Genomic DNA, 139,839 nt, shown 5'->3' with positions numbered 1-139,839 from the left:
GAATCTAACCAAGGTCTGTAGTGATGCCTCTAGCACTGAGATGCAGTGCCTTAGACCGCTGCTCCACTCACTCTACCCCAGACACTTATAAGAAATCCGACGAACCATCAAACAGGCAAAGCTTCAATACAGGACTAAGATTGAATCCTACTACACCAGCTCCGATGCTCGTCGAATGCGGCTGGGCTTGCAAACTATTACAGACTACAAATGGAAGCAAAGTTGCAAGCTGCCTAGTGACACAAGCTTACCAGACAAACTAAATGACTTCTAAGCACTCTTTGAGGCAAGCAACACTGAAGCATGCATAAGAGCACCAGCTGTTCCGGATGACTGTGTGATCATGCTCTCCGTAGCCGATGTGAGTAAGATCTTTAAACAGTTCAACATTCACAAGGCCGCAGGGCCAGATGAATTACCAGGACGTGTACACCGAGCATGTGCTGACCAACTGGCAAGTGTCTTCACTGACATTTTCAACCTCTCCCTGTCTGAGTCTGTAATAGCAACATGTTTCAAGCAGGCCACCATAATCCCTGTGCCCAAGAACACCAAGGTAACCTGCCTAAATGACTACAGACCCGTAGCACTCACATCGGTAGCCATGAAGTGCTTTGAAAGGCTGGTCATGGCTCACATCAACACCATTATCCCAGAAACCCTAGGTCCACTCCAATTTGCATACCACCACAAAGATCCACAGATGACACAATCTCTATTGCACTCCACACTGCCCTTACCCACCTGGACAAAAGGAACACCTACGTGAGAATGCTATTCATTAACTACAGCTCAGCGTTCAACTCCATAGTGTCCTTAAATCAAATTAAATGTATTTATATAGCCCTTCTTACATCAGCTGATATTTATTTTATATAACTTTATTTAACCAGGCAAGTCAGTTAAGAACACATTCTTATTTTCAATGACGGCCTGGGAACAGTGGGTTAACTGCCTGTTCAGGGGCAGAACGACAGATTTGTACCTTGTCAGAAACCCAGCCTAAAACCCAGCCTAAAACCCCAAACAGAAAGCAATGCAGGTGTAGAAGCATGGTGGCTAGGAAAAACTCCCTAGAAAGGCCAAAACCTAGGAAGAAACCTAGAGAGGAACCAGGCTATGAGGGGTGGCCAGTCCTCTTCTGGCTGTGCCAGGTGGAAATTATAAGAGAACATGGCCAAGATGTTCAAATGTTCATAAATGACCAGCATGGTCAAATAATAATAATCACAGTAGTTGTCGAGGGTGCAACAAGTCAGCACCTCAGGAGTAAATGTCAGTTGGCTTTTCATAGCCTATCATTGAGAGTATCTCTACTGCTCCTGCTGTCTCTAGAGAGTTGAAAACAGCAGGTCTGGGACAGGCTTAAAGCTCATCACTAAACTAAGGACCCTGGGACTAAACACCTACCTCTGCAACTGGATTCTGGACTTCCTGACGGGATGTCCCCAGGTGGTATGGGTAGGTAACAACAACCTGTCGTGCCAAATAATGTCCCCCGGCCAAATAGTGTCCCCCTCTATGTCACAATGGGATTCGATAAACTATTAGCATCCATTGCTATATCAACGGTGTGATGACCTAATGATTAGAATTTTGGAGATCATTACAGCCTAAATTACTTTATTTTCATCATCGCTATGCAAACCAGGCTGATGTCTGTGACAATCTCAAAGTTCTGTATAGCTAATAAAATGAAAACATTAATTAACTACTTTTTGGTCCCTTGTTAACATTACATGAAATCCATGTCTTAAACGTTGTTACGTGTCTGAAATGGCAACGAAAACGTGTCATCTGCTTGACACACTAAAGTGACTTACCTTACAGATCACGAAGTCAGCTAATTTCCACTCCATTCGTATGCAAATGTGTTTGATTCATACCCAGCTTGACTGGCTGTCATGTTTTTAATGTAACCTGCCCTTCCCTTGTCTACACTGAAATCATCTAATTTCACTACTCCTCTATTATGATTATTTATTTGTTCTATCTCGCATAGCTCATTAGTACATTTGTGTGGTTGAATATATATGTATGTATTGTAGGTCCTAGGATACAACAATGAATAATGAGGAACAAATAAATACCGTACAACTTACAATGATGAACACCTTGTGAAACAGCTGTGAAAACCATCCTGGCAATATTTAAGATTTGAATACATCAAATTTGATAGTTGTTTGAAACAGTTGTGTCATTTCATTTATTTTCACAGGTTTTTGGGGGGGTACACTCACATGGCAATCAGACTGAAATACATCATTCTGGTGTGTGGACTAAAGAGGTGGCTGCTGTGTGGTTGGGAGGTTCTCCCTGTCACTTGTTCTCAACAGGCAGTCTAGGAAGGGGGATTTGAAGAGGGAGACTGCAAAGTCCAGGCATTGCGGCTCTCTTTGTTCTGAGTGCTAGTGGTTTTTAGTTCATCTATGTATCTCACATATTATATGCCCAGGGTGATATGGCTAGCAAACTTTATTAGCAGATAATGACAATAACTGTAGCTTTAGATAATGTAATGAGATGGAGGGGATGGGATGAGTGGGCAGATTGTTGGGCAATCAGACGTCACTACATGCAGAATTTCGTCTGGAGGGAGAGAAGAGAAAGAGTTAAAGGATGAGGAAACAGACAGAATCAAGAGATGCTCGATCAACTGCTGCAGCTAGTTTTTCCAGTCACGTGTCCTCGACAGGCAGCCAGTCTCAGTCAGGGGTTCAATAACATGGGCCTGGTTTATTTGGAAGCTCTCTCACCATGTCAAGGTATAGGCCGAGAGAAGGATTTTGTTTTTAATTAAGGACTTTAACACCCGACTCTATCTTTGTAGTGTTTGACCTGATGGGGCTTGGATAGGTGCAGCAATATGGTGATGACTCAACCCTGCTGTGTATTGGACTCTGGTATACTTCTGCCATATTACATACACAAATCTAGAACCTCCAGATATGTAAACACTAACTAGAAACCAATGTCCAATTCCATACCAAACCTGACCTAAAAATTTGATTTGGTTAAGGAGAGATTAATGGTTAGGGAGAAGGGGTTAAGGACCAGTAAGGAACTGGGCAACTGAACTGTCAGTTGTGAGAGAAATTCTGGGGTTGTGTTCTGACCACTGGAGTCATACTCCTTAACAGTACCTACCTGGCAGCGAAGGCTACTTACCGTGACGGAGTAGTTAGCCTTGAGATTGACTATCTGGACAAACCCCTGGGCCAGTGTTGGTACTGCTGACAGCATGGCGATGCCGCCCACCATGAGGCCTCCTACTTCTGGATGCTGCACCTGCAAAAGAGCTTGAGCATGATCAACTATAAAATAGTCTAACCAGGAGTGTGACGGAACAGTTGGAAGTGTCCAACTGCTCCAACTGGAGAAGATAGTTGGCTTCCACCGAGGTAACCCTTATGAAGACATAAAGAGAAAAATGCTAGGAAAACTAAAACTAGCTTCAGGTTATTTTGTGTGCAAATTCAAATGGTTATGAGATTTTTTTATATTTCATCAACCCTGACGGATGATGACCCCAGCTAGGAGCGAAAGAGCAGCAAGGTTTCCCAGGTCTCGACTTCCTTTCGTCCTTCAACCAAACCAAGTCATTCGCCCGGATGTCGAAGCACTTGGTCCCCTTCTCGATTCTCCTCCGGTAGCTCTCCTTCTGCTTATCCTGCACCTTGTTGATGTTCAGTCTCACCTTGATAACAGAAATAAATGCAAATATATTTCATAATAAAATGTCCAACATGCATCTCTGTCAGCATGGCCTCCTTCTCCTTAGTGAAAATCACCCTCCTGTGTGGCTGGCCATCCTTCCCATGTAGGTTCATGTGATAGACTTGTCTTCCAACTTGTTAGGCAAAGTAAATTCGCACTGCTGTTTCTCTTTCTCCATCTCTCTTCCATCACTCTCTCCCCCTCTGTCACTTTCTTCCTCTACCTCTTTCTGTATGGGTCTCTCTGTCACCTAGTGACACCTAGTTAAGGGCAGTTGGAGTTACCATAATTGTTTACACCTATCCATTTGATTGATTAGGGTTGACTTATAGCTAGATACCTCACTGTGATAGCTGTATAGCTAGCGACATGTAGATGACCAACACAAATTGTATTTGTCACATGCGCAGAATACAGTGAAATGCTTACTTACAAGCCCTTAACCAACAATGCAGTTTAATGAAAATAAGAGATAAGAATAACAAATAATTAAAGAGCAGTAGTAAATAAAAATAGCGTGGGGTACCGGTACAGAGTCAATTTCAATGTGCAGGGGCACCGGTGTCGAGGTAATATGTACATGTAGGTATAGTTATTAAATTGGCTATGCATAGATAATAAACAGAGAGTAGCAGCAGCGTTCCGGGAGGGGGAGGGCAATGCAAATAGTCTGGGTAGCAATTTGCTTAGCTGTTTAGGAGTCTTATGGCTTGGGGGTACAAGCTATTTTAGATGCCTCTTGAATCTAGACTTGGCACTCTGGTACCGCTTGCTGTGCGGTAGAAGAGAGAACAGTCTATGACTAGGGTGGCTGGAGTCTTTCACTTTGACTGGAGTCTTTTTTTTTACATCGCCTGGTATAGAGGTCCTTGGATGGCAAGAAGCTTGGCCCCGGTGATATACTGGGCCATAGGAACTACCCTCTGTAGTGCCTTGTGGTAGGAGGCCGAGCAGTTGCCATACCAGGCAGTGATGCAACCCGTCAGGATGCTCTCGATGGTGCAACTGTAAAACGTTTGAGGATCTGAGGACCCATGCTAAATCTTTTCAGTCTCCTGAGGGGGAATAGGTTTTGACGTACCCTCTTCACGACAGTCTTGGTGTGCTTGTTAGTTTGTTGGTGATGTGGACGCCAAGGAACGTCAAGCTCTCAACCTGCTCCACTACAGCCCTGTTGATGAGAATGGGGGTGTGCTCGGTCCTCTTTTTCCTGTAGTCCACAATCATCTCCTTTGTCTTGATCATGTTGAGGGAGAGGTTGTTGTCCTTGCACCACACAGTCAGGTCTCTGACCTCCTCCCTACATGCTGTCTCATCGTTGTCGGTGATCAGGCTGTTACGCACACCTCTTGGAGGAAGGAACGCAACACCCTGCTACACAAGAGGTATGTGACTGTAGGTGTGGGTAAGGATGACAGAGGCAGAGAAAATTACCGGTAACAGGGAATTTATTCTTCCTTCACACGGTCATTTGGGGAAAAGGGGCTGGATGGAACCAAATCAAAGAAAGTTACATTTAAAGAGCCCCCTCTCCTACCTTAACTACCTTCCCACTACTTACTTATTCTTAACGCCACCTGGCGCGCTAACCAAAATACAGGGGGTGGTCCGCCCAGGTCTTACCTAGGGTGCATAGACAGAGTACATACTACTGGTATATGTATACCCGCAGGCCTCTTGCCTAAACACTCCCAAGGTGCCTTCCCCGTCCCCCCTGGGACCAAAAACAGAATAATTACTAACGTAAAGTGAAAAGTTTCAATAATCGAAAACACAGTCCTTTTGACATACACATACCTCTCCAGGACCAGCTACAAGATACTTTACAACAAATTATACAGACCAACAACAAAATGCAGAACATACAAATAAGCTCTCTCCTAAAAAAGGAACACTGGCTTTTCAAGCTGCAGAAGGAGTTGGTAATTGAAGACAGCTGTATCCCCTGACGAGAGGGTGGGGTCAGAGCTCCAATTGGCATTGGGGACGACCAATCAGCTGCTTTGGAATCCAGGAAGCCATTTCCTGAAATAAACACATATATATATGTGGGGCAAAAAAGTATTTAGTCAGCCATCAATTGTGCAAGTTCTCCCACTTAAAAAGATGAGAGAGGCCTGTAATTTTCATCATAGGTACACTTCAACTATGACAGACAAAATGAGAAAAAAAAATCCAGAAAATCACATTGGGGGATTTTTAATGAATTTATTTGCAAATTATGGTGGAAAATAAGTATTTAGTCAATAACAAAAGTTTATCTCAATACTTTGTTATATACCCTTTGTTGGCAATGACAGAGGTCAAACATTTTCTGTAGGTCTTCACAAGGTTTTCACACACTGTTGCTGGTATTTTGGCCCATTCCTCAATGCAGATCTCCTATAGAGCAGTGATGTTTTGGGGCTGTTGCTGGGCAACACGGACTTTCAACTCCCTCCAAAGATTTTCTATGGGGTTGAGATCTGGAGACTGGCTAGGCCACTCCAGGACCTTGAAATGCTTCTTACGAAGCCACTCCTTCGTTGCCCGGGCGGTGTGTTTGGGATCATTGTCATGCTGAAAGACCCAGCCACGTTTCATCTTCAATGCCCTTGCTGATGGAAGGAGGTTTTCACTCAAAATCTCACGATACATGGCCCCATTCATTCTTTCCTTTACACGGATCAGTCGTCCTGGTCCCTTTGCAGAAAAACAGCCCCAAAGCACGATGTTTCCATCCCCATGCTTCAGAGTAGGTATGGTGTGGATGCAACTCAGCATTCTTTGTCCTCCAAACACGACGAGTTGAGTTTTTACCAAAAAGTTATATTTTGGTTTCATCTGACCATATGACATTCTCCCAATCTTCTTCTAGATCATCCAAATGCTATCTAGCAAACTTCAGACGGGACTGGACATGTACTGGCTTAAGCAGGGGGACACGTCTGGCACTGCAGGATTTGAGTCCCTGGCGGCGTAGTGTGTTACTGATGGTAGGCTTTGTTACTTTGGTCCCAGCTCTCTGCAGGTCATTCACTAGGTCCCCCTGTGTGGTTCTGGGATTTTTGCTCACCGTTCTGGTGATAATTTTGACCCCACGGGGTGAGATCTTGCGTGGAGCCCCAGATCGAGGGAGATTATCAGTGGTCTTGTATGTCTTCCTTTTCCTAATAATTGCTCCCACAGGTGATTTCTTCAAACCTAGCTGCTTACCTATTGCAGATTCAGTCTTCCCAGCATGGTGCAGGTCTACAATTTTGTTTCTGGTGTCCTTTGACAGCTCTTTGGTCTTGGCCATAGTGGAGTTTGGAGTGTGACTGTTTGAGGTTGTGGACTGGTGTCTTTTATACTGATAACAAGTTCAAACAGGTGCCATTAATACAGGTAACGAGTGGAGGACAGAGGAGCCTCTTAAAGAAGAAGTTACAGGTCTGTGAGAGCCAGAAATCTTGCTTGTTTGTAGGTGACCAAATACTTATTTTCCACCATAACACCTGGGGGTGGCCCGTCAGGAAGTCCAGGATCCAGTTGCAGAGGGAGGTGTTTAGTCCCAGGGTCCTTAGCTTAGTGATGAGCTTTAAGGGCACTATGGTGTTGAACGCTGAGCTGTAGTTAATGAATGACATTCTCACATAGGTGTTCCTTTTGTCCAGGTGTGAAAGGGCAGTGTGGAGTGCAATAGATATTGCATAATCTGTGAATCTGTTTGCGTGGTATGCAAATTGGAGTGGGTGTAGGGTTTCTGGGATAATGATGTTGATGTGAGCCATGACCAGCCTTTCAAAGCATTTTATGGCTACAGACGTGAGTTCCATGGGTCAGTAGTCATTTAGGCAGGTTACCTTAGTGTTCTTGGAAACAGGGACTATGATTGTCTGCTTGAAACATGTTGGCATTACAGACTCAGACAGGAAGAGGTTGAAAATGTCAGTGAGGACACTTGCCAGTTGGTCAGCGTATGCTTGGAGTACACATCCTGGTAATCCGTCTGACCCTGCGCCCTTGTGCATGTTGAACAGTTTGAGGGTCTTACTCACAACGGCTGCGGAGAGCATGATCACACAGTCGTCTGGAACAGCTGATGCTCTCATGCATGTTTCAGTGTTAATTGCCTCGCAGCGAGTATAGAAGTTATTTAGCCCGTCTGGTAGGCTCGTGTAACTAGGCAGCTCTCGGCTGTGCTTCCCTTTGTAGTCTGTAATGATTTGCAAGCCCTGCCACATCTGACAAGGGTCGGAGCTAGTGTAGTACAATTCGATCTTAATCCTGTATTGATGCTTTGCCTGTTTGAGGGTTTGTCAGAGGGCATAGCGGATTTCTTGTAAGCTTCCGGGATACAGTCCCGCAGCTCTAGCCTTTAGCTCAATGCAAATGCTCAGTGAAAATGTTGCTGTAATCTATGACTTCTGGTTGGGGTATGTACGTACAGTCACTGTGGGGACAACGTCCTCGATGCACTTATTGATAAAGCCAGTGACTGATGTGGTGTACTCCTCAATGCCATCGGAAGAATCCCGGAACATATTCCAGTCTATGCTAGCAAAACAGTCCTGTAGTTTAGCATCTGCTTCATCAAACCACTTTTTTATAGACCGAGTCACTGGTGCTTCCTGCTTTAATTTTTTCTTGTAAGCAGGAATCAGGAGGACAGAATTGTGGTCAGATTTGCCAAATAGAGGGTGAGGGATAGCTTTGTACACTTCTCTGTGTGTGGAGGAAAGGTGGTCTAGATTTTTTTTTCTCTGGTTGTACATTTAACATGCTAATATAAATTAGGTAAAACTGATTTCAGTTTCCCTGCATTAAAGTCCACGGCCACTAGGAGCGCCGCCTCTGGATGAGCGTTTTCCTGTTTGCTTATGGTGGTATACAGGTCATTGAGCATGGTTTTAGTGCCAGCATCGGTCTGTGGTGGTATGTAGACAGCTACGAAAATACTGATGAAAATTCTCTAGGTAGATAGTGTGGTCTACAGCTTATCATGAGATACTCTACCTCAGGCGAGCAAAACCTTGCGACTTCCTTAGATATCATGCAACAGCTGTTGTTCACATATATGCATAGGGCCCCACCCCTTGTCTTACCAGAGGTTACTGTTCTGTCCTGCTGATGGAGTGTATAACCCGCCAGCTGTATGTTCTTAATGTCGTCGTTCAGTCACGACTCGGTGAAACATAAGATAGTACAGTTTTTAATGTCCCGGTAGGATTTATGTGCTTTCAGCTCATCCCATTTATTTTCCAGCGATTGAACATTAGCTAGCAGGATAGAAGGTAAGGGCAGATTAGCCACTCGTCGCCTGATCCTCGCAAGGCACTGTGATCTTTTTCCACAAAATCTCAGTTTCCTTCTGCAGCGAATCACGGGGATCTGGGCCTGGTCGGGTGTCTGTAGTAGTATATCCCTCCCGTCCGACTCATTGAAGAAGAACTCTTCGTCCAGTTTGAGGTGAGTAATCGCAGTTCGGATGTCCAGAATCTCTTTTCGGTCATAAGAGACGGTAGCAGCAACATTATGTACAAAACAAGTTATGAACAAAGCAAAAAAACTATCAAAATAGTATGGTTGGTTAAGAGCCGATAAGACGGCAGCCTTCCCCTCCAGCGCCATCGAATAACGTTAGCTAGATGAAAAATGGTTGTTAAATGGTTGTACATAAATCCTTCCAGTTATATAACAGTAACAGTAATATGAATTAACTGCTTAATGTTAACGTTACCCTGAGTTGTGAATTTCTCTGCCCTCCCTACGAATGTTGTGCCTCTAGTCGAGATCAGTGCTGCCTTCATAGTACTTTGCCTGCTCAGTCCCCTCCTGTACTCCCTGTTCACCCATGACTGCATGGCCAAGCACAACTCCAACACTATCATTAAGTTTTCCGATGACACAACAGTGGTAGGCCTGATCACCGACAATGATGAGACAGCCTATAGGGAGGAGGTCAGAGACCTGGCAGTGTGGTGCCAGGATAACAACCTTTCTCTCAACATGATCAAGGCAAAGGAGATGATCGTACAAGAAAAGGAGGGCCGAACAAGCCCTCATTCCAGGCGGTGTCAGAGAAAGGCCCTAAAATTTGAGTCATTTAAACATACACTTCACATTGGCCATTTAAAAAAAACATGCAAGAGCTGCTTTGAAGCTGACTCTGAGGAGTTGGTTTGAATAAATTAATCTAAACCACACAAGACTTTGTGTTTGGGAAAACAGCCTCCGTTTACATGTTAATATACAGGTAACTGCCAAAATAAAGGAAACACCAACATAAAGTGTCTTAATAGGGCGTTGGGCCACCACAAGCCAGTATAGCTTCACTGCACCTTGATATAGATTCTACAATTGTCTGGAACTCTATGAAGGATGCGACACCATTATTCCATGCGAAATTCCATCATTTGGTATTTTGTTGATGGGTTGTAAAACGCTGTCTAAGGTGCCGCTCCAGAATCTCCCACAAGTGTTCAATTGGGTTGAGATCTGGTGACTTAGACAGCCATGGCATATGGTTTACATCGTTTACATGCTCATCAAAACATTTAGTGACCACTCATGCCCTGTGGATGGTGGCATTGCCCAGCATTTTTATACATGACCCTAAGCATGATGGCATGTTAATTGCTTAATTAACTTAGGGACTACATCTTTGTGGAAGCACCTGCTTTCAATAGGATTTGTGTCCCTCATTTACTCACATGTTTCCATTATTTTGGCAGTTACCAGTATAACATTAATATATACAGTAACATAAGCTTGACATATAAACATTGGATATTTCCTCAGTCACAAAGATGACCTTAAAGAATTATTTTTTCCCAATGAGGGTACAGGTTTGTGTCATGGTGGTAAAAACAGAGGACAAAGGTGGAGGTATCAGGTGAAGGATAAGGCCATCGTTAAAAATATATATTTTGAAGTTAGTTGGTTGCTAGGTTATCATTTTGAAGTTAGTTGGTTGCTAGGTTATTATTTTGAAGTTAGTTGCTAGGTGCTAAAAGTTAAAGAAATATGAGAAATATATTTTAATATTTTAACCATACCGTCTAAACTTTCATTTAAATCCCATATGTTGTCTTCCTTCCTTCCTTCCTTCCTTCCTTCCTTCCTTCCTTCCTTCCTTCCTTCCTTCCTTCCTTCCTTCCTTCCTTCCTTCCTTCCTTCCTTCCTTCCTTCCTTCCTTCCTTCCTTCCTTCCTTCCTCTATCTCTCCCTCTACGTTTCTGCCTCATCTCTCTTGATCCCTCTTATGACCTCTCTAGGGAAGGTCATAGACGTGTTTGGGCATAGAGGGATCACGGTATTAAAACACAGTCATTAATCCTGAACCAGGATGGAGCTGGATAGAGTTGATTATGTTCACAGCAAGGACATTCTTTCCTTATACTAAATAGACTTCCAGTACAGTGTTTACAAGAGCATTCAGCTGTTTACTGTTCATACAAGTGTTTTACACCATTACATGCCATAGACAGAAAATGATATCTGCATTAGCATAAAGAGCAGCAAGGAGGGCTTTCTTCAATGTGTGAACCAACTCCCTCATAGGATAAAAAATAAACAGGTAAAGGTTTTGCGGCCAGGCGTAAAGAGAGAGAGAGAGAGAGAGAGAGAGAGAGAGCGAGAGAGACAGAGAGAGAGAGAGAGAGAGAGAGAGTTGGCGAGAGACCATAGCAGAGTCATATGCAGGTGCATGTGCACACATAGTGTAGTTAGACAGGCAGAAACACAGAGACCCAGTTGGTTGGGTTGAATGGGAACAAGTGTGAAGCCATGCACCATGGGTATAGAACGCTGACAGACTGCGTTGCCGGGTGGTGTGTGTGTTTGTGTTTCCACATGTCCCCAGGAGACCTGTGTTTCAACAGCTAACCTTTTGTTTGCACACCAAACAAGATATCATGTCAATAGAAACACAATGGTCGTCTATTTTCTCTGGTTTATAACTATGGACTTTTGAACCATACAGTATAAAATGATGCAGAGACAACGCTTTTGACATGGAATTTACTTTGATTAAAACATCTCTATACAGAGTATGTCAGTTCACAAAAGGGTGAATTGGAAAGCATAAACACAGTAATACATGCAAATAAACCACTGTGACATAAATAAATGATTGACTAAATGTATGTACACCATTTACAGTACATGAGAGTTGGGACACAATATAACATCTTCAGCATATTAAAACGTAAAATGATGTAACTTTTATATTAACATTTTTTATTAATTAACAGTGACAAGTCATTGTCTATTTGTCGGAGAGAGGGAGGTTGTAATACAAACCATTTCATGCCAGAAACACTAGGATTTTACATGCAAAGCCAAGGTCTCTAAGGAATCTTAATCTACTGTATAACGACTCATATCCACATGCAACATTCAGAAGCATTTCCTCATTGAAGGGTTGGGTGAACTGTTTATTGATAGGCTACTTGTTAGCAATTTATTTAATTGGTAGGGTGTACATACAACAGTAGAGGCATGACTGAGTAGAGTCTGAAAGAGAACACTTCTCCCTTCTGTTGGTGGCCGTTCTCTAGTGTCCTGAGTCTGGGAGGTTAGTTCTGTGCAGTCTGGTCAGCTCTGGTCAGCTGATCTCTCAGTGCCTCTATGTTGTGCTGGTGATGATTCCTGAATCTTAGTCCTGAATGGTCACATTGAGATAGGCCAAACAAGTCAAAATAAGGTCAGGGTTAGGATTGCAAACTTACTGGTAATATGCCAAAATTACAGCATCTTAGGTAATAATGGTAATTAACAGGTCATCTATGGCAATGTATGGTAACTTTGGTAATTTATACTTTAAAAAATGATTCATATATACAGTTTTTTAAATTTGATCTGTGTTCATATTGAGTTACTAGTAGATAGATCATATAGTTAAAGAGAAAATAGCCTAATTAATGAAAAAAGGATCTAATCAATAATGGAATTATATTCAATTAACTTTGTTACTCTTCCAACTAATTACTTTTTCACTACAGCCACCAGTTTGGTGGCAAAACATTTACAATATAGACATATCGACACATTAAAATAAATTCAAGTGTCACGAACGTCATCTTGAAAATGACCGGACCAATGTGCAGAGTGGTGAGCGTACATTATCCTTTATTAAGAATGTTGCCAACAAAACAAGAAACACCAAAAACAAACGTGAATCTGACTAGGGCTATACAGGCCACTAACACAGACAACTACCCACAACTAAGGTGGAAAAACTGGCTGCCTAAGTATGATTCCCAATCAGAGAAAACGATAGACAGCTGTCCCTGATTGAGAACCATACCCGGCCAAAACATAGAAACAGAAAACATAGAATTAAAGAAACTTGAATGCCCCCCCCTAGTCACACCTTGTCCTAACCAAAACAGAGAATAAAAGCCTCTCTATGGCCAGGGTGTGACCCCCAAAGGCGCACCCCCCAAAGGTGCGGACTCCGGCCGCAAAACCTGAATCTATAGGGGAGGGTCCGGGTGGGCATCTACTTTGGTGGCGGCTCCGGTGCGGGACGCAGACCCTGCTCCACCTCTGGCTCCCCCCACTTTGGTGGCGCCTCTGGACTGGGGACCCTCACTGGACTGGGGACCCTCACAAGTAACCACCCTTTGCCTTGATGACAGCTTTGCACACTCATGGCATTCTCTCAACCAGCTTCATTAGGTAGTCACCTGGAATGCATTTAATGAACAGGTGTGCCTTGTTAAAAGTTAATTTGTGGAATTTCTTTCCATCTTAATATATTTGAGCCAATCAGTTGTGTTGTGACAAGGTAGGGGTGGTATACAGAAGATAGCCCTATTTTCTAAAAGACCAAGTCCATATTACAGCAAGAACAGCTCAAATCAGCAAAAATAAACTACAGCCCATCATTACTTTAAGACATGAAGGTCAGTCACTCCAGGAAATGTGCAGTCGCAAAAACAATCAAGCGTTATGATGAAACTGGCTCTCATGAGGACCGCTACAGGAAAGCACGACCCAGAGTTACCTCTTGGGCTCCTGAGTCGGGTAGCGGTCTAATGCACTGCATCTCAGTGCTGGAGGCGTCACTGCAGACCCTGGTTGGATTCCAGGGTGCATCACTGGCCGTGATTGGGAGGGCGGTGCACAATTGGCCCAGCGTCGTCCGGATTAGGGTTTGGCCAGGGTAGGCCGTCATTGTTAATAAGAATTTGTTCTTAACTGACTTGCCTAGTAAAAAAATGTTTTTTTTAAAACTCTGCTGCAAAGGAAACATTCATTAGAGTTAACTGCACCTCGGATTGCAGTCCAAATAAATGCTTCGCAGAGTTCAAGTAACAGACACATCTCAACATCAACTGTTCAGAGGAGACTGCGTGAATCAGGCCTTCATGGTCGAATTGCTGCAAAGAAACCACTACTAAAGGACACCAATAAGAAGAAGATACTTGCTTGGGCCAAGAAACACGAGCAACAGACATTAGACTGGTGGAAATCTGTCCTTTGGTCTGATGAGTCCAAATTGGAGAATTTTGGTTCCAACTGCCATGTCTTTGTGAGATGCAGAGTAGGTGAACGGATGATCTCTGCATGTGTGGTTCCCACCATGAAGCATGGAGGAGGAGGTGTGATGGTGTGGGGTTGCTTTGGTGGTGACACTGTCTGTTATTTATTTTGAATTCAAGGCACACTTAACCAGCATGGCTAACACAGCATTCTGCAGCGATACGCCATCCCATCTGGTTTGCAGCAAGGCCTTTCAGGACTCCCAGTACAGTGTATACTAGAGCATTCAGCCGATTACTGTCCATACAAGTGTTTTACACCATTATCTGCCATCAGTAGCGGTAAGTGCCGCTTACGATGATGGAGGACGTTTTTTTTTCATGAGCATGGCCTTGTTTCTATTACAGCATGTTGGATGACTGTCATTCATATTCCATTCACACAGTTCAATGTAACATCGACAGGTTTAGGCTACTACATGATACAAACATTTTCCCTATACCCATCATGAGGTTGCTATGACCTAGCCTATGAATGAGAGTTTACAACGTAGGTGCACACAGGTCGAGAGAAAAGGTGACAGACAGTGACACATGGACAGTGACACATTCAATACCGCCTTGCACACTCTTGCCTGCATCTAGCTTATCTAGGGTGTAATCATTAGTCGAACAGTTGCAAACAAGAGTTTCTATTGGACAAATTCAGGTATTTTTATCCCTGTTTCATTTGCTTCCGTTTAAGAAATGTTTTTCAACAGAATCAACGGAATACAACCCGTATCATCAGTAAGCACAGTTCACTTTCATAGCAGCCACGTTGTATTCCTTCTCACATCAATGCACTCTCTTCCTCTCACCTTTTCCCTTCGTTTGTGGACTTCAATGCAGAACACATAAGCTGTATGTGACCATGTGAAAAAACATTTCCAACCAAATTATATCAAAACTGATGCACACTGCTTATATCTTTGTCCCCATATTAGCTAAAGTAACGTCCTAGTCAACATAGCTAGTTTAACTAATGCGTTAGTAAACCCGCTACAATCATACAGTAACATTACAGTGTAGTCAGTAAGCAGTTTAGCAGTTACACCAGCGGGCCCCGGTGGCAATAAATTAATAAAACCAAAATATTACCTTGACTTGGAAGAGTTCCAGTGTTGTGTCGGATAGTCATAGCCAGCTAGCTAACATAGTATCCCTCTGTATCCCTCTCGGTGTTTGAGTAGCCTAAACTAGCCAGGTGCATTTGTTAGCTAAGTGAAGCTGAAAGTGGAAAAAGAAATCCAAAATCTCTCTCCCTCTTGCTTCTCCTGTAATTAATTTGTTGAAAACTGTTAAACTATTGTCTTTCTCTAATTGAGACAACTACTCACCACATTTGAGGACATTTTATGCACTGCAGTGCTAGCTAGCTGTAGCTTATGCTTTCACTACTAGATTAATTATCTGATCCTTTGATTGGGTGAACAACTTGTCAGTTCATGCTCCAAGAGCTCTGATGGATTGGAGGACATCTCCGGAAGCTGTCATAATTACTGTGTCTATGGAAAGGGGTGAGGACCATGAGCCTCCTAGGTTTTGTATTGAAGTCAATGTATCAAGAGGACGGAAGCTAACTTTCCTCTGGCTACACAATGGTGCTACCCTACAGAGTGCTGTTTAGGCTACTGTAGACCTTCATTCCAAAACAGTATGTTTTAATCAATTATTTTGCGACTTGAATATATTTAGTGTGGTTTTATCGAAAAATTATACATTTTTTCATGTTTTTGCATTTTTATATTTATGAAATTCACTGAGGATTGTCCTCCCCTTCCTCCTCTGAGGAGCCGCCACTGCCTGCATGAACTAGGTTTCCATCCAATTGGAGACAGATTTTCATGGGAATATTCTCATATCTGCATGAAGAAAATATAGCATTTTCCCACCAGTTGTTTCCATCAAACTGACTTGTTGCAGATATAAAAAAAACAGTGCGTGATGACATAGTGCACACAAAATGTACTCTAGCTTTAGTTTTCATGTACCAAATAGAAATCTAGTGTTCAATGTGTTTCCATCGTATTTCAACTCTACCGATAGTTTTGTCACTAACGTTGTTGCGTTAAATAGCAAATGTGCCTACTCTGATCTTGGCACGTTTGATGTAGCCAACAGCTCGCAGATACAGTGCGGATAGGCGCTGCAGGTAGGCTGGTCTACACGAAGAGATTATGGATAAGAGCGAGAATGTTTTTATTTGACAAAACGTTTATCAAGCGTCGATCATCATGTCACCAGAATAAGACCCTCGACATGTATTGGAAAGGAGCATCAAGCTCATAAAATGCACTTTCACCACCCTGTGAAGTTCATTATTATTTATACCGAGGTAAACACAGTTTCAAATGAGATATTCGACGGATATTCGCGCTTTCAAACGTTTTATTATTATTTATTTTTTATTATTATATATATATATTTAATCAACAATCGCGCTTTCAAACTACTTGAGCCATAGACTCCAAATAAGTGTCACGATGTTGGAAAAAATTGGGCACAACATTGCACGGGTCTTATTTTCACGATTTGGACATTAATTCGCTTTCCAAAGCTAATAAACATGTGGAAATGTGAACAGCATTTTGTATTCCTAGTTCAATTAGTTAGGGAGCGTAAACAAAGTACAAACTTTTTTGTATTCGAATTTCAATAGCTCCTTGGTCATGTGACCTACTTGATTCAAACAAGGTTCAGAATGTCCACTGACTACCCTTCTATACTGCGCACCCTTTAGTTTGTCTATTTTCATCTCACACATTTTTACATTAATTTTTCAAACGTTCTAATTTCAATAGCTCCTTGGTCATGTGACCTACTGGACTCAAACAAGGTTCAGAATGTATCGTCAGTGGGCCTACATATTGCACACCTTTTAGTTTGTCCTTTCTCATCTCACAAGATTTTACATTAATTTTTCTAATTTAACAATTTCAATAGCTCCTTGGTCAAACAAACTTCAGAATGTCCACGGACTAACCTTATATATTGCACACTCTTGTTTGTGCACTGTAAAATCACTCAGTGTAACATACATTTTTCATAGTTTTAAATTTTAATAGCTTCTAGTCATGTCAATTACACACCTAAGTAAGCATGCAGTGAATATACACCTATACTGCGTAACCTCTAGTCATGTATCTTCTATATTGTTGTACATTAATATTAGTTTGACCATTAGGGGGTTCAGTCCAGTATTGTGTTTACCCTTTTCTTAAATATTTATCTATAATAATTGGTCATTCAAAGTACTTATTTTCCCAGTTTTTTTTTATTTAGACGCAGTATTTAACAGCGGTACACAATAGGAAAGAGACAGATAATATCTCCTTTCATCGTTAATAACAACCATAAAGGAAAAGGGCAAAGTACGAGAGTCATATAATTAATTGTCCAAAGCAGGGATGGAGAGTGAGCTTGTGAGGTAGGCTGCAGTGGGTTTGCTGGTCAATACATATACTGAACATGTAACCACAGTAATGGTGGCCAGTAAAACAATGAATAAAAATGGAATATTGACAAATTAAACAGAAATTGTAGACCTTTAATCTTTTCCAACATGTCAACAGACACTTTACTTCAAATAAGTACAAAACATTTCAGTGTTAACTTCCTCTTTATCCCTGGTTGATGTACATTTTAGACCCTGTTCAGTGTGGATGGGGTATAGCATACATTTACAACAACAAAGACTGCCCTTCCCGTTTGTGTTCTTCACTCTGTTCAGCTCGTTTGTCTTCATTCCTAGGCACAGTACATGGAACCACCATTGGCATGCAAAACATTCAATCTGAAACAAAACAAAGCATAACACGTTATAAATAATATCAAATATTAATGCGGTACGGTGAATTAGCCATCCATTGTGTTATATCATAAATTGTCTTACATGCCGTCACTGTTGTCAAAAGATTATAAACATGTTAAATAAAGTTACTAACCCAGTCAGTCTTTCGGCCACATCCAGGTTCTTTATCAGTGGCACACATGAAGCAGTTGTTGGCCTTGTTGAACTCTGACATCATAGGCATGAACTGAACATATGGCTGTTCCACACAACTAAATAAAAAGAAAGAATTTACATTTACTTTGAATGAAATGTCATTACATACCAGACATTTTTAGTATATCCTCAGCCATTTCTTTTCGCAGTTGCTCCATGTGTTTTTGTGAAGGTTCTATATTAATTTGACAGGGGATGTTGGGGAAGGTCTGTCCAACTTCCTTGGCCATCTACACCAACAAATAAAATAGAGTTTTTGACCTAATTGCCATATAACAGCTAACCATTCATTATTGAAAACATAACTATCAAACCTGCAATACAAAGACCCCGCAGCTGAAGGTGTCCTGCTGCATGATGGGAGTTATTTCCCCTCCTTTCCACCCTGTCGTCTTTTCCATGGCAGGATCTTCTCATTTTGAAGTATTCTCTTTTTTTTATGTAAACATAATGGAATTCTGATTAGTTATAGGCAAACGAATACACATGCCAAAACTGTATGCTGATTTCCTTATCACTATAATCTAGTAGAGGTAATTTCCTTTATGCCCCATTCTACACAGCCTAAATTATAGGCACTGAACCATTTACAGGAGAATAATACAAGTAGCATATTGGATCCAACCCTATCACAGAGTGAATAAATGTAGTGTTTGTAGACTTTAAGAAAAAAAATATTAAGTGACAGGTTCATCAGTACGTGCTTAAAGAAAGTCATATCACAAAGGTCACAGATGACAGTGCCCACCAAGTCTATGACAATAGAGAATGAATTGTAAGCACCAAAGTGTATTAAAGTGTGTCAAGAAAAGAGTCCCAATTAGGGGTCAGTGTACTCCAGTAAAAAAGGGCTGGTTTAGATGAGAAACTATTGCCCTGTGCCCCCATTCATAGGGGCATGAGAGACTAGTCAGTGGTAGAATTGAGTTGGCACTTTATTGGCCCAAACACCCACAGTGTTAGGAAATATTTGTTCCCATAAATACAAAGGAGGATGTTTTTCCTCATACCTCTGGCACTTTAGTCAAACTGCCAGATTGTGTAAAAACGTTATGATGGGGCCGGCAACGGAGTTCTCATTGACTAAGCACCACAGAGACCAATCAGGAGAGAATACATACAAGTCAAGGGTGCCAATTGAAAGTCAAGGGGTGTGTCTGTGCCTTTTGGATTACTCTCTCTTTACATAGAACCCCTGTGGTTCAAGTCAGTAGGTCACATGACCAAGGAGCTATTGAAATGAGAAACATTGAACATTCATTATTAATTTAATCTTTAGCCTAACTTAAACTGCCAGGTTTCCCGAAAGTAGTGGCAGGACCACAAGTTTACTTTCATATGATGGCTATTTTATCATTAATTGCGCATTAAAGGCGATTCCACCACCATTTGTCGTATAATACATTTTACCGAAACAAAAAGATCCCACCATGTCGAACGAACAAATGATCTGTCAGCATCATTACAATTTTACCGTAAATTCCTGCATCCATCACAGCTGTCATTCTTTTTTTTTATATAGTTAGACTTTACTCGCATTAAATCTGTGGATGGACAGCAAATTAAATCAGCATTAACATATCAGTAAGGATGGCTTCGACGCTTGAACCAACAACTCCCTCATAAGATAAAAAATAAACAGGTAAAGGACCCCGAAGATGTAAAATAGAGAGAAACCATAGCAGTCACATTCAGGTGCATGTGCACACATAGTGTAGTTAGACAGGCAGAAACACAGAGACCCAGTTGGTTGGGTTGAATGGGAACAAGTGTGAAGCCATGCACCATGGGTATAGAACGCTGACAGACTGCGTTGCTGGGTGGTGTGTGTATTTGTTTCCACACGTCCCCAGCTAACCTTTTGTTTGCACACCAACAAATATATAATGTCAATAGAAACACAATGATCGTCCATTTTCTCTGGTTTATAACTATGGACTTTTGAACCATACAGTATAAAATATGCACAGACACAATGCTTTTTGACATGGAATTTACTTTGACTTAAAACATCTCTGTACAGGGTATGTCAGTTTACAAAAGGGTGAACTAGAAAGAACATACACCGTCAAAAATAACACAAAGACAACTGTGTACAGTAATACATACAAATAAACCATTGTAGACATAAATAAATTATAGACATAACTGTATGTACACCATTTACAGTACATGAGTGGGGGCACAAAATGACATCTTCAGCATATTAAAATGTCAAATAAGAAATGTATTAATTAACAGTGACAAGTGAGGGAAGGCAAGGGAGGTTGTAATACAAACCATTTCATGCCAGAAACACTAGGATTTTACATGCAAAGCCAAGGTCTCTAAGGAATCTTAATCTACTGTATAACGACTCATATCCACATGCAACATTCAGAAGCATTTCCTCATTGAAGGGTTGGGTGAACTGTTTATTGGTGGGCTACTTGTTAGCAATTTATTTAATTGGTAGGGTGTACATACAACAGTAGAGGCATGACTGAGTAGAGTCTGAAAGAGAACCCTTCTCCCTTCTGTTGGTGGCCGTTCTCTAGTGTCCTGAGTCTGGGAGGTTAGTTCTGTGCAGTCTGGTCAGCTCTGGTCAGCTGATCTCTCAGTGCCTCTATGTTGGGCTGGTGCTGGTGATGGTTCCTGAGTCTAGGTCCTGAGATAGGACAAACAAGTCAACAATATGGTCAGAGTTAGGGTTGCAAAGCTACCTGTAATTTACAAAAGTTACTAGATTTTTCAGTAATAATGGCAATTAACAGATAATCTATGGAAACTATAGTGATTTATACTTGAATAACCAAAACATATTTTTATTCATATATAAAGTATACATTTATTATATTTGTGTTCATATTGTCCATGAGTTTCTAGTGGATAGATCACATGGTTCAAGAGAAAAGAGCCTAATTAATGAAAAAAGCATCTAATCAACAATGGCGTTATTTTCAGTGAACTCTGCAACTCCTCCAACTATTGTATTTTTGTCACAACTACAACCAGTTTGTACCCAAAACATTTACAGCAAAAATATAGTCAAATAAGTAAGTGAGTAAAAAATAGAAAGGATAGTTCATGCTGAAATCCTTACATTAAACACATACATTTACTAAGTTGTATTTAGAATAAAGTTTTATAGCTTTGTCATTCATTTATTTATTTTAAAATCATCTTATTGGATTTGTTGTAATATATTTGACATGAGGCCAGAGATAGTCAGCAGTACCCCAAAAGGCCACTAGATGTCATATGGTAAAATTCCATACATTTCTTGAAAGTTACAAAATTATAGTAGTTTACTGGTAGACTTTGAAAGTTTCCAGTAATATACTCTCCTTTTGCAACCCTAGTCAGACTGCAACATCATAAATCTCTTTTAGCGTCTGGAAAAGAGCAAGATAATCCAATCCATGATCTTACTGTGCTGCAGGACTGGTGAGATGTCGGGAGTGCAAAAAGTCTTGGTGGTGGCAGGACCCTCTCCTCCGGCTCCAATCACCTGGATCTCCAGCCTGTAGAGGGTGGCTAGCTGCAGACCTGACACTACCAGGACATTACGCTCCTGACAGAAGAGGGAAGACAACAATACAGGGGCTCATTAACTGTTAAAAGGGGGAGCTGGTTGGCTTTTTCCTATATGGATGTTTTGGTCACCTTACTCTACTACACCCCCCCCCCCTTGCCGTGAAACTACTTATTTAAACTGCAACAAATCATGGGAATTTGTGAAAATTGATTACTTTGATTTAAAAAAAAATATTTATGGGAATTTTGATTTCCTGAGACAAATGGTCAGATTTGTTGCATAAAGGTGGGCTAATTCATTGAGTTGATATGGGTTTCCAGTTATGGTGGTACCCCACTGGGGAGACACTGGTTGAATTGACGTTGTTTCCACGTCATTTCAATGAAATTATGTTGAACCAACGTGGAAAAGACGCTGAAATGACGTCTGTGCCTGGTGGGACAGCACTATTTGGTTTTATACTGATGGACTTACTGGTGGTAGTATCTGGGACTGTGAGATTAGGCTGTTGGGAGGGTTGTTATGGCGACTGGCTGAGGTCACTTCCGCCCATGTGACCTGGAACCCGTGGAGCTGTCGGGGTGGGAGTGGCGCAGACACCTCCCATGTAAACACAGCTGTGACGTTACCCTTGTGGGCCATGAAAGAGGCGGTCAGGTTCTCTGCCTTGGACAGCACCTTCGGAGGAGGAGTTCCTATGGGACAAACATAAAGAGTGTTTGAGGGGACCAGTTTGAGCAAAGCAATGCGCAGAATTGCAAATCTTGATCACATAATGACGAGTCATTTAGGATGCAAGGTGATATGTAGATCAGTGATTCAGTCCAACTTCAATGTAGTTCATCTCAAACATAGGGAGGTACACCAATGGACATGTGAACTGAAGGGTCACTAGGTCAATGACAAAGTGTCCAAAGTGGTCTTTGGGTGGTCAGTGGTGTCTCACCTTCCTGGCCGGGACAGGCTATGTGTTTGGGGCTCTTGGCCCTGATGCTGGCGCAGGAGGGGGTAAAGAAGAAGGTGGTTTCTGCTTGGGCACGTCCCTTAGTACCCAGTGGCTGGAGGTTCACTCTGTACTTACAGGAGAAGAGCAGGCCGGGGAGGCTGGCAAAGCCCTCCTATAAGAGGTTAAAGACAGCGGACACAGATATGATGAGAGCAGCCTATACTGTAACTCCAATAGAGATAAATACCCTTTGCCTTACTTGAAGTTTCACCATAACTTGTTTCACCATAAATCGGTTGTATGGCTGAATGAAACTGGTTACCTGTGTGATGATATTGTCCACTCCTTTGGTCTGGTTGTGTCCACAGTACTCTGGTACCCACTGGACACGATACCGAACTACAGTGGGATCTGAGAGAAATTGAAAGTAGTATAAATCAATAATCATTCATCATCAACTGCCGATTTGTCGCACAACACTGGTGACGAAGCACATAAAGCTCAACTTGTTCAGACAGAACAGATTATTTGATGCAAAATGTAAGAAAAGCTGTTCCTCAGATGGCTCTTTGTGTAGCCCAGTGTGTGTGCTCTGGGTAACCCAGTGTGTGTGCTCTGGGTAGCCCAGTGTGTGTGCTCTGGGTAGCCCAGTGTGTGTGCTCTGGGTAGCCCAGTGTGTGTGCTCTGGGTAGCCCAGTGAGTCAGCGGTGCTAGCTTACTGTGCTCATGTTCCTGCATGAACAGGATTCAGGATGTACTTCTGTGCATCTTAACAGCTGGTAAGAACGCAGCCTTTTGTTTCAGCCTTTTGTTTGTTTAATTACCCACAAGCAGCCTGTACATTTACGATAATCTCTCTGTTTACATCACGATAGGGAGGTGGTGGTTAGAGGATTATTTCCTCAGCAGCACTGCTGTTCTTATCAAAGGCCAAATCAAATGTGTGTGTGTGTGTGTGTGTGTGTGTGCTTGCGTGCGTGTGCTCCTATGAGTGCGTTCATTCATGCATGTGTGGCTGTGTCTAGGTTTCTCCCTGCATACCTGTGCTCCTCTGCCAGTAGACCCGGACCTGCAGCTGGCCATCCTGGTAGAAGGGGGTGCCCACATCCAACACATCAGGGATAAGGCCCTCGGAGATGGGGACCGGGCGGGCGCCAGACCTCTGCTCCTCCCCTGATTGTGGAACAATGAAAATGGGAACAAAGCGATGTCAGATCAGATGCAAACATACACTACATGCCAAAACACTATAGCTTTCCCTTTTTACCCACATTTTGACAGGGTGTCATGCTGAGACGAAGGTCTCTTTCACAGATCAGCCCTGTATACACACCAATATACACATCAATATTCACATCAATATACACATCAATACACAAAATGCTAAACACATTCATAGGAAACAAACACACTCTTCAGTAAAAAGGTCCTCAATTAGCCTTTTCCGTCAATCCAGATACCCAGATCATTTTTCAGCTGGGACATGATCAATGAGGGCACCATCCAATGTATATACAAAAGTTTGTGGACACTCCTTCAAATTAGTGGATTTGGCTATGTCAGCCCCACCCGTTGCTGACAGACGTATGAAATCGAGCACACAGCCATGCAATCTCCATAGACAAACATTGGCAGGAGAATGGCCTTACTGAAGAGCTCAGTGACTTTCAACGTGGCACCATCATAAGATGCCACCTTTTCATTAAGTCAGTTCGTCAAATTTCCGCCCAACTGTAATTGCAGTTATTGTGAAGTGGAAACGTCTAGGACCAACAACGGCTCAGCCACGAAGAGGTAGGCCACATAAGCTCACAGAATGGAACCACCGAGTGCTGAAGCGCGTAAAAATCGCCTGTCCTCGGTTGCAACACTGACCACCAAGTTTCAAACTGCTTCTGGAAGCAACGTCAGCACAAGAACTGCTAGTCTGGAGCTCCATGAAATGGGTTTCCATGGCCGAGCAGCCGCACACAAGCCTAAGATCAACATGCACAATGCCAAGCCTCGGCTGGAGTGGTGTAAAGTTCACCACTCCACCAAGTTATTTGGCCACTTTAGTTGTAATACAAACCTTATCAAAACAGGCCTATGGGCTATGTGTGCGACTATGATTAGAAAAAGTCGCAAAAAAAAGGCATTGTTTCTTATGCTGGGCATCATTCACAAGTGATAATATAGAATTCACAAGTGATAGGCTAATATTGTCACCCATCAGACTATTCTTAATTTAATCTTGTCTTTACATATACAAAATAATATATGTGTGAAATTTGTTTTGATTTCAAATGGTCCATTATCAGGCACCTGTCTCGAAACATAGGCAGTGGAACAAATACATGCCATCTATGCACTTAAACAGCAAATGGAGGAAGCTTTTCCCGTGGTTAATTTTCACGCCAGCAAAGGAAGGCTATACCCCTGTTGTAAAGATAAACAATGTGCTTAATATTAGGAAAGTTGAGAAATAAATATAATAGGCCTAGCCTATAGAAAGCTGATGGGGTCCTCGTCTTTTTAATAGAGGCCATCACTCTGTTTTCTCACGCAATTGCATAGCCTATAGAAATTTTGCGCAATATGAGCTCATTGGCTCTCATGAAGTGTTTGATTAGATCTTTGATTACAATTGCATTGATGCTGAGTACCAGGCAGTTTGCCAGTTTGGTAGGCTAATAATGACCATCAGCAGCATCAGAGCTTGGAGAAGCCTAATTACCGTGATAAACGGTATTAGACTGCAGTCATGACTCGTGACTGGTCATGTAGTGTATCACTCTTCCAACCTCAATATACTGGGTAAATATTTAATAGAGTTGCAAAATTCTGTAAATCCTCCAACTGGGATTTCCTAGAAAAACCAGGGAACTTTGAGAATGTTCCCAGAATTTGGGGAGCCTAATTATCAAAAATGTTCCTTAACAAATGACAGCTGATAAGCTTTGACTGTTGTTGACGTACTGTGTTGTGTGTTGAAGTGCAGGGTGGCTTTGGGACTCTTCAGTGGGGTCTGTCCCCAGTAGGACACGGCCTGTAGCTCCACACTGTAACTCCTTTTAGCTCGCAGACTCTCCAGATCCACATAGCTCTGCCCCTGGATACACACACAGGACAGAGGGGTTATGGGGTCAGGAAGACCGTGCTGTGTCCTCTGCATCCACACAACAAAAGGTACAAAGTAGGTCCAATAACCACAGCAATAACTTGCTGGGAAATTTTCATTTTCCAAAACAGACAACAACTATACAATTGCTTGGTTTGGTGTGTAAGCACTAAGCATCATGCGATTGGAAGGTTTATGCCATCAAAGCCACACACACTGCCATTGTTTATCCTTACAACAAGCCATTTGTTGTGGCTTGAGGAAAGAAAGAACAGGCTTCCACTCTACATTGTCCCAGGGAATGTCCCATGTTAATGAGTGCCTACATGTCAGGGTAGAAAAAGGGTTCCAAAAGGGTTCTCTCTTATGGGGACAGCCGAAGAACCCTTTTAGTTTCTAGAACTCGACCGCCAAAGCCCCTCAGACCACATCATTCCATTTCTATTGGTATGACTGACCTACCACATGGGCCCTACATGTCAAGGTAGGGGCCTTACTCTACGACTCACCCCATTGACCATCTTCCTCCTCTTTGTCTTAGGTGGTGCTGTGGCCCCAGTGCTGCCTGTGGCCCAGCTCCAGGACACCTTGTAGTGGTGTACAGGGACATCCAGGTCTGAGGGGATGGACCAGCGCAGCCGGACCGACACCGCCCTCCCGCCAGGGCCAAAGGTCACGTTGGACACCCTCAGCTCAGATGGGGCAGGGGGGCCGGAGGGGTCTGGGGACGACATCATTAATCAATCAGGTGTCATTGGTCTGAAGTAGACATCAGTAGTGTTTCTGGTGTTTCTATGTTAAACCGTTTTGTTATATTTCAGTCTTCTGTGATGTATATAAAGTGTAACATTGGGATGCAAACTCAAAATGTAATACATTTAAACTCTATATCTGACATGGTATATTTGTCTTCTTTTTATAAAGCCCATAACTATGTGTGTGAGGTGTATACTTTTGTTTCAAAGTAGATTTGTACCACAAATCAGCCTGTGTGACCCTGATTTAACCCACTGCAGTAAAAAGGTCAATCAATCATGGAGGCATTCTCACTGACAAATGCAGCACAGCTAACCCACACCGCACATTACAGCTGCCAAATACATTAAGCTTTAGTAACTGTCTATTAAAGCTATTCATACATTGACTGGAAGGTATTACAGCTCTAGGGGGCTTAAGCACAATAAAGCACTTCAGAAATGGCCAAAAGCCAATGTAATTAGTCTGTATTCATCTTCATTACAGCCAGTGCAATATCACCCCAGGTTGTTTAAGCCAGCCTCACACACACACACACACACACACACACACACGCACACGCAAGCAGACACACAAACAAACACACACGCACACCTTTCTTGGTGTGGATGTGGCGACTGGGAGTGGTGAACCCTCTGGTCCCGTGGACGTTCACTGCTGCCACTCTGAACTGGTACCACCGGCCTGCCCGGATGTCAGCCAGCCGCGCTTTCTCCTCTGTGGTCTAGAGAGAGAAAGAGAGACAGAGAGAGAGAGAGAGACAGAGAGAGAGAGACAGAGAGAGAGACAGAGAGAAGAGAGACAGAGAGAGAGACAGAGAGAGAGAGAGAGAGAGACAGAGAGACAGAGAGAGAGAGAGAGACAGAGAGAGAGACAGAGAGAGAGAGAGACAGAGAGAAAGAGAGACAGAGAGAGAGAGAGAGAGACAGAGAGAAAGAGAGACAGAGAGAGACAGAGAGTTGTTTAACTTCACGAGCAATCAATACATTGCCACACAGTGAACTCTAAGTAGATTACATTAATTTGTCCCCTTATAATCAACTAAATCCAGTATTAATAAGTGAGCATCACCCAAAAAAAGGGTGACTAACCTGTGCTACCACCTCCCACTGGGTAGCAGCATCCTCACTGGGTTGTATCCCGTAGTTCCACCTCCTCTGGACCACGTAGATGACCGGCTCGGCCGACACGTTGAATCGGGAGGACCAGCTCACCTCCATCTGGCCAGACCTCAGCTCCTCAAAACTCAGCTCCTTCCTGGGCTTCAGAGGGGCTCCTGGAAGGGTGAAGTGGGTCGTTTCAAGGTCATGTGATCATTCAATTTTAGTCATTGGGCAGATGTTCTTATCCAGAGCAATTCGTTTTTTGTTTACATAGTTAGCTCAGGGAATCAAACCTTCCACTGACATCAGTGAATTATCTAAGAGAAAGTTTTTTTAATCTCATCTTTGAATTGGCCGACAAATTGGTTGCAGATAATATATTGGTTAACCAACCAACAAAAAATGTATGTACTGAAGTTTCCCGTCTATTTTACGAAACATACTGTGTGTACTGGAGGTTGCTGTACCTTTGTTAAGGTTCTTGGGAGGTTGGCAGGTGTGCCCACAGCCGTTGGAACAGCACTTCTTCTGGGCAGAGCACTCTCTGTCCTCCTCGCATCCCTCCACACACGCCGCCGCGAATCCGCTGGCCTTCTCAGGGGCAGGGCAGTCACCCTGCTTCACTGCCACCACCGAGCGCAGGAACTCACAACTCGTCACACACTCCCAGTGCTTCTTGGGAATTGAGCGCTGGGGTGGAGGATTGGGGGACAGAGAGAGAGAGAGTGTTGGAAAGCATAGATGCTTTACTACTGAAATAACATGCAGAAAAACTGTACAGAAACTGTAGGAAAAAGATCCGTTTCTGATTACTTACTGATTAAGGAAATTGAAGAAGCACTGAGGTAAAATATGCCTGTGTCAGATTACTTTTGCCAAGAAAATGTCTGTGGAGGAGAATCTGAACTGAACTCTACTAATTTAGCCTCTCAACATGAAGCCACTCCTCAGCGTGTTCCTCCCCCCTAACTTAACGAAGTGGGAGGCTGTCAAAAGTCATCGTACCTCACAAAGCTCCCGACACTGGCTCTTCAGGTCCCAGGAGGCCTTGCAGGGTTCCAGGCACTTTGAAGGTGAGAGAAACAGAGATGGAGGTGAGGGCTTGTTACACCTTCCATGCCACCACAGGAGATTTCTGAAGCAGCTTAATAAATTAAAAACGTGTCACCATGGTATTCAAAGCAAATACTTGAATACTTCTTCTGCCCTCAATCTCCCTCAATATAACAGCAGAAAGTGTTACCACAAACTTTAGCAGCTTGAGGTTCATTGGGAGGAATCTTTGTATGCATCTGACATCTGTGGCTTTGTCGGTGTTCCTGACTGTCTTGAGGAAAGAACAGCTAAAGAACTTGACAGTCGGTTGCTGGACCCACATTTAATTTGGGGAACATCAGTTTAAGGGAAATAAATAGGATGTTTGAAAATCAAAGAACACCACTCTTCCACGGTGTTTTTTTTATTAACTATGTGCTTCCTGTAAGTGGCTTGTAAATCTGTACTGCTGTCCTTGTCCCCTGAGAGACACTCTTCCTGCATGAGTAACCCAGGATAGGCTGCCCAGGGGAATATTCACATTTCCAATTTCATGCTGCAATGAAACACCGTGGTTGGTAGCCATGGAGGAAGGCAGTGGGGAATGTTGCATCACAATGTACAGTAAGGCTGGTGGCTCTAAGGGGAAAGTTACCATATTAGAGTAACAATATCCATTTGATATCCAGGTTTAACTATGCTGCACACAAATATAAAACGCAACATGCAACAATTTCAATGATTTTACTGAGTTACATTTCATATGAGGCAATCAGTCAATTTAAATAAAAAATTTGGGCCCTAATCTATAGATTTCACATGACTGAGAAGGGGTGCAGCCATGGGTGGGCATGGTAGGGCATAGACCCACCCACTTGGGAGCCAGGCCTAGCCAATCAGAACAGGTTTTTCCCCACAAAAAGGGCTTTATTACAGACAGAAATACTCCTCAGTTTCATCAGCTGTCCGAGGGACTGGTCTGATGATCCCGCAGGTGAAGAAGCCGGATGTGGAGGTCCTGGGCTGGCATGGTTACACGTGGTCTGTGGTTGTGAGGCCAGTTGGACGTACTGGCAAATTTTCTAAAAAGACGCTGGGGGGCGGCTTACGGTAGAGAAATTAACATTCAATTCTCTGGAAACAGCTCTGGTGGACATTCCTGCAGTCAGCATGCCAATTGTACACTCCCTCAAAACTTGAGACATCTGTGGCATTGTGTTGTGTGACAAAACTGCACATTTTAGAGTGGCCTTTTATTGTCCCCAGCACACGGTGTACCTTTGTAATTATCATGCTGTTTAATCCGCTTCTTGATATACCACACCTGTCAGGTGGATGGATTGTCTTGGCAATCTCTGGGATCTTTTTCAGCTCATGAAATGACTTAAATGTAAATGTAAATGTAAATGAAACATGGGACCAACACTTTTCATGTTGCGTTTATATTTGTGTTCAGTATATAAACTCGGTATGCTTATGGTTATTATTTCTTACTTACTTATGCCTTGACACAAGTATAACAGCATGTCCAATACACTCCTACAACCTTCTAGAGAAAACCTCAACCATGTAATGGGTTGTTGAAGGTTTTCAAGGCGTGAAGATCGGAGTTGTCCTGGGGCAACGTTTTGGTCGGAATGAGAGTGGGAAACACATTTATCTTCAGTTGCTGTGAAAACATGAGCAAGTGTGTGTGTGTGTGTGTGTGTGTGTGTGTGTGTGTGTGTGTGTGTGTGTGTGTGTGTGTGTGTGAGTAATTGTGTGAGGGGTGGAATGGGGTGGAGAGTGCTGGTAGTTGTCGGAAACTCTGAATAACGTGAAGGAAGGAGGCACACGTTTAAATGCAGCTGAGGTGCCCACTTTATGGTGGTTAAAATGCGGAGACCCTGCCAAGCTCGCGCCAGGCCCCACTGCTACTTGTATGGAAGGAACATCCTGAAACTGCTACAGGCTGACATTGTACCCTTTCCCATTCACTAACACATGCTCATACATTGCTCATACATTCAACTAGCTCTCTCTTACCCCTCTACTCTCCTGTAGTACCCTGTCCTCGCTTTATCTCTCCTACAGTCCCTCCATACTACAGTGTACTGCATGTCTAAAGCTCTCCAATAGTGTCTAGATCCTCGGCTCCCTGCCATAGCCTAGTACCATGTCGTACTATGACTGTCCCCGTCCTGTCATCTCTTATATCCCTTCTCTGGTCTCCAACTTGAGATTCTTCCTCTAATCCCAACTGACGCTCAGACTCTCTCGTCTCCTCGTTCTTATTGTGCCTCTCGGCTACGCTTTGTTTTCCGCCCCATTTCAAACTCAAACCAAGCATTCCTTTCCACCAGCGACCGACCGCAAATAAAGCAGAGCTCTAGGACTCTGATAGAATACCTAGGAATTTACAGAACACCTAAGGACTCTCTTCCACTGATGGAAAAAGACAAAGGAGTGTTACCCCTTGATGGCAGAAATTTGATAGACATTTGAAAGTCAGTAATGCTTACTCTTCATTTTGAACACAGGAAAACCTGCTCTGTTTTACAAAGGAACCAGGGAAAACAGGAAAAGCACCAGCAGGGTGCACATGGCCATTTCAGTATGCAGTAGGACAAGACTGAACCGTTTCCTCTCTGAACGACAGTAGATAATGGCCTCAGTGACTTCTGACCGTGCATAACGCTGCTGTTCTGTTTGCGTGGTGAAGACTGAGCCTGCTTCTCAAACGGTACCCTGTTCTCTATATAGTGCACTCCTTTTGACCAGCGCCATATGGGCCCTGGTCAAAATAAATGCACTAAATAGGGAAACGGGTGCCGTTTGGGATGCACGCTGGCTGTACTGTAGCACACAGCAGTGTTTGATACCGTGCCCAGATGACACCCTCCCTGGAGAAAAAAAGACCCTGCCTTTGTCTCTCCCTTCCTGTTTCTACAAATTGAACAGGCTTTGGGGGGGTTCCAGAGTCTTTCACAAGAGGACAAGCCTGTGCCAGCTCTCTGTAGTGCTAACACTGTTCATTATTTCACATGGTCATGTCTGTGGTGGAAGGAAGAAGATGTGGTGTGTTAGAAATGGCACCCTATTGCCTGCATAGGGCTCTGGTCAAAAGTAGTGCACTATATATGGAATAGGGTGCCATTTCAGCCTTGTTTTTAGTCCTTAGGGCCACATCATCCCAACTGCTAGACCAGTAAGTGTTAGTTGGTACACTAATGACTCCCAAGTGCTGCCTAAATGCCAATCTGAAAGAGCCTTGGCTTGTCGTGAGGTGATAAAAAAATAATGACTTCAACTAAGCATTCATATCTACAGAGCTGAGAGGCTGACGGGCAGCCCGGTGTAATGGCATGGCAATTATGACCGTCCACGGTTCTCCTAAATGAGGCACTGAAGCGATCCTGTCATCCCCTGCTAAGCCTTTGAATGAAGATGTGACCGGACTCTATTGTGTCAGACTATGGTAATCATCTATAGTAGCCTTAATTGACCGCCTGCCTCGACGAGATAGTGACAGGCAGATTAACAGTCACTCATCATTACCAGGGAGGTCCATAGAGACAACGTGATGCTGAGTGTGCATGGGCAAAGTACAGGATGATCGGACTATTGTGACCAAACATGATCATAGCTCTACTGGATGTAATCACTGAGGGCATAAAAAAATGGCATCACTGTTGTTGTCTCCGATAAGTTGTGGGTGGACTTTTAGGGTAGCCGTAAACACTGCTGCAAGCAATCACCAAATGCAGACCTGCGATGGCTTACGCAGCGAAACAAATCATCGCCTGTAATCAAATACTGCAAAACATGAGGGTCTGACTTCCAATTTTGTGGTTGAGTTGGAACTACAGATTACATAGTAGGCAGTGGCATTTCAGGAAGACCTTAAATCAGACTGAAATCCTTGAGCAGCCAATCAAATCTAATGTTGAGTTCTGGTGCTATACTGAACCATTGGTGATACGTAACTGAAAGCAAAGCAAGATTACTTTTAAAGTGAGACCGCAGAGACATTAAGATCTCCTTAGTGAGAATAAATTGATTCTTCATCTCCACTTCAGAGCCTCTAATTTGGCAATTAGCTACCATGTAATGAACATTCCACAACGAAGAGGATTCTAATTGGCTGTGTTCTTTCTTAACGAGAATAGAATATCATTATTACTTTCTTAACGAGAATAAAATAGCATTATCATCACTCCTCAAGAAAACAAGGAGAGCGCTGAAATGTATAATTGTATTATTTATTATATGCTCAGTTTCACCATTAAAAACAGAGCAAAAAAAACAGCACATCGGTTTGGGCCTAGTGTGGAGGATGCGATCATGCTACAGGGATTGACCTGGTTTAAAGTTTGAGTGAAAACTCTCTCTGGAGTTCTGGAGAAATCTGCTGAGCAGTTGGCCAAATGTTTTCATGGATCCACCAAGAGAGGTCAGCGGCGGGCTGACTGTGTTTCTGCTGTGAGCCTACCCTGGGTTCTGTCTCTGTCTGTCTGTCTGTCTGTCTGTCTGTCTGTCTGTCTGTCTGTCTGTCTGTCTGTCTGTCTGTCTGTCTGTCTGTCTGTCTGTCTGTCTGTCTGTCTGTCTGTCTGTCTGTCTGTCTGTCTGTGTCTCAGAAAGAGATGCGTGTTGTTGTGCTTCTCTCCCACACGGTGACATAAACACCCAACTAACCAGAGTATTATACTGTAGTAAAAAAAGTAACAAAACAATCACAACGACAATTCAAAACTAATTAGGAATGTGGCTTCAGAATAAATAGCTACGAGTGTGAACGTGTTATTGAAAAAAACATTATTCAATTTATCAAAAACATATGAGATAATATTGTTCATAATGGTGTTTGACTGCTGTTTGCATGATGAGATATGACAACTGTGCAACCATTCTATTGGCGTATACTACAATATACTGAAGCCTGTGGAAAAAGCACAAAGGCAACATGTCAGCTTCACTTCTGTACACTGTGGGGATAGTATACTGAAGGGCTGTTAGAGAACGTTACTGTCCTCATTACCAAAAATGAGTGGACCTCTGTACCCAAAGACAATTATGACTTCCAGAAAGGGATATACAAAAATGTATTTGATGAAAATACAAAGTGGAGAGACTAAGAGCTTAACAGCCAAGCATCCATCTAAAGCACCTGTCGCTATACGTTGCAATCATATATTTTGTAGGCTCTATGATCTACAGAGGAACAGTACATAGCTAGCTGCAGTATATTGGCTGACAGTGATGTATGGTATTGCATGGTACATAGAGTACTGTGTAAGAACCAATATGACAATGATTTATCCTGCTATTTGTTCAGCTGCTGACTTTCCCTGAGAGCTTTTCCTCTCTGAAAATAGATCATTCAGTTTTGTGCGATTTCCGTCATGTTAGGTAAGGTATGCATGTAAACATCAGTACGTTACCTTGGCACACTGTCTATGATTTTGACACCAGCCCAGGGATCCATTGTTCTGAAAGGAAAGAAGAGAGTAGAGGACAGTCAGTAGTGTAATTACTAGGGAGAGTAGAGGACAGTCAGTAGTATAATTACTAGGGGGAGAAGAGAGTAGAGGACAGTCAGTAGTATAATTACTAGGGAGAGTAGAGGACAGTCAGTAGTATAATTACTAGAGAGAGTAGAGGACAGTCAGTAGTATAATTACTAGAGAGAGTAGAGGACAGTCAGTAGTATAATTACTAGAGAGAGTAGAGGACAGTCAGTAGTGTAATTACTAGGGAGAGAAGAGAGTAGAGGACAGTCAGTAGTATAATTACTAGAGAGAGTAGAGGACAGTCAGTAGTATAATTACTAGAGAGAGTAGAGGACAGTCAGTAGTATAATTACTAGGGGGAGAAGAGAGTAGAGGACAGTCAGTAGTATAATTACTAGAGAGAGTAGAGGACAGTCAGTAGTATAATTACTAGGGAGAGTAGAGGACAGTCAGTAGTATAATTACTACAGAGAGTAGAGGACAGTCAGTAGTATAATTACTAGGGGGAGAAGAGAGTAGAGGACAGTCAGTAGTATAATTACTAGAGAGAGTAGAGGGCAGTCAGTAGTATAATTACTAGAGAGAGTAGAGGACAGTCAGTAGTATAATTACTAGAGAGAGTAGAGGACAGTCAGTAGTATAATTACTAGGGGGAGAAGAGAGTAGAGGACAGTCAGTAGTGTAATTACTAGGGAGAGAAGAAAGTAGAGGACAGTCAGTAGTGTAATTACTAGGGAGAGAAGAAAGTAGAGGACAGTCAGTAGTGTAATTACTAGGGAGAGAAGAAAGTAGAGGACAGTCAGTAGTGTAATTACTAGGGGGAGAAGAGAGTAGAGGACAGTCAGTAGTGTAATTACTAGGGAGAGAAGAAAGTAGAGGACAGTCAGTAGTGTAATTACTAGGGAGAGAAGAAAGTAGAGGACAGTCAGTAGTGTAATTACTAGGGAGAGAAGAAAGTAGAGGACAGTCAGTAGTGTAATTACTAGGGAGAGAAGAAAGTAGAGGACAGTCAGTAGTATAATTACTAGAGAGAGTAGAGGACAGTCAGTAGTGTAATTACTAGGGAGAGTAGAGAGTAGAGGACAGTCAGTAGTGTAATTACTAGGGAGAGTAGAGAGTAGAGGACAGTCAGTAGTGTAATTACTAGGGAGAGAAGAAAGTAGAGGACATTCAGTATTATAATTACTAGGGAGAGTAGAGAGTAGAGGACAGTCAGTAGTGTAATTACTAGGGAGAGAAGAAAGTAGAGGACAGTCAGTAGTATAATTACTAGAGAGAGTAGAGGACAGTCAGTAGTGTAATTACTAGGGAGAGTAGAGAGTAGAGGACAGTCAGTAGTGTAATTACTAGGGAGAGTAGAGAGTAGAGGACAGTCAGTAGTGTAATTACTAGGGAGAGAAGAAAGTAGAGGACATTCAGTATTATAATTACTAGGGAGAGTAGAGAGTAGAGGACAGTCAGTAGTGTAATTACTAGGGAGAGAAGAAAGTAGAGGACATTCAGTATTATAATTACTAGGGAGAGTAGAGAGTAGAGGACAGTCAGTAGTGTAATTACTAGGGAGAGAAGAAAGTAGAGGACATTCAGTATTATAATTACTAGGGAGAGTAGAGAGTAGAGGACAGTCAGTAGTGTAATTACTAGGGAGAGTAGAGAGTAGAGGACAGTCAGTAGTGTAATTACTAGGGAGAGAAGAAAGTAGAGGACATTCAGTATTATAATTACTAGGGAGAGTAGAGAGTAGAGGACAGTCAGTAGTGTAATTACTAGGGAGAGTAGAGAGTAGAGGACAGTCAGTAGTGTAATTACTAGGGAGAGAAGAAAGTAGAGGACATTCAGTATTATAATTACTAGGGAGAGTAGAGAGTAGAGGACAGTCAGTAGTGTAATTACTAGGGAGAGTAGAGAGTAGTAGAGGACAGTCAGTAGACATTGTAATTACTAGGGAGAGAAGAAAGTAGAGGACATTCAGTATTGTAATTACTAGGGAGAGAAGAAAGTAGAGGACAGTCAGTAGTATAATTACTAGGGAGAGTAGAGAGTAGAGGACAGTCAGTAGTGTAATTACTAGGGAGAGAAGAAAGTAGAGGACATTCAGTATTATAATTACTAGGGAGAGAAGAGAGTAGAGGACATTCAGTATTATAATTACTAGGGAGAGTAGAGAGTAGAGGACAGTCAGTAGTGTAATTACTAGGGAGAGAAGAAAGTAGAGGACATTCAGTATTATAATTACTAGGGAGAGTAGAGAGTAGAGGACAGTCAGTAGTGTAATTACTAGGGAGAGAAGAAAGTAGAGGACATTCAGTATTATAATTACTAGAGAGAGTAGAGAGTAGAGGACAGTCAGTAGTGTAATTACTAGGGAGAGAAGAAAGTAGAGGACATTCAGGGAGAGTAGAGAGTAGAGGACAGTCAGTAGTGTAATTACTAGGGAGAGTAGAGAGTAGAGGACAGTCAGTAGTGTAATTACTAGGGAGAGAAGAAAGTAGAGGACATTCAGTAGTAAACTCGGCAAAAAAAGAAACGTCCTCTCAGTGTCAACTGCGTTTATTTTCAGCAAACTTAACATGTGTAAATATTTGTATGAACATAAGATTCAACAACTGAGACATAAACTGAACATTTTCCACAGACATGTGACTAACAGAAATGGAATAACATGTCCCTGAACAAAGGGGGGAGGTCAAAATCAAAAGTAACAGTCAGTATCTGGTGTGGCCACCAGATGCATTAAGTACTGCAGAGCATCTCCTCCTCATGGACTGCACCAGATCTGCCAGTTCTTGCTGTGAGATGTTACGCCACTCTTCCACCAAGGCACCTGCAAGTTCCCAGACATTTCTGGGGGGAATGGCCCTAGCCCTCACCCTCCGATCCAACAGGTCCCAGACGTGCTCAATGGGATTGAGATCCGGGTTCTTCGCTGGCCATGGCAGAACACTGACATTCCTGTCTTACAGGAAATCACTCACATAACGAGCAGTATGGCTGGTGGCATTGTCATGCTGGAGGGTCATGTCAGGATGAGCCTGCAGGAAGGGTACCACATGAGGGAGGAGGATGTCTTCCCTGTAACGCACAGTGTTGAGATTGCCTGCAATGACAACAAGCTCAGTCCGATGATGCTGTGACACACCGCCCCAGACCATGACGGACCCTCCACCTCCAAATCGATCCTGCTCCAGAGTACAGGCCTCGGTGTAACGCTCATTCTTTCGACGATAAACGCGAATCCAACCATCACACCTGGTGAGACAAAAACCCCGACTCGTCAGTGAAGAACACTTTTTGCCAGTCCTGTCTGGTCCAGCGATGGTGGGTTTGTGCCCATAGGTGACATTGTTAACGGCGATGTCTGGTGAGGACCTGCCTTACAACAGACCTACAAGCCCTCAGTTCACTCTCTCAGCCTGTTGCGGACAGTCTGAGCACTGATGGAGGGATTGTGCGTTCCTTGTGTAACTCGGGCAGTTGTTGCCATCCTGTACCTGTCCCGGAGGTGTGATGTTCGGATGTACCGATCCTGTGCATGTGTTGTTACATGTGGTCTGCCACTGCGAAGACGATCAGTTGTCCGTCTTGTCTCCCTGTAGTCCTGTCTTAGGCATCTCACAGTACAGACATTGCAATTTATTGCTCTGGCTACATCTGCAGTCCTCATGCCTCCTTGCAGCATTCCTAAGGCACGTTCACACAGATGTGTACAGTGCAGGCAAGGCTAAAGACAGATAGTCATCTGACCTCCCTGTCATTATCAGGTCAATGAATGTCTGCATCCCAAATGGCACCATATTTCCATTATAGTGCACTACTTTTGAACAGGGCTTATAGGGCTCTGGTCAAAAGTAGTGCACTGTGAAGGGAATAGGATACTATTTGGGACTCACACAATTCATCATACCCATGTTATGAAGGCTCCCATGGCAGCCCAAGGGACATGAAAGTCAGAACAGATAAAGGTGGAATAAAACAAATTTTAAAAAGATAAGGACATTTTGTTATGTCACTTTGACTAAATGAGTGGAGCACAATGTGACCTCTGACGTAAATCAGAACTAGTCTCACAAGTCAGACAATTGTTTTCCGAAATATTACATGTGAAAGACTGAAAATCAATGGTACAGCTACACCCTAAATGGCACCCTATTTCTTATATAGTGCACTACTTTTCACCAGAGCCCTGTGGGCCCTGGTAAAAAGTAGTGCACTACATAGGGAATGTGTGTCATTTGGGATGCAAGCCTAAATTTGAACCACCTCAAAGCAGACTCTAATGGTCCTGTCCAACAACTATAATCCAGATTGATGGTGGCATTAACATGATTTGAATTCACTGTCTGACGTAGATTATGTCATGTTAAAAAAATCTCAGAAAGGGACTTTTCAATATGGAAAGCTTACGATAGATTCAACAATCTGTACCAAGATCTATTTCCATGGCTGCTTCCAGCAGAGACCTTTCAAACAATATGCTTCATTTTAGTCACGTTCACCTGTCCATTACTATGTGTCGAATTGATGAAAACGTATAGCTGAAGCGTACTGTAGCTAAACCCAAGTCTGGCAATAAGAATTAGACATTTTATAGGCTGACATGACATAGTATCCTATCCATTCCTACAACGGGTAGACTTGATCTACGATCTATGACAGGAATTCCATCGCAGAGGGAATAGATGGGCTGCCCTTGCAATCTAACATTGACCCTGCTACATGATCCGTGGGAAATAGTGATTAAACAGGTTAAAGGTCATATCCTGACCCTTAGAGAGGTCACAAGTGCTTAACAGTGTGGCTAATGATGTGATGTCAGTGCAGTTCCAGTCCTATGATAATAAACCATAGGTAATAGCCATGTGTCTCACTAGTTCACCATTCCATATTCCCTATGGAGCAATTCATTCAGTCAACTATATAGGCCTACTATATGGGAGTATACTAGTGGGTATTCTCACAGGACCATCCTTCTGAATTCTGAGGCTGAATAGTGAGTAACGGGGCATGTTCACTGCTAAGGCTTAGTTATCTCCATGTACTGTCTGTTTTATTTGATTTGATTAATTTCACCTTTATTTAACCAGGTAGGCTAGTTGAGAACAAGTTCTCATTTGCAACTGCGACCTGGCCAATATAAAGCAAAGCAGTGCAACACAAACAACAACACAGAGTTACACATGGAATAAACAAATATACAGTCAATAACACAATAGAAAGAAATCTATATACAGAGTGTGCACTTGAGGTAAGATTAGGGAGGTAAGGCAATAAATAGGCCGTAGTGGCGAAGTAATTACAATTTAGCAATTAAACACTGGCGTGATAGATGTGCAGAAGATGAACTTGCAAGTAGAGATACTGGGGTGCAAAGGAGCAAAAAAACAACAATATGGGGATGAGGTAGTTGGATGGGCTATTTACAGATGTCATCTGTAAATCCAAGGAGGAGAACATGAACTTGATCATGTGACCTGGGTGGCTCAGTCACAGTGTCATAGGCTTGGGACTGGAGGGGTAGTGAAGGGCTTGATATGGACGTAATTTGGATAACAAGCTTCTCTCTCTCCATCAGCCAGTAGGTTGCTCCACTTCTCAATGCAGAATCAGATTTACAAATGGGACATGGTGAAGAGAACGTTCTAATGAGGAGTACAGTGTACAGACAGTTTCCTCTGTCAGAACATGATACTGAACTCATTCCATTTATTGTGTCTAGTTTGCTTGCAAACTTACCAAATCTAAAGCACTTATTGTGAGGCCAAAACCAAACTTCAGTTATCAGTTAATAATCAACTAAATAAATAAACCAAAACCAAAAGCAAAACAAGAAAAACAAACATTCTCTTATCAATAATGGGATGGTCTATTTCAAGCACATTCTGGTTGATTAATTCATTTGCGCATAAAAAGCAAAGGGAATATTATCTAATGCAGTAGAAACAAATCGGATTGCCTGCGTTTGATCCAACTTTGACTTTATTCCATGAAGACAGCAGCATGCTCGCCCGCTTGTTTTGGCCTTACCTCCACCTGAGATTGTTTGGAGAGCGTCGCTATGCGCGTGCTGTGCAAGCTGAGGCACCTGGACGCACATCTCCCTCGGTAGACGTCGTTCATCGACCGGGTCTCGTCTTCCCTCTTCGTCTTCGCATTGACACTCAAGAACAGGATACTCCACCAACAAAGACTCGCAAATACACCTCGACTTTTGAATAATGACATGGTCTAGGCCTTTTCTCCTGCGTGTGTTTCCCCTCGAAGCAACGGGACGGGTTTGTGACAGTTTGTGGATGCAGCCCGGGAAACTGAGGAAACTTCTATGTCGAAGGGAGGAGCCAGGGTCTGAGCTCAGCCTGCCATTGGAAGACATCTACCATAAAACGTAAATGATCTCAGGCATGATGTTTGTGATGAGTTTGGACCGTTGCCGTGTAGTTGTTTAATTGCTGACATATTTGAAGTCCAAAAATTACAATCTAAATGTAAGGGCTAATCTACCTCACGCGATAAAACCAGGTCGAGTATTATCTTTAATGATACTGTCCTGCTTCAAGTGAAGAAGGCATTTTGATAAAGGGTAATAACACGTGAACAAAATCGACAGATTCCACCCCTCAGCGCTCCTGTTCACCTGCCACTCACTACACCTGTTTATGGTCTTTCCCAATACATTTTCTGGGGCCAAAAAAACAACAACATAGAACTGCAACAATCACTTCATAATCTCTTAAATGTTATCCTAGACTGTACTGAAAAACTCATTTTCTACATATTCATTGTGTCTTATTTGGGATTCCTCCCTTCAATTTCACTAATTCATTCATTAAGTAATTCATCCATTCTTCCATTCATTCATTCATTGAAACTTACCTGACTAACAATAGTTAGTATAGCATAGTAGTTCTCTAGTAGAATCAGTTTGTTGCCTCATGGAAACCTATCTGGGGGGCGGGAAGTTACACAGCTTCCAGGGAACCCCATCATTTTCACCGGTAGCAGAAAACAACATTTTAATGGGCAAAACTATAAAAACTAACCACTACCATATCTCACAAAGTATCTCTCCACGTTTTGGCACCGTTTTCTTGCCCACGGAAAGGAGAGAATATGACGTGTAGGAAATATTGAAGAAATCCTCCCGTAGTTGGTATTTTTTTGGTCATGCTCATTGAAAAATAGTCTCTGCTTGGAGCATTAGCCTCCTGTGGTGATAATGACTGGCCCATACCTCTTCTATGTTAGGTTTTATAGAGTGGTGCTGTGCTGAGCTGTGTGGAATCACAGCAGCTGTGCTGTCTACTAACTACAGGGTCATAATTAGTCTACAGGTGAGGAGTGTTTTCTGACACTGGCTGCAGTTCAGAACCAGAGTCAGGTTCAATCTGTCCATTCACAGTAGCTTTAGTTTACACAGAGGGAAGATTGCGGAGAGTGAATGATGAAGGGTTTGGTAACTCAGTCTGTTTTCTGTCATTTGGACCACAATTGCATGTTTAAATGCAATCATGTATTTAGTAGAAATGGCATGGGGCCCCTCTCAAGTCAAATCAAATCGAATCTAACTGTATTTACCACATGCGCCGAATACAACAAGTGTAGACTTTACCGTGGAAATGCTTACTTACAAGCCCTTAACCAACAGTGCAGTTCAAGAAGAAGAAAGTATTCAACAAGTAGGCTAAAATAAACAGTAATAATAAAAAGTAACACAATAAGAATAACATTAACGAGGCTAAATACAGGTGGCACTGTTACCGAGTCAGTGTGTGGGGGTACAGGCTAGTTGAGGTAATCTGTACATGTAGGTGGGGGCGAAGTGACTATGTATAGGTAACAAACAAACAGCGAGTAGTAGCAGTGTACAAGGTGGGGGGGTCAATGTAAATTGTCCGGTGGCGATATTTGTGAATTGTTCAGCAGTCTAATGGATTGGGGGGTAGAAGCTGTTGAGGAGACTTTTGGTCCAAGACGTGGCGATCCAGTACCGCTTGCCGTGCGGTAGCAGAGAAAACAGTCTTTAACTTGGGTGACTGGAGTCTCTGACACCGCCTATTATATAGGTCCTGGATGACAGGAAGCTTGGCCCCAGTGATGCAATGGGCCATTCGCACTACCCTCTGTAGCGTCTTACGGTCAGATGCCGAGCAGTTGCCATACCAGGCGGTGATGCAACCGGTCAGGATGCTCTCAATGGTGCAGCTGTAGAAACCTTTAGGGATCTGGGGGCCCATGCCAAATCTTTTCAGTCTCCTGAGGGGGAAAAGGTTTTGTCGTGCAGTCTTCACAACTGTCTTGGTATGTTTGGACCATGATAGTTCGTTGGTGATGTGGACACCAAGGAACGTGAAACTCTCGACCCGCTCGTCGATGTTAATGGGGACCTGTTTGGCCCGCCTTTTCCTGTAGTCCACGATCAGCTCCTTTGTCTTGCTCACATTGAGGGAGAGGTTGTTGTCCTGGCACCACACTGCCAGTTCTCTGACCTCCTCCCTATAGGCCGTCTCATCGCTGTCGGTGATCAGGCCTATCACTGTTGTGTCGTCAGCCAACTTAATGATGGTGTTGGAGTCGTGTTTGGCCACGCAGTTGTGGGTGAACAGGGAATACAGGAGGGGACTAAGTACACACCCGTGAAGAGCCCCAGTGTTAAGGATCAGCGTGGCAGACATGTTGTTGCCTACTCTTACCACCTGGGGGCGGCCCGTCAGGAAGTCCAGGATCCAGTTGCAGAGGGAAGCTAAGGACTCCCAGAGTCCTTAGCTTAGTGATGAGCTTTGTGGGCACTATGGTGTTGAACGCTAAGCTGTAGTCGATGAACAGCATTCTCACACAGGTGTTCCTTTTGTCCAGGTGAGAAAGGGCAATGTGAAGTGCGATTGAGATTGTGTCATCTGTGGATCTGTTGGGGTGGTATGCGAATTAGAGTAGGTCTAGGGTGTCCGGGAGGATGCTGTTGATGTGAGCCATGACCAGCCTTTCAAGTACTTCATGGCTACCGACGTGTCCTTGGTCATGCAACGCTGAGTCACAGCGTGTGACTATATCTTAAACGGGCAATCCACAGATGCTACATCCATTTTTGGGCTTATAAAATAAGAAGAGTATAACATATACAGTGGAGCAAAAAAGCATTTAGTCAGCCACCAATTGTGCAAGTTCTCCCACTTAAAAAGATGAGTGAGGCTTGTAATTTTCATCAAAGGTACACTTCAACTATGACAGACTAAATGAGAAAAAAAATCCTGAAAATCGCATTGTAGGATTTTGAATGAATTTATTTGCAAAGTATGGTGGAAAATAAGTATTTGGTCACCTACAAACAAGCAAGATTTCTGTCTCTCACAGACCTGTAACTTATTCTTTAAGAGGCTCCTCTGTCCTCCACTCGTTACCTGTATTAATGGCACCTGTTTGAACTTGTTATCAGTATAAAAGACACCTGTCCACAACCTCAAACAGTCACACTCCAAACTCCACTATGGCCAAGACCAAAGAGCTGTCAAAGGACACCATCAACAAAATTGTAGACCTGCACCAGGCTGGGAAGACTGAATCTGCAATAGGTAAGCAGCTTGGTTGGAAGAAATCAACTGTGGGAGCAATTATTAGGAAATGGAAGATATACAAGACCACTGATAATCTCCCTCGATCTGGGGCTCCACGCAAGTTCTCACCCTGTGGGGTCAAAATTATCACAAGAACGGTGAGCAAAAATCCCAGAACCACACGGGGGGACCTAGTGAATGACCTGCAGAGAGCTGGGACCAAAGTAACAAAGCCTACCATCAGTAACACACTACGCCGCCAGGGACTCAAATCCTGCAGTGCCAGACGTGTCCCCCTGCTTCAGCCAGTACATGTCCAGACCCATCTGAAGTTTGCTAGAGAGCATTTGGATTATCCAGAAGAAGATTGGGAGAATGTCATATGGTCAGATGAAACCAAAATATAACGTTTTGGTAAAAACTCAACTCGTCGTGTTTGGAGGACAAAGAATGCTGAGTTGCATCCAAAGAACACCATACCTACTGTGAAGCATGGGGGTGGAAACATCGTGCTTTGGGGCTGTTTTTCTGCAAAGGGACCAGGACGACTGATCCGTGTAAAGGAAAGAATGAATGGGGCCATGTATCGTGAGATTTTGAGTGAAAACCTCCTTCCATCAGCAAGGGCATTGAAGATGAAACGTGGCTGGGTCTTTCAGCATGATAATGATCCCAAACACACCGCCCGGGCAACGAAGGAGTGGCTTCGTAAGAAGCATTTCAAGGTCCTGGAGTGGCCTAGCCAGTCTCCAGATCTCAACCCCATAGAAAATCTTTGGAGGGAGTTGAAAGTCCGTGTTGGCCAGCAACAGCCCCAAAACATCACTGCTCTTGAGGCCCAAAATACCAGCAACAGTGTGTGAAAACCTTGTGAAGACTTACAGAAAACGCTTGACCTCTGTCATTGCCAACAAATTGTATATAACAAAGTATTGAGATAAACTTTTGTTATTGACCAAATACTTATTTTCCACCATCATTTGCAAATAAATTCATTAAAAATCCTACAATGTGATTTTCTGGATTATTTTTTCTCATTTTGTCTGTCATAGTTGAAGTGTACCTATGATGAAAATTACAGGACTCTCTCAACTTTTTAAGTGGGAGAACTTGCACAATTGGTGGCTGACTAAATACTTTTTTGCCCCACTGTAAATGCCTCATTTATAATGCCTCAGAACCAAAGCTTGTTTTACTTCAATGTGTGCAAACATTGTAAATGTAAACAAACACTATATAGCCTCCAAATAAACTTCAACCTATATTTTTTCATTCCTTGCATCAAGAGCTCTGCATTTTTACCAACACAGTGGCAGGGTAGCCCCTTTGTTATTGTTTCAACTACGGGTTACACCTTTAAGCTCTATCTCAGGACATGCCAGACTTACTTAATAAATTACGCATGTACATTTTATTCACCTGGTGGTCCAACCACACTGCAACTTTCAGGAGGAGGAATACCCCCTGCTCCATTTAAAACATGGTTAAAGAATATGTGCTCATATGCATGCGTGTGTGCAGAGAGGGGATCCTTGCAAGCATGTGGTGGAGGAAGTAGGTAGTTGGTGTGGGGTCTTGTAGTCTCCTGCAGGCTGCTGAATGGTATTTTCCACAACCCTGGTGGTTTCCTTCCCCCCTGACTGGGGGAAGCCTCTGCCAATGGGGTGTCCCCTACAGTATGGGTCATAAAACCAGGGTCGGGGAACCCCTGTGTCTACGTGGGAAGGTAGTAATGGATGTTATACGAGTTGCCTACTTTCAGCCATCGACGTATGTGTGTGTGATTGTGTGTGTGTGTGTGTGTGTGTGTGATTGTGTATGTGTTTACGCATGAGTGTGTGAGTGAGCGGGGGGGCTTTCCGCTGGCAACCTTTGTTAGCCTTTGGAAAACAACAATCACGCGTGGAGCGTGAGCATACAGTTCCCTAAGGAGGTGTAACGATCGGTTATCGGAGTGTAATGAATTAAATAATTAACTATTGACACAGACGGAGCTTGTCTCTCAGCATGGGTGTTTCAGTCAATACACTGCTACACAGAGTCTCTTGACTCTAGGGCTGAGTCCCAAATGGCACCCTATTCCCTACATAGTGCAGTACATTTCACCTTATGGGCCCTGGTCAAAATGAATGCACTATATTAGGGAATAGGGTGCCATTTGGGACACAGACAAATCATCATTATCTGTATAGAGTTTGAATTATTAATACATTTTGGTTTAATTCATGTCAAATGCATGATCATGATGTATTGTTGGGAACTGACAAATGTAGTTTCTTTCAGCGTATTAATAATGCATGTCTGTCACTGTGGAGTGATCTTCATGCTGTGCCCAGCTAAACCATAAACTATTTGTATTGGACTATGCTGTAAGTAGGAGCTCTGTTGACATCTAGTGGATGAAATATGTATCCGTTTATATTCATTGTTGACAAATCGGCCCTGAAATCATGTTGTAATTATGTTGTAATATTTTCTGAGTTGAAGTTTGAAACTGCAACCTAAAAAAGATCTGTACCCTAAGACTATAACCTAAAAAAGATCTGTACCCTAAGACTATAACCTAAAAAAGATCTGTACCCTAAGACTATAACCTAAAAAAGATCTGTACCCTAAGACTATAACCTAAAAAAGATCTGTACCCTAAGACTATAACCTAAAAAAGATCTGTACCCGAAGACTATAACCTAAAAAAGATCTGTACCCTAAGACTATAACCTAAAAAAGATCTGTACCCTAAGACTATAACCTAAAAAAGATCTGTACCCTAAGACTATAACCTAAAAAGATCTGTACCCTAAGACTATAACCTAAAAAAGATCTGTACCCTAAGACTATAACCTAAAAAAAGATCTGTAACCTAAGACTATAACCTAAAAAAGATCTGTACCCTAAGACTATAACCTAAAAAGATCTGTACCCTCAAGACTATAACCTAAAAAAAAAAGATCTGTACCCTAAGACTATAACCTAAAAAAGATCTGTACCCTAAGACTATAACCTAAAAAAGATCTGTACCCTAAGACTATAACCTAAAAAAGATCTGTACCCTAAGACTATAACCTAAAAAAGATCTGTACCCTAAGACTATAACCTAAAAAGATCTGTACCCTAAGACTATAACCTAAAAAAGATCTGTACCCTAAGACTATAACCTAAAAAAGATCTGTACCCTAAGACTATAACCTAAAAAAAGATCTGTATAAGACTATAACCTAAAAAAGATCTGTACCCGAAGACTATAACCTAAAAAAGATCTGTATAAGACTATAACCTAAAAAGATCTGTACCCTAAGACTATAACCTAAAAAAGATCTGTACCCTAAGACTATAACCTAAAAAATATCTGTAACCTAAGACTATAACCTAAAAAATATCTATACCCTAAGACTATAACCTAAAAAAGATCTGTAACCTAAGACTATAACCTAAAAAAGATCTGTAACCTAAGACTATAACCTAAAAAATATCTATACCCTAAGACTATAACCTAAAAAAGATCTGTACCCTAAGACTATAACCTAAAAAAGATCTGTACCCGAAGACTATAACCTAAAAAGATCTGTACCCTAAGACTATAACCTAAAAAAGATCTGTACCCTAAGACTATAACCTAAAAAAGATCTGTAACCTAAGACTATAACCTAAAAAAGATCTGTACCCTAAGACTATAACCTAAAAAAGATCTGTACCCTAAGACTATAACCTAAAAAAGATCTGTACCCTAAGACTATAACCTAAAAAAGATCTGTACCCTAAGACTATAACCTAAAAAAGATCTGTACCCTAAGACTATAACCTAAAAAAGATCTGTACCCTAAGACTATAACCTAAAAAAGATCTATAACCTAAGACTACGGTGTAGTGTTCTGGGAATTGTGACATGGCAGGCTGCCATGGGAATTGTTCTAGGATTGCCACCTGGATCTTTCCCACTTGGTCACTATAGTAACAGCAGAGCAGCTCAAGCCTTGGGTGGTGGCAAATAGTGCTGCTCAGTGCTCATGTTTTATGCCATCAACTTACCTGACCAATCACATGCTAAAGAGTCAGATGATATCTGTATAGGCCCATCTATTTTATCAAACTGAATTATGCATTCAAGTTAAAGCTGACATCAATAAACAAATGCAAACTGTTGGGGAACGAAGCAACTTTTGGTTTGTAACTACTTCACAACAGTAACGGATGGTAAATGGACTACATATGTGGTACTCTTGCGCTGCCAGACATCACACCAAATTACAGAATCAACTATGGTAGTCAACGGTTGTCTCAGTTGCATAGGTCAGAGGAACAGCACCAGACATGAATGTTCTCACTCTTGTCTCCAAACATCCGGGCATTCTGACATCTGCATGCATGTCTTGAATGTTGAGGGAGCTGTGGAGAGAGGATTGAAAATGCCAGATAACCTAAGAGACAACCTGGGCCTGTATTTATAAAGCATCTCAGAGTTCTGATCCAGGACTAGGTCCTCCGTGTCCATATAATCTTATTCAGTATCATCTAAAAGGCAAAACTGATCCAAGATCAGCACTACTACCCCAAAATGTGTGTGTTTTACTGATAATTTAACCTTGGTAGGTCGCACAAGGTAAAGTGGCCAGGTGAAGGAGGGAGCTACATACAAAGTGAGTGTCTGAATGTGATTCTCGCGCAGATGTTTTTTCTCTCGCTTTGGCAGGTCTCCAGTGTGTCTCAGCTATGGTCTCCACAGCCACTGTCAAGATGTTTGTTTCACCTTAGGCCCTCTCCTGGAAATACAGTAGACCAGCATTATCTCTGGTGTAGTTTAGTAGCTTGGTTAAACCTGACTGAACGAGTCAGGTTTAACAATGTTGAAATCATTTGTTTAGTAGCTTGGTTAAACCTGACTGAACGTTCCATGTTAAAAAAATATGAAAAAAAATGTGTTTAGTAGCTTGGTTAAACCTGACTGAATGCTCCATGTTAAACAATGATGAAAAAATGATTTCACAATGGTTCAGTCTGGTTAATAACCAGGCAAGTATTCAGTGAGACAGTTTATCATACCTAGTAAGACACAGAGTACTATTTTTGGGCAGACTCTCCATAGCTTAAAGACAGCAGCAGGAGAAGGAGAGAAACACACACCACTTTCATCTTTCCTTCTCTTCAGGTGTCTTTTGAGCTGTCATTTTAACGATAGAACATATGTCATCAAAGAGTGCTTAGTGTGACTAACGTATATAGTCGGTCCTGTTCCGCTGCTTCACATGCAGGCTTGTGTATAATGATAGACATGGTGAAACCCAAGTAGCACAATTTAATTGAGACAAATATTTGTAACACTTTACAACTTTTTAAGCATTTTAGTGTTTGTGTTTGTTCTCTTGGCGTATTGTTATAGTGTGTTGTTATGAGCAATAAATAGTGACGTAGTTGCAGGTAGGCTACAACTCAAACAGAATCTCTGACCTGGTTAAGTTTCATTTAGAGACGTTCTTTCTGGTCCAATTAATTGTATTTTGATTCTAGCTTTCCTTTCCTTTCCCTTCTCCTCTCCATATGTCATGAAGCAGCTAATATACTTGAATCTATTCTCTGATATTCATTAGGCAATGTTTCATTTATTCAGGTTTAGCACAGAATTTCCCAGATGTCCTCTTGTCTGGATCTGAATATCAGAATGGGAATTCCTGGTTTTCAGAAGAGATTACGCAAGACAATAAAGTTTACAGCGATCAGTGCCACAAAACAGGGACTGTTCCAGATCTGGGCCGGAAATCATTACATTTTGTACTTTATTTGAAAATACAAATAGTTTTAAAAAGTAGTCATTTTTGGGATCTGTATTCAAATAGTTGTAGTTACCTCCAAAGTAACTATTTGCTCCACCGGATTAACTTTCCACAACTCAGATATTCAAGGTCTGCTCTGTTCCACATTGGGACATTCAACATTGGGACAGAGTGTGTAATGACACTTTTAAGCTGAATGGAGTCTAGTTTATAGCTGATCAATCACATACAAGTCATATACAGGACTAGTTTATAGCCTATATGATGTATTACCCTGTACCACCACAGAAAATATAAACTTGCTCAGTGCAGTGCTCATGTTTCACCTGGCTAATCACAGTTTAATTATGTCAAACATAAATAATAATTAAATGCAAACTATTTGGAACAAAGAAGCAAAAGTACAACTTTATTTCTGTTACTTCTTGGCAGTTTCAATCATGTGCATTGATTAGTACAATTAATGGACTGTATAGTATACAGTATGGTAGACAGAGGATGTGTCTCTCAGTTGCATTGGTTGGTGGTGCAGCAATAGGCATCAATGTCCTTGTTGCTTCCCAGCAGCATGCATTCTGACATCTTCATGCATCTCTTGAAGTATGAGATAGCTGTGGAGAGAGAGAAGCGAGACAGGATAAAACACCAGATACAGAAGACACAAACCAGCACATTTTCTTGATTGGATAAAGCAAACGTTTTCCTTAGATGTCAATCAAAAGGATCAGGTATTTTGTGTTTTCCCGATTGGTTACTGATCCTAGGGTTAAACACAGTAAAGTGCCTAGTGGAGGGGTATATACAGATGAAACTCAGGGTATACTGCCTAGTGAAGGGGATAATAGATGCAGTACGTACGAAGTGGGTACTTGAATATGACCATGGCACAGGTGTCATGGTCAACACGGCAGGTCTCCACTGTGTTACTGCAGCCATTGCCAACACAACGGTTGCATCTCAGGCCCTCTCCTGGAGAAAACAGAAGAACAGCGTCATCTCTTGTATTGGAGTGTGTCTGGTTATCCATTGTGTATAATGATAGAATGGAGATGAGAATAAGCTAGCTTTAATCTGGTACATGTGTTTAATTGACATTGTCCCTGTCAAATAAAGAAATCAAATTAGATGATAATTGTACATGAAGTTTAATTGGTGGGAGTCCAGTGAATGTAACACAACAATCAACAGTGAAAAGAAGGACGCCTGTACAGAATAAAAATATTCCATAACATGCATCCTGTTTGCAATAAGGCACTAAATTAAACCTGCAAAAAAATGTGGCAAAGAAGTTAACTTTATGTCCTGAATACAAAGTGTTACTGTATGTTTGGGGGAAACACAACACATCACTGAGTACCACTCTTCATATTTTCAAGCATACTTTCCTTCGGCAAGGACTAGTGAGTTTTTAAGTTTTTTGTAAAAATAAACAGAATAGAGCAAAGTACAAGCAAAATCCTAGAGGAAAACCTGAGTCAGTTTGCCTTCCAACAGACCCTGGGAGACAAATGTACCCTTCAGCAGGAAAATAAACTAAAACACAAGGCCAAATGTAAACTGGAGCTGCTTATCAAGACAACATTGAATGTTCCTGAGTGGCCTAGTACATTTTTTGACTGAAATTGGCTTGAACATGGCTGTCTAGAAATTATCAACAACCAACCTGACAGAGCGTGTAGATTTTTTTAAAAGAATATTGTACAAGTACAGTACAATCCAGGTCTGCAAATCTCTTAGAGGCTTACCCAGAAAGACTCACAGATCTAATCGCTGCCAAAGGTGATTCTAACATGTATTGACTCATGGGATTGAATACTATTGTAAATGAACTATTTCTGTATTTAATTTTCATTAAACTTGCTAAAATGTCTGAAAACTTGTTTTCACTTTGTCATTATGAGGTATTGTGTGAAGATGGGTGAAATAAAATATATATTTAATCAATTTCGGCAGTAACACAACAGCAGTGGAATAAGTCAAGGGACATGAATACTTTCTGAAGGCACTGTAGTAAAATGATTGCTTTGATTGCTTTGATAGACGACCATATCAACCACGTTACACTGGATTGCGGGGCAGCTGTATCACAAAAACGTCTGAACTACAGTTGTTGCGTGTGAAACATAACAGCAGAAAGACAGGACAATGCGAAGATGTCAGAAGGTGGGAATAAAAAGCAGGATCAGGTGGACAACACTTAGGAAAGTAAAGCAACTCCAAATCATTCACGCTGTGGGTTTTAGACAAGTCGATGCACAATTTACTTTTGTAAAATGTTCCGTGTGATTGAAGTTTGATTTTAGTTGAATGATTATATAATGATTAGAATGTTTTACGATATTATTTGGAGGGAGAAATGTGATGGTGCCCCTAGGGATGACAGCTCTTTAAAAGTATGTTTTGTGGTCATTGAAGAACTAGGTAGAATAGGTGCGTATTCAGGCCTACTTGATAGCTAGCTGTAGTTGTATCTAATAAATAAACTCTTTAGGCTAACAGTGATCACTGGAACGTACATATCCTGAAGAAAATGTGCTGTGTTTGCTAGCTTGTTTCAAAGTGTGTATGGTTTTGAAATACATTATAAACTCAGCAAAAAAAGAAATGTCCCTTTTTCAGGACCCTGTATTAAAAGAAAATTTGTAAAAATCCAAATAACTTCAGAGATCTTCAATTGTAAAGGGTTTAAACACTGTTTCCCATGCTTGTTCAATGAACCATAAACAATTCATGAACACGCACCTGTGGAACGGTCGTTAAGACACTAACAGCTTACAGAGGGTAGGCAATTAAGGTCACAGTTATGAAAACTTTGGACACTAAAGTGGCCTTTCTACTGACTCTGAAAAACACCACAAGAAAGATGCCCAGAGTCCCTGCTCATCTGCGTGAAAGTACCTTAGGCATGTTGCAAGGAGGCATGAGGACTGCAGATGTAGCCAAGGCAATAAACAGCAATGTCTGTTATGTGAGATGCCTAAGACAGCGCTACAGGGAGACAGAACGGACAGCCCGTTGTCCTCGCAGTGGCAGACCACGTGTAACAACACATGCACAGGATCGGTACATCCGAACATCACACCTGCAGGACAGGTACAGGATGGCAACAACAACTGCCTGAGTTACACCAGGAATGCACAATCCCTCCATCAGTGCTCAGACTGTCCACAATAGGCTGAGAGAGGCTGGACTGAGGGCTTGTAGGCCTGCCGTAAGGCAGGTCCTCACCAGACATCAACGGCAACAACGTTGCCTATGGGCACAAACCCACCGTCGCTGGACCTGGCAGGACTGGCAAAAAGTGCTCTTTACTGGCGATTTGCGATTTTGTCTCACATGGGGTGATGGTCGGATTCGCATTTATCGTCGAAGGAATGAGTGTTACACCGTTACACCGAGGCCTGTACTCTGGAGCGGGGTCGATTTGGAGGTGGAGGGTGCGTCATGTTCTGGGGCGGTGTATCACAGCATCATCGGACTGAGCTTGTTGTCATTGCAGGCAATCTCAAAGCTATGCGTTACAGGGAAGACATCCTCCTCCCTCATGTGGTACCCTTCCTGCAGGCTCATCCTGACATAACCTTCCAGCATGACAATGCCACAAGCCATACTGCTCGTTATGTGCGTGATTTCCTGCAAGACAGGAATGGAATGTCAGTGTTCTGCCATGGCCAGCGAAGAGCCCGGATCTCAATCCCATTGAGCACGTCTGGGACCTGTTGGATCGGAGGGTGAGGGCTAGGGCCATTCCCCCAGAAATGTCCGGGAACTTTCAGGTGCCTTGGTGGAAAAGTGGGGTAACATCTCACAGCAATAACTGGCAAATCTGGTGCAGTCCATGAGGAGGAGATGCACTGCGGTACTTAATGCAGCTGGTGGCCACACCAGATACTGACTGATACTTTTGATTTTGACCCCCCCCCCCCCCCCCTTTGTTCAGGGACACATTATTCAATTTCTGTTAGTCATAGGAGTCAAAACTGTTCGCTGCTCTGGCCCCCCAATGGTGGAACAAACTCCCTCACGACGCCAGGACAGCGGAGTCAATCACCACCTTCCGGAGACACCTGAAACCCCACCTCTTTAAGGAATACCTAGGATAGGAAAAAGTAATCCTTCTCCCCCCCCCCCTTAAAAGACCTAGATGCACTATTGTAAAGTGGCTGTTCCACTGGATGTCATAAGGTGAAAGCACCAATTTGTAAGTCGCTCTGGATAAGAGCGTCTGCTAAATGACTTAAATGTAAATGTAAATGTAATATGTCTGTGGAACTTGTTCAGTTTATGTCTCAGTTGTTGAATCTTGTTATGTTCATACACATATTTATATATGTTAAGTGTGCTGAAAATAAACACAGTCGACAGTGAGAGGACATTTAGTTTTGTAGTGGTAGTGTCTGCAGTAGTAATGGTGGTACTGTAACTGGTCATAGTTGACCAAGTAGGGTAAAGGAAATGTTAGGATAGCCTGAACATGCGAAAATTGGTTTGGTGTATCTAGCTTCAACGGTTCAAGAGTTGCTGTTGGTGAGTTATTATATGCTAAAATAAGACCTTGTTGGGCAGACTCACCAAAGCTACACGCCAGCAGCAGGAGAAGGAGAGAAAAACATACAGCTTTCATCTTTCCTTTCTTCAGGAGTCTTTAGATCTGTCGTTCCAACAATAGAAAATAATGCATCATCAAATACTCCCTTTCTATGGTGGGATTATCCTGTCCAACAATTACAATGTGTACTGTAAGTCTATGTAGGTATACACACTGTAGGTCTACCTCTTATTTGCTTTAAATGTGCAGAAACATTCTGAAACCAACCATTTCACAACCCAAGTGGCACAATATCATGAGACAAAGTTATGAAGAGCAATAGATTGTGGAGTAGTTGCTCACCTGATTGTATTTCCTTTGGATGTGTGTTCAGCTCTCTTTTACTTGACTTTCCTCTCCTTCTCCATTTATACAGCATAATATGCTAATAAAGCTGCTATCTATGAGTCACTTGTGTGAGATAATGGCAATATTTACTTAGGTTTAGCACAAGTAGTTCCCTTAGCCTACTCTATATAGAGTGGCAAGAAAAAGTATGTGAACCCTTTGGGATTACCTGGATTTCTGCATATATTAGTCATCAAATTTGATCTGATGTTCATCTTAGTCACAACAATAGACAAACACAGTCTGCTTAAACGAATAACACACAAACAATTATACGTTTTCATGTCTTTATTGAACATACCGTGTAAACATTCACAGTGCAGGGTGGAACAAGTATGTGAACCGTTGGATTTAATAACTGGTTGACCCTCCTTTGGCAGCAATAAACACAACCAAAAGTTTTCTGTAGTTGCAGATAAGACCTGCACAACGGTTAAGAGGAATTTTGGACCATTCCTCTTTACAAAACTGTTTCAGTTCAGTAATATTCTTGGGATGTCTGGTGTGAACTGCTCTCTTGAGGTCATGCCACAGCATTTTAAATCGGGTTGTTTATTGCTGCCAAAGGAGGGTCAACCAGTTATTAAATCCAAGGGTTCACATACTTTTTCCACCCTGCACTGTGAGTGTTTACACGGTGTGTTCAATAAAGACATGAAAACGTATAATTGTTTGTGTGTTATTCGTTTAAGCAGACTGTGTTTGTCTATTGTTGTGACTAAGATGAGCATCTGATCAAATTGTATGACCAATTTATGCAGAAATCCAGGTAATTCCAAAGGGTTCACATACATTTTCTTGCCAATGTACTTTTTGAAACAGTTGCTTTCTCAGGTCTGTATTCAAATAGTTAAACAAAAGTACTTACTTTCTGAGATGTGTATTTACATTTTAAAAAGTAGTCGATTTCTGAGATCTGTTTTCAAGTAGCTTAGAAAAGTAGTCAATTTCCCGGATAAAAAAAAAAAACTTTTCCGGAAGCATAGTTAAAACTATAGTTATCCACGGTCTGCTCTGTTCCACATGTGGACAGTCCACATCGGGACAGAGTGTGTAATGATACTTTTAAGATATCAAACCCTCAACAGAACAACTAAATGTAGTCTATATTTTCTGTGGAGGTATTGAGTAGTACATAATAATATAGGCTGTATATGACTTATCGTGTATAAACTGAACTTGCTCAGTGCAGTGCTCATGTTTCAGGCCATCACCTGGCTAATCACATGTTAACGATGTCAAACATAAATAATCAATAAATGCTAACTGTTTGGGAAAAAAGTACAACTTTATTTCTGTTACTTCTTGGCAGTTTCAATCATGTGCATTGATTAGTACAATTAATGGACTGTATAGTATACAGTATGGTAGACAGAGGATGTGTCTCTCAGTTGCATTGGTTGGTGGTGCAGCAATAGGCATCAATGTCCTTGTTGCTTCCCAGCAGCATGCATTCTGACATCTTCATGCATCTCTTGAAGTATGAGATAGCTGTGGAGAGAGAGAAGCGAGACAGGATAAAACACCAGATATAGAAGACACAAACCAGCACATTTTCTTGATTGGATAAAGCAAACGTTTTCCTTAGATGTCAATCAAAAGGATCAGGTATTTTGTGTTTTCCCGATTGGTTACTGATCCTAGGGTTAAACACAGTAAAGTGCCTAGTGGAGGGGTATATACAGATGAAACTCAGGGTATACTGCCTAGTGAAGGGGTATATACAGATGAAACTCAGGGTATACTGCCTAGTGAAGGGGTATATACAGATGAAACTCAGGGTATACTGCCTAGTGAAGGGGTATATACAGATGAAACTCAGGGTATACTGCCTAGTGAAGGGGTATATACAGATGAAACTCAGGGTATACTGCCTAGTGAAGGGGATAATAGATACGTACGGAGTGGGGGCTTGAATAAGACCGTGCCGCAGGTGTCATGGTCAACACGGCAGGTCTCCACTGTGTTTCTGCAGCCTTTGCCAACACAACGGTTGCATTTCAGACCCTCTCCTGGAGAAAACAGAAGAACAGCGTCATCTCTTGTATTGGAGTGTGTCTGGTTATCCATTGTGTTGACTGGGAGACTGGAGCATAAAGAATGGAGATGAGAATAATCTAGCTTTAATCTGGTACATGTGTTTATTTGGCATTGTCCCTGTCGAATAAAGACATGAAATAAGATGAAGACCTTGTTGGGCAGACTCACCAAAGCTACATGCCAGCAGCAGGAGGAGCAGAGAAAAACATACAGCTTTCATTTTTCCTTTCTTCAGGAGTCTTTTGATCTGTCGTTCCAACAATAGAAAAAAGACATGGTGGGATTATACAATGTTCAACAATTGCAACATGTTAAGTCTGATTTATTTGAAATGTGCAGGAACATTCTGAAACCAACCATTTCACAAGCCCAGTAGCACAGTATCACGAGACAAAGTTATTAGGTGCTGTAGATAGTAGAGTAGTTGCTCACCTGATTGTATTTCCTTTAGGTGTATTGAGCTTCCTTTACTCTCCTCTCCTTCTCCTTCTCCTTTTATACAGCACAGTATGCTAATAAAGCTGCTATCTATGAGTCACTTGTGTGAGATTTTGGGCAATGGATTTACTCAGGTTTAGCACAAGCAGTGCCCTTTGTCTCTCTGTAAAAGAATGGAAATTCCCGGATTTCACGAGACAAAGGTTTGCAGTGTCGTGTTCCATACTGGGACATTCCAGGACAGGGGGTAAAGAGAATTTTGAAATATTAAAGCGCAACAAAACAACTGAATGGTGTGCGAAGTTTATCTAAGAGGTGGTGTTGGATGATGAATCATTCATATCACATGTAAACAAGTTCTTATTATGACATTTAGACATATTTTGAAATCAGGAACAAAAGGTTAAAATATCCTTTTGCAATACTGAATGTATTTCATTGCCATTTGAACTGGGCTCCAGCCACACGCATACCAATGATACAGAAGGTGAATAGAGGCCATGGGTCTTATAAGTTGCAGTTGTTCCAGTTGCAGCAGGTGATACTCAGACCCTCGGTCACACCAAGCTTCAGGCACTCCATCATCTTGAAGCAGGACTTGTGGAAGGTGTTCTCTGGAGAAATAGAGAGAGAAAGATAGAGAGGGGGGAGAGACATGATGATGACGATACCCACAGGGCACAGACGTCAGTTCAACATCTAGTTTTGACTTACATTTGGTTGAGGTCTCAACTAACGTGAATTCAACATGAAATCAACAAGAACTGTCACCATGTCATTGGATTTAGGTTCAAAGCTGGGTGATAAAAATAGGAAATGCCCTCACGTTGATGACCTTTTTCCAACCCAATCAGTTTTCTATGTTGATTCAACGTCATCACCTAGATTCTTGTGGGGTTAAAATGACATGGAAGCAACATTGACTCAACCAGTTTTTGTCCAGCGGGTAATGACTTTTGACTGAGTGATAATCTTGGAGGCCTAACTAGTAAATAGATTTCTGTTGTTTGTGTGTGTATGTCTTTAATGGATTTCTGGTTGGATTAATAAGGCACTGTGGCTGTATGCCATGCCGACTGAATGGTGCTGGGACTCAGCATAAGGGGAAGGGTAGGTCACTTTGGCACAGGCGTCCAGCTCGGGAGGACAGGTCTCCACAGTCCCCACACAATCACCACTGCCTGGCGTGGCCCGGACACACTTATGGCCCTGCAGGGCCTCACCTGAGAGAGGGGGGAGAGAAAGAGAGAGAGAGAGAAATAGAGAAACATCAACGAAAACCTGAGTAAACCTTGAAAGTCACTGGCCACAGTCATAGTGTGTAGCCTAGTGCACACTACTGACCTACTATCGAGGTTTTTATTTTATTTGAACTTTTGAAAAGAAAAACATTAGGATGGTTCAACATGAAGAGATATTTACCATAGATGACGGCCACCAGGAGCAGGAGACCAAAAGCAAAGACTTTCATGTTTGGATGTGGTTCTAAGAGAAAGAACGACACATTTCAACAGTGTAACCTATATAGACATGACAGTTAACATATTGTTCAATACCTTTACAAGTCTTTGTGTCCTAGGCTCAGACAGACATTTCAAACAGGGTCAAAAAAGTGTGAAGTCAGTGCCCTTTTGTCCATCTTACCTTCTGTACCTCTGCAGGTTTCAGTGTAACTCTCCTTCCTCCGGCCCCTCCTTTATTCAGAAATATGAGACTGATAAACACAATGCTTTGGGAAAAAAACCCGATAAGAAAAGACATGTTATTTTTAAAGCACGGACACAGGTGCAGTGTCAGACATGAATACGTACAGTACTGGAATGGGTAGCCTACCACTCAAATGAAAGGATCATTGGGTTTAATATTCCTTAACTGTCATCGGCTGTAATTGTGATGTAGCTATGTGATTGCGCTGCGTAGCAGTTACAGGAGATAAACACACTTCCACCTACTTTTTATTTTTATTTTTAAGGGTTGAAAAAGGAGGTGGGGGAGTAAAAAATAAGATGAACTATTTGAAATGAACCTGTAAAGCTTTGAAAATGACAACAAAAACAATGATTTTTTTTTAAATGGGGAAATATAAAGAAACATTAGGCCTTCCTAGCAAGCCAATGTGGTGGGTAACCTTGAAGAGGAGCCAAACCAAAGGATGAGGAGGCTGTGTAGCTTGCGCTGTGAACCTACCTGATGCTGCAGGTCAGAGATGGGTCCCATTATGCCTGGCAAAAACCAAACACTGCATTCCACAGTAAGCATGGTGGTTGCCGTGTGATGGTTTGGGGATGCTTTGCTGCCTCAGGACCTGGGCGACTTGCCTTAATAGAAGGAACCATGAATTATTCTCTGTATCAGAGAATTCTACAGGAGAATGTCAGGCCATCCGTCTGTGAGCTGAAGCTGAAGCGCAGCTGGGTCATACAGCAAGACAATGATCCAAAACACACATGAAAATGGCTAAAAAGAAAGACATTTGAAGTTTTGGAATGACCTAGTCAAAGTCCAGACCTAATCTCAATTGAGATGTTTTGGAAGGACTTGAAACAAGCAATCCATGCTTGAAACCCCACAAATGTCACTGAGTCACAGCAATTCCTCCACATTGACGCGAGAGACTGATCAACGACTACAGGAAGCTTTTGGTTGGAGTCATTGCAACTAAAGGTGGCACAACCAGTTATTGAGTGTAAGAGGAAATGTACTTTTTCACATTGAGTGTTGGCATTGAGTGTTGCAGACTTACATAACTTTGTTTATGAAATTCATGAAATAAGTATATAATTGTTGTGTTAATGGTTTACTCAGGTTCCCTTTATCTAATATTAGGTTTTGGTTGAAGATCTGATAACATTCGGTATCAAAAATTGGCAAAATAGAGAAGATTAGAAAGGAGGCAAATGCTTTTTTACAACTCTATACTGACAATATGACAAATAAAATGGGAGTATACTGTACATTTAAAACAGGTTAAAACAATAATGTTCTCAATTTATTCGATCCCAGAAAACTAGAATATAGAATAGAATAAAATACATATAGAATAACATGGATATATAAGCCTAGCAAGCAAATATGAAAAATCTGATATATTCTCAATGTAGCAAGGTGGTAAAAGCGCATAGCTGTATTCATTTATATCCACTAGATGGCACTGTCCCTTTACGAGATTCATAAATTAGGTGTGAAAGCAGTTATGGGATTGCGCATGCGCAGTGTGTGAGTGAGAGCAAGCAATTAGACTGGAGAGCTGTTGAAATCCATCGTTGGTCCAACATTACTTTAGGTGGGTAAATCTTTTTTTTATTTTTACTTTACTCTTGTACCGGAATATATCATAGTTTGCATAATCTGCAATGTATAAGAGTTTGTTTTGTAATATTGATGCCAGATGGTCATGTTAGCCTGTTGATACTTTCAGATTGACATGGTCATGTTAGCTTCTTTCTCAAGAACTCCTTGACATTATGTTGGCCTATTTAAAGAAGCATGTTAATTATCTACGCTGCTGTTGGTCTTTGTACTGTGTGTCGTGCTCTGCGTGATCCATTGTACTACTCTCTGGGCTGGACCATTTCCCCTATATTACACTTTTAGAGGTTGATCACAAAGGATCGCATTACTCATCATCAACCCTCTTCACTACGACGTACACTTAGTCACAAGCCTAATTTGGATTATCGTGAATTGAACATCGCTGTCTAAAATGCAGCATGCTTAGAAAAAGGGCCACATGGATAGGATTTGATATATTCAGAAGATTTTCAGTCTCTAAGTCTAAGAAACAACAAATTGATCCATTACATAAACTAGATTTGGCTATTTCAGTGCTTAGCTTTCTGTGGGATACAGTACCTTCAGAAAGTATTCATAGCCCTTGAAAATGTAAAATGGTTTAAATCTTCATATTTTTTCTTACCCATCTACACACAATTCCCCATAATGAAAAAGTGAAAACATGTTTTCAGACATTTCTGCACATTTATTGAAAATGAAATACAGAAATATCAAATTGACATAAAATATTCACAGCCCTGATTCAATACAAGTTAGAATCCCTGTTGGCAGCGATTACAGCTGTGAGTCTTTCTGGGTCTCTAAGAGCTTTGCACACCTGGATTGTACAATATGTGCACATTATTCTTTAAAAAACTCTTCAAGCTCTGTCAAATTGGTTGTTGATCATTGCTAGACAGCCATTTTCAAGTCTTGCCATAGATTGTCAAGCGGATTTAAGATACATCTGTAACTAGGCCACTCAGGAACATTCAATGCCGTCTTGGTAAGCAACTCCAGTGTATATTTGGCCTTGTGTTTTAGGTTATTGTCCTGCTGAAAGGTGAACTTGTCTCCCCAGGGTCTGTTGGAAAGCACTCAACCAGGTTTTCCTCTAGGATTTTGCCTGTACTTAGCTCTATTATGTTTATTTTTACTCTTAAAAACTCCCTAGTCCTTGCCGAAGACAAACATACCTATAACATGATGCAGCCACCACCATGCTTAAAAATATGAAGAGTGATACTCAGTGTTGTGTTGTGTTTCCCCCAAACATACAGTAACACTTTGTATTCAGGACATAAAGTTAACTTCTTTGCCACATTTTTTTGCAGGTTTAATTTAGTGCCTTATTGCAAACAGGATGCATGTTATGGAATATTTTTTATTCTGTACAGGCTTCCTTCTTTTCACTGTCATTTCGGTTAGTATCGAGTTAAAAAGGACACGTCTTTGTAGTGGCCAGGGCTGGATCTAGGCTTACGGGGCCCTAAGTGAGATTTGGTTGAGGGGCCCCGTCACCAAGAGGGCAAGATGTTTTAGTAGACCCCCTCTTGACGGCAGAGAGAGAAAAAATGTACGTTTTAAAGTTCATTTGTAATTCTACCCATTTTGCCATGAAGCGTACAGAAAATGTTGCCATTTTCAAGCAAGTTTTCTGTAGTTCTACACATTTTGCCATGGGGTGGAGAGAAAATGTAGCAATTTTATAACACATTTCATGCAATTCTGCTCATTTTGCCATTTGGCAGAGAGGGGTTTAGTGGTTCTAAATCACATTTTCTTCAATTCTACCCATTTTGCCATGGGGTGGAGTGTTTGAAATGGATATTCTGCCACTTTTCAACCTTGTATTCATCATCTTCATCACAGTGTCTGTTGGTTATTACTGCATTGTCGGAACTAGAAGCACAAGCATTTCGCTACACTCGCATTAACATCTGCTAACCATGTGTATGTGACAAATAACATTTGATTTGATTTGACATACAGTGCCTTCGGAAAGTATTTAGACCCCTTGACTCTACACACAATACCCCATAATGACAAAGCAAAAATGTATTACAAATAAAAAACAGAAATGCCTTATTTACACCATCCCTATGGTGAAACATGGTGGTGGCAACATCATGCTGTGGGGATGTATTTCAGCGGCAGAGACTGGGAGACTAGTCAGGGTCGAGGCAAAGATGAATGGAGCAAAGTACAGAGAGACCCTTGATGAAAATCTGCTCCAGAGCGCTCAGGACCTCAGACTGGGGTGAAGGTTCGCCTTCCAACAGGACAACAACCCTAAGTGGCTTTGGGACAGGTGTCCTTGAGTGGCCCAGCCAGAGCCCGGACATGAACCCGATCTGGAGAGACCTTAAAATAGCTGTGCAGCCATGCTCCCCATCCAACCTGACAGAGCTTGAGAGGATCTGCAGAGAAGAATGGGAGAAACTCCCCAAATACAGGTGTGCCAAGCTTGTAGTATCATACCCAAGAAGACTCAAAGTTGTAATCACTGCCAAAGGGTCTGAATACTTATGTAAATATAATTTTTCCGTTTTCTTATGTTAAAGAAATTAGCAAAACATTGTGAAAACCTGTTTTTGCTTATTCATTATGTGGTATTGTGTGTAGATTGATGCGGGGGGGAAACTATTTAATCACTTTTAGAATAAGGCTTTAACCTAACAAAATGTGGAAAAAGTCAAGGGGTCTGAATACTTTCCAAACGCACTGTATGTGAAAACAGCACACTTCTAGGATCTGTGGTTAAAAAGATAAGGTCCTAAAAAAGGGCCCCTGGGCACATGCCCCAAGTTTAGACAAACTTAGTTATCTAAAAATTGTTCGCTGACATGGCTAATTGAGTGACTGTCAGTGACTGACAAAACAAGAGGAAAACCTGCTGATGCACAACCACACTTTTAACTTGCACCTTGTGTATTCTACTATTCTAACGTGCAACAGTAAGTTCAGACCCCGACTGAGTTCCAAAAAACCCCACACATAAGCGACTTGCTTATGTCGCTTATGCCTGGAGCCGGCCCTGGTAGTGACTTGGTACTGATACACCATCCAAAGTGTAATATTAACTTCACCCTGCTCAAAGGGATACCCAATGTCTGCTTTTTTCAAGTCTGACTGTAACACAACAAAATGTGGAAAAAGTCAAGGGTTGTGAATATTTTCTGAATGCACTGTGTATTACCCAGAACAAAGGGCCAAATGTACAACCATGCTAAATGTTGTTCCATTCTTGCAGTTACATTTATATCCACTGGAGGGCACCATCAACTCACTAATATTCACTGAGATTGACAGAGACAGACAGTCTTCTGTTTCATTATAATTATGGTTTTATCCAGACAAACCAGTTGACCCAAGATGTGTACACATATAATAGAACACAAAATGTATTAACACGCATTTATACTTTGCCTACACGTCTTTTGTTCCATCAATTTCTTAGTTAAGCTCTGTGCTTTGTGCCTCTCTGGGGTAGCCTTGTACTAATGATAACACAATTACTTATATAAAATAAATAGTGAAATAGTAGCAAAGAAATCTAATATTCACATGTAAAAATGAGATTTCATCGTCTAGGATATGTTCATAACCAGGGCACTCACGCACGCACACACAAACACACCACAATAGTGTGTTTAAAGCGTTTTGAGAAGTGCACAACTACATCCAGTGAGCACTGATAAGTCCAAATGATCACGGTTCATAAATGTACATTCAAATAAGACATTTGGTGTGTTCAATAAGCTACAATACAGTTCTATGACAGTCTTGTTTGGAGATTATAAAGACGTTCTCCGTGTATAAATTATGGGGCTACACATTGGCTGCCTCCCAGGCTTTGACACAATGTCTGGAGTCCCTTTGCCAGATGCTATCCATTTGGAATCTCTCTTTCTCTCTCTGTGTCTCTTTCCTCACTTTCCCTTCTTCTCTCTATTGTCTGACAGGCCCACTGATTCCAACACAAACAGACACATCCTCTCCCCAACCTCTCACTCCCCTCTCTAATATACTCCCCCTCACTGGGGAAAGCTCTCAGTTTCCTCCCTCCTTCCAGTGCTTTACTCAATGGCCTCCATCTTAATGATAGGGACTATAACAAGAAAGCTATTTAAAAACAACAAGGACCAAGTTTTAAAGGCCTACATCTTAGTAAAACGATGTTTGTGTGACCCTACTACAGTATGTCCTAATTATTTACAGATTATCTTTGTGAGCCCATATGTCCAGTTTCTCTGTCAAAGAGCTTCATTGGTAGATAAAGGCAGTGTTGATGCCACTTTATCACCATGTACTTGAGTAAGTTAGTGCACATTCCCAGAAGAGCTGTAAATTATTCCACTGGTCCTTTTAGGGCGAGTCAGTCACATCCCGTGTCTGGGAAACTCCTGTGCTGCTGGACCTGACCCTTCCACCTAACTCATGTGCCAGGATAGAGGGTACAAACTGCCTCCTGGAACTATGTGTAGAGAGTAAACACTCCTAAATGTAATCATCTTCCCCCTGTCCTGTAGGGAGCAGCTGTACAAGTAAAAAACCATCATAGGACAACACAGTGCAGTCGGTGGGAGACAGTGGACCTGTCGGCTCGCCACTTGGTTTTCCTCTTCTTCTTCAAGCTCCTCTCTGGAATCTGTTGCCTGGGTGTGAGAGAGAGAGAGAGAGAGAGAGACAGAGCGAGAGAGACAGAGAGAGAGAGAGAGAGAGAGAGAGAGAGAGAGAGAGAGAGAGACAGAGAGACAGAGAGACAGAGAGACCGAGAGAGACCGAGAGAGAGAGAGAGAGAGTGGCTCTCATAGCTTTTGTATCAAACAGACAACCCTTCTCTAAATAATCTGTGGCGGTAACATACCTGATTACTCTAACTAACTCGTGGAACGCCTTGTCAACATTCATGGCTGGGTCCTTAGCACTGGTTTCAATGTAAGCTATCTGTAAATTAAAAGGCTCAGAATTTAGTATGGAGATCAAACAATATCTGTAGATTACATACAGTGGGTATACAATGTATGTGAACCCTTTGGAATTACCTGAATTTATGAATAAATTTGACATAAAATTTGATCTGATCTTCATCTAAGTCAGAACAATTGGCAAACACAGTGTGCTTAAACTAATAACAAACAAATTATTGTATTTTCTTTTCTTGTCTATATTGAATAAATCATTTAAACATTCACAGTGTAGGTTGGGAAAAGTATGTGAACCCCTAGGCTAATGACTTCTCCAAAAGCTAATTGGAGTCAGCAAACCTGGAGTCACTGCTGTCCAAAAGAAGTTTACAAAGGTCACCTGGATTTTCAACAGCGCCACTGGCAAAATATTCTATGGACAGATGAAACTACAGCGGGAAAAAAGGCACAGCACACCAACATCAAAACCTCATCCCAACTGTAAAGTATGGTGGAGGGAGCATCGTGGTTTGGGGCTGCTTTGCTGCCTCAGGGGCTGGACAGCTTGCTATCATCGACGGAAAAATGATTTCCCAAGTTTAGCAAGACATTTGGCAGGAGAATATAAGGCTATCTGTCTGCCAATTGAAGCTCTACAGAAGTTGGGTGATGCAACAGGACAACAACCCAAAACACAGAAGTAAATCAACAACAGAATGGCTTCAACAGAAGAAAATACGCCTTCTGGAGTGGCCCATCCAGAGTCCTCACCTCAACCCAATTGAGATGCTGTGGCATGACCTCAAGAGAGCGGTTCACACCAGACATCCCAAGAATATTGCTGAACTGAAACAGTTTTGTAAAGAGGAATGGTCCAAAATTCTTCCTGACCGTTGCGCAGGTCTGATCTGCAACTACAGAAAACGTTTGTTTGAGGTTATTGCTGCTAAAGGGAGGGTCAACCAGTTATTAAATCCAAGGGTTCACATACTTGTTCCACCCTGCACTGTGAATGTTTACACGGTGTGTTCAATAAAGACATGAACATTGTTAGCATGTTATTCATTTAAACAGACTGTGTTTGTCTATTGTTGTGACTTAGATGAAGATCCGATCAAATTGTACAACCAATTTATGCAGAAATCCAGGTAATTCTAAAGGGTTCACATACTTTTTCTTGCCACTGTACATGTAAAGTTCACACATTCACTCACACTGTGTTTACTAGCCATCTCCCTCCCCTGATCACTGGGTATTTTACGTAAGTGCAGCAGATCCACTTTGTTGGCCACAAGAACCATAGGAAAGGATTCCCTAAAAAAAGAAGGAAAATAACAATGAATAAATGAACGAATGGATGGATGGACAGAGTAATAAATGCATGAATGCCTGAATAACGGAATGCAGGAATGACTGTTGTCCTGGCCACGGCCACCAGTGGGCAGGGAAGTAGTAAATCCCACCGGTCCTTCACCCTGAGGATGAGTTGATGGAAGCGGTCCACATGTTCAAAGCTGGCCTTGTCTGTGACAGAGAACACGATGAGGAACCCGTCCCCAGTCCTCATGTACTGTTCCCTCATAGCACTGAACTCCTCTTGGCCTGCTGTATCCAGAACTGCAGAGACAAACACGATCAGACAGGTCCCACATATAACATCTACACTTGAGAACAGTATTACGAATGATCCTGGTTATTCATAAATATGCTGATCCCTCACATCTAACAATGGCAGCACAATAATGCTCTCCTTTTTTTCTCTCCTCATAACAGAACATTCCATCTTGTTCTTCAGTACATTACAAAGGTTATTTCTGGGGGAAACGATATAGTACTTTTGGCAGGTTAACAGGTTGGGCTTTTTATTTGTAATGTATGTGCTATCTATAAATCCATTTACCGTCCAATATGGCCCACTGGGCATCAATCTCAGTGTGTTTGAGGTAGGAGTCCTCGATGGTGGGGTCGTAATCAGGGACAAAGATCTTCTGAAAGAACTGAATGGTGAGCGCACTCTTCCCCACTCCCCCATCCCCCACCACTACCAGCTTATACGTGGGGAGATTGTCACTGGGAACAGCGCTCGTTGCCATAGTGACAGCTATGCTATACCTGGAACACAGAGGGAAGACGGAAGATGGTGTATGTCTGACTGATGCCATTTATAATGGGCTTTTTGCCCCTCTCTTCCTCTGGACAAAAATACATGACACAAATCACAAATGAAATGGCACAGGTAATGGTGTGGTAATAGATCAATATACATCTTAAATGAATATTATAAAAGCAGAGATCCTTCTTTTTCACTGCAATGCATAGAAAACACGGTCATTTATCTTCCATCCCTTACATGGTTGCTTACTCACTGGGCCAAAACAGTATCATTCTTATGTTGGAATACCCACTCTTTTTTTCCACTGAAAACATCAAACACTCAAACAAGGCTGAGGTCTGTACTGTAGCAGTCTAGTCCTTGTCTGCTGGATCTTTACTGACGTACTTAAGTCAGGGAATCACCCACCCACACACACACGCCATGAGTAAGGAAACCTAGCCTGCAGCTCCATACAATGGCACTGGCCTAACAGGATGAGGTCACACACAGAGAGTTCTTCCTTCCTGCAGTCAACAATGGCGGGAAGTGGAGGGTTTCCTTTCTCAGTGGATACTGTAGCCTGCATCGCTGGTCGGAGCCGGAACGGAACCCAGATGCTTGTGGAACTTACAGGCCCTCCAGAACAATATTGTAGCCAGAGAATGGGACAAGGGCAGACCAACCAATAACAATTCTCAGTCGAACCTGGGGCCTGAGGAGACCTTATGATCTGATTTGTCCCCCAAAGTGTTCAGAGCAACAACAAAAACACTTTTTTTTTTACATAAAAGGTTGTAAAACACCAGGAAATCAGCTCCAAGTGATTTTAATTTAAGAAATCTGTTCCCAAGTATTCCCACGCACAATAGAGAGACATGTGATCTTATACAAACGACAGCGAGTTATTAAATTACTGTTTTATATAACATTATAAAACAGTAATTATAACATTATATCTATTTGGGGTCCTTGTGGACAATTTGTAGTCTACAAATGATTTGTAATTATGTTCCAGCCCCCGAACACCAGCTCAAGTACAAATCGTCCCGCGGCTGAATTTAGTTGATGATTTAAGTTATTTTTCAGTTATATGTCGTCAAATGCTGTTCTAATCGCATATTATGTATGCCTACCTACCCAGCACAACCTGTTGATCGAGGACTATGTTGTCTGGGTGATTCCTTATTTCTCAGACACACTTCGCGCACACATACACCTCATTTGTGATCAGTCAGCTCTGTGATTCATAAATCCCCATTCATCTGTGATTCACAAAATCCCATATCCCCACTGAACAGTTTTGTTTTTATAGTGCCAAATTCGATCCCATAACAAAGTTGAACAATTCTTTGCTTAGGCATAACCAGATAAAGTGCGATTCGGTATTGTAAAATGCCTCGCCATACCATATTATTCCAAGGTATAATTGGACTTTCACACACATTTCAGTAGGATACAGCTAACCGTGACTTTACATCTGAAAACACCAGACATCCCAAAACATCGCAATATGTCGTAGCCGATTAAATAAAATAGCTTACCCCAATATATTTACTGTAAAGTCGCTTGCATGAAGTCACATTTCCTGCCTTCTCATGTTGTGAAGCTGACCTCATTCAGAGCTGTACATTTATATCAAATCCATTTCATATCACAGCTGCTGGAAAGTCCAGCATCTGCCACAAAAATGTAACAGTTACTTTGCGTTGCAACAGCTGATACGATAGGTTTGCTTCACGCGGGAGAAGGGGGGTCAACATGTGTTATTTTAGCGCAAATAAGCCCTTATTTGAATGATTATAGGTCCCATTTAGAGTTTGTCGCGCTTAATTTAAGTGCTTCAATTATTGACTTTCAATGTGTTATGGTTTTAACCTGCCATTTTTGGAGGTAAAGTATAACAACATTTGAACAGCATCCCCTTGTTGTAGAAATGGAGCATTCCATAGTGACTCAAGTCCAGATGTGACCATATAAAAATAATTATATTTTCAACCAATGTATAGCCTATTGCTTATTTACAAAGTATCTATAAACTATCTACAAAAACGAATAAATAACTATTTATTAACAACTTACAAACTCCCCATTAATCATTTTAAGTGGGCCATACCTTATTGTTACTTACGTGTTACCTAAAAGTGGGCAGTTCTAAATGGAAGCGTACAATAACGGGAATCACTATCAGAGTTTCTGCGTTTCATTTTGAAACTATATACAATAATCCAGTTATTACCATTCATCTCAAATAGAAGTGGCATGGACATCGAATTGGCCACAAGATGGGAGTATAGGATATTTATTTGCATTTACATCATTACATTTAAGTCATTTAGCAGACGCTCTTATCCAGAGCGACTTACAAATTGGTGCTTTCACCTTATGACATCCAGTGGAACAGCCACTTTACAATAGTGCATCTAGGTCTTTTAAGGGGGGTGAGAAGGATTACTTTATCCTATCCTAGGTATTCCTTAAAGAGGTGGGGTTTCAGGTGTCTCCGGAAGGTGGTGATTGACTCCGCTGTCCTGGCGTCGTGAGGGAGTTTGTTCCACCATTGGGGGGCCAGAGCAGCGAACAGTTTTGACTGGGCTGAGCGGGAACTGTACTTCCTCAGTGGTAGGGAGGCGAGCAGGCCAGAGGTGGATGAACGCAGTGCCCTTGTTTGGGTGTAGGGCCTGATCAGAGCCTGGAGGTACTGAGGTGCCGTTCCCCTCACAGCTCCGTAGGCAAGCACCATGGTCTTGTAGCGGATGCGAGCTTCAACTGGAAGCCAGTAAAGAGCTGCAGGGCTATTTGCAAAAGTAACTACATGTTTACTAAGCTTTTAATATATCACACACAAACTACATTCATGGAAAAATATTTGAAGTTACCTACAATCTAATAATAATAATAATAGTATTCATATTTCCCCCATTTCTCACAATGTAGGCTGCGCGCGTGCGTGTCGTGAAATCTGCGCCTCAAATGCCACGCCTACTAGTTTGACAGACATCAACCCCCGTTCAAAAAAATGTGTTGTGGAGTTCACGCCATGTTTCGTTGATGCCCCATGGTTTATGCTTCAGCGATATAAATGATAAACGTCTTCAAACGGGGTTGTCTTTGAATTGAACTACAGTTTGGGGACCGCGGAAAGGAAGTTCTGTTTTTTTGTGTGTGATCATACCTACCTGCCAGTGCTTGCCTTGCCCGCATTACAATGGTTGCGTCCTGTATTGACGTTTGCCTGGGTCCATCATCGCTGTGGTGCTGAAAAGAAACGAACCCGTGCGAGTGCATGCTGCTGCGAACGATGAGGAGGTTTCTGTGGACCTGCAGCGGTTGAATTGCACCACCTCGCCCACTTCTTGATTTTATCCCTCAAAACCTGGACTCTACCGGCGCAGTTTATGAAGGTAACATTAAGCAGCCTGCATAATAATAACGTCATGCCATGGTTAGCTTGCTAGCTTGCATAGCACAGCTGATGTAGCAAGTTAGCTAACTAGCTGCCCATCTATCCAGAGACAGTATAGCTACACCTCTGCGTTAGCTGATGCTAGTCTTAGTGACAGTGACAAGTATGTGATGGCCTGGTGGCTAGCTTTCTAGCAAGTTAACGTCAATGTGTTGTTATTTTTCTGTCCCTGTCATATGCCAGTTGACAGCCTTATAGGCTACAGTTAACTAGAATGGAACCGAACAGAATAGAGTGTGCACTTCTAACCTATGTCTGGTTCTGGGAGGGAGTGCAGGCCAGGGGAGAAGGTGGAGGCTAAATATATGTCTGGGTCAATAGATGGATAAACCTCTTTCTTGAATCAAGACACAGAGAGACCCCACTGATTCTGATTACAGGTAGGCTACACACTGGTTTAGCTGGTTGACATAATGAACTCCACTCAGAATTACATACAAGTCTTGTTTGTCTGTAATAATGCTGTTATGACACATATTCATGTCGTATTCATGCTGCTGGATGCAAGACCCCGTGCTCGGTTCCTATCACAAGAAACATGGACGCTCTAGTTTAGTGCACCGACTGACTTGATAGAAACACTAGGCTTCTAATCTACCTGCTGCTACAAAGAAAGGCTGAGCGAATAGAGCGTCACAGAAACGGCATCGTCCCTGGAATCTATAGAATCCCCACTGATGTCATCATAATATTCCCTCCCCTGCCTCCTTGCTGACCATAGTGGAATATAGAGGAGCAGCCATTTGCTATCACACAATCTCAACTGTCTCTCTCTCTCTCTGATAAAGAGCTGCAGGGCTATAGTGGAGAACGACGAGAAAGAGTGGAAAGAAGAGGAGGATTGTATCCTACCCACACGGCTCCATCTCTCCATCTCTCTCCATCTGTCCAAAGCAGCCTCACATTTTTAGAGACTGGGTCAGTTATTGTCAAGTGCAAGGCTTTTTTTGACAGTGCAGTGAACGAGAGTGATGGAGTACATGGGATTTGATTGGGGAGAAGGGGGAGTGTGCTGAAACAGATGAAACCGAGTGTGCTGCAGACAACGGAAATGTGTGTGGTAAATGACAAACACATATGTGCTCATGAAGCTCTAAAACAGGATGAATCACTAGGGGGTCTACACTGTAGTGTCCCTACGTCCACCGTTCGGGGTGGTGAGTTAGTAGCTACACTGCTGCTGGGGCTAAATATCTGAATGAATGAGATGTGTAGCAACAAATGCCAATGGAGCTTTAAGAATGGGAGAGGAGGAAGGAAGGAATCAGGGAGAATGAGAATGGCCTCAAAGGGGGTTCTATCAATGGCAACGCTCTCTAACCTCTAGCTCACAGCCGTCGACAACATAATTGTGTTTGTTAGGCTATTCATCAGTATGCTCAATTCTGTGTGGACATATGTTGCAAAGGAATGCAGCTGATTTAATTTGCGACCCAGAATCCTTTTCAGAGTGAATCTCTTCTGTCGTGAACAATGTTGTTTAGATTTGTGCCCAGGGTTAAATGGCTTGTTAGCTACTGTTGGCTTTAGCCTCATAATGTTAAGAAGGCTTACTAGACCACGCACGGAAAAAACTGAGAATAGTGGAAAGAGAGAAAAAAAGAGGGCATACGCTCTCTAGTGTCACGCATGAGTGTGTGATCTGTGATGCATGTGTGGTGCTCCACAGTTGATCTAATGATGGTAGCCCTCCAAATGGCATCCTATTCCCAACATAGTGCACTACTTTTGACCAGAGCCCTATGGTGAATATATGCCATTTGGGACTCAGATGTGGTGACTGAGGTCTGCAGAGTGGAAGATCTGAGAGGAAGGGGAACTCCCTTTGTGTGTGGAACATAACCTACCTGGGTTGTGTTCAGTAGACCACACTATAGCAAAACGTGTTGAAACGAAAATGAGTGTTTGTTATTGGACAAGTCCAAGCAGTCCCTCCTTGTTTTAGTCAATTTTTTTCCTGTTTCATGCCTAATGAACATGACCCTTGTTGTTTGTACTGTATTCTCTTGGGGGGAGAGATGTGTCTGAACTGTACACACAGCATGCTAATCCAGTGCTGGAGTGGGTGGGAGTGTTTCAGGAGCCAAGGTTTAATAAAACGATTATGTCCCTTAGCTGTCATAACAGTTTATTGTACACAGATGCTTTGAAGAAGGAATGTAGCCTAAGTACACAAGATTTTTCTGCTTTATAACCCATAGTTATACCGTGTCAGATAGGTAATGCTGTCCTGTTGTACATGGTGTGAAAATACTAAGACAACAGTAGGCCATTATATCACCTGATTGATCTGTAAAGCAATGTGTAACCTACTTTATTCAGGGGTTAGGTTACTAACTTCGGTCTAGGGCCTAGGAGTTGCATTGGGATTCAAGGTAGCTCCTCTGCATTTGGCATGGTGTCTGTCTGGTCTCTCCACGCAGCTCCAGCAATCCAGAGCTGTGGCTCTATTACTAAAAGGTCACTCAGCCCCAGAGACTCAGCCTATGATGTGAACTCTGTTATGGTGGGTGGTGGTGTTGGCAGGCGAGCCAGGTTGGAAGCGGGTTACACTGACACTGACACACAGTCTATCTGTTCCCATCCCTCAAGTTCATGGTTATTGGATGGACCCACCCCACACTCAAGGCTAGCTGCCATGGCCATTCACTGCCAACTTTGTGTGGTTGTCCTGGATGCTATGGTGACAGAAAGTGTAGTAAACAAACACAGTGATAGACAGTAAAGGTCAAAGTAGGTATATATGGATCAGTATGTTTATTAGGATTCTACTGTGACTGTTCCATGTGTTGACATCTGCACACTGTAGGGGATGTTTTTGGACTGCAACTTTGTTCAAAGGAGGGCCTACGTTGTAAATAACCTTAGTCTAAACCTGAGACTCATTGGGATATTTGGCTTTTTTCTATTGGTAGGCGTAAACAAAAACGGTCATGTCCTGAATAGACTTGAGTAGATAATAAGGTATGATTCAGGCCAGGACAGCTCCACTCCCTAGATATTGTTTAGGCCTAGTTTGACCATTTCATTTAAGAATTCAGAACATGGAAAACATAGACAAAGTGCATGTGAACTGTTAAAAACACGTTTAAATAATGGGAAGGATAAACATGATAGAATAATAGCCAGTAGGTTTTGAAGCGTCTGATCCCCCTGATTTAACCTCTAACTGTGAGAAGTGGGGACCCGTGACAGGGTAATGGCCCATGTGGGAGTTCTGGAGACGGGTCCAGTGTGACAACACCGTACAGCGACTCAGCGTGTCTTTGTGTGTTGCACTGTGACATTCACAGGAACACCATTGTCACTGACAAAAGCTCTGCTGCTGGTGTGGCCATTGTTTATTTCGGGACCTTTCTGAGTGCAGTCAATGGATGATGTCATGCAGGAAAAAGGTCAAAGGTGATATAGCCTAGCTTAGTTGTTTTAAAACAATTTCTATGTTTCTGCAGTCACTTTTCTCCCTAAAATTTGATATGATTGTGAAATATGATTTTAATAAGTATTTATCACCCTTGCCCCTGTTATTACAACTTTATAACTCAGAATTAGGCCTAACAGCATCCATCAGAGAGAGTGTGTGTGGTGTGTGTGTGTCTGTGGGGACTCTGGTGGGGACGTGAAGACTGCTAACCCTCCTGGGGAAGTCCTCTTTAGTGTGTGTAGCTCTCTTCCTCCCAGCAGTAGTGAACTGGGTCATGCCTCACTCAATCCTTTCATTGTACTGCAGCCTGACTGTAAGAGCATGGACCATAAAGGATCAAGGACCTTGCATCTGACGGGGATCTCTTTCTAGATATTACTAGAATGAAGTATGACATCATCAGCGTCAGTCACAGATTTAAGGAGGAGTGCGTTGTCTTTATTCTTTTTACTTGACTCAATTATGCCGTTGCCGACTGTTTAAAAAGAAAAATGAAAATGAACAACATCTTGAAAAATAGGTATACTGGTGTTGAAGAGGAGGCGAACCATTCTCCATTGCATTTTTTAAATTTAACTAGGCAAGTCAGTTAAGAACAAATTCCTACCCCAGCCAAACCCTCCCCTAAACCGGATGACGCAAGGCCAATTTTGCACCGCCCTGTGGGACTCCCGATCACGGTCCGTTGTGATATAGCCCGGTATCGAACCAGGGTCTGTAGTGACGCCTCTAGCACTGAGAAACTGTGCCTTAGACCGCTGCGCCACTCTGGAACAATGTAATGTATTTAAATGCAGTATAATATAAGGTCCCTAACCCTGCTATTTTGTTTCTCTGTGTTGCAGACCCAGTGTGGACAGTAATGACCTCACGCTCCCGGTTGCCAGCTGGCAGTAACGACAATGTCCGAGCATCAGAGCTGGCACAAGACAGGCAGCACACAGAGGTGGTCTGTAATGTTCTTCTGCTGGATAACACAGTTCAAGCCTTCAAAGTTAATGTAAGTACTGTACTATACTACTCCTGGCATCTACACTGACTCTACAGCCATACATCTCACCATAGAAAATGACTGGGTTAGGGCCTTCTCTCTCTTCTCTAGACCAGTTGTCTATCAATAGGCTACGCAATAACCAAGTAGGCCTATAAAGATAAATTAGACTTTGTTTAAAGGGCAATTCTGCCACTTTTCAACCTCATATTCATTACCTCCAGAACCATACCAGTGTCTGCATATGTGAAAACGGCGTGATTCTATGATCTGTAGTTAAAAAGATAAGGAATGTCTTTAAAAAAATGCTTCTCTGACATCACAGGGTAGGATTAAAACTAAGAAAAATTGTGATTTTCGAAACCTGCAGTGAATTTCTAGCCAGAGGGAGGGTATTTTCTTGCTCCCCACAAATCTTAGTGTTTAAAAATGTCATCGGGTAGAACTTTTTAACTTAAATATTTTTCTACAAGATGTTTTTCACATACAGTGCATTCGGAAAGTATTGAGACTAGTGATGCACCGATATGACATTTTTGGCCGATAGCGATATCCGATATTTTCCTTGCCCAAAAAACAATACAGATATTGAAAATTTTAGCTCCCTTTTAAGCATTCTAGTACAGTTAAATAGTTAACACACACACACATGGACTCAGCGGTCTAAGGCACTGCATCTCAGTGCAAGAGGCGTCGCTACAGTTCTTGTTTGAATCCAGGCTGTATCACATCCGGCTGTGATTGGGAGTCCCATAGGGCGGTGCACAATTGGCCCAGCATCGTCCGTGTTTGGCCGGTGTAGGCCGTCATTGTAAATAAGAATTTGTTCTTAACTGACTTGCCTAGTTAAATAAAGCTTACACACACACACCACACTGACCAAAAAGTTATTTTATTGGCATTTATGTATGTCCCCATTACCAGCAAAACATTATCAAAACATATTTATTTCACTTACTTGCTGTGCCTGTTTCGTGGTTCATTTGTTAAGTTGTTACATTCTCAACCAGGATTTCTATGGAACGCCGTTTGGGTCTTTGCGTGTCAAAAAATATAATATTTAACACTACTAGACGTGTCAAATAAGCTTATTGACCAATCAGGACCTGAATATGACTGCACGTCACCTAATAATTTAACGCGTTCATACATTTTTTACGTAGTTATTACACATTGATTACACTATCACTCGTATTTCATATGTCACAACGATTCATATATACGTATGCTATGATGCTGGTAAAGTTGTCTCGCACACCTACAGTGCTGGACATTTAAAAAAAAGCTAGATAGCTCATGGATGCGAACAATGTTCTTCCCCAAAAACATAGCAAAACGACATCTGTTTCAGTAGCTATAGTTAGCTCGTTAACTATATAGCTAGGTGTCATCATCTAAAATAACCCTAATTTATAAGACAGTTCTTATTTGATTAATGGTGGTCGGACCCATCTATGTGAAGCTAGCCACAATAAGGATTAGCCACAATAGTGGACTTTGCTGTTAGCCTTCAAAATAAAAGTATGACATAATTCTACTATTTGTATTCATTTGCATCACTGTCAATGACAAACTTTTATTCTGAAGGCAAACCGCAAATTCCACTATTGGCTAGCTTCACAACACATAACCCGGTCTGGTCGAGCCTCAATAGCCAGATAAAGCTAGCTGGCTGCTTATAACGTTCGCTTTGGGCAACAGGGTTAAGTAGCTGGCTAGCTATTTATTTTCATGAACTTAAATTTCAATAGGCGAACAACAAGTGGCAACCTAGCTAATACTTACAAGGATTCCTAAATCATTGCTAAGAATAATGAAAGTGACTGCAGATTCTACATGGTCATTGTTTTCAGGCAGGTTGTATTGGTGCTAGCAGCTACCCCAGAAGTTGCGGTACAACAAATTATGCTTTATTACCAACGCGGTATTGTAAACACATCGTTCGTGGCCGGTGTTTGCTTGTTTGCAGACTTTTTTGTACAACTTTGACAGTGCTACTGAATCTTGACACGCAAAGACCCACACGGCGTTCCATAGTATGTATGTCGTGAAGCTAATAGCAGTGACGCTATTACTGTGTAACTCTGGTAGGGCAAAAAATATCTCACTTGGTAGTGTGTACCGGTGCTCGACCAGTCGGCGAAAGCCAACATCACCCACGGCAGAGAACGGTTGATTGTCAAGGGCAATGAATGCCATTATCTTGGCTTTAATCGATTTCGCCTTTGAGTTGTCTCGCTGAAATCGTGTTACTCTTTCAAATGACTGCTCGATCTTCTTTTTTCATCATCAATCTATACACAATACCCAATAATGACAAAGTAAACACGTTTTTTGTATTTTTTGCATATAATTTTTTTTACAAATAATGAAATATCACATTTACATAAGTATTCAGACCCTTTATTCAGTATTTTGTTGAAGCACATTTAGCAGCGATTACAGCCTCAATTCTTCGGTATGAGTTTGGCACATATCGAAGCTTGGCACACCTGTATTTGGGTTTCTCCCATTCTGAATTTTTCTCATTCTTCTTTGCAGAACTTATCAAGCTCTGTCAGGTTGGATGGGGAGCATTGCTGCACAGCTATTTTAAGGTCTCCAGAGATGTTTGATCGGGTTCAAGTCAGAGTTCTGGCTGGGCCACTCAAGAACATTCAGAGACTTGTCACAAAGCCACTCCTTCGTTGTCTTGGCTGTGTACTTAGGGTTGTTGCCCTGTTGGAAGGTGAACCTTCGCCTCAGTCTGAGAAACTGAGCACTATGGAGCAGGTTTTCATCAAGGATCTCTCTGTACCTTGGTGGTTCCAAACTTCTTCCATTTAAGAATGATGGAGGTCACTGTATTCTTTGGGATCTTCAATGCTGCAGGCTAGAGGTCGACCGACTATGATTTTTCAACGCCGATACCGATTATTGGAGGACCCCAAAAAAAAGCCGATACCGATTAATCGGCCGATTTAAAAAATGTATTTGTAATAATGACAATTACAACAATACTGAATGAACACTTATTTTAACTTAATATAATACATCAATAAAATCAATTTAGCCTCAAATAAATAATGAAACATGTTCAATTTGGTTTAAATAATACAAAAACTAATTGTTGGAGAAGAATGTAAAAGCGCAATATGTGCCATGTAAGAAAGCTAACGTTTAAGTTCCTTGCTCAGAACATGAGAACATATGAAAGCTGTTGGTTCTTTTTAACAAGAGTCTTCAATATTCCCAGGTAAGAAGTTTTAGGTTGTAGTTATTATAGGAATTATAGGACTATTTCTCTCTATACCATTTGTATTTCATTAACCTTTGACTTGCACTTTAGTATTGCCAATGTAACAGTATAGCTTCCATCCCTCTCCTCGCTCCTACCTGGGCTCGAAGCAGCGTTACCCATGCAGAGCAAGGGGAACAACCACTCCAAGTCTCAGAGCGAGTGACGTTTGTAACGCTATTAGCGCACACCCCGCTAACTAGCTAGCCATTTCACATCGGTTACACCAGCCTAATCTCGGGAGTTGATAGGCTTGAAGTCATAAACAGCTGCTGGCAAACGCACGAAAGTGCTGTTTGAATGAATGCTTACGAGCCTGCTGGTGCCTACCATCGCTCAGTCAGACTGCTCTATCAATCATAGACTTAGTTATAACATGATAACACACAGAAATACGAGCCTTAGGTCATTGATATGGTCGAATCTGGAAACTATCATCTCGAAAACAAGTTTATTCTTTCAGTGAAAATCAGAACCGTTCCGTATTTTATCTAACGGGTGGCATCCATAAGTCTAAATATTGCTGTTACATTGCACAACCTTCAATGTTATGTCATAGTTACGTGAAAATTCTAGCAAATTAGGCGGCCCAAACTGTTGCATATACACTGACTCTGCGTGCAATGAACGCAAGAGAAGTGACACAATTTCACCTGGTTAATATTGCCTGCTAACCTGGATTTCTTTTAGCTAAATATGCAAGTTTAAAAAATATATACTTCAGTGTATTGATTTTAAGAAAGGCATTGATGTTTATGGTTAGGTACACATTGGAGCAACGATACGCACCGCATCGATTATATGCAATGCAGGACACGCTGGATAAACTAGTAATATCATCAACCATGTGTAGTTAACTAGTGATTATGATTGATTGATTGTTTTTTATAAGATAAGTTTAATGCTAGCTGGCAACTTACCTTGGCTTACTGCATTCGCGTAGGCAGGCTCCTCGTGGAGTGCAATGTAAGGCAGGTGGTTAGAGCATTGGACTAGTTAACTGCAAGGTTGCAAGATTGAATCCCTGAGCTGACAAGGTTGTTCTGCCCCTGAAAAAGGCAATTAACCCACCGTTCCTAGGCCGTCATTGAAAATAAGAATGCATTCTAAACTGACTTACCTAGTTAAATAAAGATTAAATAAAGGTGTAAAAAAAAAATTGGCGCCCAAAAATACTGATTTCCAATTGTTATGAAAACTTGAAATCGGCCCTAATTAATCGGCCATTCCGATTAATAGGTCGACCTCTACTGCAGACATTTTTGGTACCATTTCCCAGATCTTTGCCTTCACACAATCCTGTCTCGGAGCTCTACAGACAATTCATTCGACCTCGTGGCTTGGTTTTTGCTCTGACATTCCCTGTCAACTGTGGGACCTTATATAGACAGGTGTGTGCCTTTCCAAATCATGTCCCATCAATTGAATTGACCACATGTTGACTCCAATCAAGTTGTAGAAACTTCTGAAGGATGATCAATGTAAACAGGATGCATCTGAGCTCAATTTCGAGTCTCATAGCAAAGGGTCTGAATACTTATGTAAATAAGTTATTTATGTTAAATGTACAAACATTTCTAAAAACCTGTTTTCACTTTGTCATTATGGGGTATTGTGTGTAGATTGATGAGGAAAAACATTTAATTTAACATGTAACGTAACAAAATGTGGAAAACGTCAAGGGGTCTGAATACTTTCCGAATTCACTATAGTATATAGACACTGGTATTGTGTTGGAGATAATGAAAATGTGGCTGAAATGTGGTGGAATTACACATTAAAGTACAGATGCATTGTAGTAGTAGGGATCAAAGGAACCTGGGTAATTTTAGATATCTGTCATTAATAGCAGCATAGCAGAGACAGCAGAATGTTTGGCATTCTGGTTTTAAAGGAGACTCCAGGGGTCACTAGCCAATGGACTGAACTGCAAACCTCACAATGGCTTTTCCGAGCCAAGCATAAGGGATATCTGTCCCGTGTGGTGTACTGTGGGGAACGGGTCAGAGAGGCATGATGTTAGTGCATTCCCCCTAATTATAACACACACCCAACAGCACCTCAGTCTAACCCACGACCATCTCTGTTGCCCCGATACTTTTTGTTCTGTCCTGGGTCAAATCTACTCTGCTGCAGCCCACTAATCCCCTGGTCATGAATTAAGATGAGTCCATTTCAGGGACTACAGAGCTGCCATTATGGAGTCCTTTGTCTTTACTAGTACCATGCGGGGCTAAACCAGGTCAACGCTTCACTGCCAGTGAATACAGGCCCTCATGTTTGTGTGCATATGTGTTTCATATGGTTTGTTGGCGGTGATGTCGGTTCTTTCCTCTGGGAACCATCCAGTGTGCACAGACACGCATCATGTATACACAGGTGAAGTCAGTACTGAATGACAACTGACAGCTCCTTTATCATGCCCACTTGCACTGCACAGGGAATCTACAAGAAGGCTTCTAACAGGCATCTGTTTTAACTACTGGAGCTGGAGAGCTTCAGTGTTTTAGTAAAGCCCCTCGTTGGCTGGTAGTTTGGTTCCCCAACGTGGCTGCTGTGCATTAGCCTAGTGGTTGGAGAGAATATGACCTGATAGCTGCTGACCTCTATGGTCATGATGACCGTAGTAAAATTCCACGTGACTCGTAATCTCCTCTTATGCACTCTGGACATGTTGTGGTAGTACCCAACTCGCTAATGGTCGGGGTGCTAATGGTCTGGTACTCAGGGCTCTGTTGTCCCACCATCAGGTACGAATGGTCTGGTACTCAGGGCTCTATTGTCCCTCCATCAAGTCCTAATGGCCTGGTACTCAGGGCTCTGTTGTCCCACCATCAGGTCCTAATGGTCTGGTACTCAGGACTCTATTGTCCCTCCATCAAGTTCTAATGGCCTGGTACTCAGGGCTCTATTGTCCCTCCATCAAGTCCTAATGGCCTGGTACTCAGGGCTCTGTTGTCCCACCATCAGGTCCTAATGGTCTGGTACTCAGGGCTCTATTGTCCCTCCATCAATTTCTAATGGCCTGGTACTCAGGGCTCTATTGTCCCTCCATCAAGTCCTAATGGCCTGGTACTCAGGGCTCTGTTGTCCCACCATTAGGTCCTAATGGTCTGGTACTCAGGGCTCTATTGTCCCTCCATCAAGTTCTAATGGCCTGGTACTCAGGGCTCTATTGTCCCTCCATCAAGTTCTAATGGCCTGGTACTCAGGGCTCTATTGTCCCTCCATCAAGTCCTAATGGCCTGGTACCCAGGGCTCTGTTGTCCCTCCATCAGGTCCTAATGGCCTGGAACTCAGGGCTCTATTGTACCTCTAACCACTCTGACATCAATGCAAATGCAGTCGAAAATCACATCAAACACTTATCATCAAAACAGTATGTGATTTTAAACCCGCCTCACTGTGATGATCAATTTGAAGAAAGGAGTTCAACAGCAGGTTGAAACTGAGTGTGAAACATGGTTGTTGTGGATGTTGTTTCCAAGCCGAACACAAAGTAATGGCCAGCGCTTTCTAAGGTTGATGATTCATTCAGAACACCCATACGCATATTAAGAGCTTATGAATCAAAATGATATTTGTGCCGTTATACAATTTAGCCTACCGCATATTACGCATGGAAAAAAAACTAAACAGATTTAAGATGTCTTTGGTCCATAATAGGCCTAGCCTATACTCCAAAATTAAACACATTCGAATAATCGGCTTTGAGTGGATCATCATCCACACACATCCATGCTGTTGGTTGTGCAGGGTAGCTAACAGTTCGCCTACAATTATAGTGCATTTTTATTTTGAATGCCCTAGTAATAGTTTTATTTTATTTTAAATGTATTATTGTTAATTGTGTGACATGACCTTTTAGCTACAGAATATCTCACCACCGTGCGTTTCCATCTCCTCCTCTCTCCTTCATTCCTTTAGCTACAGAATATCTCACCACCGTGCGTTTCCATCTCCTCTCTCTCCTTCATTCCTTTAGCTACAGAATATCTCACCACCGTGCGTTTCCATCTCCTCTCTCTCCTTCATTCCTTTAGCTACAGAATATCTCACCACCGTGCGTTTCCATCTCCTCTCTCTCCTTCATTCCTTTAGCTACAGAATATCTCACCACCGTGCGTTTCCATCTCCTCTCTCTCTCCTTCATTCCTTTAGCTACAGAATATCTCACCACCGTGCGTTTCCATCTCCTCTCTCTCCTTCATTCCTTTAGCTACAGAATATCTCACCACCGTGCGTTTCCATCTCCTCTCTCTCCTTCATTCCTTTAGCTACAGAATATCTCACCACCGTGCGTTTCCATCTCCTCCTCTCTCCTTCATTCCTTTAGCTACAGAATATCTCACCACCGTGCGTTTCCATCTCCTCTCTCTCTCCTTCATTCCTTTAGCTACAGAATATCTCACCACCGTGCGTTTCCATCTCCTCTCTCTCTCCTTCATTCCTTTAGCTACAGAATATCTCACCACCGTGCGTTTCCATCTCCTCTCTCTCTCCTTCATTCCTTTAGCTACAGAATATCTCACCACCGTGCGTTTCCATCTCCTCTCTCTCTCCTTCATTCCTTTAGCTACAGAATATCTCACCACCGTGCGTTTCCATCTCCTCTCTCTCCTTCATTCCTTTAGCTACAGAATATCTCACCACCGTGCGTTTCCATCTCCTCTCTCTCCTTCATTCCTTTAGCTACAGAATATCTCACCACCGTGCGTTTCCATCTCCTCTCTCTCTCCTTCATTCCTTTAGCTACAGAATATCTCACCACCGTGCGTTTCCATCTCCTCTCTCTCCTTCATTCCTTTAGCTACAGAATATCTCACCACCGTGCGTTTCCATCTCCTCTCTCTCTCCTTCATTCCTTTAGCTACAGAATATCTCACCACCGTGCGTTTCCATCTCCTCTCTCTCTCCTTCATTCCTTTAGCTACAGAATATCTCACCACCGTGCGTTTCCATCTCCTCTCTCTCTCCTTCATTCCTTTAGCTACAGAATATCTCACCACCGTGCGTTTCCATCTCCTCTCTCTCTCCTTCATTCCTTTAGCTACAGAATATCTCACCACCGTGCGTTTCCATCTCCTCTCTCTCCTTCATTCCTTTAGCTACAGAATATCTCACCACCGTGCGTTTCCATCTCTCTCTCTCTCCTTCATTCCTTTAGCTACAGAATATCTCACCACCGTGCGTTTCCATCTCTCTCTCTCCTTCATTCCTTTAGCTACAGAATATCTCACCACCGTGCGTTTCCATCTCCTCTCTCTCCTTCATTCCTTTAGCTACAGAATATCTCACCACCGTGCGTTTCCATCTCCTCTCTCTCCTTCATTCCTTTAGCTACAGAATATCTCACCACCGTGCGTTTCCATCTCCTCTCTCTCTCCTTCATTCCTTTAGCTACAGAATATCTCACCACCGTGCGTTTCCATCTCCTCTCTCTCCTTTATTGCTTTCTTCAGCGCGCAGAGGGGCTGTCAACAGTTTAGTGAAATATGTTTCATATTAATGTTCCTGAACAGATTTCACTTGGTTTCCCAAATTAACTCCTGGGCAGGAACCGGGTTGGAGAGCCCGTGGCATACAGAGTTTGGGCGGAATATCACCTGTCTCACAGCGAGAGCATGTTCCTCAGACAGAGGTCGATGTGTGGACTGAATTAAGTGTTATATTTATTTCTCAGCTGCTCATACAGTTGAAGTCAGAAGTTTACATAAACCTTAGCCAAATACATTTAAACTCAGTTTTTCACAATTCCTGACATTTAATCCTAGTAAGAATTCCCTGTCTTAGGTCAGTTAGAATCACCACTTTATTTTAAGAATGTGAAATGTCAGAATAATAGTAGAGAGAAGGATTTATTTCAGCTTTTATTTCTTTCATTACATTCCCAGTGGGTCAGAAGTTTACATACACTCAATTAATATTTGGTAGCATTGCCTTTAAATTGTTTAACTTGAGTCAAACGTTTCGGGTAGCCTTCCACAAGCTTCCCACAATAAGTTGGGTGAATTTTGGCCCATTCCTGCTGACAGAGCTGGTGTAACTGAGTCAGGTTTGTAGGCCTCCTTGCTCGCACACGCTTTTTCTGTTCTGCCCACAAATTTTCTTTAGGATGAGGTCAGGGCTTTGTGATGGCCACTCCAATACCTTGACTTTGTTGTCCTTAAGCCATTTTGCCACAACTTTGGAAGTATGCTTGGGGTCATTGTCCATTTGGAAGACCCATTTGTGACCAAGCTTTAACTCCTGACGGATGTCTTGAGATGTTGCTTCAATATATCCACAGGACTCGTTTTTACTGTGGATATAGATACTTTTGTACCTGTTTCCTCCAGCATCTTCACAAGGTCCTTTCTGTTGTTCTGGGATTGATTTTCACTTTTCGCACCAAAGTACCGTCATCTCTAGGAGACAGAACGCTTCTCCTTCCTGAGCGGTATGATGGCTGCGTTGTTCCATGGTGTTTATACTTGCGTACTATTGGTTGTACAGATGAACGTAGTACCTTCAGGCATTTAGAAATTGCTCCCAAGGATGAACCAGACTTGTGGAGCTCTACCATTTTTTTTCGGAGGTCTTGGCTGATTTCTTTTGATTTTCCTACGATGTCAAGCAAAGAGGCCCTGAGTTTGAAGATAGGCCTTGAAATACATCCACAGGTACACCTCCTATTGACTCAAATGATGTCAATTAGCCTATTAGAATCTTCTAAAGCCATAACATAATTTTCTGGAATTTTCCAAGCTGTTTGAAGGCACAGTCAACTGACCCACTGACATTGTGATACAGTGAATTAAAAGTGAAATAATCTGTCAGTAAACAATGTTTGGAAAAATGACTTGTCGTAACCTAAGATGTCCTAACCAACTTGCCAAAACTATAGTTTGTTAATAAGAAATTTGTGGAGTGGATACGTGCATACGGATTGTTCCCCCCCTTGCCCCTGTTCCCGCCCATTTGATAATGAGCCAATCTAAATCGAAACTAATTTGACATATTAGACAAGATTAAATTTAGAATTGTATGATGGGTGAAAATAGGATCAGTTGATGAGAGAACAGCTGTGCAGTGCAGCCTGAGGCAAGGGACAGAGCGCCGCAAGCTTCTTTTTTTCTGCGACTCTCTCAGATCATCAATTGCCTATAGTCTCATCATGCATCCCATATATATTTTAATTTCTGAGACATTAATGTTTGTATCATTCCCAACTAAAGTTGCCAAATAACTGAACAACTAGTGTATAGGACCTGTTTCAAATGATCACTTTTACCCTCAACATATCCACTTAATGGGAAAAATATCCTTCTATTTTATTCAGCTAAATTCAATTACATCCTTCTTACTAATTGCACGACAATAACCGGATGACAAAATGTCATGACTGCCACAGCCCTTGTGGTGTTTACTTATTTATGCAGATACTGAAGGTTTTCAGTTATTATTCATTTCCTCTACATTATTGATCACTTAATGCCAGTGACACAGTCAAACACAGTCAGAGAAGTACTTCCGTTTCAGTGCATGGGGGTCATAGTGAAGCTCCATGGAAACCACTGTTTCACTGAAACATGCCAGTCAACCGGTTGGTCCAGTTTCTTTACATTACTGAGAGATTGGCGTATGTAGTTAGGTGATTGAAACATGCTTTTTTTCTGCTTTCCTGCCTGGTTGACATTACAAGGTAGACTGTGATTGCGGAGCCTCAGTTGAGATTGAGAAGTATGGTGTTCCTCAAGGTTCCATGTGCGGACCAATGGTCTTCCCACTACTAGTAGCCTATGTGACATGGGCCAAACAAATCAGGCAAAGTCACTGTGTGTAGTATAGTTTGTGTTCCCTCCTTCTCCCAGCTCTCTGTAAATAATACATGGTCTGGTTCTGTGTTCCGGATGCCTGTGGTTGCACATTGCCCTGACACTTCTGTGAGACCTCAGTTAGAAACCCAGTAGGGTAAGCATTACACATAGTTGTCCAACCTCTAGTTAGAAACCCAGTAGGGTAAGCATTACACATACTTGTCCAACCTCCAGTTAGAAACCCAGTAGGGTAAGCATTACACATAGTTGTCCAACCTCCAGTTAGAAACCCAGTAGGGTAAGCATTACACATAGTTGTCCAACCTCCAGTTAGCAACCCAGTAGGGTAAGCATTACACATAGTTGTCCAACCTCCAGTTAGAAACCCAGTAGGGTAAGCATTACACATACTTGTCCAACCTCCAGTTAGAAACCCAGTAGGGTAAGCATTACACATAGTTGTCCAACCTCCAGTTAGCAACCCAGTAGGGTAAGCATTACACATACTTGTCCAACCTCCAGTTAGAAACCCAGTAGGGTAAGCATTACACATACTTGTCCAACCTCCAGTTAGAAACCCAGTAGGGTAAGCATTACACATAGTTGTCCAACCTCTAGTTAGAAACACAGTAGGGTAAGCATTACACATACTTGTCCAACCTCCAGTTAGAAACCCAGTAGGGTAAGCATTACACATAGTTGTCCAACCTCTAGTTAGAAACCCAGTAGGGTAAGCATTACACATAGTTGTCCAACCTCCAGTTAGAAACCCAGTAGGGTAAGCATTACACATAGTTGTCCAACCTCCAGTTAGAAACCCAGTAGGGTAAGCATTACACATAGTTGTCCAACCTCTAGTTAGAAACCCAGTAGGGTAAGCATTACACATACTTGTCCAACCTCCAGTTAGAAACCCAGTAGGGTAAGCATTACACATAGTTGTCCAACCTCCAGTTAGAAACCCAGTAGGGTAAGCATTACACATAGTTGTCCAACCTCTAGTTAGAAACCCAGTAGGGTAAGCATTACACATACTTGTCCAACCTCCAGTTAGAAACCCAGTAGGGTAAGCATTACACATAGTTGTCCAACCTCTAGTTAGAAACCCAGTAGGGTAAGCATTACACATACTTGTCCAACCTCCAGTTAGAAACCCAGTAGGGTAAGCATTACACATAGTTGTCCAACCTCTAGTTAGAAACCCAGTAGGGTAAGCATTACACATAGTTGTCCAACCTCCAGTTAGAAACCCAGTAGGGTAAGCATTACACATAGTTGTCCAACCTCCAGTTAGAAACCCAGTAGGGTAAGCATTACACATAGTTGTCCAACCTCCAGTTAGAAACCCAGTAGGGTAAGCATTACACATAGTTGTATGATAGTTTTGCAACAGCCCTCTATCAATTAAGTATTTTTGCGCTACTCTTTATTGGAGGTGTCAATCACTTTATGGCCAACACACTTCTCAGTCCTACGTTGCTTCAGTTGTCTGTATTATGAGATGGTCATATATCTGTACTACAGGATTGTGAAGGTATTGTCTGGTTTTTCTCCCTGCAGAAGCACGATCAAGGACAGGTCCTGCTGGATGTAGTGTTCAAGCACCTGGAGCTGACGGAGAGCGACTACTTCGGCCTACAGCTGGCCGACGACTCCTCAGACAGTCAGGTGAGGCCTCTTCTCAGAGCCCAGAACCAAATCTCGCGTACGCTAGGTAATTAGCACTACATTGCAGTCGGACTACATTGCAGTCGGACGGCGCAGAATCACTGATCTCCAAATCAACTTGCTTCCGAAATGACTTATTATTATGTGATCAGGATTAGAGGATGTACGCCGAGCCCTGCTCTGGCCGATCCCCTCAAACACTCTGACTGGCAGCATAGCAGCATCTCATGAATGGGCTCTCTCCAGCTCCGTCAGCAAACTGTGGCGTTTCTGCAGCAAACAGTTTGAGATACTAAGAAGGTTATGGGTCATGATCGGGTTGAAACAGCGGCTAGAATAGTGTTTAGAGGCTACAGATTGTGTTAATTGAATGTTCACAAAATAACAATGCAAATGTTCATTTGTGACGGCTGAAATTCAGACTTTGATACGTATGTATATTTTTGATGATGCTATCTCGCAGGACAGTTTGATTTCTATTCTGAACTTGCTCTAATGTTTTGAGTAAAAATGTATCTTCATTTTTTCCCCCTCTTGTCCCATACCGTGTCTGCGGTTGTCTCTATCCATATTTTACAGAGGTGGCTGGATCCAACCAAACCGATTAGAAAGCAATTGAAAAGTATGTTTGATACATTTGGAATATTCTCGAGTATTTTCAATATTCTATTTATCGCTCGTTTTAGTTCCATTAATCTGGCTCTTTGTTTTCCATCAGGGGGGTCTTCACACCGTTTGAATTTTAGGGTTAAATTCTTTGTAACCGACCCCAATAAACTCCAGGAGGAGTATACAAGGTAAGTGCTTAATGGGTGGCATTGTGACAGAAATAAGCAGTACACAATAGGCCTTCCTCTATGCTATTCTCCATACAGTTGGATTAAAGTGGACTTAAAAGCTCTGTTTTCACCTTGCTGTTTTGGGTCCCCTTTAGGTACCAGTACGTTTTGCAGATTAAACAGGACATACTTAGTGGAAGGTGAGTGTGGATTTGATAAACGCACGGCTCTGTATCTGGTTGGTTTATTCAAACATTTGAATAATCTTCATGTAGTGAATTTGAGTAATAACTGAATCCTCGGCTCGCAGGCTGCCGTGTCCGTACATCACAGCCGCTCTTCTCGCTTCATACGCCGTTCAGTGTAAGTACTTCAATTATTCCTCTCAGCTAACTACAACTGTACGGTGGACTTATGGTCGCATACATTCTGCCTGACACCTTGTAACTAACTGTACTAATGATAGAATATGTTTCGCAGTGTATTTTCCTTATCTCCCACCTAATATCCACCATGGGATTTCAAGCACTGAGAGTATGGGGGGGGGGGGATCAGGCTATTACAGTAGCGCTGAAACCCCAGACCGTAATACTACTTCATACTGTACTTGTCTTGCAATGATGCTGCTTTCATGTGGCCTGGCTGCTGCGGGTCTTTGTTTACACATTGACCCCACTACGCTGCTGAGAGGGGAGGAGTAACAGCACAATCGCCACAACCAGGCTGGCAGCAGGGCAGAAGAACACTGCTCATTGATTGTTAGCTTAGTAGGCTGGCTGACTAACTGACTGACTGACTGACTGACTGACAGACTGACTGGCTTGCTGGCTGACTGACTGACTGACTGACAGACTGACTGGCTTGCTGGCTGACTAGCTGGCTGACTCTCTCGTGGGGTTGTAGTAAACGTATCACGCTATGTGGGAGGTATAGAGGTCACAAGAGGAAATGGAAAGTGGCCATGGTGGTCTCACCACACTTACTGTAATAACAACAAAAGAATGGAGGACATTTCACAATTGCCAGTCTGTCTGTCAGTCACAATTCTGACCAGGATAGTTAGTGTATACTGGGCTATTACTGTTCATTTTTCCCACTGTTTTCACATACTGATGTAGTTTCTGCTCAAATGAAAAAGCAAGGCTCTTTATTATCTGATTCACATTATTGTGCTACATACTTTTCTTAAAGTGCTTCGGAAATAGAGTCACTTAACCCTCAACTTCCTCATGTCTGCTCCCTTTTCAAATGGCACCCTGTTCCATATATAGTGCACTATTTTTGACCATAACCCTATGAGCCCTGGTCAAAAGTATTGCACTATAGAGGGAATAGGGTGCCATTTGGGAAGAAGGCAGACTGTTTATACAGTATGGAAACACTGAGACACTCAGCAGGACGACTCGTCTCTCTGTTTCTCTTTTCTAAACATTGACAAAAAAAAGTCAAGTGTTTGGCTCCTCTCAAGCTGCAAAAGTCCTGCTTCTTTCCATTTGCACACAGAGGAGAAGTTTGACCAGAAAATGTGTGAATGAATGGGAGCTGTGCAGGAGGGAGAGAAGGAGAGGAGTAAAGGCTTCATTGTGCTTCGTGTCACACACACACACACACGCACACTTACACACTCACACACTGTGTGCTTTGTGTTGTGTTGCAGCTGAGCTAGGGGACTACAGTCAGAACGAGAACTTGCCCGGCTACCTCTCCGGATACTCTTTCATCCCCAACGCACCACATGACTTTGAGAAAGAGATTGCCAAACAGCATCAGCAACACAAGTAAGAAGCAATATCTCAACTGATATTGTGTGTGTGTGTGTGGATACATTGGTGTAAAACGGGAAATGCACAGAAAATATCAAATAACTTGTAGATTAAACAGGGATGGACTCTGCTCATTCACTGCAGCTGAGGTTGAGGCGGCTCAGACTTTGTGCCCAGGTCAGAACAAGGGCTGTCATTGTTTAGCCTCTCACGTAGATGGTAGCTTGGCCTACTCCCTGAATGGCCTGTGGAGCCATCTAAAGTCGTTCTCTCTCCCTATCTCTCACTCTCACTCTTTTTCCTTTCAGGGGACTGCCTCCTGCCCAGTCAGAGTTCAATTATCTAAACACAGCACGGACGCTAGAGCTCTATGGAGTCGAATTGCACTATGCAAGGGTAAGTGTTCAGGTGTGAAATGGAGTGATGCATGCATACTATGCTCCCCAATCAACCTTCTTCAACGTGGTTTCATTAGACAGTGTGGCGGTTAGCACCCTCCTCCATTGCCCAACTATAGGGTTTCTGTTAAGTAGAACCCATCCACAGGAAGTCTGGACACCTTACAATCCTCCCTGCCCTTTTTCCCTCCTCCGTTACAGGATCAAAGCAACACTGAGATTTTAATCGGAGTGATGTCAACTGGGATTGTCATCTATAAGAACAGGGTACGAATCAACTGCTTTCCATGGTGAGTCAAATCAATTGAGTATGTTTCCACATTCAGCCACATTCTCCATATAGGGGAGCCATTGGATGGGACACACAGATCCTAAAAAGTTTTATAAACTGGGTGGTTTGAGCCCTGATTGCTGATTGGCTGACAACTGCGGTGTATCAGACCGTATACCACGGGTATGACAAAACATGTATTTTTACTGTTCTAATTACTTTGGTAACCAGTTTATAATAGCAATAAGGCACCTCGGGGGTTTGTGGTATATGGCCAACATACCACGGCTAAGGGCTGTTTTCAGGCACTCCACGTTGCATCGTGACTAAGAACATTGTATATTGGCCATATACCACACCTCTTCAGGCCTTATTGCTTAAGTAACAAACAGTAGTAGCAAACATAGCATGAAAGCGGCATTTACGATGCTCTACTTCTTTTCATGGCCCAGATTCAGCCATAACTTACTCTAGCTCTACTGTAAAGTGACAACATGAGCCCTCTCCCCGCTGTCTGACCTTGCCCTACTCCCTTTGATGGGTACAGCACAGTGAGAGTTTATCTTCATGGAAAGAGACTTCTGTAGAAATGAGTAATAGCGTAACTGTGTCAGGTTGGGACACAGTGCGGTCTACATTTAGACTCTCTCTCTCTCTGAGTCATGCTTTAAGGAACCAGGGAGATAGGCCTGCAGGCACAATGGAACCATAGAACACTGAGCATGATTTGTTTCTGATTAAAGAACCGAGGGGATTCTTATGGATGATAACATGGGGAGTATGTATTCTCTAAGCTTATCCAGTGGCTTCAGAATGCTGGATAAGTTCGCTGTTTGTGTAGGAAATAAAGGGAGAGATTCCATCCTGTGGGTGACAAAAGCTTCTATTTCTTTCTTTCAGGCTACAGATTGTAAAGATCTCGTTTAAATGTCGACAGTTTTTTATTCAACTCAGAAGAGAATTGGTAAGTATGTCCTGGTTTCAACTGGGATTGCATCCCTACTATTGTGCGAGCTCAAATTCTCTCTCGGTATTATGAATAATACATAATACAAAATATACATAATGCACTTTGTGTGTGTACTAGGCTGGTCATATGAAACTAAATCTAAAATGATTTGATCCCAACTAGGGTGTCTAGTAGTGGAAGACACACAAAAACACCTGGTTGAGAAATGCAAGCCAAGGACACCTTTAAAAGCAGTTGTACAGTACTTGATATCTAGATGAATTAATGTCATGCGCTTATAATTCATGTATCCGAGTAGAGAAGTACTACAGAGCACACCATAGTGTCTGGCCTAGAAGAAGCCATCTCATGGCCAGCTATGCAAGTCGAAGGGTGATTTCTTCCCCTGTATCCGTGTTCTTTTAGCTAGATCTGTGTGACATCAGTTGATCAAGTGTGATAATCCAATCAAATGTTATTGGTCACATACACATGGTTGGCAGATGTTATTGCGAGTGTAGCGAAATGCTTCTCGATCCGACAGTGCAGCAGTATCTAACAGGTAATATCTAACAATTCCACCACAAAACCTAATATCTAACAAATTCCACAACAAAACCTAATATCTAACAATTCCACAACAAAACCTAATATCTAACAAATTCCACAACAAAACCTAATATCTAACAATTCCACCACAAAACCTAATATCTAACAAATTCCACAACAAAACCTAATATCTAACAATTCCACCACAAAACCTAATATCTAACAAATTCCACCACAAAACCTAATATCTAACAAATTCCACAACAAAACCTAATATCTAACAAATTCCACAACAAAACCTAATATCTAACAAATTCCACAACAAAACCTAATATCTAACAATTCCACCACAAAACCTAATATCTAACAAATTCCACCACAAAACCTAATATCTAACAAATTCCACAACAAAACCTAATATCTAACAAATTCCACAACAAAACCTAATACTCACAATCTAGTAACGGAATGGGATGAGAATATATCAGTATAAAATATATGGATGAGCAGTGACAGAACGGCTAAGATGCAATAGATAGTAAAGAATAGATAGTGTAGGATAGAGTACACAGTATATACATATGAGCAATGCAAGATATGTAAACATTCTTAGTGGCATTATTAAAGTGACTAGTGATCATGTTGATCTTGTGTGATAATCACACACACCTACTGTACCATGCTTCATGCTGTACTGTACGCCTAAGTGTGCTGAGCCCACCACTAACCTCACACTCTCTCGCTCTCTCCCTCTCTCTCTCTTTCCCTCTCTTTGTCTCCCCCCCTCCCTCCCTCTCTCTCCAGAATGAGAGCCGTGAGGCGCTGTTAGCCTTTAACATGGTGAACTACCGAGCCTGTAAGAACCTATGGAAGGACTGTGTAGAGCACCACACCTTCTTCAGACTGGACCGACCCTTACCACCACAGAAGAACTTCTTTGCACATGTCTTCCAACTGGGCTCCAAATACCGCTACTGGTGAGTGGGCCTGGGGAATGTTTGACTGTATCCCAAATGGCACCCTATTCCTTATATAGTGCGCTACTTTAGACCAGGCCCTGGTCAAACGGAGTGTACTATGTAGGGAATATGGTGCCATTTGGAAGTGCATAGTCTCTGTTGACGTTAGCCTTTAGCAGATTTGGTCCTTGGAGCTGAGGTTGCATATTAAAATGTGTTTTGAAAGAGAGTCAGTGATCAAGTTGGGATCCCAGCAGGCAGAATTGGCTAATGATGCCGTTTCAACCAGCTTTTCCCGCTAAGATTATGTTTGTTTGTCAATGTTTACATGAGTCTTGTCAATGATAGTGTGTGTAACTGTATATAGCTGCTGTCTAAAGGTGTCTAAACCTCACCAGAGAAAACAGTTCACTCTTAGAAAAAAGGGTTCTGCGGTTGTCCCCATAGGAGAACCCTTTTTGGTTCCAGGTAGAACCCTTTTTGGATCCAGGTAGAACGCTTTTTGGTTCCATGTAGAACCCTCTGGGGAAAGGGTTCTACATGAAAACCCAAAAGGTTCTACCTGGAACCAAAAGGGGTTCTTCAAAGGGTTATCCTATGGGGACAGCCGAAGAACCCTTTTTGATTCTAGATAGCAACTTTTCTTCTAGGAGTGTAGGCTACACATGACCTAATCCTTTCAATTTCTCCTGACTCACTCCGTTCAGATCCAGTCCTTCCTAATTTGTGTTGCCCTCAGGATAACACCATCATCATTTTGCTGAAGCATATTTACATTTTTGTACCAATCACGACGGTGCCATTTGACCCATTGTGCCGCGTATCACAGAAATCGTGTGGGCTGGTTTGCATAACACAGGAATATGTTTACTGTGCCGCCTACAACTGCCAGTAGAGACCCAAAGCACCAGTCCTCTCAGCTTTGCCAATGCCTTGTCACGCCGTGTGAGTGACTGACTAATAGTGTGACAGAGTGAAAAGAACTGTGGTTTCACACACTGGGGTGTGTCAATATTAATACGTCCTGCTGGCTCACGACACACATTAAAATGTCTAAATGGTAAGAGGTGCAACACTGGTTTGGTCCCCTCTTACTCCAGGATATGACAGTGTGAGGGGCAGAGGTTGGTGTATGACTGTTTTCCGTTAAATGGTAAAAAGATCATGTTTCTGTGTTATATGCAGTGGTAGGACAGAGGTGCAGTCTGTCCAGTACGGCAAGGAGAAGGGCATCAAGGACAGGGTGTTCGCCAGGTAAGACACTTTTTGAAGCCCAAATGAAGTGACACTGGTGCTAACTGATAACTAAGAGAATCAGAAATGTGAGAACATGAAGAGACAGGAATGGAGGAATCTTGCACTGAATAATGAGCAAAAGTCTAGTGAGTTGTAAACCGCTTTCATTATGCTAAATTGAAATCTGGTGAATGTTTTACTTGCTGCAATCCAATCTAACAATGACAATGACCTCAATATCATCTACCAATCAGGTCTCCCAGTAAGCCCTTGGTGCGGCGGCTGATGGATGGAGGGATGGACTGGGAGTCAGTCAGCCGGAACTCCAGAGCCTCTCTGTCTGACGACCGCCTGGAGACCCAGAGCCTGCCCACACGCTCCCCACCAGGCACCCCCAACCAGTGAGTAGCCCTAACCCATAGTGTAAGCAAACAGTACATTCCTTAGTGTCAAATCCATGAGCGGGACTGAACAAGTGCACATTTCGGGGAGACGGAGGGGGAAGGAAATTGGGCTAAAGATGTAACCTACTGCTGAGGAGGAGGAGCGATGTCAAGTAACTCTAAATAACCTTGGATGACAGTACACTCGGGTACCTTACATCTCCCTCCTCCTTTTGTCTCAGCAGGAACTCCGAGTTTTCACAAGAGCGCCTGCGGCCGTCCTCCGTGGGACACCTGCTGGACCATGTGAACTACCACGACCATGCCTCGCCCTGCCAAACCTTTACCAATCACAAGTCAGCCTCCTCAACCCAGGCCAACTCCATCAGCCTAGATTCTACCCCGTAAGTCTGTCTGCCACACACGCCCCGGACACACAGCCCTGAGTCATTTCAAACCAAAAAAACTGAAAAAAAGAAGAATCCTGCACACTGCTCTTGATAGTATCACTGCTCTTTAATAAGCTTTACATATCGATCCTCAAGGCCGATGTCATGCACCTGCAACAAAGATAGCTCAGATGTGCCTTCAGAGTGCCTTTTGAATTTTCAAACCAAAAGAACGGGCCATGAGCATCTCTTTCATCGAGACTTGATTGGGTTGAAGCATGCACGCACGCGCGCGCGCGCACACACACACACACACCGCCCTCTAATTTCGATGTCTTTACAAACTGTTTGTTTTTATTATGTAAATACCCCGGGGCTGTAGCACCAAGCTCTGCTTGCCTGAAGACTACAAAATAGGCCTCTTTCATGGCTGTCATTTAAGCGTCCATAATGAGGTTGGAGCTCGGCAGGCTGGCCGAAGCCAAAGAGCTGCAGCAGGTAGGTCGGGGCTGCAGGCACATCACAATGGTGAATGCTTGTTATGTTACTAACACAGATAGTGTGGGCTGAACCATTGCAAATCTTCTCATAACATCAAGGAAATATGCCATTACCCCGTTTCTCTTTCACTCTTGTGAAGTGAAGGATGGTGACACACAGACAGTATTCTCTGCATGTGAATTTGAGAAAGAACAGAATTCTTTGAAGTGGTTTGGTGCGTTTGTTTCGACTTAGATAGTTTTTTTCTTCTCTCTCTCTCTCTCTCACCTCTCTCTCTCTCTCTTTCCCTCTTTCTTTGGATAGGCACTTCTTCAGTCTAACTGTGCATATAGTTTTTGACCTCATCGCTCTCTGTGGTCCCTCTGTGTATCTCCGTGTAAACTCCTTTTTGAGGGGTCCATAGGGCTCGACACTGTTTGTTTTGGTGAGCGCTGCCCCAGCCAGTTAACCTCCACCGGGGTCTGCTCAGGGCTGCTCCGAGGCAAACAGCAGGCTAAACAACATGGATGTTCTCTGACTGGGGGAAGTACATGAACAGTACATGAACACATCGAGCTGCGGGTAATATGCTGGTAGGACACACAGCGCCTCTCCCAAGGGGCTCGTAAGCTGCTCTAGTCCACAGGTTGAGGCTATAGCACTGAGCAATGATAGGAGATAGGGGGGGAAGAGTTCCTATGAACTGAGAAAGCCCTCTGCTCTGACTGAGCCCTGTAATGATTCAGTGGACACAGAAGATGATCATTGCCTTCTGAGAAATGGAGTCACGTGAAAGGAACATATTCCATTGAGAGGTTAAGCTCTGGAACATCACAGCTTCCACTGTGTAGTTAATGTTGAGTCAGAGTGTGTTTCCAGGTTCATATATAACCCTCAGAAAGGGGAAAGCACACGCAATAACACGCTTAATTTCTGTATTTATTGACTTGTTCTCAATAAAGCCAGCACCGGGGTTGATGTTTGGATATATACTGTATTCGTATTTTGCCGCAAGGACTCATTTTGATTTGCCTGTGTCCAGGTCACCAGACTCGACCATCGACGGCCTGCCGCCCGCTCTGCCCCCTAAGCAGACCAGGAGGCCTCTGTCCAGCCAGTCCCACTCTCAGCAGGAGTTGGACAACCACATCAATGAGCTATATGACACGCCTCTGTCAGAAGACAAGACTATGGTAGGAGAGAGACCTACGTGCACACAGACGCACACTCACGCACACACACTGTGATTTCGTTTTACTTAAACGTTGTTTTGTCCTCTGTGTTTCTTCTTCTCCCTCTCACAGCCCAATGGAGTGCTTCCTCATGACAATCTGGTGTTCATTAAAATGTGCCCCGACGAACACGGACGATTTGGATTCAATGTGAAGGGTGGACTGGACCAGAAGATGCCTGTGATCGTGTCCCGAGTGGCCCCGGGAACAGCGGTACGTGTCCTACTACCTGGGCCACCGTCACTGCCAAACCCCTGAACTTCTCAAATGACCTTCACAGGTAATGAATCATGAAAAACCCCCACTGTTCTCTTCTATTCTGTTTTAATGCCCTCCCCAGGCTGACCTGTGTGTTCCCCGGCTGAACGAGGGAGACCAGGTGGTGCTGATCAACGGTCAGGACATCTCAGAGCACACCCATGACCAGGTGGTCATGTTCATCAAGGCCAGCTGTGGGGAGAGCGACTCAGGAGAGCTGAACCTGCTGGTCAGACCCAACGGTGAGGAGAGAACAGAACAGGCCTCTTAACAGGCCTTGTGGTCCTTTACGTTCATTTATGATCTTTTGCGGTCCGCTGTAGCTCAGTTGGTAGAGCATGGCAACGCCAGGATAGTGGGTTTGATTCCTGGGACCACCCATACATAAAAAGTCACTTTGGATAAAATCTTCTGCTAAATGGCTTGTGTAATTATTCCATTTTTTTACAGCAGGGTTTGTAAAACCATAGCTTGCCTGTCCCCGAGATAAGAGGGAGTGAGGGACCATAGTGGACCCCAGGAAGAGTAGCTGCTGCTTTTGCAACAGCTAATGGGGATCCTAATAAAATACCAAATAGCTTGCCTGTCCCTGAAACAAGAGGGAGTGAGGGACCATAGCTTGCCTATCCTATATCGGGTCAATACACATCCACTATACTATGGGCATTGGTTTGATTAAATTTGGAGTCCTTTGCGGTGAAACTGCCACGTCCGTTTGGGATATTACAACAGCGAAGACATTACTTCAAATGACAAACACTGTTTTGTTCCCTCGGACATCGTTACACGCGCGATAGATCAGAAGAGTATGTACTACGATATATATATTTTTTTGATTACGTTTCTTCTCCTTTTCAAAACCAAAACGATAACAAGTGCGCCTGAGGCAGCCGGGGGCACTGAGCCTAATGCGGATCTCAGCTTCTAAGTCAAAGCATCAGTCTGACAGTGTAATGACTTAGGAGGGACGTTTTTAATTTGGCTCCTGCCTTTCTGCCGTTCCCTTTTCTTTGTTTTGCTGTTGTTGTTGCTTGGTTTTTCTGACTTCCTGTCACCGGCATTGGATGTGCAATGTTCAATCACGCTGTCATCCTTCCTGTCGTTCCTCCAGCCATGTATGACCTGGTGGAGGAGGAGAAGCTGGAGGATGGAGATACAGAGTCTAACTACCAGTACTCCCCAGAGAGGGCGCCCCAGGACCCGCCCCAGGACCAGCCAGACCACCACCCATCCTGCTGGAGAGACTCCATACTACAGCTGAAAGAAGGCTTGAGCACTGGGGCCGTACAGCAACAGTTTGATGTTAGTCCACATATACTAAAAAATATAGTTTATGTTTAGCTGAAGGAGGGCCTGAGTTCTTGGAAGGTTGACGTTTACTGGGATGAATCTTGTCCTGGAGGCAGAGCTGAGTGATTTCTGGTAGATGGGCCAGTTGCAGTCAAAATTGGCTATATTGTACAAATGTATGAAAACAAAAATGTATTTTTTGGTCTTAATGTAAAGGTTAAGGTTAGGCATAAGGTTAGCAGTGTGGTATTATTATTAAGATTTTTTTGTGGTTAATGTTTTTTTTTTGTGTGTGTGGTTATTAAAGTTAGGGTTAGGTTTAAAATCAGATTTTATGACCTTGTCCCTATGCCAGCTGGTGACTTCCCTGCAGAGCTGCCTCCAATACATGAGTCATCCCAATAAGAGATTTAATTGATGAGGGTTGCAGGTAGCCTAGTGGTTAGAGCGACAAAGTGAAAAATCTGTCGGATGTGCCAATGAGCAAGTCACTTAACCCTAATTGCTCCAGGGTCGCCGTTGACAATGGCTGACCCTGGTCGTGACCTCACTCTCCGAGAGGTGTCTCAGAGGGAGTTGGGATATGCAAGAAAACACATGAAATAGGACCAATATAAGACGCCACCAAATGATATTACAATTCAATTCCAACCTGCGAGTACTGGGTCCATACAGGCACGGTTTGATCAAAGATTTGTATAAGTATTTGCATAATTCCATTGGGGAACACCTACTCTGTGAAGTGCTCGTGTGCAATAACTACATTGTATCTGCAATAACTATATGCTTGTTGTTCACATGGGCCAAGTAACTAGCATTGCCTCTGTTGCCCCTGTGTCTCTGAACTGCTCCCAGTCCACTTTGATGTTAACAAATGCAGTTGGTTATTCAACGCTTCCACCCGTTCTAGAATGTATTTCACATTGCACATGGCTAAGACCGATCACATAGCATGTAAGTCATTTACCAGAAAGAGAGACGGGCGAGAGTGAAATAGAGAGATGAAAGGAAATATTGAATGTCTATTGCTTCCTGTTATTGCTCCACACTGCCTCAAATGTTTCCTGTTTGTGTTCCACTGATAGGTTATCAGTGAGAATTGTGGTTTAGGTGTAACCTAGAAACCAAGCTCATGTCACGGCCCGGTCTGAACTTCAGTTAACTTGGGACAAATGTTAACCATTGTTTTTTTGTTGTTGTGATGTTTCTCAGCAACTCTACCGGAAAAGGCCTGGGTTGACAATGTCATGTGCCAAATTACCTCAGAACATTTCCAAAAATCGATATCGAGACATTTCACCGTGTGAGTATACTGAACCATCAGAACTGACCTCTTCTGTCACATATGCTGTACTTCCTCATACAGTGACGTAAGTAAATGCCCTCTGTCTCAACTGCCACCGCTTTCTTCTCTCCTCCTCTCTCTCTTCCTGTATCTGCCGTCTCACAGATGACGCCACCAGGGTTATTCTGAGGGGCAAGGACGGGGACTATATCAATGCAAATTACATCAATGTGAGGGCCTTCTCCCTTCTTCTTTTCTTGATACTCAACACTCTTTGATGCATACGCCACAATCTTTGATTTTATTACCAAGAACGGACACCTTCCTTCGACTAGGTAATGAATATCACAGAGACAAAAACACCCCCCGGAAAGAGATGAGACTTTTCTCAATAGATACTCAACACGTCTTAAAGTGTGTGTACATAGACTGAAACATGGATTATGCTTACATATATGAATTTGCCAATATGCAGCTGTACGTATGTGTATATTTGCCAACCCATGCCATTCTCCTGACCCATAGATGGTGATTGCAGCGGCCAGTGCTGTAAACCGCTACATCGCGTGCCAGGGCCCGCTGCCCGCCACCTGCTCTGACTTCTGGAGGATGACTTGGGAACAGGGCTCCAACATGGTGGTCATGCTCACCACGCAGGTGGAGAGAGGACGGGTATGTCACATCCCCAACCAGGGCTCGCTCTCTCCATTTCAGCCCCTTCCCAATACTTTTGGTCTTGTTTTGGAATTTCTTGTGGTGAAAATTAAAGACGTTTCCAATCCCCACAAAGAAAATAGACAAAATATTCCTCCTCTTATCCCCAGTGATCCTTTTGTTTTCGTTCCAAGGTGAAGTGTCATCAGTATTGGCCCAACCCTGGTGCCATTGCTACCCATGGGGACTTCCAGGTGTCCTGTGTGACAGAAGAAGAGCAATCAGCATTCCTGGTCAGAGAGATAACTCTCACACACCTGGAGGTAAGGACCATTTCTTGTATCGTCTCTCGTGGACAGACTACGTAAACATCGAGCATCTGACCAAAATGACTTGAGATTTTATTTCTGGGTTAACCGAGATTACTTCTTGCACTTAGCGAAAACTGTATGAAAGAAAAGTATAAAAACATCCAAATACATTTGATGGATTTTATTCAGAGTGAGGAGAGCAGGTCGCTGACTCAGATCCAGTACATGGCCTGGCCTGACCACGGTGTACCAGACGACTACACTGACTTCCTGGACTTTGTCAGTCTGGTCCGCAGAAAGAGGGAGGGCAAGGAGGAGCCGGTGATAGTACACTGCAGGTAAGGTTCTAGTTCTTACACAAATACTGCATACACTAACGAGTAAGCTCTTATCCCCTCCACTAACATCTGTAAGCCATCTCGCTGTTGGTACAGCTTTGAAGTAGGTCTAAGGAATTTTACACAACATCTTTGAAAAATATAAGCCTTTGTACATCTGCCTCACAACTTGGCTTAAAGAAAAACGTTCCCTTTTTCTTCGAATCAGACGTTAAGACACTTTGCACGTTGTTGTAGCAACAGTGATTGATTGCAGTGTAAGTGGCGGGAACGCGGATTTGAATCCTCTTCTGTCGTTGCTGCCATCTTCAGCCTCATCTCACTCACCTCGTCCTCTGTGTCTCTGCAGCGCTGGGATTGGTCGGACGGGGGTGCTCATCACCATGGAAACAGCCATGTGTTTGATTGAGTGCAATCAGCCCGTGTATCCGTTGGATATCGTGAGGACAATGAGAGACCAGAGGGCCATGATGATCCAGACTCCGGTAATCTGATCTGTGATGCATAGAAATGAGACTAAGAGAAGAGCAAAGGCTCTATCCTCAATACGGGTTGGTTGTTTAGCAACAAAGCCGACACGTGCGCAACTATGGGGCAAAACAGACGGGGTTGACTTAGACCAGGGGTCTCCAACCTTTTCGAGCATAAGAGCTACTTAAAAAGAAATTAGCATGTCGCGAGCTGCTAATTTGTTATTTTATAGCTTTCAAATCGACCCATTCTTCTCTACACAGCAACTCTTCCCCGGGTCCTTGGTGTACAAAATATGTATTTTCTGCCAATATACCTGGTAAAATAATGGTTAATAAACGATTCTAAGGAGGCCCAAATTGGGAAAAAATCTTCCGTTTTAAACTTGCAGCATTACAATTACTCATAGACAAACAACGGAAATTGATGTTCTAAGTCCATGTCAGTGCCTAAATCACATCCGAAGCCAAAAGAGTACTAACAAATTCGGATTTGTGTGTAATTCTAGCGCGTCAATCAACAGAGGAATGTGTTGGCCTAAGCTATGTTTCTGCTGCTAGGCTGAATCTAGTTACTCTATGACCTTGCTGTCGTCAGTACTGTTCACTCCCATTTAACCTCGGTCTCTTTGCTCTGTTTGCTTCCAGAGCCAGTACAGGTTTGTCTGTGAGGCGATCCTCAAGGTGTACGAGGAGGAGCAGGTCAAACCCCTAACAGCCACAGAGCCCCTGACACCTGTAGAGTCTCTGACGCCTACAAAGTCCCTGATACCCGAAGAGTCTCTGACGCCCACAAAGTCCCTGACACCCGTAGAGTCTCTGACGCCTACAAAGCCCCTGATACCCGTAGAGTCTCTGACGCCCACAAAGTCCCTGATACCCGAAGAGTCTCTGACGCCCACAAAGCCCCTGATACCTGTAGAGTCTCTGACGCCCACAAAGCCCCTGATACCCGTAGAGTCTCTGACGCCTACAAAGCCCCTGACACCCACAAAGCCCCTGATGACACCCGTAGAGTCTCTGACGCCTACAAAGACCCTGATACCCATAGAGTCTCTGACGCCTACAAAGTCCCTGATACCCGAAGAGTCTCTGACGCCTACAAAGCCCCTGATACCCATAGAGTCTCTGACGCCTACAAAGCCCCTGATTCCCGTAGAGTCTCTGACGCCTACAAAGCCCCTGATACCCGAAGAGTCTCTGACGCCTACAAAGCCCCTGATGACACCCGTAGAGTCTCTGATGCCTACAAAGCCCCTGATACCCGTAGAGTCTCTGACGCCCACAAAGCCCCTGACACCTGTAGAGTCTCTGACGCCTACAAAGCCCCTGACACCCACAAAGCCCCTGACACCCACAAAGCCCCTGATGACACCCGTAGAGTCTCTGATGCCTACAAAGCCCCTGATACCCGTAGAGTCTCTGACGCCCACAAAGCCCCTGACACCTGTAGAGTCTCTGACGCCCACAAAGCCCCTGACACCCGTAGAGTCTCTGACACCCACAATGCCCCTGATACCCGTAGAGTCTCTGACGCCCACAAAGCCCCTGACACCCGTAGAGTCTCTGACACCCACAACGCCCCTGATACCCGTAGAGTCTCTGACGCCCACAAAGCCCCTGACACCCGTAGAGTCTCTGGCGCCCACAAAGCCCCTGATACCCATAGAGTCTCTGAAGCCTACAAAGCCCCTGACACCCGTAGAATCTCTGACGCCCACAAAGCCCCTGATACCCATAGAGTCTCTGAAGCCTACAAAGCCCCTGACACCCGTAGAATCTCTGACGCCCGCAAAGCCCCTGATACCCGTAGAGTCTCTGACGCCCGCAAAGCCCCTGACACCCGTAGAGTCTCTGACGCCCGCAAAGCCCCTGATACCCGTAGAGTCTCTGACGCCCGCAAAGCCCCTGCCACCCGTAGAGTCTCTGAAGCCCACAAAGCCCCTAACACCTGTAGAGTCTCTGACACCCACAAAGCCCCTGATACTCGTAGAGTCTCTGACACCCACAAAGCCCCTGATACTCGTAGAGTCTCTGACGCCCACAAAGCCCCTGACACCCGTAGAGTCTCTGACGCCCACAAAGCCCCTGATACCCGTAGAGTATCTGAAGCCTGCAAAGGCACTGACACCCGTAGAGTCTCTGACGCCCATAAAGCCCCTGACACCTGTAGAGTCTCTGACGCCCACAAAGCCCCTGACACCTGTAGAGTCTCTGACGCCCTCAAAGCCCCTGACACCTGTAGAGTCTTTGACGCCTACAAAGCCCTTGACACCCACAGAGCCAGAGGTAGAGACAGAGAGAATCAGCTTTATCCCTCCTGGGACTGACTGACTGACACAGGGCTGCATGGGCCTAAGCACCACCCTCTTCTTCCACAGCCTGTCTATCTGTCTGTCTAGAGCCTGTCTGTCTGTCTAGAGCCTGTCTGTCTGACTCCCTCAGTCACAATAGTTTCTTCCCACATCCGCCATCTTGAGTCTGGCAAGAGAGACTACAGTCACAAGCACGGAGACGACTACCGACAACCACTCGAACTGCCTGGGAGGGGAAACAAAGCACTGTTGCACTTTATGATGACAAAACGCCATACTTTGGAGAATTAACGGAAGAAGAAAAAAATAAACAAAGTTACGATGATCAACTGTAATTTGGGATATTAGCAAGTGTCCAGGATCAAGAGCGAAGTGAGAAACAGAACAGTAGCTGGGTTGGATTATATTGCTGCATTGCCATTACTTTCAGACAAACCTTCATAATGAACACGACAACTCAATGGAAAGTGGACTGACGTTTGTTTTCAACCCATCAGTGCATCATCCCCAAGTGTCATATCCGTGGTTTCTTCAGACTAGTCTTTCTATCTTTGATTACTCCGTAGACTTAAAGAGTTTTTGAACTCGAAAAACTATTCATCGTCAACTGAAGATCCGTTCCGAAAGTGGGTTGACCCTCTATGTAAGGTCCTGGTAAAGCGCTCTGACTTCTACCCTGTGGCACTACTCATCTTATCATCTCATTTCTCGTATTGAGACTGTAGGTTGTCGGATGGATACTTTTGGGCTTTTATGTGTGTCTACAGATTGGAATCATCTCCAGGGAAGGTGTTTCCCAAACCAAGGTCAAAGGCGGGGGAAGGTTAGGAGCGGTGGAGGCTGCAGAGGGGAGGGCGGCTCATAATCATGGCTGGAGTGCAGTCGTTGGCATGGCATCGGCCACATGGAAAACCACGTGTTTGATACCATCCCATTGACTCTATTCCAGCCATTGTTATGAGCCGTCCTCCACTCAGCAGCCTCCACTGGTTAGGAGAGGCCTCCCTCCTCCTTTACCATAATCTCATTAGCTGATTACCTGCCATTGAGCTCGGCACTATGTGGTGGTGTTGGTGTTGTTGTTGTTGTTGTTGTTATTTTTGAGGCAGCTATTCAACTTTGATTCAGATGGCTCAACATGTGACGGTGCATCGGTCTCTCGAAGATGCTATACCACTAGCCCAAAACGGGCAGTATTTTAATGCAGGTTTTGTTATTGCTAGTAACATAGAATGACCTTGCCATGCAGGATTGGGTTGGTACAGTCCATAGGTGTCATTGCATCAGATTTTGAAATTGAATATGAGGTATTCAGAGCTCTCTGATTAAGAGCATCGGGGTATTTGGTACCATGGTACTGTACATCAGGATTTTAGGCAGTTGGAGGACATTACATTCAGATGGTACATACATTACATAAAATGACTGAGCTTTCAGGACCAATAGGTTTTTAGACTTGTGAGTAAAACAAAAAGTTTTCAAATTGTGTTGAAAAGCTATAAGGCTCAAGCTATAGATTTGCTTCTGATATTTTTTTATAAGAGACCCCTTTTGCTTCTTGGGGATGGTCAGCATTTTTCAGCTGAAATTGTAGCATATTTGCTGCCTTGTATGATTAGACCCCCCCAAAAAATGTTGGAATTGTATTTAGCATTTTCTTAATATTGGTTGGATATAGACATTTAAGCTATATGGTGTCATCTAGATTTGTGTAATGTAACTAGTATACATTGACTATGTTAATTTATAAGGTTTAATGAAATGAAATTAACGTGAGACCAAGTTATTTTTATAAGAGAAGCAAAGTCCCAAACTTTTCCACTTGTGTAAAGTCCTGCTGGAATTAGAAAGGATTGTTATGGGAAAGCATTGCAATAGATGTATGCTGTGTAAAAGTTCTCTCCTTAAGTCCAGTGACAGTGGAAAGAATGGGACCGGCAACATGAAGCTCTGTACACTGACTAATAGACTAATCACCATTAATACTGTTCTTTTTTTATGACAATTGAAACCCACAAAGTGATTTTATTCCCTTTATTTCCGGTTGAATCGATAGATGCGATTGTGCTTTTGAAATCAAAAAGCTGTCTTGGTCAAACTTCATCTTGCTGATACTTCTGCAGTGGGTTTATTTATGCGGTACTATTGCTGACCATGTTTACAGTGGTCCGTGAGTTGGTTTTGTGGTTTGGAAAGGACGTGTATCTACTGAAAGTCGGCGTGTTTACAAAAAGCTGTTGTGCGACGGGGAACTTCGGCCCAATCAGATCACTCACCCTCTGCGTCCCAAATGGCACCCTATTCCCTATACAAGTGCACCACTTTTGACCGGGCTCTAGCCAAAAGTAGTGCACTGAATAGGGAGCCATTTGAGACTCAGACGGTGTCTAACACTTCACCATGAAATAGACTGAGGCACTGGAATGTTTATTTTACAAGGTTGTCCCCGTTAAGGTCAAACGCCTCTTTTTCAAGGGAGATCTGGGTGGTATGTTTTTTTTTGTTTTTGCACGATGTTTTTCGATCTTATCATCACTTAGTAATAGTACAACATTCTGCACAACTGTGATGTAAATATAAGCTTAAATCTGTGAACTAGTGAAATATATTTAAAGATGAAAATCAGGAGGATGTACAAATGTAATGTTTGTTGTGAAGCTGTACAGATATTGAATGTATCGATCTCAAGCTTTTAGTTGTTCGAAAATGTACGGGGATGTATAATTTGACTTTTGAGGGGAAATATTTTTCATACTACTGTACTTGTAAATGCAGGTAAATATCAGTCTGGGCTCTGCCTGGTCTGCGACCTGCTCTGTGTTTTTGTTGTAAATAGGAGCAATATCATGTCAGTAAGGTGCCAATGTTCTGTAAGTAAAGTCAAATTTCTGTTGTATTTTTTGGTTGACATGGTCCTTTCTTTCTATGCCTTGACTGTGAATATGTACACAGCAACAACAACACTCATTTGCCTTTACACATTCACCATTCTAGATTCAACACCATAGAATCAACATCCATTGAAATCAGAATTCTGGCCATTCTATTTCTACTGTATACACACTTTTCTATGACAGTATGTTTACAGTAACACTAATAACCAGGTCAGGATAGGGCAGTCATCTGGTGAGAGACAGGCCTAGTTGTCCATGTTCAGCAGAAGGAAACAAAAATAATTCTTACCTTTCTATCAAGACTCTCTGCCTCCACCTAGTGTTCAATTTCAGACTGCTGTGGCTGATGATCGAGGCAAATGACTCAACTAGGCTACAGCAAAGATGTTGTATTATATTCCTCTCTGACCGCAGGAGGACATGATATTGCAAAATCCTGACATCTACAGAGAGGCTATAGGTCTGACGAAGCTGTGGCTCGTCTCTTATTTTGTGTTTAGTGACTGAATGACTTGAGCCAGTAGAGGGCTCTCTTGCCAAGCTAGAAGGGTCTTCAGAACTAGTTGAGGTTTCTCAGGCCATAGGTGTTGTAGAGTGTAAGTGAGATAGGATGTACTTGGGGTCTGGGAAGAGGTTAGCCAGCCGTCAATGGGACATGCCATCTGCGTGCTACTGGATCTAAGGCTGACCTGGATCGTATTCATTAAGCACCAAACAGAAGAAGGCAGGCTAAAACAGGGAGGAACTACCTGGACTTGTCCAATAAGGTACACTTTAGTTTGGTTTAGATTTATGCCGCAAAAATGGTTTGCTACAATGTGCACTAATGAATATGTCCCAGTCCTGCCGCTTTGCAACAGAGTGTTAACAGACTGAAGGCCACATAAGGCCTCTGTCGTCCAGTCATTCAAAGTCAAGTTGTACAGCACCGGAATGGTGTTTTATGACACTCAAAACATAAAACCTTTTGGTGCTCTGCTGCCCTCAAACACATCAAAGGCACTAGTCAAACCACACCAGCAACAAAAAGTCCAGCACATCCGACAAGGATGCAATTCTTTACTGCACTCTTCATCCACATTTTGAACAGCACCTTTGACCTTAAATAACTGGCGACTGATACTCAGGAGGTGACAGACCCAGAAGTTGGACAGCAGGGTTGGGGTCAATTGCATTTCAATTTAGGATGTACAGGGGCTTCTTTTAAAAACTGAGCCACACTACAAATTCATTACAAAAGAGAACTTTATTTGGTAACACAAAAACTGTTTGTATATAACCCATAATAAGTGTGCACACAAACAGTAATTTAGTTTAATGCTTCAGTTTCAAGTGTAGAATTAGAAAGGCAACACCGAAACATTGACATTTTTGTGGAGAAAAAGTGCAGTCGACAAAAGTCAAAAGTTTGGACACACCTACTCATTTTATGGCTTTTCTTTATTTTTACTACATTGTAGAATAATAGTGAAGACAAACTATGAAATAACATATATGGAATCATGTAGTAACCAAAAGTTTTTTTTTTAAATCAAAAATATTTCATGAGATTCTTCAAAGTGGCCACCCCATGCCTTGATGACAGATTTGCACACTCTGCATTCTCTCAACCAGCTGCATGAGGTAATCACCTGGAATGCATTTCAATTAACAGGTGTGCCTTGTTAAAAGTTAATTTGTGGAATTTCTTTCCTCAATTTTTTGGAGCCAATCAGATGTGTTGTGACAAGGTAGGGGTGATGTGCAGAATATACCAACTAGGGCTAAAAGACCTTATGGCAAGAACAGCTCAAATAAGGAAAGAGAAACAACAGTCCATCATTACTTTAAGACATGAAGGTCAGTCAATACGGAAAATGTATTCAAGAGCAGTTGAAAAGACCAAGCGCTATGATGAAACTGGCTCTCATGTGGACCGCCACAGGAAAGGAAGCAGTTACCTCTGCTGCAGAGGATAAGTTCATTAGAGTTACCAGACTCAGATTGCAGCCCAAATAAATGCTTCAGAGTTCAAGTAACAGACACATCTCAACATCAACTGTTCAGGGAGACTGCATGAATCAGGCCTTCATAGTCGAATTGCTGCAAAGAAACCACTACTAAAGGACACCAATAATAATAAGCGACCTGCTTAGGCCAAGAAACATGAGCAATGGACATTAGTCCTTTGGTCTGATGAGTCCAAATTTGAGATGTTTGGTTCCAACCGCCGTGTCTTTGTGAGATGCAGATTAGGTGAACGGATGATCTCCACATATGTGGTTCCCACTGTGAAGCATGGAGGAGGTGGTGTGATGGTGACACTGTGATTTATTTAGAATTCAAGACACACTTAACCAGCATGGCTACTACAGCATTCTGCAGCGATACGCCATCCCATCTGGTTTCCGCTTAGTGGGACTATCATTTGTTTTTCAACGGGACAATGACCCAAAACACACCTCCAGGCTGTGTAAGTGATATTTGACCAAGAAGGAGCGTGATGGGAGTGCTGCATCAGATGACCTGGCCTCCACAATCCCCCGACCTCAACCCAGTTGAGATGGTTTGGGAAAAGTTGGACCGCAGAATGAAGGAAAAGCAGCCAACAAGTTCTCAGCACTTGATGATTCCACGTGTGTCATTTCATAGTTTTGATGTCTTCACTATTATTCTGCAATGTAGAAAATAGTAAAATAAAATAAAAACCTTGAATGAGTAAGTGTGTCCAAACTTTTGACTGGTATTATATACACGATGTGGATATAGTACATGTTGGATTGTACATGTGGACAATATGTTGGATTATGAATAAGGTGACTTAATTATCTGACTGATTTTCATGCGGTGGACCATAAATACATTTTAAAAAGTGGAAGTAGGAATATAAAATTGATTGCAGTGCAAACAGTAAGACATCAAACAGCATAGCCAATTTCTCTTGGTGATGAGGCTACCTACTCCTACAAGTGAGCATCAAACCAAGGCCATATTTAAGTAGTGTGCGAGTGAGTGATTGTCTGTGATCATAACCTATATATTCACGATCAATGTTGAGGCACTTCATCTAAACAGTCCCCTCTGGACCGGTCCCCAACAGTGGCACAAAGGATGGTTTGCATAACTAACATAGGTTAGGCCACCCCTCTGACTGCCACAATGTGAGAGGTACTGTGTATGGATTTGATGTGTGTTAAAATGGCAGAAGGCTCAGTTCAGTGGGAAGGATCTGTAGATCTGGTTTGTGTTCAGTAGGCAAGAAACTGAAGAAAATGTTCCAAAGGGAGACGTAATATATTGTCCAATAAGAAAGGTTTTGAAACATTTTGCTACAGTATGTCCTAATGAACATGTCCCTGTCTAATGCCACTGTGCCGCGGAGGCTCTAGTCTGGTTTGGCTCTGTGTGTCTGACTGAAAGGTCGGGTCTAGATCAAAGCAGACAACATTTGAAAGCCTTCTTGATCTTGCCTTCTTTTCCACCCTTATCCTTGCTCTCTGACATTTTCTTTTTTCGCACCTCCCTCATAAGATCAAAGAACACCTGAAAAGGATGGACAGCTGTTAGTTCAACACTATAGTTACATTGACAATGGAAGTTGATTTACTGTAAAAGGTTGTTTCTATTCATGCTTGCGGTTTCTGACCTCTTTTTCCCGGAAACATATTTTGATAACATAATCCCCCCCATTTAAAAAGTATAAATCCTAAGTAAGAAATTACACAAAGGTATATTGTTCCTAGTCCTACTGTAGCAAAGTGGACAGTACGTTTAAGTTTGGTTACATACTTTGTCGACGTTGGCTCGCGTCTTGGCTGAGGTCTCCACGTACTGCACCCCCCACTCCTCTGCCTTGGCCCGGACCTCGTCCAACGACACCTGCCTGCGGTCCTCCAGATCCGACTTGTTCCCCACCACCAACAGAGGGATGGTATCGTTCTCTGCTTTCACCCGCATAATCTGCTCCCTAGGAAGACACAACACATTAGTCCTGATGAAGACCCAGTTCATCAGGGGGTATGAATACTTCCTGAAGGTACTGTACGTTCCCGTCCACAGACGGACCAAATCTGAACCCATCACAGACGTATGTTTCACAAGTTTGGATAGCACAGTACAGTGAGTAGAGCGTACAGTAGCAGTGCAATAACATGGGTCACATTAGCTTTAGTTAAATAAAAAGTTAAATACATTTAACAGTAAAGAAAAGTACAGTGCAGTAGAGCATATTGTACTTTACTGCAACTGAACTCTACCTTACTGTATTAAGTTGCACCCTACTGTACTGTCCAAACTTGTAAAACAAGGAGAATGACATATCCATAATTATGCATTTCTGTGTGGTACAGATCAAGGACCCATGATGTCATTCCATTACCGGGTGTAAATCCACTTCACTTACTGTAGTTCTATTACCAAAAGAGATTTTTTTCCCCCAACGCAAGATGCCACGTCATAGCTGACACCACATTCTTTCTGCAAACATCTTTGAATCTTAATTAGGAGCAGATATTCAACTGTTTTTGCCAAACGTGGTCGCATTTAAAACCGGAGGGAGATTCATTTTTTTGTACATTTTTCATTATGCGGGTGAAAGCAGAGACTCAATGCTAACATATATAAAGCACTTAATGTTCTAACTAATTACATGTACAGTGGCTTGCGAAAGTATTCCCCCTTAGCATTTTTCCTATTTTGTTGCCTTACAACCTGGAATTAAAATGGCTTTTTGGGGTGTTTGTATCATTTGATTTACACAACATGCCTACCACTTTGAAGATGCAAAATATGTTTTTTATTGTGAAACAAAGATGAGGAAAAAACTGACAACTTCAGTGTGCATAACTAGTCCCCCCCCACCCCCACCCAAAGTCAATACTTTGCAGAGCCACCTTTTGCAGCAATTACAGCTGCAAGTCTCTTGGGGTATGTCTCTATAAGCTTGATACATCTAGCCACTGGGATTTTTGCCCATTCTTCAAGGCAAAACTGCTCCAGCTGCTTCAAGTTGGATGGGTTCCGCTGGTGTACAGCAATCTTTAAGTCATACCACAGGTTCTCAATTGGATTGAGGTCTGGGCCTTGACTACGCTATTCCAAGACATTTAAATGTCTCCCCTTAAACCACGCAAGTGTTGCTTTAGCAGTATGCTTAGGGTCATTGTCCTGCTGCAAGGTGAACCTCCATCCCAGTCTCAAATCTCTGGAAGTCTGAAACAGGTTTCCCTCAAGAATTCCCCTGTATTTAGCACCATACATCATTCCTTCAATTCTGACCAGTTTCCCAGTCCCTGCAGATGAAAAACATCCCCAGAGCATGATGCTGCCACCACCATGCGTCACTGTGGGGCTGGTGTTCTCGGGGTGATTAGAGGTGTTAGGTTTGCGCCAGACTTAACATTTTCCTTTATGGCCAAAAATCTCAATTGTAGTCTCATCTGACCAGAGTACCTTCTTCCATATGTTTGGGGAGTCTCCCACATGCCTTTCGGCAAACACCAAATGGTGTTTGCTTATTTTTTTCTTTAAGCAATGGCTTTTTTTCTGTCCACTCTTCTGTAAAGCCCAGCTCTGTGGAATGTACAGCTTAAAGTGGTCCTATGGACAGATACTCCAATCTCCGCTGTGGAGCTTTGCAGCTCCTTCAGGGTTATCTTTGGTCTCTTTGTTGCCTCTCTGATTAATGCCCTCCTTGCCTGGTCCGTGAGTTTTGGTGGGCGTACCTATCAGCGTAGACGTACCTGAACTCTGAGGTGGCAGTGAACGACTCGTGTTCGGTGATGGAGAAGACTAGCAGGAAGCCCTCTCCGCTCCTGAAGTAGTTGTCTCTGATGGCAGCATAGTCCTCCTGTCCAGCTGTGTCCAGGATGTCGATCTGGACCTCCTCTCCATCCAGCACCACCTTCTTCCTGTAGCTGTCTGCCTTGGTGGGCTCGTAATCCTCCACAAACTAGGAGGTGGGAAGGAATTATTTTATTTACAGAATCGTAAACTCTTTTCAATGGAAAAGCAGTATTGGAGGTTTGAGTGGCAGCTTGCCCAAGTCTCTCTTTAGCCTCAGTGTCCACCACATGCTACAAAGGGAGCAATGTACAGAGTCTGGTAACGATCAGACTTATCGCTCTTACCTCGTCATACATGAACTGCAGAGTAAGGGCTGACTTCCCAACACCTCCACTTCCCACCATGATCACCTTGTGCAGCACCAGAGAGCTCTGGTTCTTACTCTTTCCAGTAGCCATCTTTGGATTTGGACACTGTCCACTGCTACTACACTAATGGAAACCAACACCAGAACTTCCTACAGTTGGACACAAACATGTAAATTAGCCTACAAAACTAAACATTCAAACATTTAAAAAAGTTGCAGAAAAGTGTTCAGAGAAAGAAGGCAGGGTTTTGTATACGTATGTACATCTAATGTCAAAACAGATCCACATGGACCTAAAAAGGTTGACAAAACAGCCAATTTCAAAATGGCAGCTGGCTGAAACATAGGCTGTCGAAAAATCCTATTCGACTGACCCCTATAATTTAATTAATGGCGGCAGCAGTGGTGTGGCAGCCTTCAAGGGCAAAATTATGTAGGTTACAATGATAACACAGGCATGTTGTAGCCTACTACTACCTAGCCTACTGTACTTTCAGTACACACCTTCACAGCAGTTTTTTTTTAAATTAACCTCTGATTCGCTATGCAGTCGATACGTAAAAAAAGTGTATATTCTTAAACCCTTACCGTGTACCTATGTTTGTCATCTGTTGAAGCCTGTCTGTTTGCTGAACCCCCCCCATTTAACATTGTTATGGAGTAGAGACGTCCCAAGGACCCCAGATAGCAAGGACCATAGTTAAAATAATCTGAAGGAATGATATCAGTAGATCATGCAATGGATTTATAAATCAGGCATACAACAAGAAGAGGAGAAAGCAAAATAAGAAAATGTGAGAGAACCTCTTGTAAGTGTCATCAACTGAATGTTGGCATCATGTCAAGTGTAGCTGCTGCTTATGCAAAAGCTAATGAGGATCCAAGTATGATTTTTTTATTAAATTAACAGTGTATTGAAACAAGACCCGAGGAAACATTCCCACAACGTAATAGGCCTTATTGTCAGTTCCAAAACAGGAACTAAAATCATAATAAAACACTGTTCCCAACTATAAGACCATAACTTCCCCATAACTTTTGGCTATTTTTAAAACAAAGCAGCTAAACATATGTCCCTTTTAAGTGCCCTAACTTCTGCCCCAAAATCCAGGGGCCAAACTTTTGGGGGGGGCATTTTTTTTATCCAGTCAGATAAACACTCCCAACAGCCTACCCGACTGCACCCCTGCCAAAATCTAAATAGATCCAAATAAATTGATTTGAGACTTCTGCTACGTTCTACCTGCCACTTTCTCTCAAGGAGCAGCTCTCGATTGGATAGATACAAATTATATGTGGTCAACCGAATATTGGATGAGAATATGTCAATCGACAGATGTTGCGCAAACAGTGGTATGTTGGACCAAAATAAAATATAAATCCGCTTCTGATATCGATTTCCACTTGTACATACTTCTACAAAAGTGCATAGAGATAGCAAACGTCTCACCTCGTAATGTGTTTGGTGTCTTTCTTTGCTGTTATCCGGTATACACCATGGGAAAGCTAAAGTAGAGGGCAAGTTCCACTTACCAGCCGCAAATGCGGATATTTTGACCACTCCCGGACGTCGTGTGATAACGATTATATGAACCGGATGTGACGTCATATAGAATTGTACAATATGAACAAGATGGGCTAGGACTGCTTCTCTCCAATCACACTTGTAGGCGATGTCATGGCGACGTTGATGCCGCGTTAAAAATAAACCATTGATGTCAGTGATTTTCACGTCGGAATGTCGAAGCTCTAGAAAGAGGCCCGAGTTCCCGAGTTGGAATTCCGAGTTGGATGACCGTTCGAAAGGAATGCGCCATTTTTTTAAAGACTGTGCATGTAAAAAGTATGAATGTTTAGAAAGTTGGCGCACACCATACATATACATTTAAAACTCCGCCTGAAAAACGCCCATTATTCACCTTTTATGGTGACAATAATGCCCTCGTTTGCTGCATGTTTTGGATGTATTGAGTAGGGGAGATGGTTTTAACACTTTTCGTCAGTTTCTCATAGATTGTTTATGGTGGTGTATTCGAAACGTGATACAAAACAACCTACAGCTGTCCACACAAATTGGTGTGGTTATTATATATTGTAATGACCTGACTAGATCATAAATGAACAATTGTCCAGACAGAGGCTTGAGTTTGCGAATTGACGGTTTATTAAACCAACTTTACACAGGCTACTGTTTAGGCCGTAGCACACGCCAAAAAGATGACAGATAACCCACAAGCCAATCGTGACCTTCTCTTGTGAAGTAAGAGAGAGAGAGAACAAAAGCTGAACCTGGTCTTAACTTCCAATGCTCCACCCCCCTGCCCAACCCCCCTCCACGCCACTCCGCCAACCACCAGGATGCCCGGCATCAGAACATTCCAGGCATTCCCGTGATTGGCAGATAGCAGGTTGATTGACATGTCGGACCCCGCGAACACCGGGTACTGGTCAGTACAACACAACCACCTCCTAGCCTAACACATAACACACAGCTGTCTGTGCTGGTCGCTACAATATGTAAATAAAATTGCAAATGCATGGTGTTGTCTTAAAGGAGTGAAGTGTTACAATTTACCCCATGGTCAGGGTTAGTAACAGTGCTTGGGGTGAATTGTAACAGAATGAAAAGTGCGTGAGAGCAACATTGCCATGTTAAACGTTTTGTTGGGCAGAAATTATAATAACCTTAAATAATAAAATGTTTATTATTTTCCCCTCCACTAAATGGTATTTCTCAACCAAACAACAACTAGGCTAAACGAAACACCAACACCTGAACGTTTGTGGTGTGTGTCTGTGTGTGTGACTGTTGGACATGCTCACTAAATCAGAGTCACATTTGTGACAGTTGTATATCTGTCCTGGGGTACAAGCTTGGTGGCCCCATAATTTGCATTCCCAGCACTGCACCCAGACCTCCTTAGAATAGTTAAAGTGCTCCATGCACACACATTTTCCTTCTGGAATATTCTGGTTCAATCTGCTTTGTTTTGCCTTTTTTCTTAGGCAGGGTCATTTTTTTGTTGTTGTTCAGTGTGGTTTGTCTTGGCTTGCTTCTTTCCAGCTATTGTTTTCGTCAGGGCAATTTTTATTTTTGCCTTCTGAGTGCTTTACTTTTTATGCTCTTCTTCCAGTGTCTGCGTGACGGGTGTATCTGTCAAAATCACAGTTTTCTCCTCTTCCTACCCCTTGTTGTAATTTTCCTGAACCCTGCTTTTAGGAAGGGGCGTACATCAACTGGGTTGAAATTAGAAGAGTAATCAGGTGTTTCCCAACCACAGCCTGATACATGTGGGGAGGTGCCCTGTGAAGTGACTGGAGAGGTGGCCTGGAAGACAGTTGGAGAAGTGGCCTGGAAGACAGTTGGAGAGGTGGCCTGGAAGGAAGTTGGAAAGGTGGCCTGGAAGGCAGCTGAAGAAGTGGCCTGGGAGGCAGCTGGAGACAGGGCCTGGAAGGCAGTTGGAGAGGTGGCCTGGAAGGCAGTTGGAGGGGTGGCTTAGAAGGAAGTTGGAGAGGTGGCCTGGATAACTGTGGGCACAGGGGCCTGAGCAGTGTCTGAAGAGGAGACCTGGGAGGCAGTTCTTTCCGGGCTTCATCCTCAAACAGGCATCACTGGCTGAGTTCACCATTTTCTTCAATGGCCCGTACATGCTCCTGTCCAGTAGCTTCTTTCACTCTTTGCAGAATCTGTACAGAGTGACGTGACATGTGCCATACAACTTTGATCTGATAGACTTCCCCTGCTCTGCTACATGATCTGCTACATCTCTTTTCAAAGTGTGGAGAGGTACTCCATTGTCTGTCTTTCTTTTCCATAATCTAGGCATGCTGAAAGTATAAGAAAACATGTACCAAAAACATTCTGTTTTCCTCAGGGTTAGGTGTAAGATTTTCTCACAAGTTGTTACAACTAGGGCCTCCCAAGTGTGACGACCCTCCCACTCTGTCTGCCGTATTCTCTCTGTTATTTCCTTATTAGGATGCTGGTGGGCGGAGTTGGGAGGGTCGTCAGCTACATGGGAAACACCTGGGCCCGGTGTCTCCCAGGATAAATACACCACTTCCCCATTCATGGAGGAGACTCTCTCCATGCAGACACCCTCTGTAGATTGTGTTGTGATTCTTGATGGCCGTTTGTTTGTTTGCTTTGGCACCTTTCATCACCCTGCATTATCACATTCACGCATGCAAAACACTCACTTACACTACTGATACTGATTACACACACCATTGTATATTATATTTATTTGCTTTAGTTAATAAATATATATCTTTCTACTCATTATCTCCACGTTGTCTCCCTTTGTTACGGGCTTTGAGCCAGTTCGTGACAAGTGGGGGCTCGTCCGGGATATTTGAACTATTGGTTTGGGAGACCGTGGAGGTACGTGTTTGGTTTGCATATTTTGTTTGAGTTTGATAGGCCCAGTATTGGTTGCCTTTTGTTGTTTGGTTTGTGTGCTGTGTTGGAGAGACTATAATGGTTAGTTTCAGGCCCTGCCTAGCCTGAACTCTTGTTCTACTTTCTGTTGGGACATCAGTCTGAGGTGAGTAGTCTGCTGTGTACCTCGGTGGGAGATTTGGGTAGGGTAGTGAAACTTGCTACCCGGAGCTATAGCCTTTTTCCCCTGATAGGTTTAGCGACGTGTTTCATTTTTTGGAATATGTTGGGCATGGTTAATGTTTGTTATTTTTGTGTGGTGTCTGTGGACTGAGCAGTTGTCTCGGGGGCACATCCGTGGCTTGGTGGAATTTTTCCAGCTTGCTGGGGAGTTCTATTTCCTTGCCAGCGGGCTACAGTGCGTAAATTCCCACCGCAAATCTGCACGAAGACTAGGGTTGAGTTATTGTAGGTTTTGGGGAAGCTCCGTATCTATCTCTCTTCTGTGGTACTCAGGGTGATTATAATTCTCGGGTTGTGGTCTGGTGTGCTCAGCAGAAGGGAAGAGCCAGAATTTTTTTTTTGTGTGATTATGGCGTCTTGTGTAGATAAATTCATTCGCTCTCCATCAGAGGAATTGTTAGATTTAGGTACTAAAGAACAGCTGTTGAAGGTCGCGGAACACTACAAGGTTGAGATTAGTGATAAACGTCTAAAGAATTCTATTAGGTTGATATTGAAGGCCAATCTGATGGAGAGTGGTATTCTAGAAGTTACCACTGGGCCAGCCTCTGCTGAGGATTTGTCGTCTCCCCATAACGTTACAATGGCCATTCCATCGGTTAGTCCTAGTAGCCTTCTTTTTGAACAGCAGAAAGAACTGCTTTTGTTACAGCTGGAGCATGATCGTGAAGCTAGAGCATGATCGTGTAAAATATGAAAAGGAATTGGCATTTAAACAAGATATGGAGCGTGCTAAAATCAAGTTGCAACAAGAACGTATAGATTTGGTTAGGGAAGGAAAGATCTCAGGGGAGAGGTTGTTTTGGGAAGGTGACCCAGATTTACCTAGGGGTAGTTCCGCTTTTGGTCGTGCCCCAGAGACATTTGATATTGTTGGGAACTTACGGTTATTGCCTCGGTTTAATGAAAGGGACCCCGAGACATTCTTTTTGTTGTTTGAGCGGGTTGCTGACGCTAGGAGTTGGCCTGATTCTGACCGCACTTTAATGTTGCAGTGTGTGCTGACTGGTAAAGCGCAGGAAGCATATTCAGCTCTTAGTGTACACGATAGTGCCAGTTATGATAAAGTTAAAACAGCTGTGTTACAGATTTATGAATTGGTCCCTGAGGCTTACCGCCAACGATTTAGAACTTTAAAAGGGATGATAACCAGACTCATGTTGAGTTTGCGCGACAGTTGTCTTTACAGTTTAATCGCTGGTGTTCCGCCTCTGCAGTTGTGACTTTCAAGGGCTGTGTGATCTGATTATGTTAGAGCAATTTAAGGACACAATTCCTGATCGTATTGCCACGTATATTAATGAACAGAAAGTAAAGAATGTTGCTGAAGCTGCAGTTTTGGCAGACAGTATGTGTTGACTCACAAAAGTGTCTTTGCAGAACCCCGTATTCGGAAAGAGTGGGGGCGTTCGGATAGATTTAGCTTCGCTCACCGAGATACTTTGGTTCTCGGGCAGAGTTCTATTCAACTAGGGTTGAACCTGACTCCCATGGTAAAGCTGACTTTGGGCAGGAGTGTCACTACTGTCAAGGTTCAGGGCATTGGAAAAACGAATGTCCACTTCTCAGGTCAAAGGGTGCTTACGCTAAATCTAAGCCTACTGCATTAGCTGCACCTGTTCCACATCAGTTCATTCATAACTCATTTCCTCAGGCCCAGGAGAATGAAAGTCCATATTGATCCAGACTATTTACCTTTCATTACAGAAGGTTTTGTGTCTATGTTAGGAAGTAAAGACCTAGTGCCAGTGAAGATCCTGAGAGACACAGGTGCCTCTGAATCATTTGTGTTGGAGTCTGTGTTACCCTTTTCTGCTGAGACTGATTCGGGGAATAGTGTTCTAATTAGGGGAATAGGTTTGAACACTCTGTCAGTTCCATTGCATAAACTGATGTTGGATTGTGGGCTGGTGAAGGGTGAAGTTGTTGTGGGTGTGCGTCCTTCGTTGCCTATTGAGGGTATCGATGTTATCCTTGGGAATAACTTGGCTGGTGAGCGTGTATGGCCTGTCGTGTTTCCATCTCTAGTGGTTTCCACTAAGCCGTCATTTGTTGGGATTCCTGATGAGAGTGTACAGAGTTTCCCAGAGGTGTTCTCTGCGTGTGCAGTGACACGTTCTATGAGCCGTGGCGAACTGGTCACTGCGCCGACTAATGATAATAATACAAAGTATGTCACTGTTTTCCCTGTTATCCCGTTATCTGTAACCCGCTCAGATCTAATCAATGCGCAACGGGATGACCCCACGTTGGAAGAGTTGCGTGATCAAATTGTGCCTATAGAACAGTTGGGAGATGTCGCCCATGGCTATTTTCTCCAAGAGGATGTCCTGATGAGAAAGTGGGTGTCTCATGATAGTGTTTTTCTGGGGGAGGCAATTAGTCAGGTTGTTGTAGTCGTAAGTTGGTGTTGGAAACTTCTCACAGCGACGTGGCTGGACATATGGGGGTGAGGAAAACCTACAATCGCATATTAAGACATTTCTTTTTTGGCCTAGATTAAAGAGGATGTTTCTGATTTTATCAAAACTTGTCACACCTGTCAATTAACTGGTAAGCCTAATCAAGCTATTAAACCAGTACCATTGTTTCCTATTCCTGTACTCAGCCAACCTTTTGAGTATCTGATTATTGACTGTGTGGGTCCTCTGCCTCGTTCTAAAAGGGTAGTAGTTACCTGTTCACTGTGATGTGTCAGACCACTAGGTTTCCTGCTGCCTATCCTCTCCGATCTATCACGACTAAATCGGTGTTAAAAGCTTTGACTCAGTTTCTCTCATTGTTTGGAATCCCTAAGGTCATTCAGAGTGATCAAGGATCTAATTTTACCTCTAATCTGTTTGGTCAGGTTCTTCAACAGCTCCATATTAAACACAATTTGTCTAGCGCCTATCACGCGCAAAGTCAAGGAGCACTGGAACGTTTCCATCAAACACTAAAGTCTTTGTTGAGAGCTTATTGTACTGAGATGGATAAGGATTGGGAGGAGGGTTGCCTTGGTTACTGTTAGCTGCTAGGGAAGTTTCACAGGAGAGCACAGGTTTCAGTCCAAATGACCTTGTGTTTGGACATAGGGTGCGTGGATTTTTATCTGTTCTCCAGGATGACTGGAAGTCTCCCGAGCCTCCTCAGTCCCTGTTATCGTATGTGTGTGATTTCCCACGGCTGTGCCGCTTGTGAAATGGCTAAAGAGAAGTTATCATCTTCACAGGAGAGGATGAAGGGCATATTTGATCGCGAACTGAGCCTCGTCACTTTAGTCCAGGTGACCAGGTTCTTGCTCTGCTGCCAATTGTTGGTTCTCCTTTTCAAGACAAGTTTCAAGGTCCATATACAGTGGTGCGCCAGTGCACTGAGCAAAATTATCTAGTTGCCACTCCAGAACGGAGGAAAGCACACCAGCTGTGCCATGTAAATCTGTTAAAACCCTATTATGCACGTTCCTCTGAGACTGAACAGTGGGATTCTACAGAGGACGGTAAACCTGTTCTTTTGGCTGATACCGTTGTTTCCTTGGGTTCTTGTCGTGCTAGATCTGTGCATGAGGAGGAAGATGTTCCTGGTCCTGACGATTGTATATTGCAGGGTAGATTGTCTAAAATATCCAGTGTTTCTGAATTTTTCAGTCTTCTCACTCACCTACCTGTTGATGGGCGGAAAGAGATAGTTGGTCTGATTCAGAGATTTCCAGGTTTGTTTTCTGATACACCTACACACTTAATAGAACATGATATTGACATTGGAAGTGCTGACCCCATTCGTCAGCGCTTCTATAGAGTTTCTTCAGAGAAACTACGTTGTCTGGATGCTGAGGTCAAGTACATGCTGGAGAGTAAGATAGCAGAGCCTTCTTTCTCCAGTTGGGCTTCTCCCTGTATCTTGGTCAGTAAACCGGATGGAACAAACCGTTTTTGTACGGACTACCGTAAGGTAAACAGTGTCACAAAACCAGATTCATTTCCTCTTCCTCGGATGGAGGACTGTGTCAATTTGGAACTTAGAGACTGGTATTTTGTTCCGGGTCCTTGTTGGTCCCGGTTTTATGGGGGGATGTGACGACCCTCCCACTCTGTCTGCCGTATTCTCTCTGTTATTTCCTTATTAGGATGCTGGTGGGCGGAGTTGGGAGGGTCGTCAGCTACATGGGGAAACACCTGGGCCCGGTGTCTCCCAGGATAAATACACCACTTCCCCATTCATGGAGGAGACTCTCTCCATGCAGACACCCTCTGTAGATTGTGTTGTGATTCTTGATGGCCGTTTGTTTGTTTGTTTGCTTTGGCACCTTTCATCACCCTGCATTATCACATTCACGCATGCAAAACACTCACTTACACTACTGATTACTGATTACACACACCATTGTATATTATATTTATTTGCTTTAGTTAATAAATATATATCTTTCTACTCATTATCTCCACGTTGTCTCCCTTTGTTACGGGCTTTGAGCCAGTTCGTGACACAAGTGATGTGACCTTGTCCGAGAGAGATTTACATGGTTATCAAAACGTCATGCCAGGTTAAGCCTCCACAAAACACAGCCCTTATTTTAAGTGTTTTTAAAATCCCCTTATGGGAAAAATGAATGGTGTAAAAACGATTGGAATCATTACCAGGTTTTATGGGTATTATAACAACCCCACTGTGGGTCTCTATAGAGCTTGCCAGCTTCTAGTCCCAAAACCCAGAAATGAGTTACCTCTGGTTTGTTCAGCCATCCCTAGGGAAAGATTAATGAGTAAAGAATAGGGTTTTGGAATAAATTATGAAAATAAGGTCTAATGAAACCTCTACGGGACCAGTGTCCCCCCAACGGGACGGTTGTAGTTAACAAGAAAACTTCCCAGGACATAGACATGTCTTATATGGGCAGAAAGCTTACATTCTTGTTAATCTAACTGCACTGTCCAATTTACAGTAGCTTTTACAGTGAAAGAATATCATGCTATTGTTTGAAGAGAGTGCACAGTTATGAACTTGAAAATGTATCAATAAACCAATTGGGCACATCTGGGCAGACTTGATACAATTTTTTGAACAGCAATGCAATGGTTAATTTGATCAGTCTAAAACATTTCACTTACACTGCTCCCATCTAGTGGCCAAAATCTAAATTGCACCTAAACTGCAATAATACATTGTGGGCTTTCTCTTGCATTTCAAATATGGAAAAATACAAAAACAAACGTTTTTTTTATTATCTTTAACCAGATCTAATGTGTTATATTCTCCTACATTACTTTCAAATTTCCACAAACTTCAAAGTATTTTCTTTCAAATGGTATCAAGAATATGCATATCCTTGCTTCAGGCCCTGAGCTACAGGCTGTTAGATTTGTGCATGTCATTTTAGGTTAAAATTGGGGGGAAAAGGGTCCAATCCTTAACACAGGCTTAGGAGATCTTATACGTTTTGTTCTATGAGATAATAGCAGTTAACATGACCTTTATGAATTATGAAGCCTTTATGTGCTTTTTCTATAACATCAATTCTTTTAAACTCACAAAACGTATAAATCTCATAAACCTGTGTCTGCCACAGACCTTGTTTTCGGGGTTTATCCAAAAACCCTCCAAAAACACCATTCATTTTCCTAATTTTGTCCAACAAACCATGGCGGAGTTAGTGCCTACAAAAAGTGTAACGCTGGTCGGAAGAAGTGGACCAAGATGCAGCGTGGTAGGTGTTCACAAGTTTATTACAGCTGACCACTAAGCAAAAGAACGTCACGTTCTGAAGGCTACACAGAGCTAACAAAAAAAAACATCCCACAACCTAAGGTTGCAAAACAGGCTGCCTAAGTATGATTCCCAATCAGAGACAACGATAGACAGCGGCCAAAACATAGAAACACAAAACCTAGAAATAAAGAACATAGAATGCCCACCCAAATCCCACCCTGACCAAACCAAAATAGAGACATAAAAAACTCTAAGGTCAGGGCGTGACAAAAAAAACTCCATTAGGCTACTATTTCTCTTTATTGCAATCAGGCCAGGGCAGTTTCTTAAGGAAATGGCAATGGCGAATGTGATCAAATGTCTCTGGAGGTGTTAGCAGAATGTTTAAAACTTTTACAGTAACATTAACTGTATCTGACCATTTCTGAAAGAAGAAAAACAATTAAAAATTGTTGTGGACCTGTAAACAGATCGTTTGAATTCGATAATGTTTTGCATTTACTTTTCCCCAAACCTAAATATGCTGCACTGCCCACAAATTCTGAAAAGTTGTCTAGTATGCTCAACAAAATGTCAAACTTATCATATACTCTTCAAAGCAAAAGATCAACAGTCTGTTCATCTCTTAAATTGTACTGTAGGCTATATTATAAACCGCGCTCCCTTTTGGATGCACAGAACAAAATACTTGAAATAATAGCCTAATTTATAGGCCCAATTAAATGAGAGATGCGCATGGTAATGTATTGTAGGTTAAAACTTCCTCTGTAACATGAACCTATCATGGTCAGGAAAGGTGGGGAGGAAATTATTCTGCATGAAAATATGTATTATGTATTATGTTTATAAATTAAATGTTGTTTACTTGAGGCATTTGAAATTACAGTAGGTTATTCAGATACACAGTAGCCTAGCCTAAAAAAAATGTAAATGGAAAAGGTGAACCGCCTGTTCTACCCTTATTAAACTGCGCTCCGAATCGGATCGCATGGAGCAAAATTGGGTACTTGAAATCGAATTACTACTATAAAGTGGGTCCAATTAAAATAGAGATGGGACGTTGTAAGCCTAATAGGCCTATGGGCAGGGGTGCAACTTTCACTGGAAACAGGGGGGACGTCCCTCCCACATTCTGAAATGGCATTTTTCGCAGGTCAAGTTCAGTTTTTTTTTATGGCGCACGCATGTTTATGGGTAGCCTATGTATTTTGTATGTAGGCCTACACAACATTTATAAATGAGGCCCCATGGCTAATTCCAAGTAACTACAGTTAGAAATAGAATCCAAAAGTGTTTCTGCCCTCCAGGACCGGAATTGCACAGACCTGCATTTGACAAATACATCGGCTATAGGTCTGTAGGCCTGTAGGCCTATGACAATTAGAAACAGTGCAAACGTTTTAATTTATCTATACTAGCCTACACAGTCATTGTATGTGCATTGTTTTCCCTCAATATTATCCAGCATATTTCATGATTTATGCTGTAAATTCATGTTTTATTTTTAAACTGTTAGATAGATATGCCTATATTAACTATATGGCTCAGGCCTATCGGTGTATTGCCTGGATGCAGATTGCAAAAAAATGTGTGCGGTTCATGCAATGTGTAGTTGCAATATTTAGAAGAAAGGTGGCAGCATTTAACAACTTTCAACTTGATCTGTTTGTTCTAGTATTGGGAGAGCGCACCTAAAAAAATGCGTTAAAATATGTTGGGCATTCACAAATTGCCGTGTTGCCAATGTTAGGTCAAATGTATTATGTGATATATGTATGTAGGCATATAATTCACTCATATTTGAGTGACGACAAAACAGAGCTCTGACTTGAATTGGTCAATGTTTTTGTGTCACTTCAAATAATGAAAGTGGTGCCTTTGGTAGTGTCACCTTTGGCGCTTAAATCTTTATGACCTTGGTGTTGATTCCAATACAATCTGTATTGTTTAGGAGATGCTTATGGTCGCCATGCTGTTTTGCTTGAGCCACAACAAGAAAGGCCTGTCAAAAATCTGTCGGTACCATTCATTTTTAATTGTTTCATTAGGAGCATCCATAGGGGACACGTTTTCTGTTTGTTTAATTCATGAAAAAGCCACAAAAAAAGAGCATTTGGATAGCATGTGTTGATGGAAATGTTTTATATTAAAACATGGCCTTGTCTAGACTATTAGACCTACAGGCTTTATAAGGAACATATTAAATGTTAATTCCTTTTATAATGTAAGTTTATTGACGATTGTAGATCGTTTCCACTGTAAAGATAGCCTATGCTAATGATTATATATATTGTGCGCAAATCAATGCATTATGCACAAGTCATTAGTCAGTCTGGTAAACAATTGGTTACTCGAAATCTTAAGTCATTTTTTTTATCTCTCCTAATTCGTTTTCCATAGGACATAAGCATTTTCTCTGGACAGGAGAGCTAAGGAGGATAGTTCACCTTAAGCCTATGCATAATCTCCTACCAAATACTAGGAGTCTGTCTAGTTGGTGGGACGTCCCACGTGGTTTCAACTCCTTGTATAAAAACTTTCAGTCTATGGAGGGCTCTTAAATCGACCTAGCAAGAGAAAGGTTCGTCCGATCATCAGACCTCTTTATGCTCAAGTATACCAGGGCAATTTCATATCGGGAATACAAATCCAATTAAGATGCATTTTAATAAGGATACACAGGAACAAAAACTGAAGGAATAAGTCCAAAGCAAATGACAAACTGGATGCTACAATATGCGATAAGTTATTATTTGACCGACCCTTCAGGTTTTTCCATCTATGGAATATCCTGACTTGAGTTTATCAACCAATGGGTGATTTTCTATTCGTTTAGTTTGTCCTCTTCTAATCGTTTCTAAATGATGGTTATTGCGGATTGCAGTTCAATTAAACCATGGCATGATACGTCAGGCATTGAACTGAAACTCAATTGACGGCTAATGGTAGCCTACTGGTTTTTAAATTGTGTTACCTTGAAAGGGTGAAGCAAAGTCATTGAGACAAGCAGAACGGACTTGACTCCCAATGTGCCCCTGAAGTGAAGTCAACTGAGTGACAGACATCGGGAAAGAACACAGACACGAAATAAGGGGAATATTTCAAGTTACGGTGAAAGGAATATTTAATTCCATCAAAACGCGCCTGAATTGAGTGAAATATTTATTATTGCATGGACTCCTTGCAAATGTATACGGACTAACGGGATTCTACAACTTTATATTTATTTTCATTCGAAATCGTATTTTCTTAAAAACGCCAAGCGAATAGCCTACATTTTGACAGCAATATTGTGCATACCTTTTTATAGTAGAAAACGAATTATAGGCTTATTGCACTTTAAATATCACTACTTTTTTTTCTTCATAAAGAAAATGATTAACTGTATAATCAAAGTGTTATTATTTGTGGCTTGTGTGTTGACTGTCCGCTGCAAAGAAGCGGCGCCGGGATCCTTGAGACCTTTGCCGGGAACGGAGACGCAAACCGTAGCTCAGGAAACTTGCACTTCGTGTGGCATCGGTCAGCCCGAGGAATCAGGACGGGTGGACATGGACTTTCTGGAGGCGGTGAAAAGGCATATCTTGAGCAGGTTACAGATGAGGGTAAGACCCAACATCACCCATCCTATCCCGAAGGCGGCGATGGTGACTGCGCTTCGGAAGCTCCACGCGGGTAAAGTCCGCGAGGATGGCAGAGTAGAAATCCCGAATCTGGATGGACACGCGACCAGCAATGCCAATGACGTGCTGGAGGAAAGCTCGGAGATAATCAGTTTCGCAGAGACAGGTGTGTAATTATTGTATATTACAGGCAAGCTACCGTTTACTCTATTGTACTAGGCAAAAAAAACTACAAATAAAACCACTTTTACGCAAAGACCAACCTGGGTCTGGTGCGCGTAAAGTTTGGACCACACAGTTGATCAAGGTGATGTCTCGCATCATCCCCGGTCCCGCTAAAAACAGAAAGGGTCTGTGATTTGAAAACAATACAGTCACAAATTCCTTACAGTAGGCACAGTAGTAGCCTACTTTTGAAATATTGTGTATTTGTATTTAAAGGGTAGGGAGCATGAAACCAGAAATCAACTGATGGGGGTTCCATGCATACAGGAAAATTCAGTCAAATAGCTTGAAATATAAAACGAAACAAATCCAAATGTTGCTTGTGTTTATCATTTATAGATGTTTTAAATGATTATTTTCCCCAAGCTGTTCTGCAAACACTTTGGGTTATTTGGTAACCCAGCGCTGGTTAACTTGTGGACAGAACACATGTTTGGTTATTTTGACCCAGCCAGTTGGGTTGGGTGAATAATCCAACATGTTGGTTTGTTGGGATTACCCAAACATGGGTTAATTTAACCATCAGTTGGGTTTTTGTTACTCTCATACTGGGTGTACCTAGCAGCTGGGCCCTTTTGAATGTAATCCTTAGGTTATGTTCAGGAGGCGTGTCTTACTAGGGGCATGGCTTTCAGCTAAATCTTATTGGCCACCCATGAGTTTAGTTTATTAGGATCCCGTATGGTCATCTCTAAAAGGGATCCAGGTTTTGTCAAATTAACAGTTGCCATTTTTTGGAAAGCATGTGTTTGTTATATTTGATACCATCCCACCTATGACACTCCAGCCATTACCGCAAGCCCATCCTCCCCAATTATGGTGCCACCAACCTCCTGTGGTCCACATAGAAACCTACAAATAAATGACAAAGTACAGAACAGTAATAGACAAGAAGAACATAAAATATTACAATAAATTCAAATCAAATATAGTTTTATATATAGGAAAGACACCAAGATTCAACAAAAACACTATTTACACACTATTCACATATACAGCTGAAGTTGAAAGTTTACATACACCTTAGCCAAAAACATTTAAACTCAGTTTTTCACAATTCCTGACATTTAATCCTAGTAAAAATGACCTGTCTTAAGTCAGTTAGGATCACCACTTTATTTTAAGAATGTGAAGTGTCAGAATAATAGTAGAGAGAATGACTTATTTCAGCTTTTATTTCTTTCATCACATTCCCAGTGGGTCAGAAGTTTACATACACTCAATTAGTATTTGGTAGCATTGCCTTTAAATAGTTTAACTTGGGTCAAACGTTTCATGTAGCCTTCCACAAGCTTCCCACAATAAGTTGGGAGAATTTTGGCCCATTCCTCCTGACAGAGCTGGTGTAACTGAGTCAGGTTTGTAGGCCTCCTTGCTCGCACACACTTTTTCAGTTCTGCCCACACATTTTATACAGGATTGAGGTCAGGGCTTTGTGATGGCCACTCCAATACCTTGACTTTGTTGTCCTTAAGCCATTTTCCACAACTTTGGAAGTATGCTTGGGTTCATTGTCCATTTGGAAGACCCATTTTACGACCAAGCTTTAACTCCTGACTGATGTCTTGAAATGTTGCTTCAATATATCCACATCATATTCCTTTCTCACGATGCCATCTATTTTGTGAAGTGCACCAGTCCCTCCTGCAGCAAAGCCCCCACAACATGATGCTGCCACCCCCGTGCTTCACGGTTGGGATGGTGTTCTTCGTCTTTCAAGCATACCCCTTTTTCCTCCAAACATAACGATGGTTATTATGGCCAAACAGTTCTATTTTTGTTTCATCAGACCAGAGGACATTTCTCCAAAAAGTTCTTTGTCCCCATGTAGAGTTGCAAACTGTAGTCTGGCTTTTTTATGGCGGTTTTGGAGCAGTGGCTTCTTCCTTGCTGAGCAACCTTTCAGATTATGTCGATATAGGACATGCTTAACTGTAGATATAGATACTTTTGTACCTGTTTCCTCCCACATCTTCACAAGGTCCTTTGCTGTTGTTCTGGGATTGATTTGCACTTTTCGCACCAAAGTATGTTCATCTCCAGGAGACAGAACGCGTCTCCTTCCTGAGCGGTATGACGGCTTCATGGTCCCATGGTGTTTATAATTGCATACTATTGCTTGTACAGATGAATGTGGTACCTTCAGGCGTTTGGAAACCAGGCTTGTGGAGGTCTACAATTTCTTCTGAGGTCTTGGCTGATTTCTTTTGATTTTTCCATGATGTCAAGCAAAGAGGCACTTAGTTTGAAGATTAGCCTTGAAATACATCCACAGGTACACCATCAGAAACTTCGAAAGCCATGACATCCTTTTCTTGAATTTTCCAAGCTGTTTTAAGGCACAGTCAACTTAGTGTATGTAAACTTCTGACCCACTGGAATTGTGATACAGTGAATTATAAGTGAAATAATCTCTGTAAACAATTGTTGGAAAAATGACCTGTGTCATGCACAAAGTAGATGTCCTAACCAACTTGCCAAAACTATAGTTTGTTAACAAGAAATGTGTGGTTCAAGTGGTTGAAAAACGAGTTTTAATGACTCCATCCTAAGTGTATGTAAACTTCCGACTTCAACTGTACATATCAATATTCTTATATTCAGGACAGTTAAATTAGATATTTAGAAATAGGAGAGGCGTTGTGAGGTGATATGTTTTTTAAATCTGTCTTTTGAAGCTAGACTTTCATTTGCCTGAGTAACCTCTGGTGGAAGAGCATTCCATGATGACATGGCTCTATACATACCTGAGTAACCTCTGGTGGAAGAGCATTCCATGATGACATGGCTCTATACATACCTGAGTAACCTCGGGTGGAAGAGCATTCCATGATGACATGGCTCTATACATACCTGAGTAACCTCTGGTGGAAGAGCATTCCATGATGACATGGCTCTATACATACCTGAGCTACACATTCAATCTGTTTTTGGTCTGGGTACAGTGAAGAGACCCATAGAGGCGTGTCTGGTGCGGTATGTCTGTTTGAAGTGTATGCAAATAGATTATACAAGTGGTTAGGCATTTTCAACACACAAATGTTTCTTAAAAAGACTACAAGAGAAGTAATACATTTCTCCTCAACCCCCAACCATGAAAGACTGTCATGCATGTTGTTGATGTTAGTTCTGTGTGTGCAGTTAAGGGCAAGACGTTCTGCTTTGTTTTGAGCCAGCTGCAGCTTTTCTAGGTCTTTCTTCGCTGCAACTGACCATATTACCTGACAGTATAATCAAGATGGGACAAGAGCCTGAACAACTAGTACAGTTGATCTTTGTTTCGAAAATGAGGAACGTTTTTTATAACAGACATACCTCACTCCATCTTCACAACAACTTTGTCATTATGACTTGACCATGATAACTGATCATCCAATGTTGCTGCTAAGAGTTTCAGCTTCTTCAACTCGTTGAATGGTCACACCCTTTATGCACAACTCCAGTTGAGGTTTAGGTCTAAGAGAATACTTTCAACCAAATAAAATGCTTTTGGTTTTAGATATATTTAAGACCAGTCTGTTGTTTGTTACCCATTCTAGCACTGACTTTAACTCCTTGCAAAGAAGTGCACGTTTAACTATAGCATGTGATAGCTATTCAACAGAACAGATGAGCAGGAATGACATTTACTCAGGTGGCTAAAAATAACTATCTGAATGCCACACCCCTTACTAAATGATGCCTCCAGTCTTCTGATCCTCTGGGTTATATCTCAATAACCCAGCGTCAATAACCCAGCGTCAATAACCCAGCGTCAATAACCCAGCGTCAATAACCCAGCGTCAATAACCCAGCGTCAATAACCCAGCGTCAATAACCCAGCGTCAATAACCCAGCGTCAATAACCCAGCATTAATAACCCAGCGTCAATAACCCAGCATTAATAACCCAGCGTCAATAACCCAGCGTCAATAACCCAGCGTCAATAACCCAGCATTAATAACCCTGCGTCAATAACCCAGCGTCAATAACGTCAATAACCCAGCGTCAATAACCCAGCGTCAATAACCCAGCGTCAATAACCCAGCATTAATAACCCAGCGTCAATAACCCAGCGTCAATAACCCAGCGTCAATAACCCAGCGTCAATAACCCAGCGTCAATAACCCAGCGTCAATAACCCAGCATCAATAACCCAGCGTCAATAACCCAGCGTCAATAACCCAGCGTCAATAACCCAGCGTCAATAACCCAGCGTCAATAACCCAGCGTCAATAACCCAGCGTCAATAACCCAGCGTCAATAACCCAGCATTAATAACCCAGCGTCAATAACCCAGCGTCAATAACCCAGCGTCAATAACCCTGCGTCAATAACCCAGCGTCAACAACCAAGCGTCAATAACCCAGCGGTTTTCTAAAGAAAAGAACGTGACCCAACACCTGCAACCCAGCAGTTAGGTCAACCAAACAACAAAGCATTTGTTAGAGTGTGAGCATAGAAAAAGTGTGTCCTCAGGCTTAGGTTCACACCCCAGAGACTCATAAATAATGTCACCATAACAGCCTCATAGCACTCATCTTCAAAACAACACATACAATCCATGGTTTGCATAGAATAGATTAAGGGTAGGTATAATATCACATTCACGTTCAAAGGAATGATATGGACAATTCCAAAAAGATTTGAAAAGCCCCATAATATTTTCACATTGCTCACGAAAGCTCTGTAACTTTGTACTGTATACTTGTGTAGATTCAGTTGGGTTGCCTTCCTTGTGCCTCTTTGCCCTCCTTGCCAGTTGGCAGTATTACCCAGGGTGGTAGCTGCTGCCAGCTGGTCGTGGCACTGAGAAGAGCTCACAGAACAATTTGCTTAGAGATGCTGAAGGGGGGACTGGAAATGATCAATGATGCCACCTGCTTGGGCCCACGTGTATTCTAATCAAACTTTTCATTGCCTCTTATTCTTATAGCAGTTTAAGTCGCCCCAGAGTTTCTCTAACCATCTGCGCATCTCCCCAACACAATTAGTGTCAGTGATTTGGTTAGCTGATCAAAGCCAACCCTGTTCGGTGCTTCTCAAATACACTTAGAAATAATTGTGCTATCTAGAACCTAAAAGGGTTATTCGGCTGTCCTCATAGGAGAACCCTTTTTGCTTCCAGGTGGAACCCTTTTGGTTCCAGGTAGAATCCTTTTGGGTTCCTTGTCGAACCCTTTTCACAGTGGGTTCCATATGGAACCCAAAATGGTTCTTCTACCTGGAGCCAAAAAGGGTTCTCCTATGGGAACAGCTGAATAACCCTGACAAGCTGACCTGAAATCAGGGCTGCTTTAGAATGGCTGTACATCTACATAAGGTCAACGCTTTGTGTCAGGACCATGCATGCTGAATGTAGAGTGAACTGGAATGGTGAACTCACTGCTCCGTATTAGAATGCATGGTGTGAGGGACCATCTCCCTTATATAGTCCTAGAGTGGGACTTGGTTCCTGCCTGCACAGTACTCATTGACTTCGTCATGCTTGCCTGTTAGACCTTGTATTTGCCGTTGTTGCGTACGGTTACTACAGCAGTCGCCCGACAAAGATGCCACAATGTCAGCTATAGTGATAGCATCTGAAGACGCTTTCTCTGCAACTCTGTTTCTGTTCCTGAGAAGGATAAAGAAAGAATGCTGTATACTGCATTGGCGCTCTCATAAGATCACCTGACAAACCCCTTTCTGATTGGATGTGTCTTTTTGGGGAGTATTCTGTTCTTGAGTATCCTGTTCCATCTGAGACAATTTCCCTCTTTACTCACAGAGTGAAAAATGGACCCCTTAGGTTTGTTTCACAAAGCTCCCCTCTTCCCCCCTCCCCGATTGAAAGAAGAAATAACCGATACAGTAATATATCAAAGTCATCCATTGGTAAACAGAAAATAAATAGAACATCCATTTCAATCGGGAGACACTAGGTCTTACCTTTTTGCTTATTGATGGTCATGTCTTGACAGCTGTGCTGCCACCCATGGCCTGGTACTTGTACAGTCAGAGTGTGGTCTATAGCTGTCTGTTGACTAAGTCTTTGAGTTTAGTAATAACAAGGAGATGACCTGTCTTGTGTTGTGTGAGGCAGTGCAGATGGAGACTGGCTGAGCAGGCCAGAGCAGCCTCCATTATAGCTGATACCTGATGATGGGGCCCAGGCCCGCCCAGGTCGGGTCCCCTCGTTTTGGGGCGGCAAGCAGATAGGCAGGCAGCACAGCTCAGTGTTCAGGCTGGAGAGGTGACCCTTGACATGTGTGCGTTTTCCCACTTTCCTCCACCTGACAGTCACAGAGGATCCATGTAGAGAGCTGCTGACGGTCTCTCAGGTTGGACGTTTTCACTCTCACTGGAGGACTGGGGAGAAACCATCTATTTCGGTTACTTCCTTGGCTACTGAAGAGTGTGGAAGAGTAGGAGTTGCTTTGGTCATGTCATGTGACAAGTGCACGTTAGATTTGAATTTGACTTTGGACCCTGACCCTACCCACACATGAAAACAATATGGCACAAGCCAAAAAACGACTAAACATTGGCACACACTGTGCAGCCAGAAAAAGGTTTCTGTGGTGATAGTTGGGTTGTTGGGAAGGCCAGCTAGTTTCATGTAAATTCCTTTTTCCCTTCATCATAAATCCACAGTGAAGCTGTGCTCCTCTTCACTCAATGTGCCTGGCTTTACCATGCATTTGCTTCCTTTACATCACATTACTGTGCATTGTGTAAGCAGTTAGGCTCAGTAAGCTCTCGTTTTTCTGCAGCATTCACAGCAAAGCCTTTGAGCCTTTGTACTTGGCTCTGATAAACCCTCTTCCCCATACCCACCCCCCGACTCAGGGCCAGGGGCAACTTCAAGTGGGCCTGATCCCAGATCTGTACTGTCATTGTCACGGTCAAGGCTCCCTATAGGCAAGGGCCAGCTGGAACTGGAACTGGAACCTGCTGATGCTGCGCTGTCATTGCAGTCCTCATGTAGGCCTATGTGACAAGACCAGGGCCTGTATTCGTAAAGCGTCTCAGAGTAGGTGTGCTGATCTAGGAACAGGTCCCCCCTCTTATTCATGATGATCTAAAATACAAAACTGATCCTGGATCAGCACCCTGAGACGCTTTCTGAATACGGGCACTGGACCAAGAAGAGGCTGAGTGTCTCTGTTAGAGACATCTCCCAGTGTACACCCATCCACCAAATCCCTTTAGTACCAGTCCAAACTCTGTTTACATCCCAGGCCAGATAAAGATGACATTAAGACAGGCTATAACCAGGGAGGCCATAGTAACCGTCTATTTCAATTTAATCCCAAACTGTTGAACTGTTCCCAATGTGTCCAGTTCTTGTCCAGCTATTCATCCAACAATCCAAGCTTGGAACCACCCAGTGTGGTAGTATCTTCTTGACGCTTTGTCCAATAGCAGTAAGGTTTTTGAAAGATGTTTGTTTACACCATATAGCCAATGAATCTGTGTGTTTGTCTCCTCTTTTAGCATTGCCATACTAACCTTTATAGGTTTAAACTGACTTTTAACAGACTTTTCCTGTTCTATTCCTGTCTTTCCCAGATGAGCTGGTATCATCAAAATCCAGCCTGTTCTTCCTGATCTCTAACGAGGGAAACCAGCACCTGTATGTGACCCAGGCCACCCTGTGGCTGTATTTAAGGCTGCTTCCTAACACCCTGGACAAGGGCCAGCGGAGGAAGGTCACAGTCAAGGTGTACTACCAGGAGCCTGGCCTGGGCAGCAAGTGGAACCTGGTGGAAAAGCGTGTCGAGCTGAAGAGGAGCGGTTGGCACACCTTCCCCCTGACCAACGCTATCCAGATGGTGTTCGAGAAGGGCGGCCGGCGGCAGAACCTGGACGTGCGCTGTGAGGGCTGCGAGGACCTGGCGGTCTTACCGATCCTCGTGAACCAGAACGACGAGTCCCACAGGCCGTTTCTAGTCGTACAGGCCCGGCAAGCGGACAACAAGCACCGCATCAGGAAGAGGGGGCTGGAGTGTGACGGGAGCAGTAGCCTGTGCTGCAGGCAGCAGTTCTATATAGACTTCCGCCTCATCGGCTGGAACGACTGGATCATCGCGCCGTCGGGGTACTTTGGGAACTACTGCGAGGGCAACTGTCCAGCGTACATGGCGGGAGTGCCAGGGTCGGCGTCGTCCTTCCACACTGCAGTGGTCAATCAGTATCGGATGAGAGGCATGAGCCCCGGCTCCATGAACTCCTGTTGCATCCCCACCAAGCTCAGCACCATGTCAATGCTCTACTTCGACGATGAATACAACATCGTCAAGAGAGACGTGCCCAATATGATCGTGGAGGAGTGTGGATGCGCTTGAGTTGAGACCGCATGTGCTTCAAGTGGACTTTTATGAACATTTGTAAACAAGAAAAAGATATTCCAAAATTAATTATAGAAATCAAAGTGATATTTATGGACATAAGGCATACGCACATGCACACACGACTTAATTCATTTACGCATATCCTACACACTCATTCTCACATATGCCTGAACAAACACTTGTATATATATTTATGTCTGTTAATAATATTCTCTGGTCGAAGCCTTTTTTCTTTTGCCAACATGTGTACATATGATTCGATCCCAATTCATGTAGGTGTCATTATCAGAGGGATTGGAACTAGCTGGTACTTATCGCATTATATATATTTCCAAGATTGCCATTTCTATTCTGAAAATGGAGAGTTCTATTTTCGATACTCTGACGAAGGTGGGAAAGAGCCTGAGATTATGAAGGAGGTGCACTTGCTGATAGACGATTCCCAACCACGCCTCTTTCAAGAAAGTACGACTGCAAAACGTAGAGTGAAAGCACTGACAACTCACCTCTTATACAACTTCAGCACTTCTAACACGAAATACATCTTGTTGATGTGTCACAAGATACCATTTTTTATACAAAACCGTTTTCATTTTACGGGCCAGCGTCCGGAAATCAAAATGGCTTCCGTGTCAGAAGAGTGAGTGGAACTTAAAAATACATTCCAACACACCATGCGAATGCTGAAGCTGTCATTAAAACCTGGGAGTTTAGGCGGTGACGTGAAACAGTGACAATAGGGAAAAAACACTGACCTTCTGTTACTTCCTTCTGAATCCTTCCTTTCTTTTGTTCACACTTTTAACAGGAAGAGTTTCATTTCTTCAACCGCTGTAGCACACTCTCAGTTTCCACTCTCATTTCAGTCGGGAAATCAAAAGCGAAAAGAGTTGCCATGTTGTTTGGTTAAAGTCCTGGTGCAGCATAGCACTTCCTAATGCACATGAAATAGCACTTGCAGATTGAAATGCCTTTAAAGAGTACAATGTGGTACACCGACACTTGCTCACAATCCTTTTTAAATATAAGTGCCGCATGAGCTATGCAATGTATAGTATTGACCCACAGACACCAGACAAACGGAAATTTTAGTTGCAGTTATTAACTATTACCAGTACTTGAAATGTAATCTTTCGCTTCTTCTTCAAAGTGAATGATAGTTACAATATTTGCACTGAAAAGTTGCGTGATTAGTTCAAAAATAAAGAAACTGCCATTGGAAAAAAAGTTATTTTTATAGAAAGCAAATTGAGTTCTGTTCAAATGTATTATACCTAATCATGGAACCAAAGAGGCCAAGATTTTTTTTTGCTATTATAAGAGGCCATGATATTATTTTGTAAAATACTTTGTGACCAGTTAAGAGGCCTAAACACTGCATCAGGATACAATATTATGGACTCCATTTTCAGTTCAACGTCTTCTTTTCTATTTTGTATTGACAAATATTTTTTCATCGACTTAAATACTCTTCGGTTTTCTAGTTCAGTTCTTGTTCCAGAATCATTTAGAAAAAACACGTCATCTCTGTACAGCTGATGTAAGATATAAATATGATTTTAAAATATTTTGTTCTTGGTAATTGTTGAAAAATAAAATGTCTTATTCTGAATTAGGTTGGAACTCTCTTGAGTCTTTCTGGGGGCTACTTCAATATGTAAGATATGGCAGGAGTGGCCAACTCTAATCTAGTCGTTAAATGTGTGACCACTCAAACTCGAACACACACACACACACACACACACACACACACACACACACACACACACACACACACACACACACACACACACACACACACACACACACACACACACACACACACACACACACACACACACACACACACACACAATAATTAGTGCAGAGTGAATCTGGGCAGAGCTCCAGGGCTCAAGTGGTTGGCCCTAGGTCACACTCTCAGTGATTGGTAAACAGAAGCAATCAACAACATTAGCTGATAGCATCAGATCTGGTTACCTATAGGGTCCCGTTTGTTTTGCAGTAGTGTTTTTAAAGAACGCCACTCAGTGTTAACCTGAGGGTGAACAAAATACCTCACACGTCAGAATCAGTAAGAGAGACAGACAGGGCAGGACTGCACATGCACAAACACATGCGCTCGCGCACACACACACACACCAATGCCAGGAGACCACACATGACATCCCGGGCCTCTTGAGAACACGATGCTGTGTCTCTCACGTCCATCAGCAAGATAATCACTTTAAATGTATCTAGCACTGTCTGCCAAGGGAATTAAGTGTTTTTGTCAGCCGGGTGAATTAACATGTTTCAGATAAAAACAGACCGTCTATCAATCTGGCAGTGAAGGGATGAGTCAGTGTTATAATCTGGTGTTGTGAGAGAGGGGGTGGAGAGAGAGAGAGAGAGAGAGAGAGGGAAGGAAGGAAGGAAGGAAGAAAGAAAGAAAGAAAGAAAGAAAGAAAGAAAGAAAGAAAGAAAGAAAGAAAGAAAGAAAGAAAGGAAGGAAGGAAGGAAGGAAGAAAGGAAGGAAGGAAGGACAGAAAGAGAAAGAGAAAGAGAAAGAGAAAGAGAAAGAGAAAGAGAAAGAGAGAGAGAGGAGTGAGAAATAACAAAAAGAGAGATGTTTCCTAAATTACAGAGAGAGAGACAGAGAGAGAGAACGACAGAGAGAGAGAGAGAGAGAGAGGGGAGGATGGACAGAGATAGAGAGAGGAAGATAGACAGGCAGAGAGAAGGAGTGAGAAAGAGAGATGTTTTCTAAATTACTGGCAGCACAAACTAGTTGTTAGAGTTGAGTGTTAAGAGGTGTAGTTCCAGGAACAGTTCAACAAGGATGGGACAAGGGGGGGGGGGGGGGGGGTATGGAGTGTGCCGCTCAGGTCCCAGGTGACAGGCCGAGCTGTTTTATCATGTAGCAGAACATTCAAAACATTAAAGGAGCCACCTCTCCTCAGCTACAGGAATGTTAATGACACAACAGAGCTTTAGGCTACGCTAGTTTGCTGCACAACACTGACTGACTGACTGAACAGCCACATGCTTTTAGCTAAATTGAACATATTGTAGCAAAGTGAGGACAGGCAGGCTGAGATAGGCAGGCTGAGATAGGCAGGCTGAGATAGGCAGGCTGAGATAGGCAGGCTGAGATAGGCAGGCTGAGCTAGGGAGGCTGAGATAGGCAGGCTGAGATAGGCAGGCTGAGATAGGCAGGCTGAGATAGGCAGGCTGAGCAAGGCAGGCTGAGATAGGCAGGCTGAGCTAGGCAGGCTGAGATAGGCAGGCTGAGATAGGCAGGCTGAGATAGGCAGGCTGAGATAGGCAGGCTGAGCTAGGGAGGCTGAGATAGGCAGGCTGAGATAGGCAGGCTGAGATAGGCAGGCTGGGCTAGGGAGGCTGAGATAGGCAGGCTGAGATAGGCAGGCTGAGATAGGCAGGCTGAGATAGCCAGGCTGAGATAGACAGGCTGAGCTAGGCAGGCTGGGCTAGGCAGGCTGGGCTAGGGAGGCTGAGATAGGCAGGCTGGGCTAGGGAGGCTGAGATAGGCAGGCTGAGATAGGCAGGCTGGGCTAGGGAGGCTGAGATAGGCAGGCTGAGATAGGCAGGCTGAGATAGGCAGGCTGAGATAGGCAGGCTGGGCTAGGCAGGCTGAGATAGGCAGGCTGAGATAGGCAGGCTGAGATAGGCAGGCTGAGATAGGGAGGCTGAGATAGGCAGGCTGGGCTAGGCAGGCTGAGATAGGCAGGCTGAGATAGGGAGGCTGAGATAGGCAGGCTGAGATAGGCAGGCTGAGATAGGGAGGCTGAGATAGGCAGGCTGAGATAGGCAGGCTGGGCTAGGCAGGCTGAGATAGGCAGGCTGAGATAGGGAGGCTGAGATAGGCAGGCTGAGATAGGCCAGCTCTGTATTTTGACACTAACTGACAGCATGATCTGATCAGAATCACATGGCATGAATACAGCTAAAGCCAAGCAGATACTGCTACAGGTATATTGATTTATGGTATGGGTGATTCGCTAATCTCATTTTTAGATCCTAAATTCATACGAGCATAACTTTCTATGACAGCGTACTCACCAGCTCATGCCAGGCAATTAAACCTTCTCTTGAGACACTTATTGTATAAGTCAGGCGTTCCATTTGCCAATAACTTTTGAAGATATATTAGTTAGAAGTTATTAGCCATAACTTATGCAATTGATCTGTGGGCTATATACAAATTGTACCTTTTGTACTTATCACTCCACGAGTTGGTTATAGGTTC

At 42.7% G+C, this 139,839-nt stretch overlaps 6 protein-coding genes across 11 annotated transcripts; 2 read left to right on the top strand and 4 right to left on the bottom strand.

The window, feature by feature from the left end:
- Positions 1-20,193: 20,193 nt before the first annotated feature.
- On the bottom strand, positions 20,194-40,468 carry LOC115133665 (anosmin-1-like). Its single transcript, XM_029667152.2, has 14 exons — positions 40,186-40,468; positions 34,093-34,140; positions 28,643-28,702; positions 28,105-28,327; positions 27,626-27,810; positions 27,129-27,258; positions 26,288-26,499; positions 25,637-25,769; positions 23,720-23,851; positions 23,001-23,089; positions 22,679-22,850; positions 22,207-22,427; positions 21,627-21,768; positions 20,194-20,862 (listed from the first exon to the last, which is right to left on the bottom strand). The coding sequence occupies exons 1-14, from the start codon at positions 40,381-40,383 to the stop codon at positions 20,771-20,773; spliced, it is 2,037 nt and encodes a 678-aa protein (XP_029523012.1). The 5' UTR covers positions 40,384-40,468; the 3' UTR covers positions 20,194-20,770.
- A 15,208-nt stretch (positions 40,469-55,676) lies between these two features.
- LOC115133660 (phospholipase A2 inhibitor 31 kDa subunit-like) lies at positions 55,677-57,119 on the bottom strand. The gene is made up of 4 exons (XM_029667139.2): positions 56,880-57,119; positions 56,616-56,694; positions 56,309-56,419; positions 55,677-55,898 (listed from the first exon to the last, which is right to left on the bottom strand). Exons 2-4 carry the CDS (start codon positions 56,665-56,667, stop codon positions 55,795-55,797), a joined length of 267 nt encoding a protein of 88 aa, XP_029522999.1. The 5' UTR covers positions 56,668-56,694; positions 56,880-57,119; the 3' UTR covers positions 55,677-55,794.
- A 3,724-nt stretch (positions 57,120-60,843) lies between these two features.
- LOC115133651 (ras-related protein M-Ras) lies at positions 60,844-68,857 on the bottom strand. Of its 4 annotated transcripts, XM_029667110.2 has the most exons (6): positions 68,705-68,857; positions 66,969-67,180; positions 66,532-66,685; positions 66,283-66,382; positions 65,029-65,108; positions 60,844-64,816 (listed from the first exon to the last, which is right to left on the bottom strand). In XM_029667110.2, exons 2-6 carry the CDS (start codon positions 67,159-67,161, stop codon positions 64,717-64,719), a joined length of 627 nt encoding a protein of 208 aa, XP_029522970.1. In that variant the 5' UTR covers positions 67,162-67,180; positions 68,705-68,857; the 3' UTR covers positions 60,844-64,716. The 4 variants fall into 4 exon arrangements, with proteins under 4 accessions (XP_029522970.1, XP_064881633.1, XP_064881637.1 ...); XM_065025561.1 differs by having other exon boundaries at positions 64,705-65,108; XM_065025565.1 differs by lacking the exons at positions 60,844-64,816; positions 65,029-65,108 and adding an exon at positions 65,253-65,982.
- Positions 68,858-70,180: 1,323 nt separating this feature from the next.
- On the top strand, positions 70,181-106,990 carry LOC115133642 (tyrosine-protein phosphatase non-receptor type 4-like). 2 transcript variants are annotated; one of them, XM_029667097.2, is made up of 26 exons: positions 70,181-70,564; positions 74,896-75,050; positions 87,678-87,785; positions 88,365-88,407; positions 88,504-88,582; positions 88,720-88,764; positions 88,875-88,927; positions 90,222-90,342; positions 90,636-90,723; positions 90,927-91,015; positions 91,897-91,960; positions 93,299-93,471; positions 94,639-94,707; positions 94,944-95,090; positions 95,318-95,476; positions 96,984-97,134; positions 97,246-97,386; positions 97,514-97,673; positions 98,543-98,733; positions 99,934-100,024; positions 100,172-100,236; positions 100,532-100,678; positions 100,855-100,983; positions 101,161-101,309; positions 101,659-101,794; positions 102,428-106,990. In XM_029667097.2, exons 2-26 carry the CDS (start codon positions 74,913-74,915, stop codon positions 104,111-104,113), a joined length of 4,422 nt encoding a protein of 1,473 aa, XP_029522957.2. In that variant the 5' UTR covers positions 70,181-70,564; positions 74,896-74,912; the 3' UTR covers positions 104,114-106,990. The 2 variants fall into 2 exon arrangements, with proteins under 2 accessions (XP_029522957.2, XP_029522948.2); XM_029667088.2 differs by having other exon boundaries at positions 95,315-95,476.
- A 1,225-nt stretch (positions 106,991-108,215) lies between these two features.
- On the bottom strand, positions 108,216-114,693 carry LOC115133631 (ras-related protein ralB-B). Of its 2 annotated transcripts, XM_029667074.2 has the most exons (6): positions 114,569-114,693; positions 113,096-113,268; positions 112,709-112,917; positions 110,757-110,934; positions 110,438-110,510; positions 108,216-109,641 (listed from the first exon to the last, which is right to left on the bottom strand). In XM_029667074.2, the coding sequence occupies exons 2-6, from the start codon at positions 113,207-113,209 to the stop codon at positions 109,637-109,639; spliced, it is 579 nt and encodes a 192-aa protein (XP_029522934.1). In that variant the 5' UTR covers positions 113,210-113,268; positions 114,569-114,693; the 3' UTR covers positions 108,216-109,636. The 2 variants fall into 2 exon arrangements, with proteins under 2 accessions (XP_029522934.1, XP_029522928.1); XM_029667068.2 differs by having other exon boundaries at positions 108,216-110,510; positions 114,569-114,691.
- Positions 114,694-126,002: 11,309 nt separating this feature from the next.
- On the top strand, positions 126,003-137,202 carry LOC115133624 (inhibin beta B chain-like). The gene is made up of 2 exons (XM_029667058.2): positions 126,003-127,216; positions 134,809-137,202. The coding sequence occupies exons 1-2, from the start codon at positions 126,802-126,804 to the stop codon at positions 135,582-135,584; spliced, it is 1,191 nt and encodes a 396-aa protein (XP_029522918.1). The 5' UTR covers positions 126,003-126,801; the 3' UTR covers positions 135,585-137,202.
- The last annotated feature ends 2,637 nt before the right edge of the window (positions 137,203-139,839 follow it).

This window comes from Oncorhynchus nerka, linkage group LG2, assembly GCF_034236695.1.
Source record: "Oncorhynchus nerka isolate Pitt River linkage group LG2, Oner_Uvic_2.0, whole genome shotgun sequence".
Taxonomy (NCBI): domain Eukaryota; kingdom Metazoa; phylum Chordata; class Actinopteri; order Salmoniformes; family Salmonidae; genus Oncorhynchus; species Oncorhynchus nerka.
This window is presented reverse-complemented; position numbering and strand designations above follow the sequence as displayed.

What these genes read in the sequence shown, in the direction of transcription:
- LOC115133624 (XM_029667058.2), top strand. Translation starts at nt 126,802, where the DNA reads ATGATTAACTGTATAATCAAAGTGTTATTATTTGTGGCTTGTGTGTTG. An exon ending in AATCAGTTTCGCAGAGACAG is followed by an intron (nt 127,217 to 134,808) that starts GTGTGTAATTAT and finishes TGTCTTTCCCAG; the next exon opens with ATGAGCTGGTATCATCAAAA.
- LOC115133631 (XM_029667068.2), bottom strand. Translation starts at nt 113,209, where the DNA reads ATGGCTACTGGAAAGAGTAAGAACCAGAGCTCTCTGGTGCTGCACAAG. An exon ending in TGCAGTTCATGTATGACGAG is followed by an intron (nt 112,918 to 113,095) that starts GTAAGAGCGATA and finishes CCCACCTCCTAG; the next exon opens with TTTGTGGAGGATTACGAGCC. An exon ending in CGCGAGCCAACGTCGACAAA is followed by an intron (nt 110,511 to 110,756) that starts GTATGTAACCAA and finishes CATCCTTTTCAG; the next exon opens with GTGTTCTTTGATCTTATGAG.
- LOC115133651 (XM_065025561.1), bottom strand. Translation starts at nt 67,161, where the DNA reads ATGGCAACGAGCGCTGTTCCCAGTGACAATCTCCCCACGTATAAGCTG. An exon ending in CCAGTGGGCCATATTGGACG is followed by an intron (nt 66,686 to 66,968) that starts GTAAATGGATTT and finishes TTGTCTCTGCAG; the next exon opens with TTCTGGATACAGCAGGCCAA. An exon ending in ATCCTCAGGGTGAAGGACCG is followed by an intron (nt 66,383 to 66,531) that starts GTGGGATTTACT and finishes TTCTTTTTTTAG; the next exon opens with GGAATCCTTTCCTATGGTTC.
- LOC115133642 (XM_029667088.2), top strand. Translation starts at nt 74,913, where the DNA reads ATGACCTCACGCTCCCGGTTGCCAGCTGGCAGTAACGACAATGTCCGA. An exon ending in CAGGACATACTTAGTGGAAG is followed by an intron (nt 88,765 to 88,874) that starts GTGAGTGTGGAT and finishes CTCGGCTCGCAG; the next exon opens with GCTGCCGTGTCCGTACATCA. An exon ending in CGCTTCATACGCCGTTCAGT is followed by an intron (nt 88,928 to 90,221) that starts GTAAGTACTTCA and finishes GTTGTGTTGCAG; the next exon opens with CTGAGCTAGGGGACTACAGT.
- LOC115133665 (XM_029667152.2), bottom strand. Translation starts at nt 40,383, where the DNA reads ATGTCATTATTCAAAAGTCGAGGTGTATTTGCGAGTCTTTGTTGGTGG. An exon ending in ATCATAGACAGTGTGCCAAG is followed by an intron (nt 28,703 to 34,092) that starts GTAACGTACTGA and finishes TCACCTTCAAAG; the next exon opens with TGCCTGGAACCCTGCAAGGC. An exon ending in AGCCTGTCCCGGCCAGGAAG is followed by an intron (nt 22,428 to 22,678) that starts GTGAGACACCAC and finishes TTTGTCCCATAG; the next exon opens with GAACTCCTCCTCCGAAGGTG.
- LOC115133660 (XM_029667139.2), bottom strand. Translation starts at nt 56,667, where the DNA reads ATGAAAGCTGTATGTTTTTCTCTGCTCCTCCTGCTGCTGGCATGTAGC. An exon ending in GCTGCTGGCATGTAGCTTTG is followed by an intron (nt 56,420 to 56,615) that starts GTGAGTCTGCCC and finishes TGTTTTCTCCAG; the next exon opens with GAGAGGGTCTGAAATGCAAC. An exon ending in CTTATTCAAGCCCCCACTCC is followed by an intron (nt 55,899 to 56,308) that starts GTACGTATCTAT and finishes CTCTCTCCACAG; the next exon opens with CTATCTCATACTTCAAGAGA.